The sequence below is a fragment of the Bufo gargarizans genome, chromosome 1 (assembly GCF_014858855.1).
Source record: "Bufo gargarizans isolate SCDJY-AF-19 chromosome 1, ASM1485885v1, whole genome shotgun sequence".
NCBI lineage: Eukaryota > Metazoa > Chordata > Amphibia > Anura > Bufonidae > Bufo > Bufo gargarizans.
Genome location: NC_058080.1, coordinates 68,192,034 through 68,336,212, shown reverse-complemented (window position 1 = coordinate 68,336,212; position 144,179 = coordinate 68,192,034). Strand labels below are relative to the sequence as shown.

The following is a 144,179-nucleotide window of genomic DNA, read 5'->3' as shown; positions in this document are numbered from 1 at the left end:
GGAACTTCCAGATTATTTTCTGTCCGCCGCCACAAAACAATGGTGCTTATAGAACAGACTACACAGTGTAGCGGTATACTGTATATTGTGGGGCACAGTGTAGAGGTATACTGTATATTGTGTGGCACAGTGTAGAGGTATACTGTACATTGTGGGGCACAGTGTAGAGGTATACTGTATATTGTGGGGCACAGTGTAGCAGTATACTGTACATTGTGGGGCACAGTGTAGAGGTATACTGTACATTGTGGGGCACAGTGTAGCGGTATACTGTATATTGTGGGGCACAGTGTAGCAGTATACTGTACATTGTGGGGCACAGTGTAGAGGTATACTGTACATTGTGGGGCACAGTGTAGCGGTATACTGTATATTGTTTGGCACAGTGTAGGCTATATGTGTATAACATAAACATATTTCACATGAAAACTTACAATTACTTGGCTTGGCCCTTGGGGATCTCGGACGCCACTTCACCACTTTGGCCGGGGGCTCGGCGGAGCTGATGTTGTGTTTTATCCTAATGAGAAAGATTTCATAATAAGGATTTGGAGAAGGGGCAGAGGGATAGCAGAGCAGGGAGAGGCTGGTGCTGCTACTAGGGGGTCATACCATGGGGGAGTAATAAAGCCCACCATAATGCCCCCCAGTAGTAATAATTCTCCTTATAATGTGACAGTGCAAAAAATACCCCCTTGTAATGCCCCAGTTGAGCTAATGTCCCCATAGTGCCCCCAGTAAATGCCTCTATAGTGCTCCTCTCCCCCCTTCCTCCTAGTGCCCCCCATAATGTACCAGTATAAAATGCCCCAGTAGATGCCCTCAGTGTCCCCCATAATTTGCAAGTATAAAATACCCCTTCTTAGTGCCCCCTGTAGATGACCCCATAGTACTCCTCTCCCCCCTTCTTCATAGTACCCACCATAATGTGTCCCAGTATAAAATTCTACTGTACAGAGCCCCCCATATAAAACACCCCTTCTTTGTGGCCTCAATAGATGCCCCTATAGTGCCCCCAATAATGTGCCAGTAATAACAGCCCCCATCATGTGCCAGTATTAACAGCCCCCCATCATGTGCCAGTAATGACAGCCCCCATTATGTGCCAGTAATGACAGCCCCCCATTATGTGCCAGTAATGACAGCCCCCCATTATGTGCCAGTAATGACAGCCCCCCATTATGTGCCAGTAATGACAGCCCCCATTATGTGCCAGTAATGACAGCCCCCCATTATGTGCCAGTAATGACAGCCCCCATTATGTGCCAGTAATGACAGCCCCCATTATGTGCCAGTAATGACAGCCCCTATTATGTGCCAGTAATGACAGCCCCTATTATGTGCCAGTAATGACAGCCCCCCATTATGTGCCAGTAATGACAGCCCCCCATTATGTGCCATTAATGACAGCCCCCCATTATGTGCCAGTAATGACAGCCCCCATTATGTGCCAGTAATTACAGCCCCCCCTTGTGCCAGTAATGACAGCCCCCATTATGTGCCAGTAATGACAGCCTCCCCATTATGTGTCAGTAGCCAGAGCCCCCCATTATGTGCCAGTAGCTGGAGACCCCCATTATGTGCCAGTAGCCAGAGACCCCCATTATGTGCCAGTAGCCACCAGTATTGTACACAAAAAAAAATAAACACTTATACTTACCTCCATGTCAAAGATGCGATGCAGGCCTCTTCCGGCCTGTGTCCCGCGCTGTATGTGCCTGCCTGTGCCTGCAGCCTATCAGAGGAAGGGAAAGGGACACGCCTCTCCCTCCCCTGCCTCAGCACAGTCATCTGTATCGCTGTCCTGAGGACGGTGATACAGATGACTATGGAGATGAACGCTTCCACAACGCCACCGCCCCCACTTCCACAACGCCACCGCCCCCCCCCCTTGCCCCTCCCTGCGGACGCCCATGCAATCAAACCATAATCTCATACTGAAAAAAAAATTAGAGCATACCTAGGACAATCGCCCAAAAAGTCTAAAAACTATGGCTCTCAGAATATGGAAACACTAAAACAGCAAAGGGTTAACAGCAAAAAAAATCTCAATATTTATTACCCTGATTCTGTAGGTTACAGAACCACCCCATATGTGGTTGTAAACTGCTGTATGGGCAGATTGCAGGGCTCAAAAGGAGCGCCATATGGTTTTTGGAGGGCAGATTTTGCTGGAATGGTTTTTGGGTGCCATGTCACATTTGCAGAGACCCCAACAGTGGAAACCTCGAAAAAAGTGACCCTATTTTAAAAACTACACCATTTAAGGAATTTATTGAGGGGTGTACTGAGCAGTTTGATTTCACAGATATTTCATAGAATTTAAAAACACTTGGCTCTAAAAATGAAAACAATTATTTATTCCAATAAATTGTTGCATCAGCTCCAAATGTTTCATTTTCACAAGGCGAAAAAAATCTCCCCACAATTTGTTAGTCATTTTCTCATATCCCATATGTGGTCATAAACTGCTGTATGGGTGCATCGCAGGGTTCAGAAGGGACAGAGTGCTATATGGCTTTTGGACGGCAGATTTTGATGGAATGTTTTTTTTTTTTCCTCTTTTTAAGCTGCACCTAGGTTTTAGTGTAGGAAAATCAGAGAAAAAAAACACTGTGACATGTATTATTATGGTTCCTTTTAGTGAGGTACCTTCTATAGGGGGCATCAAGCATGTGGAATTATCTTTAGGGGCATTGTGTGTTTTGTGCTATATTTTTGTATTCAGAGGCACGGTGTATGCCACAATTATATGGAGGTCACACAGACAATAAGATAATTACAAAGTCAGTGTTCGCTGTTAATAAATGAGCACATTGCCCCCGGGGGTCTTTTGGCACCAGTCTGGTATCTTCAATGGTATAGGGCTGAACTGTCATAAAAGGGGTTGGCTACACTCAGGTCAGTCCTAATCAAACACGTCAAATGCAAGCTCCCTATACTTGAATGACAGACTTGTCAGCCATTTCAGCCTGCCAAATCCCAGTATACTTTTACAACTGTTCAGGCTATACTGGGAGCTGTAGTCTCACACTGTGCAAACTTATTTGGCAGTTGCCAACCAGACAATGCAACTGGTATGTGTACTGTTCTTGGTTTTGTTGCTATATCTATGTTACGAGTTTGGTTTTGGTGCTGTATTTATAGTATAAATTTGGTTCTGCTGCTGTTCTGATGCTATCAGCTTGGTTCTGACGGTGTGTTTATGGTATAAGCCTGGTTCCGATGCTGTATTGATGTTATGAGCTTGGTTCTGAGGCTGGGTTTATGGAATAAGCTTGGTTCTGGTGCTACATTGATGTTATGATCCTGGTTCTGGTCTATTTATCAGCTTGGTTCTGGTGCTGTATCTATGTGTTTAGCTTGGCTCTGGTGTCATATTTATGTGCAGAGCTTGCTCATGGTGGTGTATTTATATACTGTGCTTAGTTCTGATGCTGTACATATATACTGTATATGGTTCTGGTGCTGTATTTATGTTACGAGTATGATTCTGGTGCTGTATTTATGTTATGAGCTTGGTTCTGATGCTGTATTTATGTTATGAGTTTGGTATGGCACCATATCTAAGCTACTACTGTATCCTAAATAGTAGATCATCCTTAACACTAAACACTGGGGTACCGCAAGGCTGTGTGTTGAGCCCTCTCCTTTACTCCATCTTCACAAATGACTGTAAACCTATTCACAATACCAATAACATTATAAAATTTGCAGATGACATGACCGTGATAGGCCTAATCTCCAACAGTGATGAAACAGCCTATAGGAAAGAGGTTGAGAACCTAGAGAGATGGAGTAAGAACAACAACCTCATACTCAATACCAAGAAAACAAAGGAGCTAATTCTGGATTTTAGGAAGAAGAAACAAAATGGACACCATCCCATTAGCATTAATGGTGGAAACGTGGAGATAGTTCAAAGTTTCAGATTCTTGGGAGTTCATATTAGTCAGAAGTCAGACCTGTCATGGATAAAAAAACACAACAGAAATGACCAAAAAAGGCCTTCAGAAAGCACAACTCCCAAAACAGCTGCTTGTCAATTTTTACAGGTGCACCATAGAATCTGTGATCACATACTGCAGTACAGGGTGGTACTCCGGCTGCTCTTCTAAGGACAAGAAGACCCTCAAGCGCATCATCAGAATGGCTAGAGAATTACTGGTACTCAGTTACCATCACTGGATGACATCTTCACTGCTCGCTTCAGCAACAGGGCAAAAATTATCTGCGGGGATCCAACTCAGCCCGGCCACAGCCTTTTCACTCCCCTACCCTCTGGTAGGCGTCTTAGAGCCCTACATGCCCGCACCACTAGGCTGAAGAACAGCTTTTACCCCAAAGGAATCAGTCTCCTAAATGCTCGGAGATTATTGCCCCTTCCTAGGATAGAGACTACCACAGACTGAAAGTGACTGCTGCATTCATGACCCATGATGATCTCTTGTCTGCAGTGGTGTCTGAATCAGTGTATATATACTCATAAGCACTTCCTACTTTGCTCTTGCTATATATATGCTGTGAACTGTGAATAGTAATGCCTTCTAGTGCAATGTTTTTTTTTTTTTTCTAGTGTAATGCTTTAGTTTAAATGTCAGTTCTTGTTCCTCTGTCCATGGCATTTAGGATTGCTCCAAACAACATTTCATTGTATTGTACATTGTATTACATTGTATTGTACAGTGACAATAAAGGCATCTTATCTTAGCCATGCCCTATTATGAAAGTCATGTCCCTCAAAAAGGCCACTCACATTTTTGCCAACACTGCTGCTCTAGTTTCACTCTTGACTTGCTTCCCCAGGGTGACATCTCTGAGTTTGTGACAGAGACCCCAAAGGCGATCATTGTTAAAGTTCCAGAGCAGTCTTTTAAAGGCTATCTACACCTACAGGGCAATTTGTTTATGATTGCATTTTACTAGTTTTGGGCTAAAAATCATTTTTTCAATTTGTCTTTATTACAAATATTGAGCCGTTCTGTCACAAAGGGTCAACTGTCCATCTGTGTGAAAGGTACTGTCACTTTGTGGCGGTCATCTAATAAACCTTATCTCTGAATTACTAAAAAGGTCATAAACACTTATTTAAGCCCCACTCTTATCAGTAAGATATGAATTGACTTATAATGAGTCTAAGGTCAGAGATCAGAGATAAGGAGCCATCAGCTGAGCTGGGTGATGGAACAGAGTGAAAATTCAATGAGACAGTAGTTCAAAATTTTTAATAAAGACCAATTTAAAAACTGAGTTTCAGGTCAAAATTAGTACAATGTGATAATTTCCAAAAAATGCTCCCCAGAGGTGTTCATAGCCTTTAAGTGTGTTTTTCACACATGCCCCAACTGGTAAATGAAATTATGTTATGGGCATTATACATACTGTTTATTAAAGAATCCCTTATAGCTTGAAATATTCACAGAGTAAATGTTCCCAAGTTTACATGGGTAAAAAGGGGGTGTCGTTTGGGAGCATGGCTTAACCCAGGGTGGTATTTAACATGCTTTGTTCATACTTTAAGTTTTTAAGCATTTTTTTTTTTTTTTTTAATAAAGTACTGCCAAAAATTAAGTATGGTCTCATGTGTGAACAGGTGTTAATGAAATAAGGACTTAGAAACACAAATTCCCTCCAAAACCAGGAAAAATACATGCCCCACACCTATTTTACTGCTGCCCCCTGAAGCATGCAGCCCTATGCAGGAGCCTAGTTTGTCCTGCCATCCTGTTTTATAAAAAAAAATAATTGAAAACAATTGTTTATGGAGACAGTGAATCTTTTCTGACTCACATAAACCTTTGTCATCTGTCAGAAATATATTAGATATAGCAATGGTCATTATCACTATTACTGCAACATGTAAAGGGCATCACTAGAGACGCAATCTGCATATTTTACACTAAGGATTCAATATGGACAGGATAAAGACAGTGTAAAATGTAAACTTTATGACTGTTTGTATATGTGTGGTGCAAGTGTTTAGTGTGATTTAGTTACTACCATGATCCTGGTGCGGGTAAACATATATGTTGTGGCATCAATAAATGTCCTAATTAGGCACAAAGGGGTTCTCATCCCCTTACTCCTTTTCTGGAAAAAAGATCCTCATATCTGACAATCAGAAAGCAAATATACTTTCTGAACGATGGGGGGGGGGGGGGGGGGGGGGGGGCAGGGGGTAGGGGCGTAGCTATAGGGGGTCCAGGAGCCTGAGGGGTCCCAAAGACCCTTGTGCCACATAAGACACTGACATTATAGACAGTGCATACTGGTCAATTTACATCTCTGGCTGGAGGGAAGGGGTTAAGTTATAGGAATTTGGCATGAGGGGGTGCCCTTTCAATGTTTGCCTCAGGCAGCAGGAAGGATATTTTCTCCCCTGCCCCTTGCCAACAAGTACTGAGGGAAGGGGGGGCCCAAGCTGAACTCTTGCAGCAGGGCCCATGAGCTTTTAGCTACGCCCCTGGGGGGGGGGGGGGGGGAATAACATATAGAGACGTTAACCCATCCTTAGGGTCATCTATAGTTTTACAGGGAAAGGATGTTCTATACCTCTCCTCTTCTCCCTGGATCCTTTCAGCATGTGCTCCACTGGCCTCCCTCTTTTCCTCCATGCTAGCTGACACCATAGCAAGCTCAAGCGGGGCTGCTTCAACCTGCTCTATCTCTGGCTATATTTCAGCTAGAAGTGTAAATCAGGTCTTTGTTTGGCATCACAGTGATAGCCAGACTGCATTCTCAACCTAGTTTTAAAGGGTCTATCTAAGACTGTATTGTGGCTAGCACTGTAATCTTAGACTTGTTTTAAAACTTAGATTGTCAGCTTTAAAACAAGACCTTATATTCAGCCTGTGATATAGCTGTTAGTATTAAGGATACATCTCATACTTCCTTGGCTACCGAGGGGAAAATTTAGCCATTAAATATTAAATACTGGAACCGCCCTCATGGTGGTAATACTGGCTAGGATGGTGATTCACCAAGTGGCAACTCTGTCTGGTAAGATCCATACAGTACCATACAGTGCTATGTACATATAGTGAACATATTACTGACATGTACCCACCTACACAGTTAAACCTTACCCACATAGTGACATATTAGGCCAACATAGCACGATATATTTTGCATGTAGTATAATGTAAGATCACCATTGTGTTATGCTTTGTAGACGTCGAGCCATGCAGAGTCTACATATTCTGTTCTTCCTACAGAAAGCAATACAGTGTCAAAGAGGGCGTACAGAGTGCCCTGTTGATATGGCCCATCCATTACATGGACCATCATTTACTTCACCTGGTGCTAAACCACCACCATAAAATCAGAATGGGACCTAAAGGCTAGAGCAGTTATTTGGTCTTCTGTAAATAAAGTTTATTCACTATATAAGGCACAGTTGTCATGAAGCGCATGTGGAATCTCTGTAAATATATAAGTGATCCGCAAGTCTTCACCACTGGAGGGGTACCATAAGGCAGGTTACTCATGAAATAGTCTATGTTCAGTGCCAGCTGACCTAGGCGGGTCAAGAGACATCAGTGTGGTGCACTAAAGGGAAAGGCTGAAGCGTAGCCAGTGGTCAAGCCGAGGTCATGGCAGACGGAGTTCATTCAATCTGGTTTCCAGACAATAAGTCAGGGGGCACATAATCAATGCAGTAAACAGACAGAGGTTGAGCAAGAGAAATCAGAACCAAATAATAATGCACCTTCACAGAAATAGTTAAGACCTATTACTACAGGGGAAGGCACCTAAAAATGCCAAGGGCAGACAGTCATTGGCAGTGGACAGATATGGCAGTGAGCTGGCCCTTTAAGAGGCACAGAGAATAAGTGTGTGTCCGTACTATGGAAGATGGACCTAGCAGACAGGAGACAGCATAGAACCACAGTAAACACACATACACAACAGTCACTGCAGGAGAGGTGAGTTTTCCGGTGGCAGGGAAGGCCGGGAGAAAGTGGTGACCAAGGATCCTCGGCATTACAGCTGTTATGCAGCTTTTTATATATTTGTATTTAAATTCCTCCCCATTTACAAGATCTGTGCTTTAAGTCAGTAAATGGAAACCTTTTTGGTTACATTCAATGTTGGAAAACCTGTAAAAACCCAATACTTCTCATACTCCAGAGAAATAGGGAAAGTACCACGTTTAAAAATACTGTACTTGTGGATAAGTTGAAACCATAAAACGTCCAAAAGTTACTACTGAAAACATATGTAGTGAATGTGAGTGTGATATTTCAGCCAAAGTGACAGAGATAAAGTGGGGATGTGGAAAAAACCCGCATGATTTGAATATAGGTTCTGATTCAATCGACATATTTCAGTTTGTCTGAGATTATGATGGGTTTACGTTTGGATTGCGATTCATACAAAATAGTTATAATGACAAAATCACATCCATCTACGTCAGGGTTTCTCAACTCTGGTCCTCGGGACCCACCTACCAGTCATGTTTTCAGGATCTCCTTAGTATTGAGCAGGTGATACCCAGTAATTAGTGTCCATGCATCAGGACTTACCACAGGTATTCATTCTGTGGGATATTCTGAAATCCTGACTGGTAGGTGGGCCCTGAGGACTGGAGTTGAGAAACCCTGATGTACGTGATGCCACGCAATACCGTCATACCTCCATTCTATTACGGGTAGGGCATATATTTCAATATATATATATATATATATATATATATATATATATATGTATATATATATATATATATATATATATATATATATAAAAAGAAAAATGGCAGCACAGACATAAATGTTGAAGATGTATGGGTGCAAAGCCCAATGGGAATAGGCAATTGCCCACACATAAAAACAGGGCAGCACTCCAAAAAACATTATTTAAAAGAAAAACCTTTTATTCACCTAGTGGTACAGTGACGTTTCAGCTCAACAATAGAGCCTTTCTCAAGGTAAATATATTTAGTTAGTTAGGGTAGCTTTATTTCTATATATATTCTTTCACAGGTTCCTCTGTGGCTGTTGAATTGGTGACGTCTGTCCTGCTGTAGTAGGACATATACTGTATGGTCACTGTTACAGTAAACTTTAGGCCTGGAGGTTGCCCTCACGGTATGGATTTTTTGGGATCTGTCTTTAAGGGCTCTTTCACGCTTGCGTTGTCCGGATCCGGCGTGTACTCCACTTGCCGGAATTACACGCCGGATCCGGAAAAACGCAAGTGAACTGAAAGCATTTGAAGACGGATCCGTCTTCAAAATGCTTTCAGTGTTACTATGGCAACCAGGACGCTATTGAAGTCCTGGTTGTCATAGTAGGAGCGGGGAGCGGGGGAGCGGTATACTTACAGTCCGTGCGGCTCCCGGGGCGCTCCAGAATGACGTCAGAGCTCCCCATGCGCATGGATGACGTGCCATGCGATCACGTGATCCATGCGCTTGGGGCACCCTGACGTCACTCTGGAGCGCTCCGGGAGCCGCACGGATGGTAAGTATACTGCTCCCCCGCTCCCCACTACACTTTACCATGGCTGCCAGGACTTTAGCGTCCCGGCAGCCATGGTAACCATTCAGAAAAAGCTAAATGTCGGATCCGGCAATGCGTCGAAATGACGTTTAGCTTAAGGCCGGATCCGGATCAATGCCTTTCAATGGGCATTCATTCCGGATCCGGCCTTGCGGCAAGTGTCCAGGATTTTTGGCCGGAGCAAAAAGCGCAGCATGCTGCGGTATTTTCTCCGGCCAAAAAACGTTCCGGTCCGGAACTGAAGACATCCTGATGCATCCTGAACGGATTTCACTCCATTCAGAATGCATTAGGATAAAACTGATCAGGATTCTTCCGGCATAGAGCCCCGACGACGGAACTCTATGCCGGAAGACAAGAACGCAAGTGTGAAAGAGCCCTAAGTCAATATGTCTGCTAAGTGCTTTTTATAAGAAGTAATAACGTGTATTTTTTATTCATTGCTAGTAGGCTATGACTCTTTTTTCTTGTGTAAGTGGCCACATCACCCTGTTGCTGGTTCACTAGTTGTACTTCCTTGGGTATATTTTGGTATGTACTAACCACTGCATACCGGGAATAATCCATAGACCTGTCTTTTTGGATATACATACTTTCACTTCATCACTTGGATTGCCCTTATGCTTGGCCATTGTTCATGCTTCCACAACCTCTTCAAACAGTTGATCTGCGGATGTGCTTGGAGTCGGGCCCCCACTGAGCAGAAATTAAGGACCAATCCTGAGGATAGTACATCAGTATTCTAGTCCAGAAAAAACACTTTAAGGGCTGACCGTTTGCATGCAGCCTAATAAATCCCACCCTTGACAGGTTACACCGGCTATATTCCCCAATGGCAGTGGCCTCTCTGGCCACGCTGCAAAAATTATTCAGGAATAGAGATAAGCGAATTTCTTGAATTTAGTTTCAGGTTCAATTCTAACGAGCCAGTCAGAAAATTCAATTCAGATACAAATAAATTGAGAAATTCAGATACAAATAAAACACGAATTGAAAGTGCTCAGATTGCCTGAAATGTTGTGCATGACTATTTTTTTCTCTTGTCTTTATTTTGTATTTTTTTTTTTATGTTCCTTTCTTTCCCACATCCAAACTCTTTGATGCAAAGACAGCATTAGTAATGTCAGAGCGACAGTGACATATACTGTATGTCTATGGGTAAATGCATGGTTGACAGAAAATTAGCAACAGGTTTTTTGGGGAAAAAAATGGCGCAATTGCAATTGCATACGCTGCCAATGATGCAGTAAAATACCCTTATAGCATACTTTTGAACTGTACAAGCTTTATAACAGTTTTTTTTTATTTTTTTAAAGGGTGGAACTGTGCAACGTCGGTGCTGAAATATATGCTGCCAGTTGCACAGTAAAATGTACTTATTGTACACTTTCTAACCTTAAAAGCTTTGCAACAAGATTTTGGACAAAAAGGCAAAATTGCGCAAGCTCTGCTGCAAAATATATCCTGCAAGTGATGTTGGAAAATTATTCCAGACTTATTAACTGTAGAAGTTTTACATCCATGAAAGCTCGTCAGCGATTATCTGGTGGATTCCCGACCTGTGTAAAGGCTGCTGGTAATCAATGAGTCCGTATGGGGACAAGCGATGGCATTAGCGATTGCCCCTCCCCATATTGTGGAGGAGCTTGCTGCATGATTGCAGTCTGCGTCACTGACGAGCAGGCACTTGCTGGGAAGGAACGAGTCCGTCCCTACAATCACCTGCTAAATTGTCCCGTGTAAAGGGACCTGGCTCAGCTCAGAATGGCCGAACCTCACAACTTACAGGAATTAGAGCATCTGCTGCTAATGCCCTGGTGCCCCTTAATGGAGGACACCTTTCTTAATTTTACTTTCCATTTAACCAACCATATTTGTAAGCTGAAGTGTTACATACAAGTTGCACATAATTCTCACCTCTAGCCACAATGTTCCACTCTAACGTTTCGTGCGAATGTGAACTTTCTTTTTTTTTAACCTACATAAATTGTTCAGTATGCCAATGAATATTGTAAACTTCCTCTTACTTCCTCCTTGGCTGGTTGTAGAAAATAATGAAGTACAGGGGTATGACTGCTTGAGCAGCGATTGCTTTGGGTCATGTCAACTTCATGCACAATATTACTCAGAGTCATATGTAGAATTTTGATCTATATTGCCCTCTGCTTACTATTATACAATGAAATACAGTCTATAGATTCCTGATTACACTCTGTTCTGTGCAAGGGCGGACAATAACAATCTAAAAGGAGGCAGCTACCCTCCAAACACACTACAAGAAAATTTAATCTCTAATCCCTAGTTCCATTGTTTGCATGTATGACAGTGTAGGACAGACATGCAATGTGACAATGCACTGCAATATAAAGTACAAAAATTGCATGGAAATAACAAGTGCTACACTATAAGTGCGAGATACTTGGCAAATTATTTTGTACAAAATTATTTCAGCCCGTCTGCCAAGCGTCAAGGCGTTCTCTGTTAGACGGGTTCCTACGCTAAATTCTACCTGTTAGGTGCCATAACGGCTACCGTACACTTCAGGGAGTGTAGGTTCCACGTACCTGCATTGTAACCTACCTGTTGGGTGCCATGATGGCTACCATCCACTTCAGGGAATGCAGGCTACACAGCAGGCCCACTCCACAACACCACAAAAGCCTAAAAGCCACCAAGGACCGCAGTGAGAGTCCTGGTGCTGTGGCTTCAGTGAATGAAGTGGAGCAGGCCTGACTATGCACTAACACTAATTAAAATCAGCCAATGGGGCAGACAGGGTGGTCAGAAATGTGAGACTGAGGAGGCAGCCACACCTCAATTACAAACTACAAGGGAAACCAAAAAAGGGGCTCAGTCACATAACAACCGCAGGAGCACATTGCTGGGGCAAGGAAATAACATGAAAGACAGACATGCAATGTGACAATGCACTGCAATATAAAGTACAAAAATTGCATGGAAATAACAAGTGCTACACTATAAGTGCGAGATACTTGGCAAATTATTTTGTACAAAATTATTTGAGCCCGTCTGCCAAGCGTCAAGGCGTTCTCTGTTAGACGGGTTCCTACGCTAAATTCTACTTCTAGGCGCCGGTGGTGTTGTGGAGTGGGCCTGCTGTGTAGCCTGCATTCCCTGAAGTGGATGGTAGCCATCATGGCACCCAACAGGTAGGTTACAATGCAGGTACGTGGAACCTACACTCCCTGAAGTGTACGGTAGCCGTTATGGCACCTAACAGGTAGAATTTAGCGTAGGAACCCGTCTAACAGAGAACGCCTTGACGCTTGACATTGCATGTCTGTCTTTCATGTTATTTCCTTGCCCCAGCAATGTGCTCCTGCGGTTGTTATGTGACTGAGCCCCATGTATGACAGTGTGCTGCCACATTTTGTTTGTTTTCTGCATGTTAGCTTTATCGATGTGCACCTGTGACTTTGGATGTGCTAGTCAAAATTGTTTGGAGGGTAGCTGCCTCCTTTTAGATTAAGCACTCTCTGCCCTTCTGCCCAGGGCTTCTAGGCAAAGTGTAAATATAGCTGGCTCCTCCACCACCCTGAATATTGTAGGTTTAAAGGGGTATTCCGGTTACCATAAGTGTAAAGGCCGATTCATTGGCCTGTATTTGTGGGAGGGGCTTGGCCACCTACTTCAACGGCCGGCGCCCTCCCACAAGCGTACGTAGTGCAGAGTCCTTGGAAGCGTGCGCTCGTACCTGGCAGTCCCTTTGGTGGATCAGGTAAGTGCACAGGCGGGCGTGCGGTGGTTGGCCCTTTGGTGCGTAGGGGCCGCCATACGCTGCGTCTGATTCACCCCTCCTGCCTGTTTCAACAAGCGGCACCTCGTCAGCCTCTGGGAGGGGGGGGGATGGAGCCACGCTTACGGCACCCCCCTCCTCCACCGCCCAGGCTCGCGCTCGGCACCGCTCTCCAGCGGGTGGCGGAGCCAGTGGTCACATGAGGGCCAAACTCCCCGCCCGCTTCCGCCCCCCTCTTCCCGGCCGGTACACAGCCTGCGCTGCCTCGCTCCCTCGCCTGGTGGGCAGCGCAGACAGCTGTAGGTCGACGACACAAACTTCCCCAAATTGCCAGGGGGCGCATTTTCTCCCCACGTGGTGGAGATGCCCAGCCGGCGGGGGGCGGCCCCTCGGAGTAGGGGGGCACCCCCGCACTGGGCACCCCATCAGGGAGTGGTGCGCCCCCCACGTGGCACGTCCCACACAGAAAGGGGGAGGCACGCCTGATTAGGCCTCCCCCTATGCCAGGGGGCAGCTCCGTTTCCCCACGCGGTGGGGATGCCCAGCCGGCGGGGGGCGGCCCCTCGTGAAGTAGGGGGGCACCCCCGCACTGGGCGCCCCATCAGGGACCGGTGAGGCCCCCCACGCGGCATTTTTCAGTCTCGGCAAGATAGGGCCCCCATCACCGGGGGCCCCCCTGAGCCGACCTCATGCCAGAGGGCTGCGCTGCTCCCCACGCGGCAGAAGTGCTCAGCCGGCGGACGGCGCCTCCTTGGGACAGAGAGGGCCCCGCACTGAGCACCCTGTCAGGGACACGCGTTAACTCTCCACGTGGCACACGTCTCATGTTTGCAGGGAGTGTCAGCCGTTGCCTAAAATCCATCCCCACGTGGTTCATGGTACCAGGGAACTCCGCATTCCCCACACGGTTACCATGGAGCACGGCGGCGCACGCAACGGCTCGCTCCTCGCCCACATTAAAGTCTGGCACGGGCCGCCGTGCCGCCTAGATAGGTAGGGGTTTTCATCGTCAACGTCAGGCACTGGTCAGCGTCAAAAAAAAAAAAAACACCCACTCCCACCAGCCACCATACCTCACCTCACGAACACGTCCTGGTAATCGAGCCTCACGCATTGACCGGTTCTTTTTTACATTGTTCTGTTGTTGTTTTCCAGGTTCCATACAGTGGTTAGTCAGAGAGAAGTTGGTGGGATCTCAATTGATTTTCCTTGGCTACCAAGGTAGTGGGGTACACGTCGGGGCATGGGAAGTGGCTGCCTTCAGACTGGGGTCTCATGGTTTGTTTTTAACGTACAGGTCGTTTCTTTTCATTATATACTTCAGTGGAAATCAGTGCATAGGGTTTCTCAGTTGGTAAGTACGTCAGGTCCTTGCATGGACTTCCGGGTGGCGGTTCCTGGCCATTCCTTCACGGCTCTGCTGGTTCAGTGTGCATACCTCACGGGAATGGTTCACTTTTTCGTTACGTGGTTAGACAGCTGCACGGGTGCCAGCGACCATCCAGGCCAGTCGGTCATGTCACGTTACTCTTTCCACAGCCGCAATGTCACGTGCATCGGACATTGTCGACGCGTCGGTGGACGAGGTCGTAGCACAGACGTCCGAGAGGGGCAGTACATCGTCCCTACGTGCTTGGACAATTCCTAGGCTGATGGCGGAGTTGACAAAGCGGGGCGTTCCTTTCCCGGCAACCGCCAGGAAAGCAGAGCTATATCGGTTGTGGAGAGACTCCCTGGCACCCAGCGCCAACGATCCCCCTGCAACTACGATGCAAACATCGCTGACTCAGATACACGTCATGCTAAACAGTGTGACGTCGGCCGTCACATCCATGCAGGCGAGGCTGGAATCCATCGAGGCTCGCAGCACAGTCGCACCAGTTTCCTCCCTCGAGGTTCCGGTCGCCTCCACCTCTGCCATAGCAGACATTCGTTCTGCCCAGTCCGTCCCTAACGTGACTCCCTCCCACTATGTCCCGCTCAACATCAGGAAGGACATCCTAGAGGGTAGGGATGTTAATCTTGCGTCTCTACTCATAGCCTCCAGGGACCTTTCTGACAACAAGATTATAGCTTGTGGAGAAGTGTCAGTGGTACTGAGGAGCCGCGACCACCGGCTCAACCGCAAATTGTCCATCCCAGAATTCGTCATGGCATTTAGTCTTTTTAGGGATGTCATTTGCACTGCCAGGCCGGACAGGAGGGAGGAACTAGACCTTTATCTCTTCAGGGTCACAGAGTTGGGTCACAGGTATGGAGGAACCGCGTTCTACGACTACCACTGTTCGTTTGCAGCTAAGGCGGCAGCGGCTCTCTCCCAGTTCCAACACGTCACTGACTGGTCCAACCTAGACACTGAGCTTTTCTGCAGACACTTTGCAGGTCTGAAGGCTCCCTCCTGTTCCGCCTGTCAGTCTATCTTCCACTCGGTCGAGTGGTGCGACAAGTCCGCCGTCAGCACGGCGTCCCACCCCTCCAGCTCGGCAGCTGGTCCTCTTGAGGTCTTCAGGCCCCCCAACTCAGTAGACAAGCTGGGCCGGCCCATCATTCAGTTAGGAAGGGCACAGATATGCAACAACTTTAACTACGCCTCTTGTAATTTTGGGCAGTGCCGGTTGTTGCATATCTGTACCAATTGTTTTAGGGCCCACCCCCGAGTAGCATGCTCATTAAAATCGGTAAAGAATTACATGAGTGTGGTCAATATCAGCCGTCTACAAGAATTCTTGCAAGGTCACCACAACCCTGGGTTTGTACAGTTCCTGGTGACAGGATTTCACGAGGGCTTCCACACGGGACTGATCACGACTCCAGAGTCCACGCACGAGTGCAAAAACCTTCAGTCAGCCGAAAGAAATCCCGCTTCGGTAGACACACTAATAGAAGCCGAGTTGAGCAAGGGGTTCCTAATCGGTCCCTTTGGTGTGCCCCCTTTTCAACGCTGGAGAGTCAGTCCCGTGGGGGTAGTCACGGGCAAGTTCAGCGGGAAGGAGAGACTCATTATCGACTTGTCGGCCCCACACGGCTCCCAGGTCCCCAGCCTCAACTCCCTCATTCCCTCGGAGGAAGTGGGCATGAGATATGCTTTGATAGACCAGGCTATCGCCATCATCATGAAAACGGGCCCAGGGTCCTGGTTATCAAAAGCTGACATATCGGATGCCTTCAAGTTGCTTCCCATCATGCCAGCCCTCTGGCAGTGGCACGGCATCAAGTGGAAAGGCCTGTACTATTTCTCCACTAAGCTCACCTTCGGTTCCAAGAGTAGCCCCTGGCTCTTCGATCAGTTGGCTCAGGCACTCCACTGGATCTTGGAACACATTGTCCTCTGTGAGTTTGTCATCCACTACTTGGATGACTTCCTGCTGATTGAGAGGCCAGGGGCACTCCCCCTAGGGCTGGGCAAGTTACTCAGGTGCTTTTCCCAGTTAGATGTCCCGGTGTCCCCCAAGAAAGTAGAAGGCCCGGCCACAGTCATCACCTTTCTGGGCATCGAGTTAGACTCCCAGCAAATGCTAGCTAGATTGCCGGCGGACAAGTTAACAAGGATCAGAGGAGTCATTCACAGGTTCACAGTCACGACCGTGGTCACTAAGGCTGACCTTCAGTCTCTACTAGGCATGTTGAACTTCGCCATGCGCATCATCCCGCAGGGCAGAGCGTTCATATCCCGCCTACTCGCGCTCTTGAGTTCCGCCCCAGAACAGGACAGCCCAGTGTGCTTGGACAGTCAAGCCCTAGCGGACCTCCACATGTGGGACCATTTCCTGAGCCAGTGGAACGGGGTCTCCTTATTTGTACCCAAGCTGTCGTGTCAGTCGCCTACAGTCTTTTCAGATGCAGCTGCGGGCTCAGGGTTTGCCGCCATTTACGGCACCCACTGGGTGGCAAACGCATGGCCTGCCGAGGTGGGACAAATCCCGGGCTTCCTCCAGACCTCGGTGCTGTTCGAGCTGTACCCCATCGTGGTGGCCGCCCACATTTGGGGCAAGTTTTGGGCGCGTCAGTCTGTTCTGTTCGTAACTGACAACACAGCCGTAGTGGACATTCTCAACAGTGGGCTGTCGAAATCTAGCCCAGTCATGTGTTTTCTCAGACGGTTAGTACAGCTCTCCCTACAACACCACTTTCATGTTTTTAGTGCGCATGTGCCAGGTGCGCAAAACGGGGCTGCTGACGCCTTGTCGAGGGCTAACTTCTCCCGTTTTTTCCAGATCATGCCAGAGGCAGATTCGACAGGCGCCACCATCCCTCCTCTCGAGTCCTTAAGGCTAGTGTAACCGACCACCTTGAGACGGCCCACGCTCTAATACGCCATTCCCTCTCGCCTAACACGACCAGGGTGTACAACACCGGGTGGAAGACGTTCTGCAGTTTTCGAGAAGAATGTCCTCAGGAGGACTCCAGTTTTCCAGAGTACATCCTGGCGTTCATCGGTTATTGCCACTCTGTACGCAAGCTCTCCCACGCTACAGTGAGGTCGTACCTGGCGGGAGTGCAACACTTCCTCTCTGTCAACCATCCCGAGCTAGCATCAGTGTTCGCCATATACACTGTCAAAGCCGCCCTCAAGGGTTTGAGCAAGTGCGGGCCTCAAAGCCTAGTACGCAGGCAGCCGGTCACCGGCCCTCTTTTCCGCAAACTGTCCGACGCCTTGGACGGTAATCCTTTCGGGGTTTTGGCCAGCTTGATACTTAAATCCGCCATCTACTTAGCCTTCTACGGCTTCCTGAGACCTGGGGAGTTTACCTGTTCACCAGGCAGCAACAGGTTCCTCACGGTCAGCCAACTGGTCCAGAACTCCGACGGGTTTACATTACTGCTCAAGACGTCTAAGACCTCCCAGTTGGGACCCCCTGTCCAGGTATCCTACTTTCCCACAGCACATCAATGGTGTCCCGTCACGGTGCTTCGTCGGTTACGGTCCGCCTTGTCCGGGGCCGGACCGGACAGTCCATTGTTACCCTTCGGGGTGGTACCGCTCACCACCCAGCAGTTCATATCCCATGTAAGATCATTAGTGGCCAGCGCGGGCGGCAGCCCTGCCACCATTTCGGGTCATTCGTTCCGCATAGGCGCGGCATCCGCGGCCTCCAAGAACCGAGTGCCTGCGCATGTCATTCAGAAACTGGGGCGTTGGCACTCGTCTTGTTTCAACCGTTACATACCACACCCCGAGACCGAAATGTCGGCAGCCTTTCAAACTTTAGCTTTGTAACGTCTTTGCAATAAAATACTTCTGCCTACCAGCATGTCTTTTGCCCTCTTTCAGGCGTCCCTCCACGACACGGTCACGGCACAACTCTGACCGCTTAGGGCTAGGGTAGCTCAGGTAGGACAGACACGCACTTGGTTGCCACGACCACAAGTGTAAAGGCCGATTCATTGGCCTGTATTTGTGGGAGGGGCTTGGCCACCTACTTCAACGGCCGGCGCCCTCCCACAAGCGTACGTAGTGCAGAGTCCTCCCTCCCACCCACCCTTTTCTCCTGTTACTCTCAAAGGGGATGCCCTCTTTCAGGCGTCCCTCCACGACACGGTCACGGCACAACTCTGACCGCTTAGGGCTAGGGTAGCTCAGGTAGGACAGACACGCACTTGGTTGCCACGACCACAAATATAACTTATGGTTTAGACTAATACATCATCAATAATGAGTCTGACCTAATATAATGTAATTTTCACATATTTACCGTTCAGTAGTTATAAAAGTAGTTTTCTTCCTCTGATACCCGCTGTGTTTCCTCATAAATTACCATGGCATCGACCTGTAGTTCTGAGCCTTTGTTAGGTCGCACATGCTCAGTGTGTTGCTACCAATTCTCTAGCTAAATGTCTTGTGAAAAAAAGGGCGTGTCAGTGTGCTGGTGATTAGTGAGTAGAGGGGGCGTGACTGACTGTATATCAGGCAGCCAATCAGTAAACATCAACACTCACAGCAGGAAAGCTAGGGATTATGGTGAGGGAAGATCAGGCGCCATGATGCGCTCAGTGTGTTGCAGGCTCACACCGGAGCTAGACAAATGGGTTTCACGGTAAATTGAAACTCTGGTTATATTTATAGGTATGGGTTCCGGTTGGGTAACAGCTTGAAGCCTTAATGCATTTTTTCAAAACTTAAGTTACTTTACCGGAATACCCCTTTAAGTTAGACCCAGTTCTTTAGTGCACCTGTGACTTTTAGTTTTCTTGTAGTATAGAGTTGGAGTCAGAGCCATAAGCAGCAACCAGAAGGATCCTAAGTCCTGTTTAGAAATACAGGCAAGAACTTGAGGCCTAAGAGAAATTTTAGCAACATATCGACTTTGGAAGTACATACAGCTACTTCGCTGAAGGTAAGGATCCATATCGGTCAGTGTGAGGACTACTGCCTGTGAAGGTAACACACGTATTTTGGCTTATGTACTACACAGCATTTTGACTAGGTGCCACTTCCATCCTCTATCTAAGTGCCTACCCATACTGGGCCAGTACATTGCATTTACTGCTTTGTATTAACCCTAATAGTGGACAATATAGAAAAACGGACCCTGGACATCAAACAATGAAGCCCCCTCCACTCTGTATTTTAGACATGTTTTCTTTACAATAGTTGCATATACACTCACCTAAAGAATTATTAGGAACACCTGTTCTATTTCTCATTAATGCGATTATCTAGTCAACCAATCACATGGCAGTTGCTTCAATGCATGTAGGGTTGTGGTCCTGGTCAAGACAATCTCCTGAACTCCATACTGAATGTCATAATGGGAAAGAAAGGTGGGCTACAACAGCAGAAGACCCCACCGGGTACCACTCATCTCCACTACAAATAGGAAAAAGAGGCTACAATTTGCACAAGCTCACCAAAATTGGACTGTTGAAGACTGGAAAAATGTTGCCTGATCTGATGAGTCTCGATTTCTGTTGAGACATTCAAATGGTAGAGTCCGAATTTGGCGTAAACAGAATGAGAACATGTATCCATCATGCCTTGTTACCACTGTGCAGGCTGGTGGTGGTGGTGTAATGGTGTGGGGGATGTTTTCTGGGCACACTTTAGGCCCCTTAGTGCCAATTGGCCATCGTTTAAATGCCACAGGCTACCTGAGCATTGTTTCTGACCATCTCCATCCCTTCATGACCATCATGTACCCATCCTCTGATGGCTACTTCCAGCAGGATAATGCACCATGTCACAAAGCTCGAATCATTTCAAATTGGTATCTTGAACATGACAATGAGTTCACTGTACTAAAATGGCCCCCACAGTCACCAGATCTCAACCCAATAGAGCATCTTTGGGATGTGGTTGAACGGGAGCTTCGTGCCCTGGATGTGCATCCCTCAAATCTCCATCAACTGCAAGATGCTATCCTATCAATATGGGCCAACATTTCTAAAGAATGCTATCAGCACCTTGTTGAATCAATGCCACGTAGAATTAAGGCAGTTCTGATGGCAAAAGGGGGTCCAACACCGTATTAGTATGGTGTTCCTAATAATTCTTTAGGTCAGTGTATAAAATAAAACCACAATAAAATGATCAAATAATACCAACCTCATCAAAATTATATTGCCATATTTTACCCTGTTTTAAGGCTGTGTTCACATGCAATGAGAACTCCTGCATCCTGATTTGTCAGAGGAACAGACTGGCGGAGTTCACCTTTTCCAGCAAAGCCTCTGCTGGATCAGTCTACCATTGCATATGTGAATGGACCCTTATACTGCTATATATTTTCCACACAATTCACAGCAGTGAGAGACAGCAGGCTTCAGCCTATGTGGAGTAGACAGAGCAGCACTACCGGATACGACCGTGCAGCAAGACATTGGTGGGCAACCGGCAGAGAGACAGCAGAGAAGATCAGGTGAGCACTCCAGCGGCTACACCCTCCAACAGGATTGAAGTGCTGGACTGCCAGTATAACACATGTGTCACGGGTGAAGTTGCAGATAGCTGGAACTTATAAATAAATGACCGACTGGCTTGATCCCAAACTAAGGAGCATATAGGTGAGCCCTTTAAAACCCTAAGAGCTCTCCCTGACTGCTATGCACATGCAAGGGTCTCAATGGTAGATGATTGCATGCCCACGTACCTAAGACTGTGTGACACCTGAAAACCCTATAATAGTGAGAGACACGACCACCGGCTCCCTGCACTTAATACAGACGGAGTCAGGTTCACCTAGAATCAAGCCAGCAAGGAAACACAATAAAGGAAAAGACTTATCTGAGCAAACAGCAGCAGCAGCCTCCAGCAGTGAACACTTCATCCAGGAAGTAGTATAAACCGCAAGGTGAGGCAGTATGGGAGGGAATATAAAGGAAGATGATTAGTCTAAATAAGTGACACCTGGCAGAAGGAAAGGAGATGACAAAGTGAAACCAAAACAAAGAACGTCATACAAGAGGTAGAGAAGAACGTCTGTCAGACCTTCTCACAGAACTGGCGGTGACAGTACCCCTCCCTCTACGGGTGGAGGTAGAATATACAGTTGTGATTGAAGGTTTGTGAACCCTTCAGAATGTTCTATATTTCTGTATAAATTGGACCTAAAACATCACATTATCACACAAGTAAATAAAGATAACCAAATTAAACAAATGAGTAAAAATATTACACTTGGTAACTTATTTATTGAGAAAAATTAACCAATATCACACATAAGTGAATTTCAAATGTATGGAAACCTTTGCTTTTGGCATGTGGTGTGAACCCTGTGTATAGCAATAACTGCAGCTAAACATTTTCCGTAATTGTTGATTGGTCCTAAACATCGTGTTTGAGGAATTTTATCCCATTCCTCTGTACAAAACAGCCAACTGTGTTATGTTGGTGAGTTTCTTCCCAAAAACTACTTGTTTCAGGTCCTTCTATAGCATTTTTGTTGGATAAAGGTCAGGACTTTGACTTGGTAATTTCAAAACTTTAGGTTTATTCTTCTTTATCCTTTCTTAGGTAGAACGACTTGTGTGCTTAGGGTCTTTGTCTTGCTGCAAGACTCACACTCTCTTGAGATCCAGTTCATGGACGGATGTCCTGACAATGTTATTTAGAATTTTCTGGTATAATTCAGAATTCATTTTTCCATCAACGATGGCAATTAGTGATGGACGAACATCGGCCAGGACGGTTCGCGAACGCAATCGCACGAACGTGATCAAATGTTCGCGAACCCCAAGTTCGCAGCGGGCCTCATTCACTTTAATGGCAGGCGAACCTGAAAAACCTTCAGCTTATATTTGCAGCCACCAAATACTTAGTAGAAGTGTACAAATAGTCCCACAACATGGACAGTGACATACTAGAGGGGGATCAATTACAAAAATTCTAACCAAAAATATGTATCTTAATCAGGGGACATTTTTATGCGTCTTAAAGGGAAATTCTCTGAAATGTGCCCTGTTGGAGCCTAGAAAATTTTAATTTTAGGCCACAGGAGTACGGGCCTTAAAAATTAGGCATTCATCTGACATAAAATAAATTGTGGTTATGTGGTTCGAGGTACATTATGCGGTCACTGAATAACAATTTTACTGTAGCCCACTTTTTTTTTTCACTTTTTTTGGGGGGGCAACTGGTATGTCACACCAGTAGAAATTATTTGTTCCAATGGCGTTCGTCACTATCTGTAGCTGAGGTAACGCAGCAAAACCGCAAACAAATACCGCACTACCCAAATGCACTATATAGAAAGTATATTATTGGTATATAACACCCCCGCTTCAATCAGTTTTTTTTGGGGGGGGGGGCAACTGGTATATGACACCAGTAGAAATTATTTGTTCCAATAGCGTTTGGCACTCTGTGTGGCTGCAGTATCGCAGCAGAACCGCACACAACTGCTGCACAATACAAATGAACTATAATATACTTTCCATGTTAAAGTATATTATACAGCAAGTATATCGCACCCCTCAGTAAGTCACACACGTTTGGTGTCCCTAACAGCCTGTCTCTGCTCCACACAGCAACCTCTCCCTACACTGGAAAAAGACTGAATGTAAAATGGCGGCCAGATCAGGTTTATTTATAAGGTAGGGGGTATGTCCATGTGCTGAAACGTCTCAATTGGCTGTCCTGTACCACCTGATGGATGTGTCATGGGTCAAAGTTATTTACAATGTAAAAGAATATGTCACTGACGGACATCGCCATATGTTCCCCCGTTCAGCGAATCGCGAACGAGCAATGTTCGCCGCGAAATGACCGCCGGGCGAACCGCAAGGCAATTTCTAATGGAAATACCTCCTGGCCGAGATGCAGAAAAACATGCCCAAAACCATAATACTACCACCACTATGTTTCATAGATGGGATGATGTTTTCCTTTTTCCAAACATAATGATTCTCATTTAAACCAAAACTTTCTATTGTAGTCTCATCAGTCCACAAAACATTGTTTCAGTAGTCATCTAGTTTGTCCAAGTGATCTTTGGCAAATTGCAGATGGGCAGCAATATTCTTTTTGGAGAACAGTGGCATTCTCCTTGCAAACTTGCCATGCACACCATTGTTGTTTGGTGTCCTCCTGATGGTGGACTCATGAACATTAAACTTTGCTAATGTGAGAAAGGCCTTTAGTTATTTAGAGGTTATCTTGGGTTCCTTTGTAATCTGGAGGACTATTACACACCTTAAACTTGTGATCTTTGTCAGTTGACCACTCCTGGAGAAGGTAATAATGACCTTAAATCTCCTCCATTTGTACACAATCTATCTGACCGTTGATTGGTGGAGTTTAAACTCTTTAGAGATGTGTTTGTAACCTTTTCCAGCCTGATGAGCTTCCACAACTCTTCTTCTGAGGTCTACAGAAATCTTATTTGTTCTTGCCATGATACACTCCCACAAACATGTTGTGAAGATCATACTTTGATAGATCCCTGTTTGTTACATAAAGCAGGTTGCCCACTCATACTTAATTTTCATCCCACTGAAAACACCGGACTCTAATTTCAGCTTCAAATTATCTGCTAATCTTAAAGGTTCACATACTTTTGTCATTAACAGATATATGATATTCGATAATTTTCCTTAATAAAGAAATAAATGACCAAGTCTAATAGTTTTGACTCATTTGTTTCATTTGGTTGTCTTTATCTACTTTTGGGACTTCTGTGAAAATATGATGTACTTTTAGGTCAAATTTATGCAGAAATATAGAAAACTTTTTAGGACCACTGTAGGCATGAACAGTAAGCAGACAGTCAAATGTTCAACACAGACAGGCTTTACTGTATAGAGGTGTATAAGCAGGGCAGTTTCAGCTCACTCCACAAGTAGATGGCACTGTTCACACAACACAGCGTTATGGTTACAGTTGTTGCCCATGGTGGCTTTCTACAGACTCACTTTCCAGACTAGCAGACTCCTGAATATACTAAATATATTCAAATTCAGGCCGGACTAGCAGCATTGGCTTTGTGCTAAGAGCCCCTGCTCTCAAGCATGTTAGCTCCATCTTCTGCACTTCTCTTTTGGGTGGCACTTCTAGCCCTTTCACTGGGCTTACTTGCCACTACCTTAGCCAACAAACTCCAGGACTATTGTCCCCCATACAGGCCACAACCAGTTCATCACATGTTACACATGTCACACAACAACCCATATATGTTGGGAGACAACCAATTTAAACATGAAAATGTTCTCTGAACCACATACAGTATATGTTACGTCTTGAAGTTATCGTGGTGGCAGGCATTTTTCTAGAGTTCCTGTTGGTTATCACATTGAAGAACAGTCCTTCTCTAACCAGCACGAAATATCTTCTGTCAAGCACTGGGTATATTTCATGAGAACAAGAACTGGATTTCAGATTTGCTATAAGTCAAATGTCCATCCTAAGGCTATAGTTTTAAAAAAAGATGTTCAATAGGCACATAAATATGTGATGTCCCAGGTCCTTCCTAAACAAGGTGCCGAAGTAGCAGTCACACCAGGGCCCTAGTGGAGGCATAGTCCTCTCTGCCAAATAAAAAGCCATCTGTATTATAATGGATCATGGAGGGGTGCCCGTTACAAATTTTACATTGGGGAGAGCTTCTAGTTATACATCTGGTGATGTTCTGAAATAGGTAACAGGTTGGGCGACACTCCAAATGGGTAGATACGTAGGTATCAGGAGACGGTTCCCAGGCCGAGTTGCAATGGAAAAATTAAAACTCCTGTACAGTTTTAATTTTTCCGATGTTTTGATATAGCCAGTAACTAAAAAAACATTTATCATGCCTTTATTCCAGCATTCTAACATTAAAAAAAAAATCACAAAATAGGGGTTTTGTGACCTTTTGAGTCACTAGCGATTTATTTTATTTTTTTACTTTTTGGATTTTACCACCACTGTTGACATAGTTAGCTATGTTAACGAGTTGAACTCTAGACTATTTAAAAAGCCACAAAAAAAGTTGCAAACTCACACCAGTATGGTAATCCCTCAACATGGCCTTAGGATACAATATGTTCAACATTCAATGGTCTTTTCTGGACCATCATATGTTTAAATAAAACTTAGCATACAATGCCTCAGATCCAACCAATCAACCAGCCATTTCACTAGTGAAACACCTGCATTGCTTGTCTAGTAGGTTCTCTGCTAGTGATGGGAAGTTCGGATCTTTCAGATGAATCGGTTCATTTGAATCAGCTCATTCAAATGAACCGATTCATGAATCGGATCTTCGGTTCACTTCATGAGCCGGCAGAAGCAAGTGAACTGAAGATCAATGCGCATGCTCAGCTCATCGAATCTTCGGTTCACTTGCTGAGTCGGCTCTCAAGTGAACCGAAGGTCAGGAGGGACTCGCTCCTGGCATACACAGCTCTGCTGCAGTGAAGCAGACTGTGATAATTGTCTGAGAGTTTTAGTTAAAAGAATCGTGTCACCGAGTCCCTACCAGACTTCCTGCTCTGCTACAGCATGTAGCAGAGCTGTGTGTGTACAGGGTGCATGTAGCAGTGTAGCATGATGCTACACTGCTGCATGCACCCTGTACACACACAGCTCTGCTACATGCTAGATTAATGCCCCCCCCCCCTTCCCCCTGGACGGACTTACAGGGAGCCGCAGAGCAGGGAGCCTGGCAGGGACTCGGTGACTCACGGTTCTTTTAACTCCAAAGAATCAAATGAGTCTCTGACTCATTCGATTCTTTTAACTAATAGACTCAGCCGATTCTCTGAGTCCCTGCCACTCCCCCTGTGCTGGGAGTCAGTGTTGGCTGCCTGTGATTGGTTGGAGGGCGGGGAGGGGCGGGGCTAGCGTCCACTGGAGGCTCCTATTACACTGCCTGCTGCTGATCTGACTGAGCCGTTTCATTCGGATCGGCTCAGTCAGAGGAACCGACTCTTCCGGATCAGTGAACTGAATCGGTTCAAAAGAACGATTCGTTCATGATCCGGACATCACTATTCTCTGCAGTACTATATCTTCTGTAATGCCCCCTGCAAGTGCTAGGATGAGGTGCTCCTTTGGATATCAGGTGAGCTGCAGCTTCATTTTATTTTTTCTGGTATATGTATGTACTATGCAAGACCCTGAAGAAGCTCCTGCCCTCATCATAGAATGGGATTTACAGCTTCCAGCATCTATTCCTGTTTTATGTATGAACTTGCTTTATCTGTCTCGGTTATCGGGTTATTTTTCTTAAAGCTAGTTTTACACTATCACTTTGAGATCCAGCAGGCTGAAAATCTTGGCATGTTTAACGGGTTGGAGCCGGATCTCAGCCGCTCCCCATTATAGTGAATGGGGCCGGCGGGTGTCAGGTAATGTCCAGCAATGCTGGATCCAGACATCTCTGGCAGGCTGTTCCAGCTGTTAAAGCAAAACGTCACCTTTTATTATTTTAGGGTGACATTCTTGGGCTTTGGAACCAATAACTGGTTTTCCATAGAGTTATGGACTCAAGTCACAATTGTTTCAACTTATAATGGTTGTCCCGGAACCAATTATTATTATAACTTGAGGTACCACTGTACACGGGTGGGGTAAAAAAACGGGAGTAGCATTTCTACCAAATTTAACACAATGCGACACTTGATAAATTTGGTTCGAAGTAAACCAACAAAGACTCAAGAAAAACTGACTTCAAATACTACCCTCATGATAAATTACCCCCATAAAGTCAAAATATGATTACAGCAGAGCTGACCACAAAGCTAGAAATTGAAAATTGAATTGATAGTGCACATAATAGTTCCTAAAAATATAACTAGAAGTCCCAGACAAAAAACAACTATTATAAGGGATTCAGAGTGTCAGAATTAGAGGAGGAGGGCAATGAACACTGATACTGATGTGATGACAACAAGAAGAGGAAGTCTTAGAGCAGGGACAAGCGTGATGTGTGCTCTACCATGAGTGTTTCGTGCATTCACACACTGCAATTCTGAATATGATCGTCTCATAATAATGTCAAGAATGGCATTTATATTTCTTGTGTTTCTTCACTTGTCTGGTAAGTTTCACTCTACAATGTGGAGAAAGATAGATAGATAGTGGTCTACCAATTATATTTGTCGGTTTGCTTAATATTACAAAGTGTAATTATATGCACATGACATGTATGTATGTTTGATATATTTTGCTGCTATTGGAAATTTTGATGGTTGAACTAAAAACCATTAGTCCCACGTGATTACTGGTTTCCAAGAATTGGTTGCTTAACTTATTATATAATACATGGCAGAGCATGAATGCATTAAAGAAAATTAGCAGTAGTAAAAGTACGTTCTGGTCAGAGCCCTAACATCACCACTACGTTTAAGTCCAGACTACAGCTGGAATTATACTTGAGGCTATATGACTTTTACTTGAACTGTTTTCGTACTGATTTTAACCCTATTTATGGGATTGGCACCACAAGTTTCTCTAGGAATCAAAGTGCATAGAAGCAACACTTCTTAGTGCTAACACTTTTATTATGCATTAAATTGATGTTTCGATATCTAAATAAGAATGACCAAAATATTAAAAAATGCAGCGTCTGATGCCAGAAGCTCTCAGTGAGAGAGTGAAAAACTGTGGCAGGAAATCTGCTTTGCAACTCAATATGTTGTAATGCACTTAGAGCCATTGTCTGGGTGTTTGGGTCTATAAGACATTGTGCTATTTATAGTGGAGTTTTCTCACAACTGTCTCAAGACAAAATGAAATAATTTAAAACAATAATATCAATGTATGTTATAAGCTACAGTTATATTTGGTTTGTTTTAAAATAGAACCAATTATCACGAGAATTAGAAGAAATTACTAAATGTATTAATGTTAAATACATGAGCCAGCAGCCTCTCATGCCATTACAAAGTGGCAGGACTATTTTAATTGTTGTGCTGAGACTGGGCACTTAAGATGATCCACTAGCCTGAAGGTGGGCACATTTTTTGACTCGTGGACCACAATGGGTTCATATATTGGACCCGGGGGGCCGGACCGAGAGTAGATGGATGTGGCGTTTGTGTGAATTAATATAAATAAAATTTAAATTTCGTAACATTAAAGGTTTAGTTTAATTCAAGGTAGAAAAGCCTAAAAAGAGTTATTGCACAAAATCTTTATTCAATGTATTACTTTCATAACTTAGTATGTATAACTCACCTTCAATTTTAGTGAGAACAGTGTTGTTGGTCTTTCTTTTTTGCTATTCGCAGAATAGATACTGTGCCAGTATATAGGGCCCCCATAGTGCCCCCCATAATGTGCCAGTATATAGGGCCCCCATAGTGCTTCTCCTCTTCTCCATAGTGGCCCCCATAGTGCTTCCCCCTCTTCTCCATAGTGCCCCCCATATTGTGCCAGTATATAGGGCCCCCCACCCCCCTTCTTGCCTGCACCGGCCTCTGATAGGCTATCTCCATAAATACAGTGGCATAGCGTGGGTTGCCAGCACCCGGGGCAAGCCAAGTATTGCACCACACCCCTTTTTTAGAGATGTCGCGAATATAAAATTTTCCGTTCGCGAACGGCGAACACAAATTTCTACAAATGTTCGCGAACGGGCGAACCGGGCGAAACCGCCATTGACTTCTATAGGCAGGCGAATTTTAAAACCCACAGGGACTCTTTCTGGCCACAATAGTGATGGAAAAGTTGTTTCAAGGGGACTAACACCTGGACTGTGGCATGCCGGAGGGGGATCCATGGCAAAACTCCCATGGAAAATTACATAGTTGACGCAGAGTTGGATTTTAATCCATAAAGGACATAAATCACCTAACAATCAATTTTTTTTTTTAACAACGTGGTTTAAAACATCCAGTGTGTGTATACGATCAGGTATGATGTTGTATCGATCAGGTAGTGTAAGGGTTACGCCCGCTTCACAGACATTGACAGACCAAACTCTCCTTTTAATGCACCGCAAACAACCGCAAACAGTCTATTCGCCCAACCGCAAACTCCCCATTTGTACAAGGTTGGATACCAAGCTAGCCATGTCCCGTTGATGTCATTTAAGGTTTCTTCCTCCACCCAGCCACGTACAACACCAAGGGTCCCGGAAAGGTGAATTGAATTGATTTTTCGAACGGGGAGATAGTTAAAAAAACGCTGGCTCCCTCCCCTTTGTTTGAATCCACGGTCACTGCGTCTGCGCCGTGCAATTTACTGTCCCACCCGATATGAGTGGTATTTCCTGTAGTTCTCTCTTCTCCTCAGTTTAATCCCTGTTACGTCCCCAATCTGGGGTCCATTTATTAAATGGATTTTTCGAACGGGGAGATGGTTAAAAATTTGCTGACTCCCTCCCCTTTGTTTGATTCCACGCCACGGTCACTGCGTCTGCGCCGTGCAATTTACTGTCACACCCGATATGAGTGGTATTTTCTGTAGTACTATTCTCATCAGTTTAATCCCTGTTACGTCCCATATCAGGGTGGGATTGCCTTTTGTGAAAAAAATTTAGGCCGGGTACCTTTGACTGCCTTCACAGTGACAGACCAAACTCTGCTACACCAAACTGAATTAATTTTAGGAACCGTGAGATGGAAAAAGCAGCTTGGTTTGTCCTCTTACTCCCAAGTTGGGGCACTGCGCGTGCACGGAGCAATGTGCTGTGACACCCTATATGAATGGTGTCTTAACTAGTACTATTCCTATCAGTTTAATCCCTGTTACATCCCCAATCCGGGGACGTGTGTCGAATTGATTAACCATTGTCGAATTAACGAACCATTACAACATCCTGGAATAATTTAGTTCTGAGCTTTGTACTTGCTTTGTATTGGAATTGATGGGGATTTTTTAAATTGTCTGCATTATTTCTAATAAACTATTAAGAGACTTTATTATGATTTTTTTTTATGTATTAAAAACCCACCCATACAACTTAAAAAAATAAAATAAAAAAATTAAAGTTTTTTCTATGAAAAAATTATCCGGCCGATCGCTTTTGGTCTGATCATAATTAGAGTTGAGCGAACACCTGGATGTTCGGGTTCGAGAAGTTCGGCCGAACATCCCGGAAATGTTCGGGTTCGGGATCCGAACCCGATCCGAACTTCGTCCCGAACCCGAACCCCATTGAAGTCAATGGGGACCCGAACTTTTCGGCACTAAAAAGGCTGTAAAACAGCCCAGGAAAGAGCTAGAGGGCTGCAAAAGGCAGCAACATGTAGGTAAATCCCCTGCAAACAAATGTGGATAGGGAAATGAATTAAAATAAAAATTAAATAAATAAAAATTAACCAAAATCAATTGGAGAGAGGTTCCATAGCAGAGAATCTGGCTTCCCGTCACCCACCACTGGAACAGTCCATTCTCAGATATTTAGGCCCCGGCACCCAGGCAGAGGAGAGAGGTCCCGTAACAGAGAATCTGTCTTCATGTCAGCAGAGAATTAGTCTGCATGTCATAGCAGAGAATGAGGCTTCACGTCAGCCACCACTGCAACAGTCCATTGGCATATATTTAGGCCCAGCACACACACAGGCAGAGGAGAGAGGTCCCGTAACAGAGAATCTGGCTTCATGTCAGCAGAGAATCAGTCTGCATGTCATAGCAGAGAATGAGGCTTCACGTCAGCCACCACTGCAACAGTCCATTGGCATATATTTAGGCCCAGCACACACACAGGCAGAGGAGAGAGGTCCCGTAACAGAGAATCTGGCTTCATGTCAGCAGAGAATCAGTCTGCATGTCATAGCAGAGAATGAGGCTTCACGTCAGCCACCACTGCAACAGTCCATTGGCATATATTTAGGCCCAGCACACACACAGGCAGAGGAGAGAGGTCCCGTAACAGAGAATCTGGCTTCATGTCAGCAGAGAATTAGTCTGCATGTCATAGCAGAGAATCAGGCTTCACGTCACCCACCACTGCAACAGTCCATTGTCATAAATTTAGGCCCAGCACCAGTGTTGAGCGGCATGTCCCATATTCGAATTCGCGAAATTTTGTGAATATTCGAAAGAATATTCGTAAAATATTCGCGATTATTCAAATTCGTTATTATTTCGCATATGCGATAATTCGAATTTTCGCATCGCATAATACATATGCTATGCAAAATTCACATGTGCGCTAATGAAATCGCCTTACGAAGATTCGCAACTCAATTCAATCACTAATGTATGAATGCAATGCCCTTTGCCTCTGTTCTGGGACAAGTGTAGATATTCGCATGTGCGCTAATAAAATCGCCTTACGAAGATTCGCACCTCAATCACTTTCTAGGGAATGTGAGACTTTTGGGAATCAATCGAGATACAGTGGGGGGTGATGACAGTAGTTGACAGAGTACAGATCAATGTAATCTGTAAGGTGGAAAGTAAAATAAAAAATACGAATATTCGTAAATCGAATTTTACGAAGTTCTACGTATTCGCGAATATGGTGCTATACTATATGAATGCACAGGCCTTTGCCTCTCTGTTCTGGGGACAAGTGTAGATATTTGCATTTGCGTTAATAAAATCGCCTTACGAAGATTCGCAGCTCAATTCAATCACTAATGTATGAATGCAAAGCCCTTTGCCTCTGTTCTGGGACAAGTGTAGATATTCGCATGTGCGCTAATAAAATCGCCTTACGAAGATTCGCAACTCAATTCACTAATGTATGAATGCAAAGCCCTTTGCCTCTGTTCTGGGACGTGCCGATATTCGCATGTGCGCTAATAAAATCGCCTTACGAAGATTCGCGCCTCAATCACTTTCTAGGCAATGTGAGTAAGATCTGAGCTGTTGGACCTTTGGGAAACAATCAATTATATGTGTACTGTAATTTTGTGGGGGGGGGGGGGAAAAAACAAAAAACGAATATTCGTTTTTACGAATATATAGCACTATATTCGAAATATTCGCGAAATCGCGAAGTTGCGATATTCGCGAAAAAAATTAGCTTTTCGAATATTCGCGCTCAACACTACCCAGCACCCAGGCAGAGGAGAGAGGTCCCGTAACAGACAATCTGGCTTCATGTCAGCAGAGAATCAGTCTGCATGTCATAGCAGAGAATGAGGCTTCACGTCAGCCACCACTGCAACAGTCCATTGGCATATATTTAGGCCCAGCACCCAGGCAGAGGAGAGAGGTCCCGTAACAGACAATCTGGCTTCATGTCAGCAGAGAATCAGTCTTCATATCATAGCAGAGAATCAGGCTTCACGTCACCCACCACTGTAAGAGTCCATTTTCATAAATTTAGGCCCAGCACACAGGCAGAGGAGAGAGGTCCCGTAACAGAGGATCTGGCTTCATGTCAGCAGAGAATCAGTCTGCATGTCATAGCAGAGAATCAGGCTTCACGTCACCCAACATTGGAACAGTCCATTGGCATATATTTAGGCCCCGGCACCCAGACAGAGGAGAGGTTCATTCAACTTTGGGTAGCCTCGCAATATAATGGTAAAATGAAAATAAAAATAGGATTGAATGAGGAAGTGCCCTGGAGTCCAATAATATATGGTTAAGGGGAGGTAGTTAATGTCTAATCTGGACAAGGGACGGACAGATCCTGTGGGATCCATGCCTGGTTCATTTTTATGAACGTCAGCTTGTCCACATTGGCTGTAGACAGGCGGCTGCGTTTGTCTGTAATGACGCCCCCTGCCGTGCTGAATACACGTTCAGACAAAACGCTGGCCGCCGGGCAGGCCAGCACCTCCAAGGCATAAAAGGCTAGCTCTGGCCACGTGGACAATTTAGAGACCCAGAAGTTGAATGGGGCCGAACCATCAGTCAGTACGTGGAGGGGTGTGCACATGTACTGTTCCACCATGTTAGTGAAATGTTGCCTCCTGCTAACACGTTGCGTATCAGGTGGTGGTGCAGTTAGCTGTGGCGTGTTGACAAAAGTTTTCCACATCTCTGCCATGCTAACCCTGCCCTCAGAGGAGCTGGCCGTGACACAGCTGCCTTGGCGACCTCTTGCTCCTCCTCTGCCTTGGCCTTGGGCTTCCACTTGTTCCCCTGTGACATTTGGGAATGCTCTCAGTAGCGCGTCTACCAACGTGCGCTTGTACTCGCGCATCTTCCTATCACGCTCCAGTGCAGGAAGTAAGGTGGGCACATTGTCTTTGTAGCGTGGATCCAGCAGGGTGGCAACCCAGTAGTCCGCACAGGTTAAAATGTGGGCAACTCTGCTGTCGTTGCGCAGGCACTGCAGCATGTAGTCGCTCATGTGTGCCAGGCTGCCCAGGGGTAAGGACAAGCTGTCCTCTGTGGGAGGCGTATCGTCATCGTCCTGCCTTTCCCCCCAGCCACGCACCAGTGATGGACCCGAGCTGCGTTGGCTGCCACCCCGCTGTGACCATGCTTCATCCTCATCCTCCTCCACCTCCTCCTCATCCTCGTCCTCCTCGTCCTCCAGTAGTGGGCCCTGGCTGGCCACATTTGTACCTGGCCTCTGCTGTTGCCAAAAACCTCCCTCTGAGTCACTTCGAAGAGACTGGCCTGAAAGTGCTAAAAATGACCCCTCTTCCTCCTCCTCCTGGGCCACCTCCTCTTCCATCATCGCCCTAAGTGTTTTCTCAAGGAGACATAGAAGTGGTATTGTAACGCTGATAACGGTGTCATCGCCACTGGCCATGTTGGTGGAGTACTCGAAACAGCGCAACAGGGCACACAGGTCTCGCATGGAGGCCCAGTCATTGGTGGTGAAGTGGTGCTGTTCTGTAGTGCGACTGACCCGTGCGTGCTGCAGCTGAAACTCCACTATGGCCTGCTGCTGCTCGCACAGTCTGTCCAGCATGTGCAAGGTGGAGTTCCACCTGGTGGGCACGTCGCATATGAGGCGGTGAGCGGGAAGGCCGAAGTTACGCTGTAGCGCAGACAGGCGAGCAGCAGCAGGATGTGAACGCCGGAAGCGCGAACAGACGGCCCGCACTTTATGCAGCAGCTCTGACATGTCGGGGTAGTTGTGAATGAACTTCTGCACCACCAAATTCAGCACATGCGCCAAGCAAGGGATGTGCGTCAAATTGGCTAGTCCCAGAGCTGCAACGAGATTTCGCCCATTATCACACACCACCAGGCCGGGCTTGAGGCTCACCGGCAGCAACCACTCGTCGGTCTGTTGTTCTATACCCCGCCACAACTCCTGTGCGGTGTGGGGCCTGTCCCCCAAACATATGAGTTTCAGAATGGCCTGCTGACGTTTACCCCGGGCTGTGCTGAAGTTGGTGGTGAAGGTGTGTGGCTGACTGGATGAGCAGGTGGAAGAAGAGGAGGAGGAAGCCGAGAAGGAGGAGGTGGCAACAGGAGGCAAAGAATGTTGCCCTGCGATCCTTGGCGGCGGAAGGACGTGCGCCAAACAGCTCTCCGCCTGGGGCCCAGCTGCCACTACATTTACCCAGTGTGCAGTTAGGGAGATATAGCGTCCCTGGCCGTGCTTACTGGTCCACGTATCTGTGGTTAGGTGGACCTTGCTACAGATGGCGTTGCGCAGTGCACACTTGATTTTATCGGATACTTGGTTGTGCAGGGAAGGCACGGCTCTCTTGGAGAAGTAGTGCCGGCTGGGAACAACATACTGTGGGACAGCAAGCGACATGAGCTGTTTGAAGCTGTCTGTGTCCACCAGCCTAAATGACAGCATTTCATAGGCCAGTAGTTTAGAAATGCTGGCATTCAGGGCCAGGGATCGAGGGTGGCTAGGTGGGAATTTACGCTTTCTATCAAATGTTTGTGAGATGGAGAGCTGAACGCTGGCGTGTGACATGGTTGAGACGCTTGGTGACGGAGGTGGTGGTGGTGGTGTTGGTGGTACATCCCCTGTTTGCTGGGCGGCAGGTGCCAACGTTCCTCCAGAGGCGGAGGAAGAGGCCGAGGCGGCAGCAGCAGAATAGGCCGAGGCGGCAGCAGCAGAAGAGGTAGCAGGGGGAGCCTGAGTGACTTCCTTGGTTTTAAGGTGTTTACTCCACTGCAGTTCATGCTTTGCATGCAGGTGCCTGGTCATGCAGGTTGTGCTCAGGTTCAGAACGTTAATGCCTCGCTTCAGGCTCTGATGGCACAGCGTGCAAACCACTCGGGTCTTGTCGTCAGCACATTGTTTGAAGAAGTGCCATGCCAGGGAACTCCTTGAAGCTGCCTTTGGGGTGCTCGGTCCCAGATGGCGGCGGTCAGTAGCAGGCGGAGTCTCTTGGCGGCGGGTGTTCTGCTTTTGCCCACTGCTCCCTCTTTTGCTACGCTGTTGGCTCGGTCTCACCACTGCCTCTTCCTCCGAACTGTGAAAGTCAGTGGCACGACCTTCATTCCATGTGGGGTCTAGGACCTCATCGTCCCCTGCATCGTCTTCCACCCAGTCTTGATCCCTGACCTCCTGTTCAGTCTGCACACTGCAGAAAGACGCAGCAGTTGGCACCTGTGTTTCGTCATCATCAGAGACATGCTGAGGTGGTATTCCCATGTCCTCATCATCAGGAAACATAAGTGGTTGTGCGTCAGTGCATTCTATGTCTTTCACCGCTGGGGAAGGGCTAGGTGGATGCCCTTGGGAAACCCTGCCAGCGGAGTCTTCAAACAGCATAAGAGACTGCTGCATAACTTGAGGCTGAGACAGTTTCCCTGGTATGCATGGGGGTGATGTGACAGACTGATGGGGTTGGTTTTCAGGCGCCATCTGTGCGCTTTCTGCAGAAGACTGGGTGGGAGATAATGTGAACGTGCTGGATCCACTGTCGGCCACCCAATTGACTAATGCCTGTACCTGCTCAGGCCTTACCATCCTTAGAACGGCATTGGGCCCCACCATATATCGCTGTAAATTCTGGCGGCTACTGGGACCTGAGGTAGTTGGTACACTAGGACGTGTGGATGTGGCAGAACGGCCACGTCCTCTCCCAGCACCAGAGGGTCCACTAACACCACCACGACCATGTCCACGTCCGCGTCCCTTACTAGATGTTTTTCTCATTGTTATGGTTCACCACAACAACAAATATATTATTTGGCACAATGTATTGTATTCAAATTCAGCGGGATATAAATTTGAGGCCTAGTATTTAGGCGCTGGGTGACCGGTATGGATTTAGTGACAGAATTAGACTTGGAAATGCACAGAAGCGTGTGTGTGTGAAGTTATTCTGAATGACCCAATGTGCACCTTGAATATTATATACCCTTTTAGGGATAGATTTCAAATAGCTCTGATATAGCAGAAACCACTAAATTATGAAATTGCTAAATTGGGAATTGTATTTCAACCCAGAACAAAAAATGTGCTTTGACGGACACTAAATAACTTTCCCAGCCACAACAGGACAGCGTTAACGAGAGATTTAGCAGGATATAAATTTGAGGCCTAGTATTTAGGCGCTGGGTGACAGGTATGGGTTTAGTGACAGAATTAGACTTGGAAATACACAGTAGCGGGTGTGTGTGAAGTTATTCTGAATGACCCAATGTGCACCTTGAATATTATATACCCTTTTAGGGATAGATTTCAAATAGCTCTGATATAGCAGAAACCACTAAATTATGAAATTGCTAAATTGGGAATTGTATTTCAACCCAGAACAAGAAATGTGCTTGAACGGACACTAAATAACTCGCCCAGCTACAGCACTAAGGACAGATTTAGCTGGATATAAATTTGAGGCCTAGTATTTAGGCGCTGGGTGACAGGTATGGGTTTAGTGACAGAATTAGACTTGGAAATGCACAGTAGCGGGTGTGTGAAGTTATTCTGAATGTCCCTATGTGCACCTTCAATATGATCTACCCTTTTAGGGATAGATTTCAAATAGCTCTGATATAGCAGAAACCACTAAATTATGAAATTGCTAAATTGGGAATTGTATTTCAACCCAGAACAAGAAATGTGCTTGAACGGACACTAAATAACTCGCCCAGCTACAGCACTAAGGACAGATTTAGCTGGATATAAATTTGAGGCCTAGTATTTAGGCGCTGGGTGACAGGTATGGGTTTAGTGACAGAATTAGACTTGGAAATACACAGTAGCGGGTGTGTGTGAAGTTATTCTGAATGACCCTATGTGCACCTTGAATCTGATATACCCTTTTAGGGATAGATTTCAAATAGCTCTGATATAGCAGAAACCACTAAATTATGAAATTGCTAAATTGGGAATTGTATTTCAACCCAGAACAAGAAATGTGCTTGAACGGACACTAAATAACTCGCCCAGCTACAGCACTAAGGACAGATTTAGCTGGATATAAATTTGAGGCCTAGTATTTAGGCGCTGGGTGACAGGTATGGGTTTAGTGACAGAATTAGACTTGGAAATGCACAGTAGCGGGTGTGTGAAGTTATTCTGAATGTCCCTATGTGCACCTTCAATATGATCTACCCTTTTAGGGATAGATTTCAAATAGCTCTGATATAGCAGAAACCACTAAATTATGAAATTGCTAAATTGGGAATTGTATTTCAACCCAGAACAAGAAATGTGCTTGAACGGACACTAAATAACTCGCCCAGCTACAGCACTAAGGACAGATTTAGCTGGATATAAATTTGAGGCCTAGTATTTAGGCGCTGGGTGACAGGTATGGGTTTAGTGACAGAATTAGACTTGGAAATGCACAGTAGCGGGTGTGTGAAGTTATTCTGAATGTCCCTATGTGCACCTTCAATATGATCTACCCTTTTAGGGATAGATTTCAAATAGCTCTGATATAGCAGAAACCACTAAATTATGAAATTGCTAAATTGGGAATTGTATTTCAACCCAGAACAAGAAATGTGCTTGAACGGACACTAAATAACTCGCCCAGCTACAGCACTAAGGACAGATTTAGCTGGATATAAATTTGAGGCCTAGTATTTAGGCGCTGGGTGACAGGTATGGGTTTAGTGACAGAATTAGACTTGGAAATACACAGTAGCGGGTGTGTGTGAAGTTATTCTGAATGACCCAATGTGCACCTTGAATATTATACACCCTTTTAGGGATAGATTTCAAATAGCTCTGATATAGCAGAAACCACTAAATTATGAAATTGCTAAATTGGGAATTGTATTTCAACCCAGAACAAGAAATGTGCTTGAACGGACACTAAATAACTCGCCCAGCTACAGCACTAACGACAGATTTAGCTGGATATGAATTTGAGGCCTAGTATTTAGGCGCTGGGTGACAGGTATGGGTTTAGTGACAGAATTAGACTTGGAAATGCACAGTAGCGGGTGTGTGAAGTTATTCTGAATGACCCTATGTGCACCTTGAATATTATATACCCTTTTAGGGATAGATTTCAAATAGCTCTGATACAGCAGAAACCACTAAATTTTTAAATTGCTAAATTGGGAATTGTATTTCAACCCAGAACAAAAAATGTGCTTTGACGGACACTAAATAACTTTCCCAGCCACAACAGGACAGCGGTAACGAGAGATTTAGCGGGATATAAATTTGAGGCCTAGTATTTAGGCGCTGGGTGACCGGTATGGATTTAGTGACAGAATTAGACTGGGATATGGCCAAAAAATAACCACACTATTGCTGGTTAAATGCACTTGGTGATGGGCGCAGCTTGCCCCTGATGTAGTATATGGCCAAAAAATGAACAGACTATTGCTGGTTAAATGCACTTGGTGTCACAGCTTGACCAACCACACTACTGAGGGTTAAATGCACTTGGTGACGGGCGCAGCTTGCCCCTGATGTAGTATATGGCCAAAAAATGAACAGACTATTGCTGGTTAAATGCACTTGGTGTCACAGCTTGACCAACCACACTACTGAGGGTTAAATGCACTTGGTGACGGGCGCAGCTTGCCCCTGATGTAGTATATGGCCAAAAAATGAACAGACTATTGCTGGTTAAATGCACTTGGTGACGGGCGCAGCTTGCCCCTGATTTAGTATATGGCCAAAAAATGAACAGACTATTGCTGGTTAAATGCACTTGGTGTGATAGCTTGACCAACCACACTACTGAGGGTTAAATGCACTTGGTGACGGGCGCAGCTTGCCCCTGATGTAGTATATGGCCAAAAAATAAACAGACTATTGCTGGTTAAATGCACTTGGTGTGACAGCTTCACCCTGATGTAGGCTTTAGCCAAAAAACAAACGCACCATTGAGGGTTAAATGCACTTGGTGACAGGCGCAGCTTGCCCCTGATGTAGTATATGGCCAAAAAATAAACAGACTATTGCTGGTTAAATGCACTTGGTGTGACAGCTTCACCCTGATGTAGGCTTTAGCCAAAAAACAACCACACCATTGAGGGTTAAATGCACTTGGTCGCAGCTTGTGCTGGCGCACCACAAGACACAAAATGGCCGCCGATCACCCCAGAAAAATGTGACTGACAAACGGTCTGGGCAGCCTAAAAACAGTGAGCAATTGAGGATCAGCAGCTCAATGATGCACAGCTGCAGATCGATCAGTTAATCAAGTCCTTTGGAGGAGTTAATCTGCCTAATCTCGCCCTACTGTCGCAGCCGCAACCTCTCCCTACGCTAATCAGAGCAGAGTGACGGGCGGCGCTATGTGACTCCAGCTTAAATAGAGGCTGGGTCACATGGTGCTCTGGCCAATCACAGCCATGCCAATAGTAGGCATGGCTGTGATGGCCTCTTGGGGCAAGTAGTATGACGCTTGTTGATTGGCTGCTTTGCAGCCTTTCAAAAAGCGCCAAGAAAGCGTCACAAAAGCGCGAAGAAAGCGACGAACACCGAACCCGAACCCGGACTTTTACGAAAATGTCCGGGTTCGGGTCCGTGTCACGGACACCCCAAAATTCGGTACGAACCCGAACTATACAGTTCGAGTTCGCTCATCCCTAATCATAATGAAGCAACGGCCTTATCATCTGGGGTGTGGCAACATTGCCAACACACTCATAGAGGTGATGATCCCTTCACCACAACAAGGTAACGATCACGAAAGGGGAATTGACACATGTATGTGCCTTTTTTTTTCTTTTGTTTTTGCAGCCACAGTGCAGCACCAGAGGCCAGAAAAATTAGGTGTGATTGTTGCAGCTGCTCTTGTAGCAGCGGCCGGAAAAATTGATGTTTTCCAGACAGAAAGGTGACTAAAACATTGCGGCTTGAACCCTAGTTGGTGGCGGAGAATTCACGAAAGTCATCCGGTATGCAGACATAAAATACAGCAACGTGGGGACCCTTTTGAGGCCAAGGCATGTCATCAGGCCTTTTGTTAGTTAAACGTATCCCCTACTGTCAGTCCGTTCGGGATCCATGCCTCATTCATCTTAATGAAGGTGAGGTAATCAACACTTTTTTGACCGAGGCGACTTCTTTTGTCAGTGACAATGCCTCCTGCTGCACTGAAGGTCCTTTCTGACAGGACACTTGAAGCGGGGCAGGCCAGAAGTTCTATCGCAAATTGGGATAGTTCAGGCCACAGGTCAAGCCTGCACAACCAGTAGTCAAGGGGTTCATCGCTCCTCATAGTGTCAATATCTGCAGTTAAGGCGAGGTAGTCTGCCACCTGTCGGTCGAGTCGTTCTCTAAGGCTGGATCCCGAAGTGCTGTGGCGATGTGTAGGACTGAAAAAGCTCTGCATGTCCTCCATCAACAACACATCTGTAAAGCGTCCTGTCCTTGCCGCCGTGGTCGTGGTAGGAGGAGGATTACTTTCCCCTCTTCCCCTGTTAGATTCCCGTTGTGCTGTGACATCCCCCTTATAAGCTGTGTAAAGCTTTTTTTTTGTTTGGTTTTGAACTGCTGGATCCTTTCTGACTTTCCGTAATTTGATAACATTTCCGCCACTTTCTGCTTATACCGGGGGTCTAGTAGCGTGGCCACCCAGTACAGGTCGCTCTCCTTCATCCTTTTTATACGAGGGTCCCTCAACAGACATGACAGCATGAAAGACCCCATTTGCACAAGGTTGGATGCCGAGCTACTCATTTCGCGTTCCTCCTCCTCACTGATGTCATTGACGGTCTGTTCTTCCCCCCAGCCACGTACAACACCACGGGTCCCAGATAGGTGACAACAACAAGCACCCTGGGATGCCTGCTGTGGTTGGTCTTCCTCCTCCTCAAAGCCACATTCCTCCTCTGACTCCTCCTCCTCATACTCCTCTTGCAGCATTGCCGCAGGTCCGGCAAGCGATGATGACAAGGCTGTTTCTGGTGGTGATGGTGACCACAACTCTTCCTCTTCACGCTTTTCTACTGTCACAACCAGACAGCTGAGAAGCTCTGACAGAAGCCTTTCAGAACCTCCTCCTTGAGTTTTCTTTGTTGTGGTGTTCAGTTCCTCATCTCGTTAGCCTCTCTCAGCTGTCATGTAGTTGGACTGATTCCGCCCCATAATGCATTACTGGGCGGCTTATACAACTTCCTGGAGTGTGTGTGCATGCTGATCCTTTTCCCAGTCTGCTACAAAGTTAAGTGCTGTACATTTATCTGTTATTTTCTGTTTGCTGGATCCCAGGTGACCCTGACTCCCTCCGTGTCTGGTGTAGGGAGCCGGTGGTCGTGTCCCCTCACTATTGTAGGGTGTTCAGGTGTTATATAGTCGAGGTACGTGGATATGCAACCATCCACTTCTGGGATTTTTGCATAGGCTGAGCAGCCAGGGAAAGTGCCAGGTCTTGTGCAGGGGTCTCCCTTTTGGTTCCTTAGCTTTGGATCCAGTGAGTCATATATGCATGTTGCATTGTCTTGTTTCCTGTACACCATCCGTGACATTTATATGCATGTTGCATTGTCTTGTTTCCTGTACACCGTCCGTGACATTATAAGCCGCCAAAACCGTCTCAAGCATGGATCCGGTTTCACTTTTGGCTGAACGCCTTCAGGGTCTTTCATTGGAGGTAGCTTATCTCCGTAGGACTTTTTCTCAGCTTCAAGTGACCGGTTCAGCTGGCGTTCATGGAGTTTGTTCTGAGCCTAAGATCTCGCTCCCGGATACGTTTTCCGGGGGTAGTGAGAATTTTGTGCGTTTTAGAGAGGCTTGCAAACTCAATTTTCGCCTTCTTCCCCATTCCTCTGGTGATGAGGAACGGAGGGTGGGGATCATTATATCGCTGCTCAGGGGTAACGCTCAGTCGTGGGTCTTTTCGCTGCCGGTGGGGGCACGGCCCCTTCGTTTAGTGGATGAATTCTTTTTAGCCCTGGGTCAGATATATGATGATCCGGATCATATTGCTCTGGCTGAGTCTAGACTACGTCTATTATGCCAGGGTAAACAATCCGCAGAGATATACTGCTCAGAATTTCGGAGATGGGCAGCTGATACTGGTTGGAATGATGCTGCACTCCGAAGTCAATTTTGCCATGGTCTTTCAGAGGGATTGAAAGATGCATTTGCCTTTCATGAAAGGCCTATTTCCTTGGACTCTGCTATGTCTCAGGCCGTTCGTATTGACAGGTGTCTTAGAGAGAGAGGAGAGATCTCTCCTTCCTGTCATACTCAGTCCCAGGACAGTGCAGCGGTCCCATTCTGTGCGCAGGGGTCTCAGTCGCTGTCAGCCCCTTCTGAGCAGGAACCCATGCAGCTGGGGTTGATTGCTTCTGACAATAGAAGATTCAGCCCACATGGGAGGGTTTGTTTTTGTTGTGGAGGTATAAATCATTTGGCAAATGTTTGTACCTCTAGGAGATTCAGGCAGTTCTCTGGGAGTAATAAAGAAACAAAGAGGAAAAAATCTTTTAAAAATGTTCCGTCTGTTACTATTGGCAGGGTTGAGGCGGAAATTGAAGGTTTTCCGTTTGCTTGTAGTTCCCGTTTTGTCCGGTGCTAGAGAGCAAGAGCATTTTTTGTGAGATTTTTGTGGATAGTGGAGCAGCTGTCAATCTCATTGATAATCAATTTGCAATAACTCATGGTTTCCAGGTGTGCACTTTGGGAAAGGATATTCCTGTTTTTGCTATTGATTCCGCTCCACTTTCTCAGAAATCATTAACCACCTCCCGACCGCTGTACGCAGATATGCGTCCGGGAGGTGGTTGCTTTACTCCTCCTGGACGCATATACGCGTCATCTCGCGAGACGCGAGATTTCCTGTGAACGCGCGCACACAGGCGCGCGCGCTCACAGGAACGGAAGGTAAGCGAGTGGATCTCCAGCCTGCCAGCGGCGATCGCTTGCTGGCAGGCTGGAGATCCGAATTTTTTAACCCCTAACAGGTATATTAGACGCTGTTTTCATAACAGCGTCTAATATACCTCCTACCTGGTCCTCTGGTGGTCCCTTTTGTTAGGATCGACCACCAGAGGACTCAGGTAGGTCAGTACAGTCGCACCAAACACCACACTACACTACACCCCCCCCGTCACTTATTAACCCCTTATAAACCCCTGATCACCCATGATCACCCCATATAAACTCCCTGATCACCCCCCTGTCATTGATCACCGCCCTGTCATTGATCACCCCCCTGTCAGGCTCCGTTCAGACGTCCGTATGATTTTTACGGATCCACGGATACATGAATCGGATCCGCAAAAAGCATACGGACGTCTGAATGGAGCCTTGCAGGGGGGTGATCAATGACAGGCGGGTGATCACCCATATACACTCCCTGATCACCCCCTGTCATTGATCACCGCCCTGTCACTGATCACCCCCCCTGTAAGGCTCCATTCAGACGTCCGCATGATTTTTACGGATCCATGGATACATGGATCGGATCCGCAAAACACATGCGGACGTCTGAATGGAGCCTTACAGGGGGTGATCAATGACAGGCGGGTGATCACCCATATACACTCCCTGATCACCCCCTGTCATTGATCACCGCCCTGTCATTGATCACCCCCCTGTCAGGCTCCGTTCAGACGTCCGTATGATTTTTACGGATCCACGGATACATGGATCGGATCTGCAAAAAGCATACGGACGTCTGAATGGAGCCTTGCAGGGGGGTGATCAATGACAGGCGGGTGATCACCCATATACACTCCCTGATCACCCCCTGTCATTGATCACCGCCCTGTCACTGATCACCCCCCCTGTAAGGCTCCATTCAGATGTCCGCATGATTTTTACGGATCCATGGATACATGGATCGGATCCGCAAAACACATGCGGACGTCTGAATGGAGCCTTACAGGGGGTGATCAATGACAGGCGGGTGATCACCCATATACACTCCCTGATCACCCCCTGTCATTGATCACCGCCCTGTCATTGATCACCCCCCCTGTCAGGCTCCGTTCAGACGTCCGTATGATTTTTACGGATCCATGGATACATGGATCAGATCCGCAAAACACATGCGAACGTCTAAATGGAGCCTTACAGGGGGTGATCAATGACAGGCGGGTGATCACCCATATACACTCCCTGATCACCCCCTGTCATTGATCACCGCCCTGTCACTGATCACCCCCCCTGTAAGGCTCCGTTCAGACGTCCGTATGATTTTTACGGATCCACGGATACATGGATCGGATCCGCAAAAAGCATACGGACGTCTGAATGGAGCCTTACAGGGGGGTGATCAATGACAGGCGGGTGATCACCCATATACACTCCCTGATCACCCCCCTGTCATTGATAACCCCCCTGTAAGGCTCCATTCAGACGTCCGCATGTGTTTTGCGGATCCGATCCATGTATCCATGGATCCGTAAAAATCATGCGGACGTCTGAATGGAGCCTTACAGGGGGGTGATCAATGACAGGCGGGTGATCACCCATATACACTCCCTGATCACCCCCTGTCATTTATCACCCCCCTGTCATTGATCACCCCCCTGTAAGGCTCCATTCAGACGTCCGCATGATTTTTACGGATCCATGGATACATGGATCGGATCCGCAAAACACATGCGGACGTCTGAATGGAGCCTTACAGGGGGTGATCAATGACAGGCGGGTGATCACCCATATACACTCCCTAATCACCCCCCTGTCATTGATCACCCCCCTGTCATTGATCACCCCCCTGTAAGGCTCCATTCAGACGTCCGCATGTGTTTTGTGGATCCGATCCATGTATCCATGGATCCGTAAAAAATCATGCGGATGTCTGAATGGAGCCTTACAGGGGGGGTGATCAGTGACAGGGGGGTGATCAGGGAGTCTATATGGGTGATCACCCCCTTGTCATTGATCACCCCCCTGTCATTGATCACCCCCCTGTCAAGGCTCCATTCAGACATTTTTTTTGGCACAAGTTAGCGGAAATTTTTTGTTTGTTTTTGTTTTTTCTTACAAAGTCTCATATTCTACTAACTTGTGTCAAAAAATAAAATCTCACATGGACGCACCATACCCCTCACGGAATCCAAATGCGTAAACATTTTTAGACATTTATATTCCAGACTTCTTCTCACGCTTTAGGGTCCCTAAAAAGCCAGGGCAGTATAAATACCCCACATGTGACCCCATTTCGGAAAGAAGACACCCCAAGGTATTCCGTGAGGGGCATATTGAGTCTATGAAAGATTGAAATTTTTGTCCTAAGTTAGCGGAAAGTGAGACTTTGTGAGAAAAAAACAAAAAAAAATCAATATCCGCTAACTTATGCAAAAAAATAAAAAATTCTAGGAACTCGCCATGCCCCTCATTGAATACCTTGGGGTGTCTTCTTTCCAAAGTGGGGTCACATGTGGGGTATTTATACTGCCCTGGCTTTTTAGGGGCCCGAAAGTGTGAGAAGAAGTCTGGGATCCAAATGTCTAAAAATGCCTTCCTAAAAGGAATTTGGGCCCCTTTGCGCATCTAGGCTGCAAAAAAGTGTCACACATGTGGTATCGCCGTACTCAGGAGAAGTTGGGGAATGTGTTTTGGGGTGTCATTTTACATATACCCATGCTGGGTGAGAAAAATATCTTGGTCAAATGCCAACTTTGTATAAAAAAATGGGAAAAGTTGTCTTTTGCCAAGATATTTCTCTCACCCAGCATGGGTATATGTAAAATGACCCCCCAAAACACATTGCCCAACTTCTCCTGAGTACGGCGATACCACATGTGTGACACTTTTTTGCAGCCAAGGTGGGCAAAGGGGCACATATTCCAAAGTGAGCCTTTCGGATTTCGCAGGCCATTTTTTACACATTTTGATTGCAAGGTACTTCTTACACATTTGGGCCCCTAAATTGCCAGGGCAGTATAACTACGCCACAAGTGACCCCATTTTGGAAAGAAGACACCCCAAGGTATTCCGTGAGGGGCACGGCGAGTTCCTAGAATTTTTTATTTTTTGTCACAAGTTAGCGGAAAATGATGATTTTTCTTTTTTTTTCTTTTTTCCTTACAAAGTCTCATATTCCACTAACTTGCGACAAAAAATAAAAAATTCTAGGAACTCGCCATGCCCCTCACGGAATACCTTGGGGTGTCTTCTTTCCAAAATGGGGTCACTTGTGGTGTAGTTATACTGCCCTGGCAATTTAGGGGCCCAAATGTGTGAGAAGAACTTTGCAATCAAAATGTGTAAAAAATGGCCTGCGAAATCCGAAAGGCGCACTTTGGAATATGTGCCCCTTTGCCCACCTTGGCAGCAAAAAAGTGTGACACATCTGGTATCGCCGTACTCAGGAGAAGTTGGGCAATGTGTTTTGGGGTGTCATTTTACATATACCCATGCTGGGTGAGAAAAATATCTTGGTCAAATGCCAACTTTGTATAAAAAAAATGGGAAAAGTTGTCTTTTGCCAAGATATTTCTCTCACCCAGCATGGGTATATGTAAAATGACACCCAAAAACACATTCCCCAACTTCTCCTGAGTACGGCGATACCAGATGTGTGACACTTTTTTGATGCCAAGGTGGGCAAAGGGGCACATATTCCAAAGTGCACCTTTCGGATTTCACCGGTCACTTTTTTACAGATTTTGATTGCAAAGTACTTCTCACACATATGGGCCCCTAAATTGCCAGGGCAGTATAACTACGCCACAAGTGACCCCATTTTGGAAAGAAGACACCCCAAGGTATTCCGTGAGGGGCATGGCGAGTTCCTAGAATTTTTTATTTTTTGTCGCAAGTTAGTGGAATATGAGACTTTGTAAGGAAAAAAGAAAAAAAAAAAATAATCATCATTTTCCGCTAACTTGTGACAAAAAATAAAAAATTCTAGGAACTCGCCATGCCCCTCACGGAATACCTTGGGGTGTCTTCTTTCCAAAATGGGGTCACTTGTGGCGTAGTTATACTGCCCTGGCAATTTAGGGGCCCAAATGTGTGAGAAGTACCTTGCAATCAAAATGTGTAAAAAATGGCCTGCAAAATCTGAAAGGTGCACTTTGGAATATGTGCCCCTTTGCCCACCTTGGCAGCAAAAAAGTGTGACACATCTGGTATCGCCGTACTCAGGAGAAGTTGGGGAATGTGTTTTGAGGTGTCATTTTACATATACCCATGCTGGATGAGAGAAATATCTTGGCAAAAGACAACTTTTCCCATTGTTTTATACAAAGTTGGCATTTGACCAAGATATTTTTCTCACCCAGCATGGGTATATGTAAAATGACACCCCAAAACACATTCCCCAACTTCTCCTGAGTACGGAGATACCAGATGTATGACACTTTTTTGCAGCCAAGGTGGGCAAAGGGGCACATATTCCAAAGTGCACCTTTTGGATTTCACCGGTCATTTTTTACACATTTTGATTGCAAAGTTCTTCTCACACATTTGGGCCCCTAAATTGCCAGGGCAGTATAACTACCCCACAAGTGACCCCATTTTGGAAAGAAGACACCCCAAGGTATTCTGTGAGGGGCATGGTGAGTTCCTAGAATTTTTTATTTTTTGTCGCAAGTTAGTGGAATATGAGACTTTGTAAGAAAAAATTAAAAAAAATTAAATTCATCATCATTTTCCGCTAACTTGTGACAAAAAATAAAAAGTTCTATGAACTCACTATGCCCATCAGCGAATACCTTAGGGTGTCTACTTTCCGAAATGGGGTCATTTGTGGGGGTTTTCTACTGTTTGGGCATTGTAGAACCTCAGGAATCATGACAGGTGCTCAGAAAGTCAGAGCTGTTTCAAAAAGCGGAAATTCACATTTTTGTACCATAGTTTGTAAATGCTATAACTTTTACCCAAACCATTTTTTTTTTCCCAAACATTTTTTTTTTATCAAAGACATGTAGAACAATAAATTTGGTGAAAAATTTATATATGGATGTAGTTTTTTTTGCAAAATTTTACAGCTGAAAGTGAAAAATGTCATTTTTTTGCAAAAAAATCGTTACATTTTGATTAATAACAAAAAAAGTAAAAATGCCAGCAGCAATGAAATACCACCAAATGAAAGCTCTATTAGTGAGAAGAAAAGGAGGTAAAATTCATTTGTATGGTAAGTTGCATGACCGAGCGATAAACGGTGAAAGTAGTGTAGTGCCGAAGTGTAAAAAGTGCTCTGGTCATGAAGGGGGTTTCACCTAGCGGGGCTGAAGTGGTTAAAGGGCATAGTTCACAATATCCGTTTAATTGTGAGTGATGCTCATGTTGAGGATGTGTCATGTTTCGTCCTTAGCGGTTTGCCTACTCCTCTAGTGTTGGGGCTACCCTGGCTCACTAAACATAACCCCACCATTGATTGGCAATCGAGGCAAATAAATGGTTGGATTGACTTTTGCAGAGAGAATTGCCTCACGACATCTGTTTCTGAGGTTGCTACTAAGACTGTACCATCTTTTCTCTCTGAATTTTTGGATGTCTTCTCTAAGAGTGGAGTTCAGGATTTGCCTCCGCACAGGGAGAACGATTGCCCTATTAATCTCATCCCAGACGCCAAGCTGCCTAAATCTCGTTTATACAATCTTTCCCAACCTGAAAGGATAGCTATGCGTGCTTATATCTCTGAGAGTCTGAGAAAAGGACACATACGACCCTTGAAGTCACCTGTTGCCGCTGGTTTTTTCTTTGTTAAGAAAAAAGATGGTTCTTTAAGACCTTGTCTGGATTTCAGGGAGCTGAACAGTATCACCATTCGTGACCCTTATCCGCTTCCTCTGATCCCGGACCTGTTTAACCAGGTTGTTGGGGCTAAAGTCTTTTCCAAATTAGATCTAAGAGGGGCATACAACCTGGTCAGGGTCAGAGAAGGAGACGAATGGAAGACGGCCTTCAATACCCCTGAGGGCCATTTTGAGAATTTGGTTATGCCTTTTGGTTTGATGAATGCCCCAGCCGTTTTTCAGCATTTCGTGAACAGCATTTTTTATCATTTGATGGGAAAATTTGTATTAGTGTATTTGGATGACATTTTGATTTTTTCTCCTGATTTCAAAACTCATAAGGAACATTTACGTCAGGTCTTGCTCATCCTGAAAGAGAATAAATTATATGCAAAACTGGAAAAATGTGTGTTTGCGGTTCCAGAAATTCAATTTCTGGGGTTTCTTCTCTCCGCTTCTGGTTTTCGCATGGACCCCGAGAAGGTCCGTGCTGTGCTTGAGTGGGAGCTTCCTGAGAATCAGAAGGCGCTGATGCGTTTTTTGGGCTTTGCCAATTATTACAGGAAGTTTATTTTGAATTATTCCTCTATTGTTAAACCACTCACTGATATGACCAGAAAGGGGGTAGATTTTTCTTCTTGGTCGGTAGAGGCGCGTAAGGCTTTTTCTAATATCAAGGAGAGTTTTGCTTCCGCTCCCATCTTGGTGCAACCTGATATTTCTTTACCCTTCATAGTTGAGGTTGATGCTTCTGAGGTGGGTGTGGGTGCGGTCTTGTCTCAGGGTTCCTCTCCTGCCAAATGGCGACCATGTGCCTTTTTCTTGAAAAAACTCTCCTCCGCAGAGAGAAATTACGATGTGGGAGATAGGGAATTGTTGGCCATCAAGTTGGCTTTTGAGGAATGGCGCCATTGGCTAGAGGGAGCCAGACACCCTATTACTGTGTTTACTGACCATAAAAATCTGGCCTACTTGGAGTCAGCCAAGCGTCTGAACCCGAGACAGGCCAGATGGTCTTTGTTCTTTTCAAGATTTCATTTTGTTGTCACGTTTCGCCCTGGGGTTAAGAATGTGAAGGCAGATGCCCTGTCACGTTGTTTTCCGGGAGGCGGGAATTTTGAAGACCCGGGTCCCATTTTGGCCGAAGGTGTGGTGGTCTCTGCTCTTTTTTCTGAATTGGAGGCAGAGGTGCAGGCAGCCCAGTCAGAGGCTCCTGATCTTTGTCCTCCTGGGAGGTTGTTTGTGCCTCTCGCTTTAAGACACAAGATTTTTAAGGAACACCACGATACTGTCCTTGCTGGGCACCCGGGGGCAAGAGCCACACTGGATCTCATCGCTCGGAGATTCTGGTGGCCTGCGCTTCGTAAGTCGGTTGAGGGTTTTGTGGCAGCCTGCGAGACTTGCGCTCGTGCCAAAGTCCCTCATTCACGGCCATCAGGTCCTCTCCTTCCCTTACCCATTCCTTCCCGTCCTTGGACACATCTGTCCATGGACTTCATAACGGACCTGCCTCGTTCCTCGGGGAAGACTGTGATTCTGGTGGTGGTGGACCATTTTAGCAAGATGGTGCATTTCATCCCTTTTCCTGGTTTGCCCAATGCTAAGACGCTGTCGCAGGCATTTATTGATCACATTGTCAAATTGCATGGTATTCCTTCAGACATAGTCTCTGATAGGGGCACGCAGTTTGTTTCCAGATTCTGGAAGGCTTTCTGTTCTCGCTTGGGGGTTCGGTTGTCATTCTCTTCTGCTTTCCACCCGCAGTCGAATGGCCAGACGGAGCGCGTCAATCAGAATCTGGAGACATATCTGCACTGTTTTGTGGCGGAGAATCAGGAGGATTGGTGTTCTTTTTTGTCCCTTGCTGAGTTTGCTTTAAATAACCGTCGTCAGGAGTCCTCTGATAAGTCACCATTTTTTGGTGCATATGGGTTTCATCCGCAGTTTGGGACTTTCTCGGGAGAGGGGTCTTCTGGTTTACCTGATGAGGACAGATTCTCCTCGTCTTTGTCATCTATTTGGCAAAAGATTCAGGATAATCTAAAGAGCATAAGTGAGAGATATAAGTGTGTGGCAGATAAGAGACGTGTGCTTGGTCCGGACCTGAATGTTGGTGATCTGGTGTGGTTGTCTACCAAGAATATCAAATTGAAGGTTCCCTCCTGGAAGTTGGGTCCTAGGTTTATTGGGCCTTACAAAATCCTGTCTGTCATCAATCCTGTTGCCTACCGTCTTGATCTTCCTCAGACTTGGAAGATCCATAATGTTTTTCATAAGTCCTTATTGAAACCTTATGTTCAACCCATTGTACCCTCGCCTTTGCCTCCTCCTCCGATTATGGTTGATGGGAATCTTGAATTTCAGGTCTCTAGGATTGTGGATTCTCGTCTTGTCCGCGGTTCTCTCCAGTACCTTGTTCATTGGGAGGGTTATGGTCCTGAGGAGAGGATGTGGGTCCCAGTGACGGACATTAAGGCCTCTCGTCTCATCAGGGCTTTCCATAGGTCCCATCCTGAGAAGGTGGGCTCTGAGTGTCCGGAGTCCACTCGTAGAGGGAGGGGTACTGTCACAACCAGACAGCTGAGAAGCTCTGACAGAAGCCTTTCAGAACCTCCTCCTTGAGTTTTCTTTGTTGTGGTGTTCAGTTCCTCATCTCGTTAGCCTCTCTCAGCTGTCATGTAGTTGGACTGATTGCATCCCTTTAAATTCCGCCCCATAATGCATTACTGGGCGGCTTATACAACTTCCTGGAGTGTGTGTGCATGCTGATCCTTTTCCCAGTCTGCTACAAAGTTAAGTTCTGTACATTTATCTGTTATTTTCTGTTTGCTGGATCCCAGGTGACCCTGACTCCCTCCGTGTCTGGTGTAGGGAGCCGGTGGTCGTGTCCCCTCACTATTGTAGGGTGTTCAGGTGGTTTATAGTCGAGGTACGTGGATATGCAACCATCCACCTTTGGGATTTTTGCATAGGCTGAGCAGCCAGGGAAAGTGCCAGGTCTTGTGCAGGGGTCTCCCTTTTGGTTCCTTAGCTTTGGATCCAGTGAGTCATATATGCATGTTGCATTGTCTTGTTTCCTGTACACCGTCCGTGACATTTATATGCATGTTGCATTGTCTTGTTTTCTGTACACCGTCCGTGACATCTACAGCCTGATCCAGCACTCTTCGCAGGGCACGCTCCAGGAAGAAAACAAATGGGATGAGGTCGCTGATGGTGCCTTCGGTGCGACTGACTAGGTTTGTCACCTCCTCAAAAGGACGCATGAGCCTACAGGCATTGCGCATGAGCATCCAGTAACGTGGCAAAAAAATTCCCAGCTCTGCAGAGGCTGTCCTAGCACCCCGGTCATACAAATACTCGTTGACGGCTTTTTCTTGTTGGAGCAGGCGGTCGAACATTAGGAGTGTTGAATTCCAACGTGTCGGGCTGTCGCAAATCAAGCGCCTCACTGGCATGTTGTTTCGACGCTAAATCTCTGAAAAGTGCGCCATGGCCGTGTAGGAATGCCTGAAATGGCCACACACCTTCCTGGCCTGCTTGAGGACGTCCTGTAAGCCTGGGTACTTAGACACAAAGCGTTGTACGATGAGATTCAACACATGTGCCATGCGCGGCACATGTGACAACTTGCCCAAATTCAATGCCGCCAACAAATTGCTTCCATTGTCACACACCACTTTGCCGATTTCCAGTTGGTGCGGGGTCAGCCACTGATCCACCTGTGCGTTCAGGGCGGACAGGATTGCTGGTCCGGTGTGGCTCTCTGCTTTCAGGCAAATCAACCCCAAGACAGCGTGACACTGTTGTATCTGGGATGTGGAATAGCCCCTGGGGAGCTGGGGGGATTCAGTTGATGTGCAGCCAGACGCCGCAGCAGAAGAGGACTCAGCCGAGGAGGTTATGGAAGAGGATGGAGTATGAGGAGTAGAGGAGGTGGCAGTAGGCCTGCCTGCAAGTCGTGGCGGTTGACCGCAAGTAAGCGTGTGACGAACTGTGACCGGAACCACACAGAGGGTAGTTCAACTGCCACCACCTTGCAATTTATGGGAGCAATGAACCCGCTATCTAGATAACAGAACCGAGTAGCTTTCTCTTCGGAGAGGCTAGGGTAAGTTTTTGCAGTGTTTGAAAACAGGCATATGGCTAGAGAAATGACTTGGAGGTCATTTATTATATATCTATATACAATACAAATTATCACGATGCACAGTAATTATTAACACAATAATCAAGGAAAGTATAGTCCAATAAACAAAAAGGGAGGAAAGAAAGAAAATACTTATCTTCCGCAGAAGAGATGTCCGTTGGTGAAATAGTCAGTTGCAGGGATAAAGTCCAAGAAGCCTTTGTCCAGTGTAATATGCCTACAGCCCACGGGTTCTCTGGCTGAGGCCCTCTTCAGGTGTTGTTAAAAGTGGAGAACTCCTTTAGCAGATTCTAGGTCTTTGTTATAAAGGGTCCCAGAATCAAGGCGGGGAATTGAGAGTCTGCCTGCTGGGCAGGCTGTATTCCTGAGGTGAATGTCAGTTCTGAAATATGGCATGTGCCATATCGCGGGATGTCTCCGCTGTACACAAGTAACAAGCACATATTCACATTCCCCACAAAATATGGAGTTCAGGGATACCAAATATTACTATTATAACTGGTTCTATGATGGGGTAACACCATAACTGTCACAACCAGACAGCTGAGAAGCTCTGACAGAGGCCTTTCAGAACCTCCTCCTTGAGTTTCTGTGTTGTGGTATTCAGCTCCTCCTCTCGTCAGCCTCTCTCAGCTGTCATGTGTTGGACTAATTGCTTCCCTTTAAATTCTTCCCCAGAAGGCTTTTCTGGGCGGCTTATACTTCTTCCTGGAGTGTGTGTGCACGCTGACTCTGTCCTCCTGTTTGCTTCAAAGCTAAATATTGTACCTTTATCTGTTATTATCTGTTTGCTGGATCCCAGGTGACCCTGACTCCCTCCGTATCTTGTGTAGGGAGCCGGTGGTCGTGTCCCCTCACTATTGTAGGGTGCTCAGGGCTTTATAGTCAAGGTTCGTGGATATGCAAACCTCCACCATTCGGATCTTTGCATAGGCTGAGCAGCCAGGGAAAGTGCCAGGTCTTCTGCAGGGGTCTCCCTTGGTTCCTTAGTTTTTGGATCCAGCGAGTCGTTTATACATGTTGCTTTGCCTTGTTTCCTGTACACCGTCCGTGACATTATAAGCCGCCATAACCGTCTCAAGCATGGATCCGGTTTCACTTTTGGCTAAACGCTTCCAGGGTCTTTCATTGGAGGTAGCTGATCTCCGTAAGACTTTTTCTCAGCTTCAAGTGACCGGTTCAGCTTGCGTTCATGGAGTTTGTTCTAAGCCTAAGATCTCGCTCCCGGATACGTTCTCCGGGGGTAGTGAGAATTTTGTGCGTTTTAGAGAGGCTTGCAAACTCCATTTTCGCCTTCTTCCCCACTCCTCTGGTGATGAGGAACGGAGGGTGGGGATCATTATATCGCTGCTCAGAGGTAACGCTCAGTCCTGGGCCTTTTCGCTGCCGGAGGGGGCACGGCCTCTCCGTTCAGTGGATGAATTCTTTTTAGCCCTGGGTCAGATATATAATTATCCGGATCGTATTGCTCTGGCTGAGTCTAAACTACGTCTATTATGCCAGGGTAAACAATCCGCAGAAATATACTGCTCAGAATTTCGGAGATGGGCAGTTGATACTGGTTGGAATGATGCTGCACTCCGAAGTCAATTTTGCCATGGTCTTTCAGAGGGATTGAAAGATGCATTTGCCTTTCATGAGAGGCCTATTTCTTTGGACTCTGCTATGTCTCAGGCCGTTCGTATTGACAGGCGTCTTAGAGAGAGAGGAGAGATGTCTCCTTCCTGTCATACGCAGTCCCAGGACAGTGCAGCGGTCCCGCTCTGTGCGCAGGGGTCTCAGTCGCCGTCAGCCCCTTCTGAGCAGGAGCCCATGCAGCTGGGGTTGATTGCTTCTGACAATAGAAGATTCAGCTCGCATGGGAGGGTTTGTTTTTGTTGTGGAGGTATAAATCATTTGGCAAATATTTGTCCCTCTAGGAGATTCAGGCAGTTTTCTGGGAGTAATAAAGAAACAAACAGGAAAAAATCTTTTAAAAATGTTCCGTCTGTTACTATTGGCAGGGTTGAGGCGGAAATTGAAGGTTTTCCATTTGCTTGTAGTTCCCGTTTTGTCCTGCCGGCTAGGGTGGCGCTAGAGAGCAAGAACATTTTTTGTGAGATTTTTGTGGATAGTGGAGCAGCGGTTAATCTCATTGATAATCAATTTGCGATAACTCATGGTTTCCAGGTGCGCACTTTGGGAAAGGATATTCCTGTTTTTGCTATCGATTCCGCTCCACTTTCTCAAAAATCATTAAAGGGCATAGTTCACAATATCCGTTTAATTGTGAGTGATGCTCATGTTGAGGATGTGTCATGTTTCGTCCTTAGCGGTTTACCCACCCCTCTGGTGTTGGGGCTGCCCTGGCTCACTAAGCATAACCCCACCATTGATTGGCAAGCAAGGCAAATAAATGGTTGGAGTGACTTTTGCAGAGAGAATTGCCTCATGACATCTGTTTCTGAGGTTGCTACTAAGACTGTACCATCTTTTCTCTCTGAATTTTCGGATGTCTTCTCTGAGAGTGGAGTTCAGGATTTGCCCCCGCACAGGGAGTACGATTGCCCTATTAATCTCATCCCAGACGCCAAGCTGCCTAAATCTCGTTTATACAATCTTTCCCAACCTGAGAGGATCGCTATGCGTGCTTATATCTCTGAGAGTCTGAGAAAAGGACACATACGACCCTCGAAGTCACCTGTTGCCGCTGGTTTTTTCTTTGTTAAGAAAAAAGATGGTTCTTTAAGACCTTGTCTGGATTTCAGGGAGCTGAACAATATCACAATTCGTGACCCTTATCCGCTTCCTCTGATCCCGGACCTATTTAACCAGGTTGTTGGGGCTAAAGTCTTTTCCAAATTAGATTTAAGAGGGGCATACAACCTGGTCAGGGTCAGAGAAGGGGACGAATGGAAGACGGCCTTCAATACCCCTGAGGGCCATTTTGAAAATTTGGTTATGCCTTTTGGTTTGATGAATGCCCCAGCCGTTTTTCAGCATTTCGTGAACAGCATTTTTTATCATTTGATGGGAAAATTTGTATTGGTGTATTTGGATGACATTTTGATTTTTTCTCCCGATTTCAAAACTCATAAGGAACATTTACGTCAGGTCTTGCTCATCCTGCGGGAGAATAAATTATATGCGAAACTGGAAAAATGTGTGTTTGCGGTTCCAGAAATTCAATTTCTGGGGTTTCTTCTCTCCGCTTCTGGTTTTCGCATGGACCCCGAGAAGGTCCGCGCTGTGCTTGAGTGGGAGCTTCCTGAGAATCAAAAGGCACTGATGCGTTTTTTGGGCTTTGCCAATTATTACAGGAAGTTCATTTTGAATTATTCTTCTATTGTTAAACCACTCACTGATATGACCAGAAAGGGGGTAGATTTTTCTTCTTGGTCAGTAGAGGCGCGTAAGGCTTTTTCTGATATCAAGGAGAGTTTTGCTTCCGCTCCCATCTTGGTGCAACCTGATATTTCTTTACCCTTCATAGTTGAGGTTGATGCTTCTGAGGTGGGTGTGGGGGCGGTCTTGTCTCAGGGTTCCTCTCCTGCCAAATGGCGACCGTGTGCCTTTTTCTCAAGAAAACTCTCCTCCGCAGAGAGAAATTACGATGTGGGAGATAGGGAATTGTTGGCCATCAAGTTGGCTTTTGAGGAATGGCGCCATTGGCTAGAGGGAGCCAGACACCCTATTACCGTATTTACTGACCATAAAAATCTGGCCTACTTGGAGTCAGCCAAGCGTCTGAACCCGAGACAGGCCAGATGGTCGTTGTTCTTTTCTAGGTTTAATTTTGTTGTCACGTTCCGCCCTGGAGTTAAGAATGTGAAGGCAGATGCCCTGTCACGTTGTTTTCCGGGAGGCGGGAATTTTGAAGACCCGGGTCCCATTTTGGCTGAAGGTGTGGTGGTCTCTGCTCTTTTTCCTGAATTGGAGGCAGAGGTGCAGGCAGCCCAGTCAGAGGCTTCTGATCTTTGTCCTCCTGGGAGGTTGTTTGTGCCTCTCGCTTTAAGACACAAGATTTTTAAAGAACACCACAATACGGTCCTTGCTGGGCACCCGGGGGTAAGAGCCACACTGGATCTCATCGCTCGGAGATTCTGGTGGCCTGCGCTTCGTAAGTCGGTTGAGGGTTTTGTGGCAGCCTGCGAGACTTGCGCTCGTGCCAAAGTCCCTCATTCACGGCCATCAGGTCCTCTCCTTCCCTTACCCATTCCTTCCCGTCCTTGGACACATCTGTCCATGGACTTCATAACGGACCTGCCTCGTTCTTCGGGGAAGACTGTGATTCTGGTGGTGGTGGACCGTTTTAGCAAAATGGTGCATTTCATCCCTTTTCCTGGTTTGCCCAATGCTAAGACGCTGGCGCAGGCATTTGTTGATCACATTGTCAAATTGCACGGTATTCCTTCAGCCATAGTCTCTGATAGGGGCACGCAGTTTGTTTCCAGATTCTGGAAGGCTTTCTGTTCTCGCTTGGGGGTTCGGTTGTCATTCTCTTCTGCTTTCCACCCGCAGTCGAATGGCCAGACGGAGCGCGTCAATCAGAATCTGGAGACATATCTGCGTTGTTTTGTGGCGGAGAATCAAGAGGATTGGTGTTCTTTTTTGTCCCTTGCTGAGTTTGCTTTAAATAACCGTCGTCAGGAGTCCTCTGATAAGTCACCATTTTTTGGTGCATATGGGTTTCATCCACAGTTTGAGACTTTCTCGGGAGAGGGGTCTTCTGGTTTACCCGATGAGGACAGATTCTCCTCGTCTTTGTCATCTATTTGGCAAAAGATTCAAGATAATCTAAAGAGCATGAGTGAGAGATATAAGCGTGTGGCTGATAAGAGACGTGTGCTTGGTCCGGACCTGAATGTTGGTGATCTGGTGTGGTTGTCTACCAAGAATATCAAATTGAAGGTTCCCTCCTGGAAGTTGGGTCCTAGGTTTATTGGGCCTTACAAAATCCTGTCTGTCATCAATCCTGTTGCATACCGTCTTGATCTTCCTCAGACTTGGAAGATCCATAATGTTTTTCATAAGTCCTTATTGAAACCTTATGTTCAACCCATTGTACCCTCGCCTTTGCCTCCTCCTCCGATTATGGTTGATGGGAATCTTGAATTTCAGGTCTCTAGGATTGTGGATTCTCGTCTTGTCCGCGTTTCTCTTCAGTACCTTGTTCAGTGGGAGGGGTATGGTCCTGAGGAGAGGATGTGGGTCCCAGTGACGGACATTAAGGCCTCTCGTCTCATCAGGGCTTTCCATAGGTCCCATCCTGAGAAGGTGGGTTCTGAGTGTCCGGAGTCCACTCGTAGAGGGAGGGGTACTGTCACAACCAGACAGCTGAGAAGCTCTGACAGAGGCCTTTCAGAACCTCCTCCTTGAGTTTCTGTGTTGTGGTATTCAGCTCCTCCTCTCGTCAGCCTCTCTCAGCTGTCATGTGTTGGACTAATTGCTTCCCTTTAAATTCTTCCCCAGAAGGCTTTTCTGGGCGGCTTATACTTCTTCCTGGAGTGTGTGTGCACGCTGACTCTGTCCTCCTGTTTGCTTCAAAGCTAAGTATTGTACCTTTATCTGTTATTATCTGTTTGCTGGATCCCAGGTGACCCTGACTCCCTCCGTATCTTGTGTAGGGAGCCGGTGGTCGTGTCCCCTCACTATTGTAGGGTGCTCAGGGCTTTATAGTCAAGGTTCGTGGATATGCAAACCTCCACCATTCGGATCTTTGCATAGGCTGAGCAGCCAGGAAAAGTGCCAGGTCTTCTGCAGGGGTCTCCCTTGGTTCCTTAGTTTTTGGATCCAGCAAGTCGTTTATACATGTTGCTTTGCCTTGTTTCCTGTACACCGTCCGTGACAATAACTTTACCTGGGCACATCTTAGAGTTATGTTTGTCCTATGTAAACGTCCAGTGAATTCTGAGTGACACGATGATGTAATTTTTACGTCCGTAAGATGCATGGTCTCTCTTAAAAAGGTAAAAATCATATCTCAGATTCATGTTGCAATCTGGGAAACCTTGGTGCCGGCCTGTCTGCAGCAAGCTATCTTACAAACCCCTTATGGCAGCAACACCAAATGGCTCCCCCCAGGTGCAGTCTTCACACCTAGCTGTGATATCTCTGCAGAAAGGGAAGTTCTTTTGTCAACCTGAGGAAGCCAGCTGTAATTGTGTTATCTGCTGGGCATCTATTGACTGACTTGAACAAAAGGGCTATTTTGTTCTCTGGGTACACAGAAGGAGACGCTCTGAGTAATCAAATTGTAGGTTCTGGGGCCTAGGGAAATAATTACTGTTTAATAGACCTACTGCTCAATAAGGGGGAGTAATATTGATAATATTGGGAGGACAGTTCAATATTCTCACGGATTTTCCGTGACACCTTCCACTGTGGTGTCCCAATAGCGACAAATTTTTTGATGGTATGGTAAAAGCAGGCAGGCTAGGAGTTCCGTCAAGCCAGCTGTCAGACGCCGGGCAAGGGGGTGACTCTGTGACATTGGCTTCTTATGCTCAAACATTTCCTTTACAGACACCTGACTGTGGGCAGATTAGATGGAACCGCTCAAGGTGAGAGCCGGAGTGGAGGGGGCAAGGAGGACAGCAGTGGTTGACGTGGCTGAAGATGCTGGACCAGGAGGAGGATGGTGGCTTTGAGCTTGTGTGCTGCTTCTACTCGTCATCATGTGTTGATCCCATAGGCGTTTGTGATGTGCGATCATGTGCCTTCGCAAAGCAGTTGTACCTAGGTTGGTGTTGGATTTCCCACGACTCAGTTTCTTTTGGCACAGGTTGCAAATGGCATCGCTGTTGTCAGAGGCAGACACACAAAAAAAATGCCACACTGCTGAGCTTTGCAATGACGGCATTCTGGTGGTGGCAACAGCATGCGTTGATTGGCGTGCTGTCTGGCTGACCCCGGGTGCCGATACATGCTGTCTGACTGTGCCACTAGCTCCTTGCGACGACCTCCCCCTGCTTCCAACTCGTCTCATCCTTCTCTCTGTCTCCCCTTCTGAACTTTCCCCCTCTTCTTCTTCTCTTCGAGCAGGCACCCACGTGGCATCCACGAACACATCGTCATCATCAACCACTTCACTTGTATCTGACACCTCAGCAAAGGAAGCAGCAGCGGGTGCAACATCATCATCATCATCACACTGTACGTCCATGTGTGTAATGCTGCCTGACTGAGACATATCCCTGTTATCTACAATAACTGGCAATAATGGTTGCGCATCACTAATTTCATCCAACTGATGTGTAAATAACTCCTCTGAGGGATCAAATGAAGCGGCTGTGGTGGCTGTGGTGGTAGTGGTGGTGGTGGCGGCGGGCGGGAGAGTGGTAACTTGAGAGCAGGTGACCAAAGCTGAGCTGGAGGAGGATGGTGCGTCAAGGTTCTTAGCGGAAGCTGTTGAAGATTGGGTGCCCTGTGTATGCCAGTCAACTATTTTCTCCAAATTTTTTGGGTTCAGGGTATGTGGCCTCTGAACACTGAGCATTATTCCAGGGACAGTGGAAATCACAGCACCACGACCACGATGGCCCCTGCGGGGTGGCCTGCCTCTGCCTGTCATATTTTTTTTTAATGTTAAGTGGTACTATGCGTGCAAGGTACTGTGCCAACCTATATAAGTGGTGGGCAGTGGGCACAGTACAGTCTGTGTGGGCCTGACACACACGGGCTTGCAAATGTGATTATATCACAGAAAAATTTCAAATATAATTTTTTTTATCTGCAAGGTATTTGAGTGAATGAGACCCTGTAACGGTTATGAGTGCAGGCCTAGCCACTAGCAGTATACAGTATGTGTGGGCCTGACACACACGGGCTTGCAAATGTGATTATATCACAGAAAAATTTTAAATAAAATGTTTTTATCTGCAAGGTATTTGAGTGAATGAGACCCTGTAACGGTATGAGTGCAGGCCTAGCCACTAGCCAGTGGCCACAATACAGTATGTATGGGCCTGACACATACGGGCTTGCAAATGTGATTATATTAAAGAAAAATTTAAAATATAATTTTTTTTATCTGCAAGGTATTTGAGTGAATTACACCCTGTAACGGTATGAGTGGAGGCCTAGCCACTAGCAGTATACAGTATGTGTGGGCCTGACACACACGGGCTTGCAAATGTGATTATCACAGAAAAATGTTAAATATATTTTTTTTATCTGCAAGGTATTTGAGTGAATGACACCCTGTAATGGTATGAGTGCAGGCCTAGCCACTAGCCAGTATACAGTATGTGTGGGCCTGACACACACGGGCTTGCAAATGTGATTAGATAACAGAAAAATATTAAATATAATTTTTTTTATCTGCAAGGTATTTTCTGTCACACCCTGTATGAATGGTGTGCACACAGTGCTGTCTGTGACTGAGCCTGCAGCCTCTCACACACGGGCAGCTAGGCAACTTCAATATATATATATATATAAAATAAAAAAAAGCAGACTGATGTACCAGCCCTGAAAAGGGCTTTTTGGGGTGCTGTCAGGACGCTGTCCTTACAGAAGATGAGTCTGTGGACACAGAACACTGCCCTAGCTAACGCTTTTTGCAGCAGCAACACTCTCCCTCCTCTCACTGTGAATGCAGCTTCCGAATGAATCTAAAATGGATGCTGTCCAGGAGGTGGGAGGGTCTGGGAGGGAGGGTCTGCTGCTGATTGGCTGGAATGTGTCTGCTGACTGTGAGGTACAGGGTCAAAGTTTACTCAATGATGATGTATAGGGGGCGGACAGAACATCGCATATGTTCGCCCGCAGCGGCGAACGCGAACAAGCTATGTTCGTCGGGAACTATTCGCCGGCGAATAGTTCGGGACATCACTACCCTTTTTACAGATAATGTTGTAGATATCACTTGCAGTCCTATGTAACACCACAGATAACACAGTGATATCTCTCTGAGTACAATATAGTAGATCGGTGTGAGCCCCCAGATTTCATAACACGCACAGTGTGGCCTGAAGTCTGGGGCCAGGCTTCGGCAGTGTGGGCCAAGTTCTATATCCACCCTCCTATCACTACAGAACATACAGGGTACTACAGCGCACATACCTTTTACATACAGTGATGTCTCCTTTGATGTAGATGTTCTCTTTCCTCATCTTCTCCTTTCAGACCTTCAGACCAGACCACCATTTTTCAGTCATTTCTCGTCTCTGCATTTTGACAAAAAAAATCTTAGTTTCCTTACTTTTCCATCATCCTCCCATCTTCTGGACAAATCATCCTACCACCCCCAATACTGTGCCACTGTGCTCCCCAATATTATACTGCAGAAACAGATAAAACCCCTGATAATACTAGTACCACACAGATAATGCTGCCTTCATAAATTATTGGCACATAGTGCCCTAAAATAACTGCGTCCAGCAAATAGTGCCCCTGACACTAATAGTGTAAACATAACGTCCCCCAAAAATACTTGTGGTAAGCTGATACTGTGCCAAGGTTCCCCCACAATAGTGCTCCCAAAAGTCCTATCAATAGGAATAATTCTCTGCTAGAGCACACATGGTAGAAATAGTGCTCCTACAGTGCCCCCAACATGTCCCCACTGTGCCCCAGAAGTAATAATGCTCCCATAGTGCCCATACTAGTAATCATGTTCCCCATAGACCCCAAGTAGTACTAAAGCTCACCATAATGCTCCCCCAGTAGTAATAATTCTCCTTATAAAGTGACAGTACAAAAATGCCCCCTTATATGTGTGCCTGTGCAAAAAATACCCATTTTTAATAGCCCACAGTTGAGCTAATGTCCCCATAGTGCCCCCATAATGTGCCAGTATAAAATACCCCTATATAGTGTCCCCAGTAAATGCCCCTATAGTGCTCTTCTCCCACCTTCCTCCTAGTGCCCCCCATAATGTACCAGTGTAAAATGCCCCATTTATAGTGCCCCAGTAGATGCCCTCAGTGTCCCCCATAATTGTCCCCCCTTCTTAGTGCCCCCAGTAGATGACCCCATAGTACTCCTCTCCTCTCTTCTCCATGGTACCCACCATAATGTGTTCCAGTATAAAATGCCCCTATACAGAGACCCACATAAAAAATACCCCTTCTTTGTGGCCTCAGTAGAACCCCCCATAGTGTTCCTCTTCCCTCTTCCCCCATAGTGCCCCCATATAAAATACCTCTTCTTTGTGGCCTCAGTAGATGACCCCATAGTGCCCCCTAATAATGTGCCAGTAAGAAGTGCCCCCATAGATGCCCCCACAGTGCCCCCCAATAATGTGCCGTAAGAAGTGCCCCCATTGATGCCACCCAATAATGTGCAAGTAAGAAGTGCCCCCATAAATGCCCCCAATAATGGGCCAGTAAGAAGTGCCCCTCATAGATGCCCCCAATCATGTGCCAGTAAGAAGTGCCCCACATAGATGCCCCAATTATGTGCCACAGTGCCAGTAAGAAATGCCCCCCAATCATGTGCCAGTAAAAAGTGCCCCCACAGCGCTCCTCTCCTGTATTGTGCCATATAAAAAAATTAACACATATAATTACCTCCAACAGGCTGGCAGCAATGCAATGCAGGCCTCTTCCGGCCTGTGTCCCGCGCTGTACGGCTCAGGCGGCGCGATAACATCATTGTGCCGCCTGATTCGGCCTCTGATAGGCTTCAGGCCTAGTGGCTGCAGCCTATCAGTGGAACGGGGAAGGGAGACGCCTCTCCCTCCCCTGCCCCGCCGCAGCATCCATCTGTATCGCTGTCCTGAGGACGGCGATACAGTTGACTATGGAGATGAGCGCTTCCACAATGGAAGCGCTCATCCCCTTGTGCCCTGCCGCTACGCCACTGCTTTCTGGTTTGGGGGCTGTCACGAGGGTGTCAAGAACCACGCCTGACTCCGTTATACCCGGGGTCAGGAAGTCGCAGCGGGTGGCTGCGTGCTCTATGTAGAAAGATAGGGCTGTTTCTTTATGGTAGCTTTCTGGGTTTGCTTCGCAACCCTTTTTGGCTCACTCAGGGATCCGTAGCTCCTTCTCCTCAGCTGTTCCTTGTCCAGCACTCCCAACCTCCTTATATTCCCCTCTCCCACTTCTCTGGTTGCCAGATATAGAGCTTCCTGCCTGGACTTCTATACTGACCCACTGGAGCTGTGTTGCTGCGTTCCCTGGTTGTTGTTCCAGAACGTTACCCTCCGGATCCCTGTTGGGCCTTTGTGGTCTGCTGTGATCGCCCACCTGGGATTACAGTGGGATGCGAAAGTTTGGGCAACCTTGTTAATCGTCATGATTTTCCTGTATAAATCGTTGGTTGTTACGATAAAAAATGTCAGTTAAATATATCATATAGGAGACACACACAGTGATATTTGAGAAGTGAAATTAAGTTTTTTGGATTTACAGAAAGTGTGCTATAATTGTTTAAACAAAATTCGGCAGGTGCATAAATTTGGGCACCACAAAAAAAGAAATTAAATCAATATTTAGTAGATCCTCCTTTTGCAGAAATTACAGCCTCTAAACGCTTCCTGTAGGTTCCAACGAGAGTCTGGATTCTGGTTGAAGGTATTTTGGACCATTCCTCTTTACAAAACATCTTTTAGTTCATTCAGGTTTGATGGCTTCCGAGCATGGACAGCTCTCTTTAACCACTTCAGCCCCCGCTAGGTGAAACCCCCTTCATGACCAGAGCACTTTTTACACTTCGGCACTACACTCCTTTCACCGTTTATCGCTCGGTCATGCAACTTACCACCCAAATGAATTTTACCTCCTTTTCTTCTCACTAATGGAGCTTTCATTTGGTGGTATTTTATTGCTGCTGACATTTTTACTTTTTTTGTTATTAATCAAAATGTAACGATTTTTTTGCAAAAAAATGACATTTTTCACTTTCAGCTGTAAAATTTTGCAAAAAAAACTACATCCATATATAAATTTTTCGCCAAATTTATTGTTCTACATGTCTTTGATAAAAAAAAATGTTTGGGCAAAAAAAAATGGTTTGGGTAAATGTTATAGCATTTACAAACTATGGTACAAAAATGTGAATTTCCGCTTTTTGAAACAGCTCTGACTTTCTGAGCACCTGTCATGATTCCTGAGGTTCTACAATGCCCAAACAGTAGAAAACCCCCACAAATGACCCCATTTCGGAAAGTAGACACCCTAAGGTATTCGCTGATGGGCATAGTGAGTTCATAGAACTTTTTATTTTTTGTCACAAGTTAGCGGAAAATGATGATGATTTTTATTTTTTATTTTTTCTTACAAAGTCTCATATTCCACTAACTTGCGACAAAAAATAAAAAATTCTAGGAACTCGCCATGCCCCTCACGGAATACCTTGGGGTGTCTTCTTTCCAAAATGGGGTCACTTGTGGCGTAGTTATACTGCCCTGGCAATTTAGGGGCCCAAATGTGTGAGAAGAACTTTGCAATCAAAATGTGTAAAAAATGACCGGTGAAATCCAAAAGGTGCACTTTGGAATATGTGCCCCTTTGCCCACCTTGGCAGCAAAAAAGTGTCACACATCTGGTATCGCCGTACTCAGGAGAAGTTGGGGAATGTGTTTTGGGGTGTCATTTTACATATACCCATGCTGGGTGAGAAAAATATCTTGGTCAAATGCCAACTTTGTATAAAAAAATGGGAAAAGTTGTCTTTTGCCAAGATATTTCTCTCATCCAGCATGGGTATATGTAAAATGACACCCCAAAACACATTCCCCAACTTCTCCTGAGTACGGCGATACCAGATGTGTCACACTTTTTTGCTGCCAAGGTGGGCAAAGGGGCACATATTCCAAAGTGCACCTTTTGGATTTCACCGGTCATTTTTTACACATTTTGATTGCAAAGTTCTTCTCACACATTTGGGCCCCTAAATTACCAGGGCAGTATAACTACGCCACAAGTGACCCCATTTTGGAAAGAAGACACCCCAAGGTATTCTGTGAGGGGCATGGCGAGTTCCTAGAATTTTTTTTTTTTTGTCGCAAGTTAGTGGAATATGAGACTTTGTAAGGAAAAAAGAAAAAAAAAGAAAAATCATCATTTTCCGCTAACTTGTGACAAAAAATTTAAAATTCTAGGAACTCGCCGTGCCCCTCACGGAATACCTTGGGGTGTCTTCTTTCCAAAATGGGGTCACTTGTGGCGTAGGTATACTGCCCTGGCAATTTAGGGGCCCAAATGTGTAAGAAGTACCTTGCAATCAAAATCTGTAAAAAATGGCTGGTGAAATCCGAAAGGTGCACTTTGGAATATGTGCCCCTTTGCCCACCTTGGCTGCAAAAAAGTGTCACACATCTGGTATCGCCGTACTCAGGAGGAGTTGGGGAATGTGTTTTGGGGTGCCATTTTACATATAACCATGCTGGGTGAGAGAAATATCTTGGCAAAAGACAACTTTTCCTATTTCTTTATACAAAGTTGGCATTTGACCAAGATATTTTTCTCACCCAGCATGGGTATATGTAAAATGACACCCCAAAACACATTCCCCAACTTCTCCTGAGTACGGCGATACCAGATGTGTGACACTTTTTTGCAGCCTAGATGCGCAAAGGGGCCCAAATTCCTTTTAGGAGGGCATTTTTAGACATTTGGATCCCAGACTTCTTCTCACACTTTCGGGCCCCTAAAAAGCCAGGGCAGTATAAATACCCCACATGTGACCCCACTTTGGAAAGAAGACACCCCAAGGTATTCAATGAGGGGCCTGGCGAGTTCCTAGAAATTTTTTATTTTTGTATAAGTTAGCGGAAATTGGTTTTTTTGGTTTTTTTCTCACAAAGTCTCACTTTCCGCTAACTTAGGACAAAAATTTCAATCTTTCATGGACTCAATATGCCCCTCAGCGAATACCTTGGGGTGTCTTCTTTCCGAAATGGGGTCACATGTGGGGTATTTATACTGCCCTGGCTTTTTAGGGGCCCTAAAGCGTGAGAAGAAGTCTGGAATATAAATGTCTAAAAATGTTTACGCATTTGGATTCCGTGAGGGGTATGGTGAGTTCATGGGAGATTTTATTTTTTGACACAAGTTAGTAGAATATGAGACTTAGTAAGAAAAAACAAAAACAAACAAAAAATTTCCGCTAACTTGTGTCAAAAAAAATGTCTGAATGGAGCCTTGACAGGGGGGTGGTGATCAATGACAGGGGGGTGGTGATCAATGACAGGGGGGTGATCAATGACAGGGGGGTGATCAATGACAGGGGGGTGATCAATGACAGGGGGGTAATCACCCATATAGACTCCCGGATCACCCCCCTGTCATTGATCACGCCCCTGGTAAGGCTCCATTCAGACGTCCGTATAATTTTTACGGATCCATGGATCGGATCCGCAAAACACATGCGGACGTCTGAATGGAGCCTTACAGGGGGGTTATCAATGACAGGGGGTGATCAGGGTGATCACCCCCCTGTCACTGATCACCCCCCCTGTAAGGCTCCATTCAGACATCCGCATGATTTTTTACGGATCCATGGATACATGGATCGGATCCACAAAACACATGCGGACGTCTGAATGGAGCCTTACAGGGGGGTTATCAATGACAGGGGGTGATCAGGGTGATCACCCCCCTGTCACTGATCACCCCCCCTGTAAGGCTCCATTCAGACATCCGCATGATTTTTTACGGATCCATGGATACATGGATCGGATCCACAAAACACATGCGGACGTCTGAATGGAGCCTTACAGGGGGGTTATCAATGACAGGGGGTGATCAGGGTTATCACCCCCCTGTCACTGATCACCCCCCCTGTAAGGCTCCATTCAGACATCCGCATGATTTTTTACGGATACATGGATACAAGGATCGGATCCACAAAACACATGCGGACGTCTGAATGGAGCCTTACAGGGGGGTGATCAGGGAGTGTATATGGGTGATCACCCGCCTGTCATTGATCACCCCCTGTAAGGCTCCATTTAGACGTCCGTATGCGTTTTGCGGATCCGATCCATGTATCCGTTGATCTGTAAAAATCATACGGACGTCTGAACGGAGCCTGACAGGGGGGTGATCAATGACAGGGCGGTGATCAATGACAGGGGGGTGATCAGGGAGTTTATATGGGGTGATCATGGGTGATCAGGGGTTTATAAGGGGTTTATAAGTGACAGGGGGGGGGGTGTAGTGTAGTGTAGTGTGGTGTTTGGTGCGACTGTACTGACCTACCTGAGTCCTCTGGTGGTCGATCCTAACAAAAGGGACCACCAGAGGACCAGGTAGGAGGTATATTAGACGCTGTTATGAAAACAGCGTCTAATATACCTGTTAGGGGTTAAAAAATTCGGATCTCCAGCCTGCCAGCGAACGATCGCCGCTGGCATGCTGGAGATCCACTCGCTTACCTTCCGTTCCTGTGAGCGCGCGCGCCTGCGTGCGCGCGTTCACAGGAAATCTCGCGTCTCGCGAGATGACGCATATATGCGTGACTGTGCGCAGGGCTGCCACCTCCGGAACGCACATGTGCGTTAGGCGGTCCGGAGGTGGTTAAGTCACACCACAGATTTTCAATTATATTCAGGTCTGGGGACTGAGATGGCCATTCCAGAACATTGTACTTGTTCCTCTGCATAAATGCCTTAGTGGATTTTGAGCAGTGTTTAGGGTCGTTGTCTTGTTAAAAGATCCAGCCCCGGCGCAGCTTCAGCTTTGTAACTGATTCCTGGACATTGGTCTCCAGAATCTGCTGATACTGAGTGGAATCCATGCGTCCCTCAACTTTGACATGATTCCCAGTCCCTGCACTGGCCACACAGCCCCACAGCATGATGGAACCACCAGCATATTTTACTGTAGGTAGCATGTTTTTCTTGGAATGCTGTGTTCTTTTTCCTCCATGCATAACGCCCCTTGTTATGGCCAAATAACTCAATTTTTGTTTCATCAGTCCACAGCACCTTATTCCAAAATGAAGCTGGCTTGTCTAAATGTGCTTTAGCCCACCTCAAGCGGCACTTTTTGTGCTGTGGGCGGAGAAAAGGCTTCCTCTGCATCACTCTCGCATACAGCATCTCCTTGTGTAAAGTGCGCCGAATGGTTGAACGATGCACAGTGACTCCATCTGCAGCAAGATGATGTTGTAGGTCTTTGGTGCTGGTCTGTGGGTTGACTCTGACTGCTCTCACCATTCGTTGCTTCTGTCTGAGATTTTTCTTGGTCTGCCACTTCGAGCCTTAACTTGAACTGGGCCTGTGGTCTTCCATTTCCTCAATATGTTCCTAACTGTGGAAACAGACAGCTGAAATCTCTGAGACAGCTTTCTGTATCCTTCCCCTAAACCATGATGGTGAACAATCTTTGTCTTCAGGTCATTTGAGAGTTGTTTTGAGACCCCCATGTTGCTACTCTTCAGAGAAAATTAAAAGAGGAGGGAAACCTACAATTGACCCCCTTAAATACTCTTTCTCATAATTGGATTCACCTGTGTATGTAGGTCAGGGGTCACTGAGCTTACCAAGCCAATTTGAGTTCCAATAATTAGTTCTAAAGGTTTTGGAATCAATAAAATGACAACAGTGCCCAAATTTATGCACCTGCCGAATTTTGTTTAAACAATTATAGCACACTTTCTGTAAATCCAATAAACTTCATTTCACTTCTCAAATATCACTGTGTGTGTCTCCTATATGATATATTTAACGGACATTTTTTTTATCGTAACGATTTATACAGGAAAATCATGACGATTAACAAGGTTGCCCAAACTTTCGCATACCACTGTATATGTTTGTCTGTATTGTCTGTCCTCTCCTTGGTGTTTTCCTCTTAGTGTCAGTGGTGCAGACTAGTGATCCCACCGCCCCGTTCACTACATAGGGCTCATCTTAGGGAAAGCCAGGGTTTAGGCACGTGATCGGCGTACGGGTGAGGAACCCGTCTAGGGACGTCAGGGCAGTCAGGTGCCAGCCGCAAGGTGAGTCAGGGGTCACGACCTTTCCCTCTCCCTTGGGCAGGGCTTTCCCTTTTCCCTCCCTGTGCGTGACGCCGGTCATTACATTATATCTGGCCCTTATTTTGTGTAGGTAAAAAAAAACTTTAAAACTTTTTTTTACCTACTTAGAATCCAGTATGGATCCAATTGCTGCTTTGTCAAAGCAATTTCATGGCCTGTCTTTGGAGGTGGCAGGATTGAAGGCGTCGGTCCTCCAGCAACAGCAGCAATTGCAACAGACCGCAAGCCCAGCGGTTGCTACAGGTAACCAGGTTGTTGCGGAACCCAAGGTTGCTCTTCCTGACAGATTTTCTGGGGGAAGGGACAAGTTTGTGACATTCCGTGAGGCCTGTAAATTATATTTTAAGCTGCGCCCTTACTCCTCTGGTAATGAAGAACAGCGGGTGGGGGTTGTTATTTCCCTGCTGCAGGGGGACCCGCAATCCTGGGCAGTCTCTTTACCCACTGATTCCCAGGCTCTCCGGTCAGTGGATGAATTTTTTGGGGCCTTGGGTCTCATATATGACGACCCTGACCGAGTCGCATTGGCTGAATCAAAATTATGGAGACTCCTACAGGGAGAGCGGCCAGTAGAGAAGTATTGCTCTGAGTTCCGTAGGTGGGCTACGGATACCCAGTGGAACGACCCGGCTCTCAGGAGTCAGTTCTGCTCTGGGTTATCCGAAAGGGTTAAGGATGCGCTTGCGCTGTATGAGACCCCCTTTTCCCTTGATGCGGTTATGTTCCTTTCTATCCGAATAGATAGACGTCTTAGGGACAGATTGAAAAACCCGGAGCAATTGGTAACCCCTCCCAAGCAGCAGTTAGTCTGTACGGACTTAGATGAGCCTATGCAGCTAGGAGGAACTACTCGTCAGGTCCATCCTCCTGAGGTTTGCCGTAGGCGTGGGGTTTGTTTTTTCTGTGGGGAGAGGGGTCATTTCATTAATGTCTGTCCTTCTTTCCTCAAAAACAAAAGACCGTCGGAAAACTACTAACCCCAGGCTGTGTGGAGGATGTCAGCCGGGGGGTATATGTTTCCTCCATACGAACATCACAATGTGTGTTGCCAGCGGTTGTTGTTTTTGGCGTTAAGACGGAGACTATTTCTTTTTTTCTAGACAGTGGAGCAGGAGTAAATTTGATAGATGCCCATTTTGCCCACACTATGGGTTTGTCTCTCTGTACGCTACAGAGACCTATTCCCATTTTCGCTATTGATTCTGCTCCTCTGTCTCAGAGAAACCTCACTCACATTGTCCATAACTTACACCTTCGGGTAGGGGACCACCATAACGAGATGCTTTCATGTTATGTTCTGGAGGGGCTTCCCACTCCGGTGGTGCTGGGCCTTCCCTGGTTGGTAGCGCACAATCCAGTGGTGGATTGGCAGGCCAGGGAGATATTGGAGTGGAGTGAGCATTGCAGAGAAAATTGCTTAAATAGCAATTGCTTAGTCACCTCCATAGCTACCCTACCTACATTTGTTTCGGACTTTGAGGACGTTTTTTCTGAAAAGGGTTGTCAGAAGTTACAACCTCACCGTCCTTATGATTGCCCGGTTAACCTTATTCCCGGCGCAAAATTACCCAAGACCAGGTTATATAATCTTTCGGGTCCGGAGAGACAAACCATGAAAGATTATATCTCTGAGAGCTTGGCTAAGGGACACATCAGACCCTCTTCTTCACCCATGGCTGCAGGGTTTTTCTTCGTTAAAAAGAAGAATGGGGGCCTGCGTCCTTGCCTAGATTTTTGCGAATTAAACCGGATAACCATCCGAGACCCATACCCTCTTCCTCTCATTCCTAACCTGTTTAATCAGATTGCGGGTGCTAGGTGGTTCTCCAAACTTGATCTTAGGGGGGCCTACAATCTGATTCGTATCAAGGAGGGGGATGAGTGGAAGACAGCTTTTAACACCCCTGAGGGGCATTATGAAAATCTAGTTATGCCTTTCGGTCTGACCAATGCTCCTGCCGTCTTTCAACATTTTGTTAATTACATTTTTAGTCATCTTATCGGCAGGTTTGTGGTAATATACCTAGATGATATTTTAATTTATTCGTCTGATCTGAAAACACATGAGGTGCATGTCAGACAAGTACTGCAGGTCCTACGGACGAATAAATTATATGCTAAAATTGAAAAGTGTGTCTTCGCCGTTCAGGAAATACAATTCCTAGGTTATTTATTATCTGCTTCAGGTTTCCGTATGGATCCTAGGAAGGTCCAGGCAATTTAAGATTGGGATCTTCCTGAGAACCTTAAAGCACTGCAACGGTTCTTGGGCTTCGCAAATTTCTATAGAAAATTCCTTAAAAATTATTCAGTTATTGTTAAACCCCTTACTGATATGACTAGGAAGGGGACTGATTTTTCTAAATGGTCTGATGCCGCTAAAATTGCTTTTTCCTCTCTAAAAGAGAGGTTTACCTCGGCACCTGTACTAGTCCAACCTGATGTCTCCCAGCCTTTTATTGTTGAAGTTGATGCGTCAGAGGTAGGAGTGGGAGCTGTGCTGTCTCAGGGTCCGTCTCCTGGCAAATGGCGTCCTTGTGCTTTCTTTTCTAAAAAACTATCTGCAGCAGAAAATAACTATGATATTGGCAATAGGGAACTATTAGCTATTGAACTAGCGTTTGAAGAATGGCATCACTTTTTAGAGGGGGCAATCCACCCCGTCACTGTGATTACGGACCACAAAAATCTTCTGTACCTCGAATCAGCTAAGCGTCTCACCCCTAGACAAGCTAGGTGGTCGCTATTTTTTTACCAGGTTTAACTTTGTTATTACCTATCGTCCTGGGATAAAGAATACCAAGGCTGATGCATTATTTCGCTGTTTCCCTGGAGGGGGTAATGTGAGTGATCCGGTACCCATTCTACAAAGAGGAGTGGTTGTCTCTGTGGTACACTCTGCTCTGGAGGGGAAGGTGTTAGAGGCCCAGGGGGACGCCCCGGTCTCTTGCACCTCAGAGAAATTGTTTGTACCGTTGAACCTGCGTTTCGAATTATTAAAGGAACATCATAAATCGGCACTTGCTGGGCACCCGGGTAGTAAAGCAACCTTGGAGCTATTGTCTCGTCGTTTTTGGTGGCCAAGGTTGCGTCAGGATGTAATGGATTTTGTGTCTTCTTGTTCTACTTGTGCGCACGCGAAAGTCTCTCATACACGTCCTGCAGGGTCTTTATTGCCACTTGTCATTCCCAATAGGCCATGGACACATCTGTCAATGGATTTTATCACTGACTTACCTTTGTCTGCGGGTAAAACAGTTATTTTGGTAGTAGTAGACAGGTTTAGCAAAATGGTACACTTCATTGCGTTACCCGCACTACCTAATGCTAAGACTCTTGCTCAGGTATTCATTAGTGAAATCGTGAAGCTTCACGGAGTCCCTTCCGATGTTTCGGATCGGGGTACCCAGTTTATTTTTAAATTTTGGAAAGCTTTTTGTTCCCGTTTGGGGGTACACTTGTCATTTTCCTCAGCTTTCCATCCTCAGTCGAATGGACAGACTGAGCGTACCAACCAAAACCTTGAGACATATCTAAGATGTTTTGTGTCTGAAAACCAAGAGTTGTGGTCATCATATTGTGGTCATCATATTTACCGTTAGCTGAGTTTGCCATAAATAATCATCGTCAGGAATTCACTGGCAAGTCACCATTTCTTGGTGCATATGGTTTTCATCCCCAATTCTGTACTTTCAAAGAAGGGGGGTTTTCTGGGGTTCCCGAAGAGGAACGGTTTTCGTCATCTCTTTCATCGGTATGGCAGAAGGTGCAAGCTAACTTGAAAAATATGGGAGGTAAATACAAATGCATGGCTGATAAGAGACGGTCGCCAGGTCCGGACCTAGGAGTGAATGACTATGTGTGGTTATCTACTAGGAATATTAAATTAAAGGTTCCCTCTTGGAAACTGGGTCCTAGGTTAATTGGCCCTTACAAAATTGTAGCCATCATTAACCCCGCTTTTCGCCTGGAGCTACCTCAGACTTTTAAAATCCATAACGTCTTTCATAAGTTGTTACTCAAGAAATATGTTCCACCTCTAGAACAGTCACAGCTGCCACCCCCTCCTGTTGTTGTGGATGGTAATCTAGAGTTTCAGATATTCAAAATTGTTTATTCTCGTCGCGTCCGCCGCTCTCTTCAATATCTGGTGCATTGGAGAGGTTACGGTCCCGACGAAAGAATGTGGGTTCCTGCGTCTGAGGTAAACGCCGACAGGCTAGTTTGGGCTTTTCATGCCTCTCATCCTGAGAGACCTGGTCCTGAGTGTCCAGAGGCCTTTCGTAGAGAGGGGGGTACTGTCACGAGGGTGTCAAGAACCACGCCTGACTCCGTTATACCAGGGGTCAGGAAGTCGCAGCGGGTGGCTGCACGCTCTATGTAGAAAGATAGGGCTGTTTCTTTATGGTAGCTTTCTGGGTTTGCTTTGCAACCCTTTTTGGCTCACTCAGGGATCCGTAGCTCCTTCTCCTCAGCTGTTCCTTGTCCAGCACTCCCAACCTCCTTATATTCCCCTCTCCCACTTCTCTGGTTGCCAGATATAGAGCTTCCTGCCTGGACTTCTATACTGACCCACTGGAGCTGTGTTGCTGCGTTCCCTGGTTGTTGTTCCAGAACGTTACCCTCCGGATCCCTGTTGGGCCTTTGTGGTCTGCTGTTGTCGCCCACCTGGGATTATATGTTTGTCTGTATTGTCTGTCCTCTCCTTGGTGTTTTCCTCTTAGTGTCAGTGGTGCGGACTAGTGATCCCACCGCCCCGTTCACTACATAGGGCTCATCTTCGGGGAAGCCAGGGTTTAGGCACGTGATCGGCGTACGGGTGAGGAACCCGTCTAGGGACGTCAGGGCAGTCAGGTGCCAGCCGCAAGGTGAGTCAGGGGTCACCAACTTTCCCTCTCCTTTGGGCAGGACCTTCCCTTTACCCTCCCTTTGCGTGACGCCGGTCATTACAGGGGCTCATCGAGGATTTCCCCGGCTCCCCGGTGGCCTAGTCCGAAGCCTGCTTTTGCCCATTTATTGAGGTCTCCCCGTATCTGACCTAACAGGGAGGTCTAATTCCTGCTGTAGATTTCTCTCAGGTCTCTTGGAATCCATGTTCCCAAATATTTGACCGCCCCCGCTGTCCATCGAAATGGGAAAGAGGTCGCTAGATTAGTTTCCAGCGAGCTAGTCAGCGAAATGTTTTTTAAAGTTAATTTTTAGATTGGTCATAGTCTGGTATGTATTAAATTTGGTGATCAGGTTCTGGAAAAAGGTCAGAGGCCGGGTGATTGTGAACATCAAATCGTCTGCGTATGCCGCAATTTTATATTCCTGCCCCCCTACTGATAGACCCGTGATGTTAGGGTTCAACCGAACGGTTCAGAGTAGAGGTTCGAGTGAAAGCACAAAAATCAAAGAGGAGAGGAGACAACCCCAGTCTGGTCCCATTTCTTAATATGTATATATGTTTGTATGTATATACACTGAGCAAAAATATAAACGCAACACTTTCGGTTTTGCTCCCATTTTGCATGAGCTGAACTCAAAGATCTGTAACATTTTCTACATACACAAAAGACCCATTACTCTCAAATATTGTTCACAAATCTGTCTAAATCTGTGATAGTGAGCACTTCTCCTTTGCCGAGATAATCCATCTCACCTCACAGGTGTGGCATATCAAGGTGCTGATTAGACAGCATGAATATTGCACAGGTGTGCCTTAGAGTAGGTGTGCCAACAGTGTGCCCACAATACAGTAGGTGTGCCAACAGTAGGTGTGCCAACAGTGTGCCCACAATAAAAGAACACTCTGAAATGTGCAGTGCCACAGATGTTGCAATGTTTGAGGGAGGGTGCAATTGGCATGCTGACTGCAGGAATGTCTACCAGAGCTGTTGCCCGTGCAGTGAATGTTCATTTCTCTACCATAAGCAGTCTCCAAAGGCGTTTCAGAGAATTTGGCAGTACATCCAACCGGCCTCGCAACCTCAGACCACGTGTAACCTCCACATCCAGCATGTTCACCTCCATGATCATCTGAGACCAGCCACCCAGACAGCTGCAGCAACAATCGGTTTGCATAACCAATGAATTTCTGCGCAAACTGTCAGAAATTGTCTCAGGGAAGCTCATTTGCATGCTCGTCGTCCTCATCGGGGTCTGGGCCTGACTGCAGTTCGTCATTGTAACCCACTTGAGTGGGGAAATGCTCACATTGAATGGCGTCTGGCACGTCGGAGAGGTGTTCTGTTCATGGATGAGTCCCGGTTTTCACTGTTCAGGGCAGATGGCAGACAGCGTGTGTGGCGTCGTGTGGGTGAGCGGTTTACTAATGTCAATATTGTGGATCGAGTGGCCCATGGTGGCGATGGGGTTATGGTATGGGCAGGCTTTTGTTATGGACAACGAACACAGGTGCATTTTATTGATGTCATTTTGAATGCAGAGAGATACCGTGACGAGATCCTGAGGCCCATTGTTGTGCCATTCATCCATGACCATCACCTCATATTGCAGCATGATAATGCACAGCCCCATATTGCAAGGATCTGTACACAATTCCTGAAAGCTGAAAACATCCCAGTTGTTGCATGGCCAGCATACTCACCGGACATGTCACCCATTGAGCATGTTTGGGATGCTCTGGATCGGCGTATTCGACAGCGTGTTCCAGTTCCTGCTAATATTCTGCAACTTTGCACAGCTATTAAAGAGGAGTGCACCAACATTCCACAGGCCACAATCAACAACCTGATCAACTCTATGTGACAGAGATGTGTTGCACTGTGTGATGCAAATGGTGGCCACATCAGATACTGACTGGTTTTCTGCCCCCCCCCCCACCCTTCTCCCCCCCAGTAAGGCAAAACTGTTCACATTTTATTGTGGGCAGTCTAAGGCACACCTGTGGGAATATCCGACCGCACACAAACGCTAACAGTGTGTAGTCCATTTAAAAACGTATCCGTGTTTCCCATAGCTTGCCTCAAAGGAGCCTTATCCAGACCAGGCCTGTTCACATCTTACCTGGACAACTATTTATTTGAGGTATGGCAGGCAATCGACTGATCGTCAGGCTGGTTTCAGCGTAAAAAGGGGTTATATTAATCTTTGAGCATGATTTTACAGTTTTTATAGAGAATTTTTGGACATAAAATGTTGAGTAATTTTGTGACTACATTGTATTACTTACCATGTAGTGATACTTAGTTACAGCCAGTATTATACTCCAGAGCGGCAGTTACAATTCTGCAGGCTATGGAGCTGAAATTTCAATTGGCTGCAGAGCTTGTTGTAGTATATATTAGAAAACTAAATGGGCTGTTCATCTAGCAGAACTCTGAATTTTCCGACCCTTTCACTTTAATATTTTGTTATGTTTTGGCTAAAATAATTTTTCCTTATCATTCTGTACTCAATGTCCCATAATGAGAAAGTGAAAAGAGAATTTAAGAAATCTTTTCTAATTTATTAAAAAGGAAAAACTAAAATATCTAACATTGACATAAGTATTCAGACTTTTTACTCAGGACTTAGTTGAAACAACTTTGGTCACGGTTACATCCTCCAGTCTTCTTGGGTATGATGCCACAAAGTTTGTACACCTGGATTTGGGGATTTTCTGCCATTGTCTGCAGACCTTCTCGAACTCTGTATGGTTGGATGGGGACCTCGGTGGACAGCCATTTTCAGGTCTTTCCAGAGATCTTCAATTGGGTTCAAGTCGGGGCTCTGGCTGGGCCATTCAAGAACATTCACAGAAATGTCCCAAAGCCACTCCTGTCTTGTCTTGGCTGTGTGCTTATAGTCATTGTCTTGTTGGAAGGTAAACCTTCGGCCCAGTCTGAGGTCCAGAGCACTCTGGATCATGTTTTCATTAAGAATATCTTTGTACTTTGCTCCATTCAGCTTTCCTTCAACCCTGAACAGTATACCTATTCCAGAGGCTGAAAAACACCTCCATGGCAGTGGCATAACTAGAAATGACTGTGTCCCACAGCAAATTTTTGAACAGTGCCCCTCCCAACAAGTTTTTCACAACCCCCTCCTACCATGCAACCCCCCTTCTTTGGCTAATCAAGATTGCTCTCTCAGATGAGGCCCGGCAGCCTCAGTCCGTTTCCTACACATATGTCATAGAGTGTATGTCATATCCCTGTATATTCTGTCACTGTATATAATGTCATTGTGTAATACTGTTGAGGAGGCCCTGACAAAATATTTTAGTCCTCCTCCTGGGTGGGCCCCTTCTGGGTCAGGGCACGAAAGCAGCTGCTTTCCTCATAGCTACATCTCTGTCCTACGTGATGATGCCACTATCATGCTTCACTGTAGGGATGGTATTTGGCAGTGCTTGGTTTCCTCCAAATATTAAACTTAGAATTGAGGACAAGAAGTTCAGTCATTGTTTAATGAAACCAGAGTATATTGTTTCTCACAGTTCGAGAGTCCTTTAGGTGCCTTCAGGCTTTCATGAGTAGAAGCTTCTTTCAGGCCACTCTGCTTTAAAGCCCACATTGCTGGCATGCTGGAGTGATGTTTAACCTTCTGGAAGTTTATCCCATCTGCACAAATAATCTTTGGAACTCAGCCAGAGCGACCATTAGTTTCTTGGTCACCTCTCCTACCAAGGTCCTTTTCTACCCGATTACTGTTTAGTGCGGCAGTCAGCTCCAGAAAGAGTTTTGTTTGTTCCAAACTTATTCCAGCTAAGAATTGTGGAGGCCATTGGGCTCTTGAGAGCTTTGAGTGCAGCATAAATTTTTTCATGCCCTTCTCCAGATCTTTGCCTCCACACAACCCTGTCTCTTTCCTCCTCGTGGCTTGGTTTTTGCTCTGATACGCACTGTCATCTGTGTGATCTTATATGGACAGCAGTGTGTCTTTCCAGATCATGTCCAATTAACCGAATTTACGACAGGTCCAATCAAGGTGTAGAAACATCTCAAAGATGATTAAGAGAAATGGGAGGCCCCCAGAGCTGAATTCCAAGTTTGATAGCACAAGTTCTGAATATTTATGTTTACACAAAATTTAAGTTTTTACTTTTTAGTAAATTTGAAAAAAATAAATACATTCTGTTTTCATTTTTTTACTATGGGGTACTGAGTGCCGATTGATGGGGGACATTTTAAACTTTTTTTCTATCTTAGCACAAGGCTGGAACAAAACAAAATGTGAAAAAGTGAATGGGACTGAAGATTTTCCGAATGCATGGCTGTCATGCAGGATCGGTACACAATAAGTAATCTAATGTTTTTACTAAGTTACTCAGGTTTTTGTTAATTGTACCTATGATGGTGTTTAAAGGTGATTTTACGCTATAAAGGCACAAAGCACAATGCCAGCTCTACAGTAATTATCCATGACAATACATAATCTCAGTTAACATTTGTGGTTGGAAATACAGAGATAGAAATGATACAGTGTTTAACAGCATTGTGTGGTTTGTATATTCTGGAGGTGGTTGATATGTCTGGTGCATAGACTTCTGATAGTGTAGTTTAACCATAGAACTGGTTAAAATGAAGTTTATTTGATGGTTTGATTTTGGTCTGAAGTAGTAGAATAAATGACTTGAAAATACATGACATTGGTTATCTTGTATTGCTCTTGAGTTGCAGCCTGTATTATACTGCAGAGCTGAATTCACAGTCAGGGTTCCATCTGATTACAGTGGCTGGTCTATTACCATCACGTCCCTGAATGCAGAGCATCAGAGCAACATCATCAGGCTCTGTTCACAACTGCTTTCAAAGCTTTTTTTGAAGCTTCTGTCAAAGATTCCATCATCTTTGCCAGAAAAAGTAGTGAAGCATGCTGCACCATTTTGTCCGGTAAAATGATGAGCATTGTGGTGGAACTCAACAGATCCCGTTATAAGTCGATACGATCTGTCGGGCACCATTGGGGTGCATGATGTCATGAACCTATCTCAGCTTGAATTCCCTCTAACACAAGCAAAAACTTATAAACAGCAAGTCATGCAGCAGCATTGCCAAATTGTTGGGTTAAACGTTTTTATTAAAGGGTTTGTCTCATGGAAAACCTTCTACATTTTTCAAACCATTGTCTGAATACTTTTCTAATTGAATGTCATAAAAAATTTGGTATAGTCGCTAAGTTATTCATTAAAAAAAAAGGAATCTGTATAGTGCCACCTTCTGTTTGATTTTATCCTCTTATCTCTGTCCACTTTGCTGAAGTGGTTGTACATGCTCAGTTCTATCCTTCAACTATAATCGTCCATAACTTCTGTTGGAAGCTGTGACAGTTAAAGGGAGAGAGCTGCAGGCAGAAAGGACACACCCCTGAGAAAGGATACACTCCCCTGAGCTGCCAACTTGCAATACATCTAGCAGAGCAATTAGAGCAATGAATAGGCAGATCTGTGGATCCATGGGAGGTACAGGCATTGTTCTAGCTTTTTAAGAAAATGACATGTACTATATTATGTACTATATGATGTCTGGTTGGCCACCCTAAGTATCAAAAATCCAAAGTGCCCCAGACAATAGCCAAAACTATGAAGTACTAATATCTAAAGCTAAATGTGCTGGCTATACATAATTTTTCTAACCTGTTCACCATGACACACTTCCCTGGAGGAGCTTCTCATACCGGATGTGTGGGAGGAGCAGCTGTAAAGTGAAAGTAAGAATCCCAGCATGCACTGCAGCAAGCATCTTCAGAGGAGCAGTCACATGACATCCCCGCCCACCTGTGTTCCCATGGAGACAAGAGCCCCTCCGACATTATCAATAACTCAGTCATCAGTAAATAGCTGCTGTACAGACATAGTAATAGAAGGAACGCCCCCGTCCCATCAGTAAGCTGTACAGATATAGCAATAGAAAGAATGCCCCAGTCCCAGCAGTAAGCTGTACAGACATAGCAATAGAAGGAACGCCCCAGTCCCAGCAGTAAGCTGTACAGACAAAGCAATAGAAGGAACGCCCCAGTCCCAGCAGTAAGCTGTACAGACATAGTAATAGAAGGAACGCCCCAGTCCCAGCAGTAAGCTGTACAGACATAGTAATAGAAGGAACGCCCCAGTCCCAGCAGTAAGCTGTACAGACAAAGCAATAAAAGGAACACCCCAGTCCCAGCAGTAAGCTGTACAGACATAGCAATAGAAGGAACGCCCCAGACCAAGCAGTAAGCTGTACAGACATAGCAATAGAAGGACCACCCCAGTTCTAGCAGTAAGCTGTACAGACATAGCAATAAAAGGAACGCCCCAGTCCCAGCAGTAAGCTGTACAGACATAGCACTAGAAGGAACGCCCTAGTCCCAGCAGTAAGCTGTACAGACATAGCACTAGAAGGAACGCCCTAGTCCCAGCAGTAAGCTGTACAGACATAGCACTAGAAGGAATGCCCCAGACCCAGCAGTAAGCTGTACAGACATAGCAATAGAAGGAATGCCCCAGTCCCAGCAGTAAGGTGTACAGGAATAGTAATAGAAGGAACGCCCCAGTCCCAGCAGTAAGCTGTACAGACATAGCAAAAGAAGGAACACCCCAGTCCCAGCAGTAAGCTGTACAGACATAGTAATAGAAAGAACGCCCCAGTCCCAGCAGTAAGCTGTACAGACTTAGTAATAAAAGGAACTCCCCAGTCCCAGCAGTAAGCTGCACAGACATAGCAATAGAAGGAACGCCCCCCCAGTCTCAGAAGTAAGCTGTATAGATATAGCAATAGAAGGAACACCCCCCAGTCCCAGCAGTAAGCTGTACAGGCATAGCAATAGAAGGAACGCCCCCCAGTCTCAGAAGTAAGCTGTATAGATATAGCAATAGAAGGAACGCCCCCCCAGTCCCAGCAGTAAGCTGTACAGGCATAGCAATAGAAGGAACGCCCCCCAGTCTCAGCAGTAAGCTGTATAGACATAGCAATAGAAGGAACGCCCCAGTCCTAGCAGTAAGGTGTACAGAGATAGTAATAGAAGAAACGCCCCAGTCCCAGCAGTAAGCTGTACAGACATAACAATAGAAGGAACGCCCCAGTCCTAGCAGTATAGAGAGATCACTACTAGTGTTGAGTGCGAATATTCGAATAGCGAATATTAATCGCGAATATCGCAACTTCGCTAATTTGCGAATATTTCGAATATAGTGCTATATATTCGCTATATCGAATATTCTTAATTTTTTAACATCTGAAAACATGACTCCTCACTGCTTCTTTCTTGTGGGTCAATGAGTCATTGGCACACAAGCAACTTAAGCAGGAAGGAATCATGTTTTCATATGAAATTACGAATATTCTAAAAAACGAATATATATCAATATAGTGAATATATTCGTTATTTAGAATATTCGCCTTTTTTTCCCAATCTGTACAGTTGTTCGCATACTCCTCCCTGACAAGCGTCCCCGTCACCATGGGAACGCCTGTGGGTTAGAAAATACCATCGGATCTGAGTTTTCCCTGAGATCGTGAAAACTCACATCCGATGGTATATTCTAACCAACAGGCGTTCCCATGGTGACGGGGATGCTTGTCGGGTAGGAGTATGCCAAAGTGGAATAACAGTACAGATTGAAAAAAAAAAAGACTAATATTCTAAATAACTTATTCGCCATATTGCTATAACTTCATTTTTTAGAATATTTGTCATATTCTAAAAAAACAAAGTTATAGCAATATAGCGAATATTCGTAAAATACACATATAGACTGTAATTTAGCTAACAGTGTTATAATCTTTTTTTTTCTAGTCTAATTTTTTTGTCTCTTCTGAACTTCAGATTTGGAAAAAATTTACATTATTAAAAAGAAATACTATAGCACTATATTAGCTAAATTACAGTCTGTATTTTTACAAATATTCGCTGTATTGCTATAACTTTGTTTTTTTAGAATATTCGTCATATTCTAAAACAAGAAAATATAGCAATATAGCGAATAATCGTAAAATACACATATTAGCCATAGCCAACCAATAGGAAAGTTGCCTTATACAGTTAAAAAAATACATCACAATACACGAATAATTAAATCGCATATTATTTGCGATAAATAGAATAATCAGGAATATTCGATTTCGACAAATATAAGACGAATATTCATTTAGAATATTTGCGAAATATCACGAAATCGAATATGGCACCTCCCGCTCATCACTAGTCACTACCCGTCGCACACATATGTTAATAAATTAGTTGTGCCACTGGATGTAAGCCATGAACAGAAAGAATAGAGAGGGAGATTATGTGTTTGCGACTTTTTAACTGCACCTTTAAAAAAAAAAAATGTCTATCATCACATAACTTACTCCCAGCTGACAGCCTAGAAATCATCTACGAATATATGACTACCCTTCACCTGGAGAGAAAGGGGGAACGAGTGTAGTCAGACATCTCTATATACAGTGTACAGGGGGGTCACACATCTGTATATACAGTGTGCACGGGGTCACGGATCTCTATATACAGTAGTGGGGGTCACACATCAGTATATACAGTGTACAGGGGGTCCAGATCTCTATATACAGTGATGGGGGTCACGTATCAGTATATACAGTGTACAGGGGGTCCCAGATCTCTATATACAGTGATGGGGGGGGGCACATATCAGTATATATAGTGCACAGGGGGTCCAGATCTCTATATACAGTGATGGGGGTCACATATCAGTATATACAGTGTACAGGTGGTCCCAGATCTCTATATGCAGTGATGGGGGTCACACATCAGTATATATAGTGTACAGGGGGTCCTAGATCTCTAAATACAGTGATTGGGGTTACACATCAGTATATACAGTGTACAGGGGGTCCCAGATCTCTATATGCAGTCATGGGGGTCACACATCAGTATATACAGTGTACAGGGGGTCCCAGATCTCTATATACAGTGATTGGGGTTACACATCAGTATATACAGTGTACAGGGGGTCCCAGATCTCTATATACAGTGATTGAGGTTACACATCAGTATATACAGTGTACAGGGGCTCCCAGATCTCTATAGACAGTGATTGGGGTTACACATCAGTATATACAGTGTACAGGGGCTCCCAGATCTCTATATACAGTGATGGGGGTCACACATCAGTATATATAGTGTACAGGGGGTCCCAGATCTCTATATACAGTGATGGGGGTCACACATCAGTATATACAGTGTACAGGGGGTCCCAGATCTCTATATACAGTGATGGGGGGGGGGGACATATCAGTATATATAGTGCACAGGGGGTCCCAGATCTCTATATACAGTGTGCACGGGATCACGGATCTCTATATACAGTAGTGGGGGTCACATATCAGTATATACAGTGTACAGGTGGTCCCAGATCTCTATATGCAGTGATGGGGGTCACACATCAGTATATATTGTGTACAGGAGCTCCCAGATCTCTATATACAGTCTCCCTTCCTCCTGCAAAAGTTCCTTTATCTCAGCTTTTAAGAATCCTCCTGCTAAGCCCCTCCAGCCCTGCACAGCCCGAAGGCACCCCTGATACAAGCAGCGTGCTTCTAGGATCCAGACAGCAGCACACTCCTTCAGGCATGGATGGGGGAGCTCCTCCATGGCACCTGCAGGGATGGAAGAGGGGGCATGGCTTCCAATAGCAAGGAAACCAGGCAGATCTGCTTAAGAAGATATATTAGTAAGTGTAATATTTCCTGCCTTTCTATACAGTTTTAATAAGTGCTAACAGAGTGACCAACCCCTTTAATCATGCTATAACCCGTTCAATTAGAATGAGTTGTCCACGTGACTGCATCAATTGGATAACGGGCCATTGGTGTGACATGAAATTGTGCAGAGGTAGCAGTTGTACCCTGGACCATCACACAGAAGCTACTGTTGTAACATGGCATTACCACTCCTACTCCCTGCTTCTATCTGTGTATGCTTATATAATTTCATCTCGTGTATTTACTTCAGGTCCACTACACTGTGCATTCCTATTTCTAATGTAACTGTTATGTTCAAATGTAATATTCCTGGTTCACCAGCAGGTGGCAGAAAATACGGCAGAGCTACAGTTAGGTAGAATGGAGTTTTCCATTCCATTCTAACACCCCCCTATGTGGAGGAGTGGGCAAGTCCCACTTTCTGCAGGAAGGGAGGGGACCAGTTTCTAGAGCAGTCTAGCTTACCCTCTGCTAGGGGAAGGAAGCAAGTGCTGGGCATGTCTTTGCTGGACGTGCCTAGGCCAAGCCAAGCCAGCTAGAGCACCGTCATCTCTGCTGGATGTGGAGGCCACAGCTTAAAGCCTCAGGAGCCAGGAGGAAAGTGCCCTGGCCTTATTAAGAGACAGACTACAAAGAGAGAAGTTGCAGCATACAGCAAAAGCAAAGTTATACAGTCAGCCTGTCAGTACAGCAGAGCCAGAGAGCAACAGTTGTAGCAAAGACGAGTTTGCCTGCCAGAGTTTCATGCTAAAGCCTGCTGGGACCAAGACAAAGCCTGTAAACCGTTTTGGACAACGTTTATATAAAGTAAAGCTGCTTTTCAACTGCTTCTCAAGGTCAGGGCTCAAGTTATTCTTTTATCCCTCAACTATTCCCCCTATTTGTTTGCTTCGGAGCCAACACCTGGGGTCCATCCATATCCAGGTAGGAGGACCATGACACTCAACTCACATAAAGGGACATTTTAGGCCACCCTATACCACTCGGCCATTCCTACACTTGGGTACCACCACCAATTACAAAAAGGGACCCTGGCCGTTGCCGCTGCGTTGCACTGTGAAAATAAAAACTCAACAAAGACCAGCATCAAAAAGACAGGCAAAATATTTTAAATAGGTTTTCTAGGAGTACAATATTGATGGTCTATCCTCAGGAGAGGTCATCAGTATCTGAGAGGGTTCCGGGCCTATTCACTTGAAAGGGACTCAAAGCTGCACCCAGGCTATGTGATAGATGAACATGACATCACATGGATGCAACTGCTTTGGGGAAAATGCCTGAATCTAGGATAAATCCTTTAAATCTGTACACAGAGTTTATTTCGTCTAACTATTGCTTGAGGGTCTATGTATGAACACATTTGCTTCTCTGGGGTTGCCCATTTATTTTGTGGGTAATATGTAAAACTAAATTTCCTCTTTGAAAACTTTGCCCACCTACAGATTTATCTTGTAATCAGTTAGCCCCTGAGTTGGCACCACCTTGAAAAGGGGTAGTCCAATTGGGAAAATCACGTTGACCATTTGCAATATTTGACATTGACCACAAGTGTACATTCAGCAGCTAAAGCCGTGCACCTAACCTCCAAAAGAACAACGTTCAGAGGTTCATCCTTCTGGTCACCATAGACACTGTATGAGAATTTTTTGAACAACCTTCAACTGAATATTGTTGTGCTATCATTCATTCTTCATTACTTGCATATTACACAGGTATGGCCCTAGGGGAGATATGTATCACACAAGATCCAGTACTAAATGTGTCTTATTTGGATATTGCAAGAATAAGCTGCCACTGGAACAGTGATAAGGGTCAACAGTTCAGAATCGTATGGAGGAAGCATATTTCAAGTCCTGGAGAAGAGAATGGGACCGAGTTATGTTCTGTTTTGAGGACTGAGAACAGCAGCAATTCAGAAGTAAGAAGTAAGATAACTTGTAATGCGACCAATAATTCTTCACTCCTGACCATACATGGGGTCACCAAGGATGATGGTGGGAAGTATGTCTGTGAGGTTACTAGAGAAATACCAACACTGAAGAAAGGAAGAGGGGACGGGACACAATTATATGTCCAGGATGATATTAGAGGTAAGTAGATGTAATCGGACTGCAACTTACATATTTCAACTATGACTGTTACATTGTGTTAATTTACCCTATTGCAATTGTATACGTTGGTTTTGCAGCCTTTGATCTATGTAACCATGGCTGCCATCAGAAATATGAGGGGCACATACAGGCCTTTTTATAGCTAAAGATTATGTTATCCTGCTCCCACCCACCACTGTGCGTCCAATTCCACAAAGAGTTGGGATTTAAATGGAAGTACATTTTTTCACCACCATAAAATGTCATGTAAAAATATAGCACTATGCTGCTTACATACAGTCAGGTCAATAAATATTGGGACATCGACACAATTCTGACATTTTTGACTCTATACACCACCACAATGGATTGGATATTAAACGAACAAGATGTGCTATAACTGCAGACTGTCTGCTTTAATTTGAGGGTATTTACATCCAAATCAGGTGAACGGTGTAGGAATTACAACAGTTTGCATATGTGCCTCCCACTTGTTAAGGGACCAAGGGACCAAAAGTAATGGGACATAATTATAATCATAAATCAAACTTTCATTTTTTAATACTTAGTTGCAAATCCTTTGCAGTCAATTACAGCCTGAAGTCTGGAACGCATAGACATCACCAGATGCTGGGTTTCATCCCTGGTGATGCTCTGCCAGGCCTCTACTGTAACTGTCTTCAGTTCCTGCTTGTTCTTGGGGCATTTTCCCTTCAGTTTTGTCTTCAGCAAGTGAAATGCATGCTCAATCGGATTCAGGTCAGGTGATTGACTTGGCCATTGCATAACATTCCACTTCTTTCCCTTAAAAAACTCTTTGGTTGCTTTTGTAGTATGCTTTGGATCATTGTCTATATGCACTGTGAAGCGCCGTCCAATGAGTTCTGAAGCATTTGGCTGAATATGAGCAGATAATATTGCCTAAAACACTTCAGAATTCATCCTGCTGCTTTTGTCAGCAGTCACATCATCAATAAATACAAGAGAACCAGTTCCATTGGCAGCCATACATGCCCACGCCATTACACTACCATAACCATGCTTCACTGATAAGGTGGTATGCTTAGGATCATGAGCAGTTCATTTCCTTCTCCATACTCTTCTCTTCCCATCACTCTGGTACAAGTTGACCTTGGTCTCATCTGTCCATAGGATGTTGTTCCAGAACTGTCAAGGCTTTTTTAGATGTCATTTGGCAAATTCTAATCTGGCCTTCCTGTTTTGAGGCTCATCAATAGTTTTCATCTTGTGGTGAACCCTCTGTATTCACTCTGGTGAAGTCTTCTCTTGATTGTTGACTTTGACACACATACACTTACCTCCTGGAGAGTGTTCTTGATCTGGCAAACTGTTGTGAAGGGTGTTTTTTTCACCAGGGAAAGAATTCTTCGGTCATCCACCGCAGTTGTTTTCCGTGGTCTTCCGGGTCTTTTGGTGTTGCTGAGCTCACCGGTGCATTACTTCTTTTTAAGACTGTTCCAAACAGTTGTTTTTGCCTCGTCTAATGTTTTTGCTATCTCTCTGATGGGTTTGTTTTGTTTTTTCAGCCTAATGATGGCTTGTTTCACTGATAGTGACAGCTCTTTGGATCTCATCTTGAGAGTTGACAGCAACAGATTCCAAATGCAAATAGCACACTTGAAATGAACTCTGGACCTTTTATCTGCTCATTGTAATTGGGATAATGAGGGAATAACACACACCTGGCCATGGAGCAGCTGAGAAGCCAATTGTCCCATTACTGTTGGTGCCTTAACAAGTGGGAGGCACATATGCAAACTGTTGTAATTCCTACACCGTTCACATGATTTGGATGTAAATACCCTCAAATTAAAGCTGACAGTCTGCAGTTACAGCACATCTTGTTCGTTTCATTTCCAATCCATTGTGGTGGTGTATAGAGCCAAAAATGTTAGAATTGTGTCGAAGTCCCAATATTTATGGACCTGACTGTACATTAGTACTGTTGTGAGTGCAACAATATTATATGTTGTGTCAATATTAACTTCGTTCTAGAATTATATTTATATGTTTTCTTTGGTCTTGAGGTAGTCTGCAGACCTATTCATGATTCTGGGAAGCGCACCAGTTCTGGGCGTGCAGCAAAAGTGGGAACAAGGAGACAAAAACATAGAGAAGGGGAGTACAAGGGATCATCCTTCTTCTGTACCAATCAATGTAAATGTCAAATGTTATGTTTATGAAAGTTGGCATGTATCCGCCACCTTATCTGTAAGGGTGGCAGGCTCGGACTGGCCCACAGGGGTACAGGGGAATTCCGCGGTGGGCCCCTGAGCAAGGTGGGCCCCTAGTCTTCCACCCCCTGCACAAGGCACATGACACATTAGGCTTACTGCACTACATACATATATACAATGTACAGCACCTCAACCAACCTGTTCATATAAAAAATGTTATTATATTTGAATGTATCCGTACGGTGTGCCCCCCAAAATAAATTTTACTGGTGGGCTCTAGATACCCCAGTCCGACGCTGAACATGGTTATAACGGAAAATAACAGAATCCATAAGACGGAAGTCAAAACAGAAGCCTTTAAGAGGCATTCCGTTTTGATCCTTCATAATACAAGTCTATGGGCAGCAGAACGCATCCAGTCCTGGTTTCCATTATGCAGGAGTCCAGTCCTGCATAACGGAAACCAGGACAGATCCATTATGTTGCTCATAGACTTGTATTATGATGGCATTCCGTTTTGCTTTCCGTCATAATAGAAGTCTATAAGAATCATAACTAGACTTCTTAAAGGCTTCCGTTTTGACTTTCTTCTTATGGATTCCGTTATTTTCCATTATAACATGTTATAGCGGGGGAAAAAACCGGAATCCATAGCGCTGATGTGAATCTTATACACTGCTTCATTAACCCTTTCTAACTTGGGCCAGTTTTCACCTTCCTGCCCAGGCCATTTTTTGCAAATCCGACATGCGTCACTTTATGTGGTAATAACTTTGGAACACTTACTTATCCAAGCCATTCTGAGATAGTTTTCTCGTGACACATTGTACTTCATGACAGTGCTATATTTGAGTCAAAATATTTTTCCTTTATTTATAAAAAATTTACCAAAAATTTGGAAAAATTCTCAATTTTTTAAATTAGAATTTCTCTACTTTTAAAACAGATAGTAATGCCTCATAAAATAGTTATCCGTCATCATTCCCCATATGTATGCTTTATGTTGGCACTATTTTGTAAATGTTATTTTATTTTTTTAGAACAATAGAAGGTTTAGGGTACTTTCACACTTGCGTTTTTCTTTTCCGGCATAGAGTCTCGTCACAGGGGCTCTATACCGGAAAAGAACTGATCAGTTTTATCCCCATGCATTCTGAATGGAGAGTAATCCGTTCAGTTTGCATCAGGATGTCTTCAGTTCAGTCGTTTTGACTGATTAGGCAAAAGAGAAAACCGCAGCATGCTACGGTTTTATCTCCGGCGGAAAAAACGGAAGAATGCCGTATCAGGCATTTTTTCCCGTAGGAATGTATTAGTGCATTCAGAATACCGGAATGCCGGATTCATCCTTCCGTTCTGCGCATGCGCAGACTGAAAAAAAGGTGAAAAAAATAAATGCCGGATCTGTTTTGCCGGATGACACGCGGAAAGACGTATCCGGCGTTTCAATGCATTTTTTCGACTGATCAGGCATTTAAGACTGATCAGGATCCTGATCAGTCTAAGGCCTCATGCACACGACCGTTGTGTGCATCCGTTGCCGTTGTGCCGTTTTCAGTTTTTTTTCGCGGACCCATTGACTTTCAATGGGTCCGTGAAAAAAAAAAATCTGAAAATGCACCGTTTGGCAGCCGCATCCGTGATCCGTTTTTCCTGGCCGTGAAAAAAATATGACCTGTCCTATTTTTTTCACGGCCAACGGTTCACGGACCCATTCAAGTCAATGGGTCTGTGAAAAATCACGGATGCACACAAGATTGTCATCCGTGTCCGTGATCCGTGTCCGTGATCCGTGTCCGTTTTTTCCTATCATTTCAATGGCAAACTTGACTTAGATACTTTTTTCATTTTTCATGTCCGTGGATCCGCCAAAAAACAAGGAAGACCCACGGAAGAAAAAACGGTCACGGATCACGGACCTACGGACCCAGTTTTTGCGGACCTTAAAAAAAAACGGTCGTGTGCATGAGGCCTTACTAATACCATCAGTTAGCATACATTTTGCCTGATCCGGCAGGCAGTTCCAGCGACGGAACTGCTTGCCGGATCTCTCTGCCGCAAGTGTGAAAGTACCCCTAGAAGTTTAGAAGCCATTTTTAAAATTTCCAAAACCATTTTTTTAAGCACCAATTCAGTCAGTGATTTTAAGGGGTTACATAATGGAAACCACCAATTATTGACCCCATTTTAAAAACTACACCTCTCGAATTATTAAAAACTGATGTTAAAAACTTTGTTAACCCTTTAGGTGTTCCACAAGAATTAAAGGGAAATGGAGGCGAAATTTCATTTTTTATGCATATTTTTAATGTCAATCAATTTTTTTTCTTGCAACACAGCAAGGGTCAACAGCAAACTAACTAAACTAATATATTAAGGGGGGTACTGAGCACTTTGACCCCCTAAGCGTTTTACGGAATTTGAAAACACTTGGCTGTGAAAATGAAAAGTTTAATTTCTTTCAATAAAATGTTGCTTTAGCCCCAAATTTTTCATTTTCACAACGGGTAATAGGAGAAAAAGCACCCAAAATTTGTTACCCATTTTCTCCTGAATACAGCAACATCCCATATGTGGTGGTAAACTGCTGTAGGGGCACATGGCAGGACTCAGAATGGAAGTAGCGCCATATGGCTTTTGCAGCGCAGATTTTGATGGATTGTTTTACGGGCGTCATTGTTTTTTATTTTTTGAGCGATTGTCTTATGTGGGGGCTCATTTTTTGCGAAATGAGGTGACCTTTTAATTGTTACCATAATAGGGAACATAAGACTTTGATTGCTTGGTAGTACACTTTTTGTGAGGCAAGGTGAAAAAAAGGCTGTTTTGGCGTAGTTTAATTTATTTTTTATTTTTTACAGTATTCACTTGAGTGGACATACTGTATAATGTGATATTTTTTTAAAGCAGATTGTCACAGACGTGGCAATACCCAATATGTCTATTATTTTTTATTTTTGTTTAGTTTTACACAGTAAATGCCTTTTTGAACAGAATTAAATCTCATTTTTGTGTTGCCATTTTCTGAGGGCCATATATTTATATTTTTCTGGCGATTGTCTTAGGTAGGGTCTCATTTTTTGTGGAATGAGATGGCAGTTTGATTGGTACTACTTTGGGGTACATAAGACTTTATGATAGTTTGGTTTTACACTTTTTGTGAGGCAAGGTGAAAAAAAATGGCTGTTTTGGCATAGTTTTATTTTTATTTTTTTGCAGCATTCACCTGAGGGGGCATCTCATGTGATATTTTTATAGAGCAGGTTGTTATGGACGTCACAATACCTAATATGTCTATCATTTTATTTTTGTTAAGTTTTACACAGTAAATTCATTTTTGAACAGAATTAAATCTTGTTTTTGTGTTGCCATTTTCTGAGGGCCATATATTTTTATTTTTTGGGCGATTGACTTAGGTAGGATCTCAATTTTTTGTGGGATGAGATGGCGGTTTGATTGGTACCATTTTGGAGTACATAAGACTTTTTGATCCCTTGGTATTACACTTTTTGTGAGGCAAGGTGACCAAAAATTGCTTTTTTGGCATTTAACTTTTTTTTTTTTTTTTACAGCATTCACCCGTATCACCTAAGGGGGCATCTCATGTGATATTTTTATTGAGCAGGTTGTTACAGACGTGTCAATATCTGATATGTCTATCATGTCTGATATTCGTTCCATTTTGGGCTAAATATGCCTTTTTGATCACTTGGTATTACACGTTTTGTGATGGAAGGTAACCAAAAATGGCTGTTTTGGCACAGTTTTTTTTTACTGCATTCTTCTGGGTGGATCATGTAATATTTTTATAGAGCCGGTCGATATGGACACGGCAATACCTAATATGTATACCTATTTTTTTATTTATTACTTAATTATGGGAAAAGAGCGCATTTTTTTACTTGAAATTTTTTTTTTATTATGCAAAACCTTATTTAAACTTTATTTTTCCACAACCTTAGGGGGTCTGATCCCTTGTACAATGCATTACAATACTTCTGTATTGTAATGCATTGGCTGTAAGTGTATTACACACTGTAATACACTTACAGCCTTCCTGCCTGTGGGGGCTGGATCTCACAGGCTTACATTAAAGGCAGCCCCGATGCCTTCCCTGCCATCAGGTCCCATCACAGCAGCGTGGGGACCCGGTGGGGAAGGGGAGGGAGCTCCCTTTCTCCACCCACCCCGCGGTCATCGCTGACCGCGGCATAGTGAGGGTTAATGCGCCAGCATCAGTGTTTTCATCTATGCTGGTGCAGACAGCAGGGGTCTGGCTAACGGGAACAGCCGGCCCCCTGCAGTTGATCGGGCGGGCACAGCTGGTCGGGAAATCACTTCCCGCAGCGCGGTACTATTATGGCGCTATTCGGGAAGGGGTTAAATTGGAATGATCTTGTTGGACACATAATGTTTGTGTCTCAAGTTATTCATCTCCGAGCTCGGTAACTTTCTACAAACCGGATTCCAAAAAAGTTGCATTGATCCATTTCTTCTAGGCATTCTGAATAAAATATTAGAAGTTGGCACCTCCACATCATTGCATTCAGTTTTTATTCATGATTTGTATAGTGTCCCAACTTTTTTGGAATCCGGTTTGTACTAATTTAGATTTCACATGATAATCAGTGGAACCTGATTGAGGTTCGATAACACTGCTATACTACATATTTACAGTACTGCCATATGACACAACCATACATATAACAAATGGGCATGGATTGCACATCCACATGTCTTGCATTGATCCATTTCTTCTAGGCATCCTATATAATAAAATACCTCTGTGCCTGCGATGTGTCCATGCGTGTGTGCCAAAGTTAAATGTGCATGCATGATGCGCCGAGTTAAATGCGCATGCGCGATGCACTGAGTTAAATGCACGGCGCGCCGGCCAATAGAATCGCAGCGCACCACACAGCCGCCCGGACCTCCCACAAGTGCCGCCATTACAGTCCTGTCAGATACAGACATAGATACAGCAGCTGCTGCTGCCAGCAGTATTAGCCACCAGTTGCTGCCAGTGATCTCAGCACCACCAGTCAGTGCCAGCCGTCTCAGTCACCAGTCACAGTGCCCGCAGTCTCAGTCACCAGTCAGTGTCAGTCGTCTTAGCCACCAGTCACAGTGCCAGCAGTCAGCGCCACCAGTCAGTGTCAGCCGTTTCAGCAATTAGCCACATTCAGTCTCAGGCACAGCCGCAGTCTCAGCACCACCAGTCAGTGTCAGCTGACTCAGCCACCAGTCACAGTGCCAGCTGACTCAGCCACCAGTCACATTGCCCGCAGTCTCAGTTATCAGTCAGTGCCAGTCGTCTCAGCCACCAGTCAGTGCCAGTCGTCTCAGCCACCAGTCAGTGCCAGTCGTCTCAGCCACCAGTCAGTGCCAGTCGTCTCAGCCACCAGTCAGTGCCAGTCGTCTCAGCCACCAGTCAGTGCCAGCCGTCTCAGCCACCAGTCAGTGCCAGCCGTCTCAGCCACCAGTCAGTGCCAGCCGTCTCAGCCACCAGTCAGTGCCAGCCGTCTCAGCCACCAGTCAGTGCCAGCCGTCTCAGCCACCAGTCAGTGCCAGCCGTCTCAGCCACCAGTCAGTGCCAGCCGTCTCAGCCACCAGTCAGTGCCCACCGTCTCAGCCACCAGTCAGTGCCCACCGTCTCAGCCACCAGTCAGTGCCCACCGTCTCAGCCACCAGTCACAGTGCCCACAGTCTCAGCCACCAGTCACAGTGCCAGTCGTCTTAGCCACCAGTCAGTGCCAGCAGTCTCAGCACCACCAGTCAGTGCCAGCCATCTCAGCAATTAGCCGCAGTCAACAGTCTCACCCAAAGCTGCAGTCTCAGCACCACCAGTCAGTGCCAGCCATCTCAGCAATTAGCCGCAGTCAACAGTCTCACCCAAAGCTGCAGTCTCAGCACCACCAGTCAGTGCCAGCTGTCTCAGCCACCAGTCACAGTGCCTGCAGTCTCAGCCACCAGTCAGTGCCAGTTGTATTAGCCATCAGTCAGTGCCACCAGTCATATTGACAAAAGTCTCAGCAATTAGCCCCAGTCAACAGTCTCAGCCACAGCCATAGTATCAGCACCACCGGTCAGTGCTGGCAGCCAGTGCCAGCCATCTCAGCCACCAGTCACAGTGCCCACAGTACCATCCACCAGTCACAGTGCCAGCAGTCTCAGCAATCAGTCAGTGCCACCAGCCAGAGCCACCAGTCACAGTGCTAGCAGTCTCAGCAATCAGTCTCAGCACCACCAGTGCCAGCCGTCTCAGCCACCAATGACAGTGCCAGCAGTCTCAGCCACCAGTCGCTGCCAGCACTACCAGCACTACCAGTCAGTGCCAGCCGTCTCAGCCATCAGTCAGTGCCAGCCATCTCAGCCTTCAGTCTGTGCCACTAGCCACAGTGCCTGCAGTCTCAGCCACCAGTCAGTGCCAGCCATCTCAGTCATCAGTCAGTGCCACCAGTCACAGTGCCAACAGTCTCAGCCACCAGTCAGTGCCAGTCATCTCAGCCATTAGTCAGTGCCACCAGTCTCAGCCACCAGTCAGTGCCAGTCATCTCAGCCATTAGTCAGTGTCAGCAGTCTCAGCCACCAGTCAGGGCCAGCCGTCCCAGCCACCAGTCACAGTGCCAGCAGTCTCAGCCACCAGTCAGTGCCAGCAGTCTCGGCCACCAGTCAGTGCCTGCCATCTCAGCCATCAGTCAGTGCCCCCGGCCACAGCCACCAGTCACAGTGCCAGCAGTCTCAGCCACAGCCAAAAATCTCGGCCACCAGCCAGAGCTTAATGTCTAGTAATTTTATAAACATGAACATGAGGCCCTTTGAATACTTTTTGATCAAATTGCATAGGTCCACTGACCATGTTAAGGTGGCCTCTTTTGGTGGGTCTTCACACTAATTTAGGGTAGCACCACACTGCGCCAACAGCGTCCACAACACAGCACCTGCAGGCGACTAAACTCAGGAGTATGGATGAGCGGACCCGTGGGTGTTCAGGTTTGCCGGGTTCGGGACCCGAACTCAAACCCGAAACCCCAAGTCAATGGGGACCTGAACTTTGGTGTTATAGTAAGGGCTAGAGGGCTGCAAAAGTAAGCAAAATGGGGGTAAGAGCAGGAAAATTGCCCTGCAAACAAATGTGGATAGGGAAAGGACTTAAAATAATATAGAATAGAAAAAAAATTAAAAATAATAATCTTGAACTAGGAGGAGGAGGTGGTCCATATGGAGTAGGAGGTTGAGGAGGAGGTGGACTTGGCAGTGTAGGTGAAAGCGGCGGTGGAGGAGGAGGAGTTAGCCAACACTGTTTTTGTTTATTTATTTTTTATTTATTTTTTCCTTTATTTATTTATTTATAAATTTGGGAAGACCCCAAAACATTGGGAAATACAAAAGAGAATGCAAAGAGAAAGTGCGCTGGAGTATAACAATGGCTGGTATACTTGTCACAAGGTACGGACAAGTCCTGTGGGATCCATGCCTGGTTCATCTTAATGAACGTGAGCTTGTCCCCGTTGGCTGTGGACAGGCGGATGCACTTGTCTGTGATTACCCCCCCTGCTGTGCTAAACACACGTTCGGACAATACGCTTTCTGCAGGCGTAAAGGGGCAAGCTCAGGCCATGTTCCCAAATTGGAGATCCAGAAGTTGAATGGGGCAGACTCATCAGTCAGTACATGTAGGCGTGTGCACACATACTGCTCCACCTTGTTGCTGAAATGCTGCCTCCTTCTAAGATGTTCCGTATCAGCTAGTGGAGCTGGTTGTTGTGGCGTGCTGACAAAGCTTTTCCACATTTCAGCCATGCTAACCCTACCTTCTGAGGTGCTGGCGATGCCCCAGCTGCATTGGAGACTTCTTCCTCCTCCTCCTCCTCTGCCTTCGCCTTGTGCTTCCACTGAGCCCCCGCTGTCAGGTGTGAATGCCATCATCTACCATCGTGCGCTTGTACTCGCCCATCTTCCGATCACGCTCCAGTGACAAAATTAAGGACAGCGGGGATCTAGCAGGGTGGCCACCCAGTAATCACCACTGGTTAGAATGTGGGCAAGTCTGCGGTCGTTGTGCAGGCACTGCAGCATGTAGTTGCTCATGTGTGCCAGGCTGCCTAGAGGCAACGACAAGCTGTCCTCTGTAGGAGATGTATCGTCTGTGTCCTCTGGAGCCATGCTCCATTGATGCCCATAAGCTGCTTTGGGTGCCACCCGGCTGTAAACATGCTTCCCCCTCCTCATCATCCTCCTCATCCTGCATAACTGTGCCCTGGCTGGACAGTTGTTTACCTGGCCTCTGTTGGTGCAGGGACCCACCCTCCGAGCCACTTGTGAATGACTGGCCTGATAACCATAGAAATTATCTCTTCCTCCTCCTCTTCCTCCTGTGCCACATCCTCTTCCATCATCGCCCAAAGTGTTTTTTTCAAGGAGACATAGAAGTGGGATAGTAACGCTGAGGACAGCGTCATCGGCACTGGCCATGTTGGTGGAGTACTCAAAATAGCGGAACACGGCACACACGTCCCGCTGCCCGCATGGAGGCCCCATTCGTTGGTGGTGAAGTGGTGCTGTTCTGTAGTGCGACTGACCCGTGCGTGCTGCAGCTGAAACTCCACTATCACCTGCTGCTGCTCTCACAGTGTCTCCAGCATGTGCAAGGTGGAGTTCCACCTTGTGGGTACGTTACATATGAGGCGGTGAGCAGAAAGGCCGAAGTTACGCTGCAGCGCAGATAGGTGAGCAGCAGCAGGGTGAGAACGCTAAAAGCGCGCACAGACCGCCCGCACTTTCTGCAGCAGCTCTGACATATTGGGGTAATTTTTCAGGAACCTCTGCACCACCAAATTCAGCACATGCGCCAGGCAAGGGATGTGCCTCAAACTGGCTAGCCCAAGATCTGCTATGAGCTTTAGCCCATTATTGCACAACACCAGGCCTGGCTTGAGTCTCAGCGGCAACAACCACTCATTGGGCTGTTGTCCCATGCCCATCCACAGCTCCTACGCAGTGTGGGGTTTTTCCCCCAAACAGATGAGTTTCAAAACAGCCTGCTGTCGTCTCCCCCTGGCTGTGCTGAAGTTGCTGGTGAAGGTGTTACGCTGACCGGATGAGGAGGCGGTAGAGGAGGAAGCGGAGAAGGTGGAGGAGACAACAGGAGGCAACAAGAAATGTCCTGCAAACCTCGGTGGCGGTAGGACATGCGCCAAACTGCTATTCGCCTCAGGCCCAGCCGCCACTGCATTTACCTAGTGTACAATTAGGGAGATATAACGTCTCTGCCCTGCCTACTGGTCCACGTATTGGTAGTTATGTGGACTTTGCCACAGATGGCGTTGCGCAGTGTACACCTGATTTTGTCCGCCACTTGGTTGTGCAGGGCAGGGATGGCTCTCCTGGAAAAGTGGTGGCGGCTGGGAACCACGTACTGTGGTACAGCCACCGCCATAAGGTTTTTAAAAGTCTATGTCTCCACCAGATGGAATGACAGCATTTCAAAGGCCAGGAATTTTGAAGTGCTGGCATTCAGGGCCAGGGATTGCAGGTGGGTAGGGGTACTTCCTCTTTCTCTCCAGTGTTTGGGGGATAGATAGCTGAACGCTTCCATGGGACAGTGTGGACATGCTGGGTGACAGTAGTGGGGGTGGTGGTGTTGCTGCTACATCCTCTGTTTGCGGGGTGGCAGGTGCCACTGTCACTCCAGAGGGGGAGAAAGATGCTGAGACTGCAGTAGAAGAGGAAGCAAGAGGAGCCTAAGATCTTTTGTGGTTTTTCAGGTGTGCAGCTCGTGCTTTGCATTTAGATGCCTGGTCATGCAGGTGGTGCTCAGGTTTAGAACATTTATGCCTCGCTTCAGGCTCTATTGGCACAGTGTACAAACCACTCGCATCTTGTTGTCAGCCCATTAGCTGAAGAACTGCCACGCCAGGAAATTCCTGGTGTGCTCAGTCCCTGGGTGCGGTGGGCAGTAGCAGGCATACTGGCTAGGGGACAGTCACTCTTCTTTTGCACCCTGCTCCTTCTTTTGCTGTGTGGCTGGCTCTGTGTGGCCACCACCTCTTCCTCTGAACTGCACATTTCACTCGCATGACCTTGATTCCATGTGGGGTCTACGACCTCATCATTCTCTACATCATCTTCCACCCACTCTTCACCCCTGCCCTCCTTGCCGGTCTGCACACGACAGAAACCCGCAGTAGTTGGCATCTGTGTTTTGTCATCATCATCATCAAAGACGTGCTGCTGTGGTCCTCCAATGTCCATATCCTGAAACACAAGTGGTTGGGCATCAGTGCTCTCAATCTCTTCCACTTATGGGGCAGGGCTAGGTGGATGGCCCACGGAAACCCCGCCAGCAGAGTAATCAAAAAGCATAAAAGACTGCTGCATGACTTGGGGCTCAGACTACTTGGCTGATTTGAAAGGGGGTGAGGTGAAAGACAGATTCCCATGGGCTGCAGGTGCCAACTCTGCGATTTCAGCAGGGGACCGGGTGGGAGACAATGTGAAGGAACTGTAAGCACTGTCAGCCATCCAATCTTCTACCACCTCTACTTGTTCAGGCCTCACTATTCGTACACCGGTATTCAGGCCTACAAAATGTCGCCTACATGCACCTGAGGAAGGTGTTTCATTTGGGCATGTAGCTGGCACAGATCGACCACGTCCTCTCCCTGCAACAGGAGCTCCACCAGCAGCACCACGACCAGGGCCACGTCCCTTATTTATTGCTCTCCTCATTCTTTGAGGTCACCCATCGAACTAACAGACAGATTAACTATATTAATTTCCCTGTCACGTATGCAGTTCAGGTGTACCTTACACCAAAAATGGGAATATGTCACACACCGAACTAACAGATTGATTAACTATATAAATTTCCCTTTCAAGTATGCAGTGCAGGTGTGCTCACTCCAAAAAAATGGGTATATGTCACCCACTGAGCTAACAACTGAACTAACAGACAGATTAACTATTTTAATTTCCCTGTCACATATGCAGTGCAGGTGTGCTCACACCAAAAATAGGTATATGTCACCGGCCAAACTAACAGTCAGATTAACTATATTAATTTCCCTGTCACATATGCAGTGCACGTGTGTCTCACACCGAAAATAGGTATATGTCACCGGCCGAACTAACAGTCAGATATATTAATTTCCCTGTCACGTATAAAGTGCACGTGTACTGTATCTCACATCAAAATTGGGATTATGTCACCCACCGAACTAACAGACGGATTAACTATATTAATTTCCCTGTCACATATGCAGTGCTCGTGTACCTCACACCAAAAATGGGTATATGTCATTGGCCGAACTCACAACAAATCGCTATAGGTCACCCACAGAATTAACAGCCAGATTTATTATTATATTTCTGTGTCAGGGGTGCAAAGCTGGTGTATTGCACCCACAAAAAATCATTATAGGTCACCCACAAAACAAATAGCCAGATTTTTAACTCTCTCCCTTGCTTCAGCTGCCTGCTTCCTGTCCCTGCACTATTCAGAGCTGATGGGCGGTGCTACACGTGATCCAGCTTGTATAGAGGCTGGGCCACATGATGCACCAGCCAATCACAGCCATGCCATTACTAGACATGGCTGTGATGGCTTCTAAGTGCCCACAGCTCAAAATCTTGTTGATCGGCTGCCCTGCAGCCTTTCAAAAGCTTTATTAAATGCCCGAACACTGAACTCGAACCCAAACTTTCCCGGCAAAGTTCGGGTTCAGGTCCAGGTACCCGAACTCGCAAAGTTCAGTACGGACCCGAACTTTACAGTTCGGGTTCACTCAACACTACTCAGAAGCTCTCATACATACATAGCTCACATACAGTGTATACACACATTGCATAAACATTAAATATATATATATATTTACAGTCAAGAGAAAAACTAAGTTGTACATATCAGGACAAGAAAACATCACACATGTATAACAGCTTGGCCAGATGTTTGATGATCTGCATCCCCCAGTCGGACATTGCAGAGCCTCCCCTCCCCCTCTACTTTCCAGAGAAAACAAAGTTAAATTTATTCCAGGATAAGAATACTGATTGATTATACTTAGACTACGCCATCAATATTAGACTAATGCCAACTTTCAGCGGTCCTATCAGTGAGCTGTTTGAAGGGCCTCCTCTAACCACTGTAACCACAGTATAATCGGATGTAAGGAGAGGAGGAGAATTTTGCTGTCTTTTTTGCTGGCAAGTTTTCCCCTGATCTGTAGGCTGAATAGTTATACATGTGGCGTGGCCCAGGAGCAGTGGAGGATGATAGTGGTAGTGGCTCTGGCTGCAATAATTATTCACAGCCAGTGTCAAACTGGGGTGCCTAGAGCCCACCACAAAAATGTATTTTAGGGTCCACCGTACGGACAAATTTAAATATTACCTGCTCACACAGCATCAGACAGCAGCAAGATACTGTGGCACCAAAGAGGTATAGTATAATATGGGTTCAGCATGAATTTGGGACCTGCATTCTTTGAATTTAATGTAGACGATTGTGGCCCAAAAAGAGGTATAATACAGTTTGGCCTCAGCATGCATGAGCAACCTGCATTCCCTGAATTTAATGGAGGCCATCATGGCACCACTGGAGGTAATATTTAGTGTAGATTCATGTCCTAAAGAGATCATGTTGTCGTTGGCGGACAGGCACAAATGATTTTGTACAAAATGCATTTGCCAAGAATCTTACATTTATAACGTAGCATTACTATTAGTACATTTTCCATAGTGAGGATGGCACGATTGTATTTTCTTTATTATTTGTGTTTGCATTGTGTTTGTTTTTGCTTTTGCATTTTCAGCAATGGTGACGTGCACCTGCGCACTGGGATGTGCTGACTAACTCCCATTTCTTTCTTTGCAGCCGGCTATTTTCGGCGCTCCCTTAGGAATGAATGTAGGGCAGTGTGCCATCCTTCACTTTGCGTTCTCCCTTCTATAGATAAGTGCAAGTCCCAGAGGTGAGACCCCTATCTATCAGACATTGGGAGCATATGCTATCGATATACTCCCAATGTCTGAGATGATGCAACCGCTTTAACCTTTCCAAGATGATCACAGGTGTATAAAACTCAAAAAAATGTGGTGTCCCAGAATACAAACCATCCACAAACATAGCAAGAAAGTGTGGTAGGTGCCAGAGACTACAAACCACCCACATTCAAAAACTCTCACAATCAGCTAGGCAATTTGTAGCTGGGAGATACAGATCGTCAAATGGTCGGCCAAACTGTTATGTATGTGAAAGGTGCCATTAACTGTTAATCCTTTCACAAGCAGCAAAAGTCTATAGCCATAAACAACGAATACCTTGCTAGCACTTATGGAATTGTGTTCTAGATAGTCTTTGGATATCTGTTCCTACTTCCCTCAGGGATTCTCTATTGGCACATTCACTGTTCTCTCTCCAAAATTATGTTTAACCAGGCTCTGAGGCTACTGCTTGTCACAAGCAGACCCAGATTGGGATGGCTGCTGCCTCTTTATCAGGTCAAGCTAAAACTGAAGTGACTCATGCAATTTTATCTAGAAAGCGCCTCCCTCAGAGGGGAAAGCTAATTCCCACTGCTGCATCAGGGCATAATTAACAAAATGTGCCACCTACAGGCAGCTTTTGGGAATACATACTAAGCATAATACAAAGCATGAACAGATTACATAACATCAAATCAAGAACAATTTGCAAGTACTCTGTTCTCGGGTAGGGCACATTTAAGGGTAATGCATCTTACTGTAAATTGTGATCAATAGTCCTTTGGAAGGGCAGGACCCCTTGGCATACTTTGTAAGTGGTAGATGCCACTAATAGAGTGAAGTTCCTGGAGCACGTGCCCCATGTCTCCTCCATATTAATTTGGCCTGTATGTTGTTATAAATCATAATAATGGGGATAGAGATAAACTGTTAGTATTAGCTACATAGTACAGCATAACACTATGCTATTCCTACCTTAAAGGGGATTCCCATATGGACATTTATGATATATCCACAGGATTTCCATAAATCTCAGTAAGGAGTGGGTCATTCCTTTTTCAAGAACAGAATGCCAACTGAGAGTTGGCCACACATGCGTGGTTCTTCCCATTTGCTGATATGGGACTTTTGAAAATAGCCAAGTAAGAATGAAAAGGGTCCCATTCTTGACATAGGAGTGGGGTCTAGAGATGGGACCCACACCTATTGGACATTTATCGCATTTCCTGTGCCTGTGCCATATATGTGCAGATGGGAATACCCTTTTAATTTCATTACAAAAAATGATTGTCCTGATACAATATATCTCTCATATAGCAACAACATCCTATAGCATATAAAGGCTATGTACAGTCGTGGCCAAAAGTTTTGAGAATTACATAAATATTGGAAATTGGAGAAGTTGCTGCTTAAGTTTTTATAATAGCAATTTGCATATACTCCAGAATGTTATGAAGAGTGATCAGATGAATCGCATAGTCCTTCTTTGCCATGAAAATTAACTTAATCCCAACGAAAACTTTCCACTGCATTTCATTGCTGTCATTAAAGGACCTGCTGAGATCATTTCTGTAATCGTCTTGTTAACTCAGGTGAGAATGTTGATGAGCAGAAGGCTGGAGATCATTATGTCAGGCTGATTGGGTTAAAATGGCAGACTTGACCTGTTAAAAGGAGGGTGATCCTTGAAATCATTGTTATTCCATTGTTAACCATGGTGACCTGCAAAGAAACGCGTGCAGCCATCGTTGTGTTGCATAAAAATGGCTTCACAGGCAAGGATATTGTGGCTACTAAGATTGCACCTCAATCAACAATTTATAGGATCATCAAGAACTTCAAGGAAAGAGGTTCAATTCTTGTTAAGCAGGCTTCAGAGCGTCCAAGAAAGTTCAGCAAGCGCTAGGATCATCTCCTAAAGAGGATTCATCTGCGGGATCGGAGTGCCACCAGTGCAGAGCTTGCTCAGGAATGGCAGCAGGCAGGTGTGAGCGCATCTGCACGCACAGTGAGGCGAAGACTTTTGGAAGATGGCCTGGTGTCAAGAAGGGCAGCAAAGAAGCCACTTCTCTCCAAAAAAACATCAGGGACAGATTGATCTTCTGCAGAAAATATGGTGAATGGACTGCTGAGGACTGGGGCAAAGTCATATTCTCCGATGAAGCCTCTTTCCGATTGTTTGGGGCATCAGGAAAAAGGCTTGTCCGGAGAAGAAAAGGTGAGCGCTACCATCAGTCCTGTGTCATGCCAACAGTAAAGCATCCTGAGACTATTCATGTGTGGGGTTGCTTCTCATCCAAGGGAGTGGCCTCACTCACAATTTTGCCCCAAAACACAGCCATGAATAAAGAATGGTACCAAAACACCCTCCAACAGCAACTTCTTCCAACAATCCAACAACAGTTTGGTGAAGAACAATGCATTTTCCAGCACGATGGAGCACCGTGCCATAAGTCAAAAGTGATAACTAAGTGGCTCGGGGACCAAAACGTTGACATTTTGGGTCCATAGCCTGGAAACTCCCCAGATCTTAAACCCATTGAGAACTTGTGGTCAATCCTCAAGAGCCGGGTGGACAAACAAAAACCCACTAATTCTGACAAACTCCAAGAAGTGATTATGAAAGAATGGGTTGCTATCAGTCAGGAATTGGCCCAGAAGTTGATTGAGAGCGTGCCCAGTCGAATTGCAGAGGTCCTGAAAAAGAAGGGCCAACACTGCAAATACTGACTCTGCATAAATGTCATGTAATTGTCGATAAAAGCCTTTGAAACGTATGAAGTGCGTGCAATTATATTTCACTACATCACAGAAACAACTGAAACAAAGATCTAAAAGCAGTTTAGCAGCAAACTTTGTGAAAACTAATATTTGTGTCATTCTCAGAACTTTGGGCCACGACTGTACACTGTGAGGATTTGCTCTGGTAGACAGGCTTGCGGACTCAGTTCAGAGGCAATTACAACGTCTTTAACTTAAACAGTGCAGTGTTTTATTCACACATAAGTAAAGTGACAACAAAAAGGCAGTTTCAAGGAAAAACAGTCACCTTGAGTCTGGTGTTTGTTCACACCAGGCTGCAGCACATAAGTCCTTGGGTGAAGCAGAAGTCAACATGCTTTTTCCCAAACAATAAAGCAGGCCTTAGTCCCGACCCAAACTATCAGGCTCCAACACCCAGACTGACAAAGCTCCAGTATCAGATGGAGGATAGTCCACCCAGCTGAGACTGCTGGCTGGGTTTTTATCCCAAACCAAAACCCAGCCTGGAATGTGGGGAACAGCCACCCACCCTACACTTTGGCTGCTCCCAGTAAGAGCCGGCCCGGATCGGCTTTACAGCCACACTAAATAATCAATAGTGTCAGTCAGCACTATCTGCCGCTGACACTTAAAATTACCGGCTCTTGCCTCACCGAGGCCAGGAACCTCGGTGACACATATCTTCTGTCAATGACGGCCCCTTGCGCTTTCCTACATACCTCCCCCCTTTGTTCAACCCTGAGGGGGTGAACACCCGCCAGACAGTGTACCCGGGACAGGGCATCTGCATTACCCTGTAATATGCCTGCCCTGTGTCCCACGGAAAACTTAAAGTTCTGTAGAGACAAAAAACACCTGGTGTCCCGAGCATTCCTCTCTTTGGCTTGGCTCATCTACTTGAGAGGGGAGTGGTCGGTTACCAGACGGAACTTTCTTCCCAACAGGTAATAGCGGAGAGACTCGAGTGACCTCCACAGTGCCTGCTCTTTAACAGTGACCTCCACAGTGCCTGCCCCATTAACAGTGAACTCCACAGTGCCTGCCCCATTAACAGTGAACTCCACAGTGCCTGCCCCTTTAACAGTGACCTCCACAGTGCCTGCCCCTTTAACAGTGACCTCCACAGTGCCCGGCCCTTAACAGTGACCTCCACAGTGCCCACCCCTTTAACAGTGACCTCCACGGTGCCCGCCCCTTTAACAGTGACCTCCACAGTGCCTGCCCCTTTAACAGTGACCTCCACAGTGCCCGCCTCTTTAACAGTGACTTCCACAGTGAAGGCCCCTTTAACAGTGACCTCTACAGTGCCCGTCCCTTTAACAGTGACCTCCACAGTGCCCACCCCTTTAACAGTGACCTCCACGGTGCCCGCCCCTTTAACAGTGACCTCCACAGTGCCTGCCCCTTTAACAGTGACCTCTACAGTGCCCGTCCCTTTAACAGTGACCTCCACAGTGCCTGCCCCTTTAAAAGTGACTTCCACAGTGCCTGCCCCATTAACAGTGAACTCCACATTGAACGCCCCTTTAACAGTGACCTCTACAGTGCCTGCCCCTTTAACAGTGACCTCCACAGTGCCTGCCCCCTTAACAGTGACCTCCAGAGTTCCCGCCCCTTAACAGTAACCTCTATAGTGCTTTCCCCTTTAACAGTGACCTCCACAGTGCCCCCCCTTTTAACAGTGACCTCCACAGCAGCTGCCCCTTCATTAGTGGCCCTTGCCCCCTTAACAGTGAAATCCACAGTGCTCGCCCCTTTAAGAGTGACCTCCACAGCGGCCTGCCCTTTTAATAGTGACCCCTGCCCCATTAACAGTAACCTCCACAGCAGCTGTCCCTATAATTGTGGCCCCTCCCAACTTAACAGTGTCCTTCACAGCGCCCTGCCCCTTTAATAGTGGCCCCTGCCTCCTTAAAGGCCAGGGCTACATGACGACATGTGTCGAGCAACATTTTGTTGTGCCAATGTCGCGCAACAATTTTTATAATGATAGGCTATGGTGTTGCACTGCGACATGTGACATGCTGCGACTGCAACATGACAGTCGCAAAAAATCCATCCAAGATGGATGCATGTAGCAGTGTAGTTGTGCCCTATGTGTTGTGCATCCTAAAGCTGACCTACAGCAGTGAAGAAAAATGGCTGGGTTGTTATGGAAACCTGGAGTAAAACTGTGTGTATGTGGAGACTAAGGGCCTGCAAGTTTCTATTGGCTGATAAGGGACATGTGACCGTGTGTATGGCAGTTGGGATATGAAGAGAAAGACTTGCAGGCTTGTATTGGCTAATGCAGGTCATTTTTTGGGAATATCTCAGGAACGGTATGTCCTAGAGAGCTGTGACCCCCACAAGATTTATTTCCAGGTAGCAAGGGATGTGTATACCAAGTTTCGTCGAAATCGATGGTTGCTTTTTTAATGATCGCAGAACATACATACAGTGCCTTGCAAAAGTATTCACCCCCCTTGACTTTTTTTTGTATTTTTGTGCCTCACAACCTGCAATTAACATGAATTGTTTGAGGATTTGCATCATTTAATTTACAGAACATGCCCACAACTTTGAAGATGTTTTTTTTATTTATTCTGAAGCAAACAACAAATAGGACAAAATAACAGAAAAAGTCAATGCATTGTAGAGCCACCTTTTGCGGCAATCACAGCTCCAAGTCGCTTTGGATAAGTCTCTATGAGCTTGCCACATCTCGTCACTGTGCTTTTGCCCATTCCTTCTTGCAAAACTGCTTCATCAGGCACCTTGGCTAAATGCGCCGGAGGGTCCTGTGACCTCCCCATGTTGGTGATCGCAGCAAACCACAGGTCAATTCAGACCTGCGGTTTCGGAAGTTTCTGATCAGAAACTTAAAATAACCTTTATTTTAATGTTTAACCCCCCCCCCCCACTGCCCTCATTGTTATCTGCCGGCGGGCGCAGCGGGGGGGGGGGGGGGTGAGGGGAGTGCGGCAGGGAGGGCGGGGCGGGCGGGCATGCGATCATCCGCCCGCCCCCTTTCTCAGGATAGCCGAGCGGTTTGCAGAGTGTCAGACACTCTGCTTGAAACGCCTGACATCTGTTCTGGCACAGATGTCAGGCGTTTAACCCCTTCCATGCCGCGGTCCGTAGGGACCGTTGTATGGAAGAGGTTAAGAGGGAGGGAGCTCCCTCACTCTCCTATCGGGGGCTGCTGTGCCTTTTCAGCCCCCGATGGGAGATGGAGGGGACCCCCCTCTGTCCCCATCACCCACTGCACTGCTGTGGCAGCGAGTGATGGTTACCATGGCAACCGGACGCCTTCACAGGCGTCCGGCTGTCCATGGTACTGATCAGAGGCTGTCCATGGTGCTGATCAGAGGCTGTCCATGGTGCTGATTAGACTTTTGCTAAAGGCAGAAGTCTAATCAGACTTTGTAAAGTGAAAATACAGTACAGTACACTATATAGTGTACTGTACTGTATTATACAGACATGAGACCCACTGGATCTTCAAGAAACAAGTGGGCCTGGGTCAAAAAAATGTACAAAAAAAGTGAAAAAAAAGTAAAAATAAAATATAACACATTTATCACTGATAAAAAATGAAAAAAAAAAAATTTCCTACACATGTTTGATATCACAGCGTCCATAACGACCTGATCTATAAAACGATCATGTTACTTTACCCGCATGGTGAAAGCCATAAAAAAATTTAATAAAAAACTATGATGAAATTGAAATTTTGCCCACCAAAAAGGTAATAAAAGTGATCAAAAAAGTCGTATGTACGCCAAAATAGTACCAATCAAACCATCACCTGATCCCGCAAAAAATGAGACCCTACCTAAGATAATCGCCCAAAAACTGAAAAACTATGGCTCTCAGAATATGGAGACACTAAAACATGATTTCTTTTCTTTTTTTTGTTTCAAAAATTAAATAATTGTGTAAAACTTACATAAATAAAAGAAAGTATACATATTAGGTATCGCTGCATCCGTAATAACCTGCTCTATAAAAATATCACATGACCTAACCCCTCAGGTGTAAAAAAAAAGAAAAACTGTAAAAATAGCAATTTTTTGTCACCTTACATCACAAAAAGTGTAATAGCAAGCGATCAAAAAGTCATACACACCCCAAAATAGTGCCAATCAAACCGTCATCTCATCCCGCAAAAATCACACCCTACTCAAGATATTTGCCCAAAAACTGAAAAAACTATGGCTCTCAGACTATGGAGACACTAAAACATGATTTTTTTTGTTTAAAAAATGAAATCATTGTGTAAAACTTACATATATATAAAAAAAAATGTATACATATTAGGTATTGCCGCGTTCGTGACAACCTGGTCTATAAAAATATTACATGATCTAACCTGTCAGATGAATGTTGTAAATAACAAAAAATAAAAACGGTGCCAAAACAGCTATTTCTTGTTACCTTGCCTCACAAAAAGTGTAATATAGAGCAACCAAAAATCATATATACCCTAAACTAGTACCAACAATACTGCCACCCTATCCCGTAGTTTCTAAAATGGGGTAACTTTTTTGGAGTTTCTACTCTAGTGGTGCATCAGGGGGGGCTTCAAATGTGACATGGTGTCAAAAAACTGGTCCAGCAACATCTGCCTTCCAAAGCCGTATGGCAGGCATGGCCAACTTGAGGCTCTCCAGCTGTTGTAAAACTACAACTCCCACCATGCCCTGCTGTAGGCTAATAGCTGTAGGCAGTCTGGGCATGCTGGGAGTTGTAGTTTTGCAACAGCTGGAGAGCCTCAGGTTGGCCATCCCTGCCGTATGGCATTACTTTCCTTCTGTGCCCTGCCGTGTGCCCGTACAGCGGTTTACGACCCCATATGGGGTGTTTCTGTAAACGAAAGAATCATAGCAATAAATATTGAGTTTTGTTTGGCTGTTAACCCTTGCCTTGTAACTGGAAAAAAATTATTACAATGGAAAATCTGCCCAAAAAGTTACATTTTGAAATTGTATCTCTATTTTCCATTAATTCTTTTGGAACATCTAAAGGGTTAACAAAGTTTGCAAAATCTGTTTTGAATACCTTGAGGGGTGTAGTTTCTTAGATGGGGTCACTTTTATGGAGTTTCTACTCTAGGGGTGCATCAGGGGGGCTTCAAATGGGACATGGTGTCAAAAAAAACAGTCCAGCAAAACCTGACTTCCAAAAACCGTATGGCATTCCTTTCGTTCTGCGCCCTGCCGTGTGCTCGTACAGCGGTTTACGACCACATATGGGGTGTTTTTGTAAACTACAGAATCACGGCCATAAATATTGAGTTTGGTTTGGCTTTTAACCCTTGCTTTGTAACTGGAAAAAAATTATTAAAATGGAAAATCTGCCAAAAAAGTGAAATTTTGAAATTGTATCTCTTTTTTCCATTAATTCTTGTGGAACACCTAAAGGGTTAACGACGTTTGTAAAATCAGTTTTGAATACCTTGAGGGGTGTATTTTCTAGAATGGGGTTATTCTTTGGTGGTTTCTATTATGTAAGCCTCGCAAAGTAACTTCAGACCTGAACTGGTCCCTAAAAAGTGGGTTTTTGAAAATTTCGGAAAAATTTCAAGATTTGCTTCAAAACTTCTAAGCCTTGTAACATCCCCCGAAAATAAAATATCATTGCCAAATTGATCCAAACACAAGGTAGACATATGGGGAATGTAAAGTAATAACTATTTTTGTAGGTATTACTATGTATTATAGAAGTTGAAACTTGGAAATTTGCAATTTTTTACAAATTTTTTGTAAATTTGGTATTTTTTATAACTAAAAATGAATTTTTTTGACTTAATTTTACCAGTGTCATGAAGTACGATATGTGACGAAAAACCTGTCTCAGAATGGCCTGGATAAGTCAAAGTGTTTTAAAGTTATCACCACTTAAAGTGACACTGGTCAGATTTGCAAAAAATGCCCTGGACCTTAAGGTGAAATAAGGCTGTGTCCTAAAGGAGTTAAGTCTGACCACAGGTTTTCTATTGGATTGAGATCTGGGCTTTGACTAGGCCATTCCAACACATTTACATGTTTCCCCTTAAACCACTCAAGTGTTGCTTTAGCAGTGTGTTTGGGGTTATTGTCCTGCTGGAAGGTGAACCTCTGTCCTAGCCTCAAATCACGCACAGAGTGGTACAGGTTTTGCTGAAGAATATCCCTGTATTTAGCACCATCTATATTTCCCTCAACTCTGACCAGTTTCCCAGTCCTGGCTGCTGAAAAACAACCCCACAGCATGATGCTGCCACCACCATGTTTCACTGTGGGGATGGTGTTCTTTGGGTGATGTGATGTGTTGGGTTTGCACCAGACATAACGTTTTCTTTGATGGCTGAAAAGTTCAATTTTATTCTCATCAGACCAGAGCACCTTCCTCCATACATTTTGGGAGTCTCCCACATACCTTTCTGCAAACTCACAATGTGCCTTTTTGTTTTTAGCTGAAAGTAATGGCTTTCTTCTGCCCACTCTGCCATAAAGCCCCACTCTATCGAGCATACGGCTTATTGTCCTCCTATGTCCTCCTCCAGATACTCCAGTCTCTGCTGTGGAACTCTGCCGCTCCTCCAGGGTTACCTTAGGTCTCTCTGCTGCCTCTCTGATTAATGCCCTACTTGCCTGGTCCATGAGTTTTGGTGGGCGGCCGTCTCTTGGCAGGTTTGCAGTTGTGCCATGTTCTTTCCATTTGGTTATGATAGATTTGATGGTGCTCCTGGGCATTATCAAAGATTTGGATATTTTTTTATAACCTAACCCTGACTTATACTTCTCAACAACATTGTCCTTTACTTGTTTGGAGAGTTCCTTGGTCTTCATGGCAGTGTTTTGTTAGTGATTTCTCTTGCTTAGATGTTGCAGCCTTTGGGGCCTCTCAAAAAAGGTGTGTATATGTAATGACAGATCATGTGACACTTAGATTGCAGACAGGTGGACACCATTTCACTAATTATGTGACTTCTGAAGGTAATTGGTTGCATCAGAGCTTTTTATAGTCTTCCTAACAAAGGGGGTGAATGCATACGCACATGCCAATTTTCTGTTTTCTATTTCTAAACAATAGTTTTATTTATATATTTTTCATATTTCACTTCACCAACTTAGACTATTGTGTCCTGATCCATCACATAAAATTCTGATTAAAAAAACATAGAACTTAAAGGGAGTCTGTCACCACATTTTAGCATGTTAGACCGTTAAAATAGGGTTATGTGATCCAGCCAGAACATAAAAACGGTACCTTTGTGGTAGAAAACGGACTTTTCAATTTGCAGAAAACGAAGTTATAAGATTATCTGCTGAGCCCTCTCAAGTGCCCAGGGCGGTCTCTCAATCCTCGGAGCCCCAGGCAGGCACCTCCTAAACGGCTGATAACTCCGCCCTCCGTGCGCCTCTGCCCGCCCGTTTACTCCCCTCCCCTGTCCCTTTCCACTGTGGCAGTGCGGTCCAAATCGTAGCGGGCGCATGCGCAATGCGATGCCCGCTCCTGGCAGGGCAGGCAGAGGCGGGCAGAGGCGCACGGAGGGCGGAGTTATCAGCCGTTTAGGAGGTGCCTGCCTGGGGCTCCGAGGATTGAGAGACCGCCCTGGGCACTTGAGAGGGCTCAGAAGATAATCTTATAACTTCGTTTTCTGCAAATTGAAAAGTCCGTTTTCTACCACAAAGGTACCGTTTTTATGTTCTGGCTGGATCACATAACCCTATTTTAACGGTCTAACATGCTAAAATGTGGTGACAGACTCCCTTTAAGGCTGTAATGTAATAAAATATGTAAAAAGTCAAGAGGGGTCAATACTTTTGCAAGGCACTGTACATACATATATATATATACGTCCTTTATATTTATAGATTTGCCTACTACTCTGTAGAATGTATAATCCACACTGCTCATTATATGCAATCATTCTTTTTTCCCCATCCTCAGGTCAGCCAAAACACATGAATTTAGTTGGCGCTATTGCGATATTACCTTTTGTGGCCCTCACAGCATACTTCCTGTGCAAAAGAAAGAAAAGAACACGTATGTATTTATAAAAGTGTAGTACATTGCGAATTTAGACTTACTGAATGGTTAACTGGATCTTTGTTGTTTTCTGAAGACCTGGCCTGTGGACATACAGGTGTATAGTTCATTTCATGACAGTGTGCAATTAATGCTACATTCACACGACCCTATGAATGAGTCCGCATCGCAAAACTGGTGTGGACCCATTTATTTCAATGGTGCCTCAAAATCTGCGAACAGCACACCGTGTGCAGACAAGAATAGGCATTTTCTATGATAGTGGCGGCATGTGCGATCCGCAAATTGCTGAACGCACAAGGGCCGGTATCCGTGTTTTGCGGGTCCGCAAATGGAAGAAAGACGAGACAGAGGGGATATGATAGAAACTTTTAAATACATAAAAGGAATCAACAAGGTAAAAGAGGAAAGAATATTTAAAAGAAGAAGTAGTAGAGTAGTGGATGCATGGAATAGCCTTCCTGCAGAAGTGGTAGCTGCAAATACAGTGGAGGAGTTTAAGCATGCATGGGATAGGCATAAGGCCATCCTTCATATAAGATAGGGCCAGGGGCTATCTATAGTATTCAGTATATTGGGCAGACTAGATGGGCCAAATGGTTCTTATCTACCGACACATTCTATGTTTCTATGTTTCTAATGTAGCCTAATCAGCTGAATAAGCTGTGGATTTTAAAATTTTAGATGATTATTTTTTTCTATTGTGTGTCAATGGGGCGTACAATACCCTATTCTCTTGCAATAGATAACAAATGTCCAAATCAAGGTCCTGACAGAATCCTGAAGATGTGAACAGGACCTAGTAGTACTGTCGCTATAAGGCTACATGTTCACATATCCGTTGTGAACTCCTGTAGCCTGTTCCAGCTTTTGAGCCGACTTTGTGTCTATGATGACATCGGTGACCAGATGGTCAGTGGCTTATCCGTGAAGATGTCCATACAGAATCCATGTTTAACCTGTGTGTCAGTTTTTTGCCATCCGTGTGTCATTTATGTCCCATGTTTACTGCTAGGCTGAAAATGATATTCCTATATCCCAGAGTATCTCCTATCAATGGTACGTGAATCACTGACCGAACACAAGCGCCATCGGTGTTGTGTCAGTGGTTTTCACTGACCAAATGGGGGTGTTTGGTCCACATTATAGACCAAAGTACTGCATGTCTCCATGATTTTTTTCACTCAAGGTCAGTGGAAAATCAGTAATGTGTAAATAAACACAAAATCAATGGGCACGTGTGCTGTCTGTAGAGAACATGGACAGCACATTTCCATGATTCGCTGATGTGTGAAGGATGCCTAATAAGTGATTATCACAGTACCAAGACACATTTTTATCCAATGCAAGTAAACAATGAGAGTACTTATTCAAAGACTATTGTTGAGTGAAGCGAACTTCAATTCGCAACAAATCCAAATTTCCTTGCGCTTCGTGGTAACAAATGAGATTTTGCTAAAATGGCGGCTGCACATTTTACAAAGCGAAACTAGGTGTAGAGAAAGCAAGCCTGGGATCACGAGATCACCCATTATGCTGTGCAGCCAGCCAATCTGCAGACAGGGGTGCACCTAGCCTTTCTGCTGCCTGAGGCGAAAATTGAAAAAGCGCCCCCCCCTTCCCCACCCACCCATACCAAATTCTCAACCTAACCCCTTCCCTCCTTACATTATATATATCACTACAGAACATATAGGGTAATACAGCGCCCCATACCTCTTACATCCAGCGACGTCTCCTTTCATGTAGATGTTCTCTTTCCTCATCTTCTCCTTTCAGACCTTCAGACCAGACCACCAGTTTTCAGCCATTTCTCGTCTCTGCAGTTTGACAAAAAAAATCTTAGTTTACTACTTTTTAATCATCCTCCCATCTTCTGGACAAATCATCCTACCACCCCCAATACTGTGCCGCTGTGCTCCCCAAAACCCCCTGATACTACCATGCAGACAGTGCCCTTCAATAATTATTGGCATGCAGTGTCCTAAAATAACCACGCCCAGCAAATAGTGCCCCTGACACTAATAGTGTAAACATAACGTGCCCCCAATAATGTGCCAGTAAGAATTGCCCCCATAGATGCTACCAATAATGTGCCAGTAAGAAGTGCCCTCCATAGATGCCCCCCAATCATGTGCCAGTAGCAAGTGCCCTCCATAGATGCCTCCCAATCATGTGCCAGTAAGAAGTGCCTCCCCATAGATGCCCCCAATCATGTGCCAGTAACAAGTGCCCCCCCAATCATGTGCTAGTAACAAGTGCCCCCACAGCGCTCCTCTCCTGTATTGTACCATATAAAAAAAATAAACTCACATACTTACCTCCATCAGGCTGGCAGCAATGCGATGCAGGCCTCTTCTGGCCAGCGCGCTGTACGGCTCAGGTGGCGCAATGACATAATTGCTCTGCCTGCACTGGCCTTTGATAGGCTGCAGGCACTAGGCCCGCAGCCTATCAGAGGAGCAGGGAAGGGAGACGCTTCTCCCCTGCCCCGCAGCATCCATCTGTATCGCTGTCCTAATGACGGCAATACAGATGACTTGTCACGGACGGTGTACAGGAAACAAGGCAAAGCAACATGTATAAATGACTTGCTGGATCCAAAAGCTAAGGAACCAAGGGAGACCCCTGCAGGAGACCTGGCACTTTCCCTGGCTGCTCAGCCTATGCAAAGATCCTAATGGTGGAGGTTTGCATATCCACGAACCTTGACTATAAAGCCCTGAGCACCGTACAATAGTGAGGGGACACGACTACCGGCTCCCTACACAAGATACGGAGGGAGTCAGGGTTACCTGGAATCCATCAAACAGAAAATAAACGATAAAGGTACAACACTTAGCTTTGTAGCAGACAGGAGAACAAGGTCAGCATGCAAACACACTCCAGGAAGAAGCATAAGCTGCCCAGAAAAGCCTTCTGGGGAGGAATTTAAAGGGAAGCAATTAGTCCAACACATGACAGCTGAGAGAGGCTAACGAGAGGAGGAACTGAATACCACAACACAGAAACTCAAGAAGGAGGTTCTGAAAGGCCTCTGTCAGAGCTTCTCAGCTGTCTGGTTGTGACAGTACCACTCCCTCTACGAGTGGACTCCGGACACTCAGAACCCACCTTCTCAGGATGGGACCTATGGAAAGCCCTGATGAGACGAGAGGCCTTAATGTCCGTCACTGGTACCCACATCCTCTCCTCAGGACCATACCCCTCCCAATGAACAAGGTACTGAAGAGAACCGCGGACAAGACGAGAATCCACAATCCTAGAGACCTGAAATTTAAGATTCCCATCAACCATAATCGGAGGAGGAGGCAAAGGCGAGGGTACAATGGGTTGAACATAAGGTTTCAATAAGGACTTATGAAAAACATTATGGATCTTCCAAGTCTGAGGAAGATCAAGACGGTATGCAACAGGATTGATGACAGACAGGATTTTGTAAGGCCCAATAAACCTAGGACCCATCTTCCAGGAGGGAACCTTCAATTTGATATTCTTGGTAGACAACCACACCAGATCACCAACATTCAGGTCCGGACCAAGCACACGTCTCTTATCTGCCACACGCTTATATCTCTCACTCATGCTCTTTAGATTATCCTGAATCTTTTGCCAAATAGATGACAAAGACGAGGAGAATCTGTCCTCATCAGGTAAACCAGAAGACCCCTCTCCCGAGAAAGTCCCAAACTGTGGATGAAACCCATATGCACCAAAAAATTGTGACTTATCAGAGGACTCCTGACGACGGTTATTTAAAGCAAACTCAGCAAGGGACAAAAAAGAACACCAATCCTCTTGATTCTCCGCCACAAAACAGCGCAGATATGTCTCCAGATTCTGATTGACGCACTCTGTCTGGCCATTCGACTGCGGGTGGAAAGCAGAAGAGAATGACAACCGAACCCCCAAGCGAGAACAGAAAGCCTTCCAGAATCTGGAAACAAACTGCGTGCCCCTATCAGAGACTATGTCTGAAGGAATACCGTGCAATTTGACAATGTGATCAACAAATGCCTGCGCCAGCGTCTTAGCATTGGGCAAACCAGGAAAAGGGATGAAATGCACCATTTTGCTAAAACGGTCCACCACCACCAAAATCACAGTCTTCCCCGAGGAACGAGGCAGGTCCGTTATGAAGTCCATGGACAGATGTGTCCAAGGACGGGAAGGAATGGGTAAGGGAAGGAGAGGACCTGATGGCCGTGAATGAGGGACTTTGGCACGAGCGCAAGTCTCGCAGGCTGCCACAAAACCCTCAACCGACTTACGAAGCGCAGGCCACCAGAATCTCCGAGCGATGAGATCCAGTGTGGCTCTTACCCCCGGGTGACCAGCAAGGACCGTATCGTGGTGTTCCTTAAAAATCTTGTGTCTTAAAGCGAGAGGCACAAACAACCTCCCAGGAGGACAAAGATCAGGAGCCTCTGACTGGGCTGCCTGCACCTCTGCCTCCAATTCAGGAAAAAGAGCAGAGACCACCACACCTTCAGCCAAAATGGGACCCGGGTCTTCAAAATTCCCGCCTCCCGGAAAACAACGTGACAGGGCATCTGCCTTCACATTCTTAACTCCAGGTCGGAACGTGACAACAAAATTAAACCTAGAAAAGAACAAAGACCATCTGGCCTGTCTCGGGTTCAGATGCTTGGCTGACTCCAAGTAGGCCAGATTTTTATGGTCAGTAAATACGGTAATAGGGTGTCTGGCTCCCTCTAGCCAATGGCGCCATTCCTCAAAAGCCAACTTGATGGCCAACAATTCCCTATCTCCCACATCGTAATTTCTCTCTGCGGAGGAGAGTTTTCTTGAGAAAAAGGCACACGGTCGCCAATTGGCAGGAGAGGAACCCTGAGACAAGACCGCCCCCACACCCACCTCAGAAGCATCAACCTCAACTATGAAGGGTAAAGAAACATCAGGTTGCACCAAGATGGGAGCGGAAGCAAAACTCTCCTTGATATCAGAAAAAGCCTTATGCGCCTCTACTGACCAAGAAGAAAAATCTACCCCCTTTCTGGTCATATCAGTGAGTGGTTTAACAATAGAAGAATAATTCAAAATGAACTTCCTGTAATAATTGGCAAAGCCCAAAAAACGCATCAGCGCCTTCTGATTCTCAGGAAGCTCCCACTCAAGCACAGCGCGGACCTTCTCGGGGTCCATGTGAAAACCAGAAGCGGAGAGAAGAAACCCCAGAAATTGAATTTCTGGAACCGCAAACACACATTTTTCCAGTTTCGCATATAATTTATTCTCCCGCAGGATGAGCAAGACCTGACGTAAATGTTCCTTATGAGTTTTGAAATCGGGAGAAAAAAATCAAAATGTCATCCAAATACACCAATACAAATTTTCCCATCAAATGATAAAAAATGCTGTTCACGAAATGCTGAAAAACGGCTGGGGCATTCATCAAACCAAAAGGCATAACCAAATTTTCAAAATGGCCCTCAGGGGTATTGAAGGCCGTCTTCCATTCGTCCCCTTCTCTGACCCTGACCAGGTTGTATGCCCCTCTTAAATCTAATTTGGAAAAGACTTTAGCCCCAACAACCTGGTTAAATAGGTCCGGGATCAGAGGAAGCGGATAAGGGTCACGAATTGTGATATTGTTCAGCTCCCTGAAATCCAGACAAGGTCTTAAAGAACCATCTTTTTTCTTAACAAAGAAAAAACCAGCGGCAACAGGTGACTTCGAGGGTCGTATGTGTCCCTTTCTCAGACTCTCAGAGATATAAGCACGCATAGCGATCCTCTCAGGTTGGGAAAGATTGTATAAACGAGGTTTAGGCAGCTTGGCGTCTGGGATGAGATTAATAGGGCAATCGTACTCCCTGTGCGGGGGCAAATCCTGAACTCCACTCTCAGAGAAGACATCCGAAAATTCAGAGAGAAAAGATGGTACAGTCTTAGTAGCAACCTCAGAAACAGATGTCATGAGGCAATTCTCTCTGCAAAAGTCACTCCAACCATTTATTTGCCTCGCTTGCCAATCAATGGTGGGGTTATGCTTAGTGAGCCAGGGCAGCCCCAACACCAGAGGGGTAGGCAAACCGCTAAGGACGAAACATGACACATCCTCAACATGAGCATCACTCACAATTAAACGGATATTGTGAACTATGCCCTTTAATGATTTTTGAGAAAGTGGAGCGGAATCGATAGCAAAAACAGGAATATCCTTTCCCAAAGTGCGCACCTGGAAACCATGAGTTATCGCAAATTGATTATCAATGAGATTGACCGCTGCTCCACTATCCACAAAAATCAAAAAAAATGTTCTTGCTCTCTAGCGCCACCCTAGCCGGCAGGACAAAACGGGAACTACAAGCAAATGGAAAACCTTCAATTTCCGCCTCAACCCTGCCAATAGTAACAGACGGAACATTTTTAAAAGATTTTTTCCTGTTTGTTTCTTTATTACTCCCAGAAAACTGCCTGAATCTCCTAGAGGGACAAATATTTGCCAAATGATTTATACCTCCACAACAAAAACAAACCCTCCCATGCGAGCTGAATCTTCTATTGTCAGAAGCAATCAACCCCAGCTGCATGGGCTCCTGCTCAGAAGGGGCTGACGGCGACTGAGACCCCTGCGCACAGAACGGGACCGCTGCACTGTCCTGGGACTGAGTATGACAGGAAGGGGACATCTCTCCTCTCTCTCTAAGACGCCTGTCAATATGAACGGCCTGAGACATAGCAGAGTCCAAAGAAATAGGCCTCTCATGAAAGGCAAATGCATCTTTCAATCCCTCTGAAAGACCATGGCAAAATTGACTTCGGAGTGCAGCATCATTCCAACCAGTATCAACTGCCCATCTCCGAAATTCTGAGCAGTATATTTCTGCGGATTGTTTACCCTGGCATAATAGACGTAGTTTAGACTCAGCCAGAGCAATACGATCCGGATCATCATATATCTGACCCAGGGCTAAAAAGAATTCATCCACTGAACGGAGAGGCCGTGCCCCCTCCGGCAGCGAAAAGGCCCAGGACTGAGCGTTACCTCTGAGCAGCGATATAATGATCCCCACCCTCCGTTTCTCATCACCAGAGGAGTAGGGAAGAAGGCGAAAATTGAGTTTGCAAGCCTCTCTAAAACGCACAAAATTCTCACTACCCCCGGAGAACGTATCCGGGAGCGAGATCTTAGGCTCAGAACAAACTCCATGAACGCAAGCTGAACCGGTCACTTGAAGCTGAGAAAAAGTCTTACGGAGATCAGCTACCTCCAATGAAAGACCCTGGAAGCGTTCAGCCAAAAGTGAAACCGGATCCATGCTTGAGACGGTTACGGCGGCTTATAATGTCACGGACGGTGTACAGGAAACAAGGCAAAGCAACATGTATAAATGACTCGCTGGATCCAAAAGCTAAGGAACCAAGGGAGACCCCTGCAGGAGACCTGGCACTTTCCCTGGCTGCTCAGCCTATGCAAAGATCCTAATGGGGGAGGTTTGCATATCCACGAACCTTGACTATAAAGCCCTGAGCACCCTACAATAGTGAGGGGACACGACCACCGGCTCCCTACACAAGATACGGAGGGAGTCAGGGTCACCTGGAATTCAGCAAACAGAAAATAAACGATAAAGGTACAACACTTAGCTTTGTAGCAGACAGGAGAACAAGGTCAGCATGCACACACACTCCAGGAAGAAGTATAAGCCGCCCAGAAAAGCCTTCTGGGGAGGAATTTAAAGGGAAGCAATTAGTCCAACACATGACAGCTGAGAGAGGCTAACGAGAGGAGGAACTGAATACCACAACACAGAAACTCAAGGAGGAGGTTCTGAAAGGCCTCTGTCAGAGCTTCTCAGCTGTCTGGTTGTGACATGACTATGGAGATGAGCGCTTCCACAATGAAAGTTCTCATCTACCTGTGCACTGCCGCCACCCCTCCACTTGTCACCAGGAGCGCGCCGCCTGAGGCGATCACCTTACCTCGCCTAATTGGTGGTGCGGCCCTGTCTGCAGATAGTCAACCCTTGTGATGTCATGGCCTATAAAATCCTCATACTGTGTGGTCTCCACCATTGTCCTGTGACAATGCGCTAGGGACAGTGTTGCTTTACACCCTAGAAAAGTCAGCAAGATGCAGAGAGAGGAGGTGCTGGATGTTCCTGATGACATATTCTCATCGATATTAGCAAATATGAAAAAGGAGGAAAAGCAGATGGCAGAAGAAGGGCTCCCAACTGTAGGGCAGGAGAGCGCTGAGGTTGGAGAAGTGGGTATGCCAGCATATTGTGCCCCACCTAACTAGTCAAACCCCATACCAGCTACAGCCCCTGTTTAAAGGTGCCGAACCGGACATTAACAATGAAGACTGATTATACAGTGCAGTACAGTCTTCATTATTAAATGAAAGGCAGCTGAGGGCTGATTGGCTGTGCAGTTCTTCATCACAGCTGGCCGCAACCTGCCACAGTATGGCCGCTCCATGTGTCCGCACCCTAAGACAGAGTCGCCTGGGTATACTTGATTTATAACGATTTAAAGAGGACCTTTCACTAGTTTAAAAACTAACTATATCAGTGGGCAGAGCGGCGCCCAGGGGTCCCCCTGCACTTACTAGTATGTCTGGGTGCCGCTCCGTTCGCCCGGTATAGGCTCCGGTGTCTGCAGCTGCCTCTGTTGTACTGGACGGATTTTTTGTATTAGGCATGTCCCTTGCTGCAGCGCTGGCCAATCGCAGAGCACAGGTCATAGCCTGGCTATGCCCACTGATATAGTTAGTTTTTAGTTTTTAAACTAGTGAAAGGTCCTCTTTAATTCATAAAGAATTGAATTTGTTGGGGAACTTTGGCGAAGCTGCCGAATGAAATTTTTTAAAACTTCACTCATCTCTATCAATGACAACAAATGGAGAACATGAAAAATACAGAAAATCATACTCGTAGTTAGTGATGAGTGGCAGGGGCTATATTCGAATTCGCAATATTTCACAAATATTTTGGCGAATATTCATCATATATTCGCGAATTCGAGATTATTTTCTTGATTGCGAAAAATCTGCAATATAATATTTGCGTAATGCGCGCGAAATACAGGCGTAGGTCACTTTTGCTACATTTTCCAAGCTGCTAGAAATTTACTGAGACTGGAGAAAATGGTTGGCACAGCAGAACAATAAAAATGGCTTTATATGCAGTTAGAGTGCTCCAATATATTCCCGATTGCGCTATTTGGCACTAAAGATGCGAATATTTTGGCGCAATATGTGAAACTTCACATTTTAGCAGGTCTGCATGTATGTATGGACAGCAGAACCTATCACACCACCTAACACCCTGCACTGCAACAGCTCCACTATATCAGGACATAACCAACACTATCTGTATTATATACAGTGGGATGCAAAAGTTTGGGCAACCTTGTTAGGCTACTTTCACACTAGCGTTCGATCGGATCCGTTCTGAACGGATCCGATCATAATAATGCAGACGGAGGCTCCGTTCAGAACGGATCCGTCTGCATTATATTGGCATATAAAAGCTAAGTGTGAAAATAGCCTGAGCGGATCCGTCCAGACTTTCAATGTAAAGTCAATGGGGGACGGATCCGCTTGAAGATTGAGCCATATTGTGGCATCTTCAAGCGGATCCGTCCCCATTGACTTACATTGTAAGTCTGGACGGATCCGCACGCCTCCGCACGGCCAGGCGGACACCCGAACGCTGCAAGCAGCGTTCAGCTGTCCGCCTGTCCGTGCGGAGGCGAGCGGAGCGGAGGCTGAACGCCGCCAGACTGATGCAGTCTGAGCGGATCCGCTCCATTCAGACTGCATCAGGGCTGGACGGCTGCGTTCGGGTCCGCTCGTGAGCCCCTTCAAACGGAGCTCACGAGCAGACCGACGAACGCTAGTGTGAAAGTAGCCTTAATCGTCATGATTTTTCTGTATAAATCGTTGGTTGTTACGATAAAAAATGTCCGTTAAATATATCATACAGGAGACACACACAGTGATATTTGAGAAGTGAAATGAAGTTTATTGGATTTACAGAAAGTGTGCTATAATTGTTTAAACACAATTAGGCAGGTGCATAAATTTGGGCACTGTTGTCATTTTATTGATTCCAAAACCTTTAGAACTAATTATTGGAACTCAAATTGGCTTGGTAAGCTCAGTGACCCCTGACCTACATACACAGGTGAATCCAATTATGAGAAAGAGTATTTAAGGGGGTCAATTGTAAGTTTCCCCTTCTCTTTTAATTTTCTCTGAAGAGTAGCAACATGGGGGTCTCAAAACAACTCTCAAATGACCTGAAGACAAAGATTGTTCACCATCATGGTTTAGGGGAAGGATACAGAAAGCTGTCTCAGAGATTTCCGCTGTCTGTTTCCACAGTTAGGAACATATTGAGGAAATGGAAGACCACAGGCTCAGTTCAAGTTAAGGCTCGAAGTGGCAGACCAAGAAAAATCTCGGATAGACAGAAGCCACGAATGGTGAGAACAGCCAGAGTCAGCCCACAGACCAGCACCAAAGACCTACAACATCATTTTGCTGCAGATGGAGTCACTGTGCATCGTTCAACCATTAGCCACACTTTGCACAAGGAGATGCTGTATGTGAGAGTGATGCAGAGGAAGCCTTTTCTCTGCCCACAGCACAAAAAGTGCCGCTTGAGGTGGGCTAAAGCACATTTGGACTAGCCAGCTTCATTTTGGAATAAGGTGCTGTGGACTGATGAAACTAAAATTGAGTTATTTGTCCATAACAAGGGGCGTTATGCATGGAGGAAAAAGAACACAGCATTCCAAGAAAAACACCTGCTACCTACAGTAAAATATGGTGGTGGTTCCATCATGCTGTGGGGCTGTGTGGCCAGTGCAGGGACTGGGAATCTTCTCAAAGTTGAGGGACGCATGGATTCCACTCAGTATCAGCAGATTCCAGAGACAAATGTCCAGGAATTAGTGACAAAGCTGAAGCTGTGTCGGGGCTGGATCTTTCAACAAGACAACGACCCTAAACACTGCTCAAAATCCACTAAGGCATTTATGCAGAGGAACAAGTACAACGTTCTGAAATGTCCATCTCAGTCCCCAGACTTGAATATAATTAAAAAATCTGTGGTGTGACTTAAAGAGAGCTGTCCATGCTCGGAAGCCATCAAACCTGAATGAACTAAAGATGTTTTGTAAAGAGGAATGGTCCAAAATACCTTCAATCATAATCCAGACTCTCATTGGAACCTACAGGAAGCATACCTACAGGAAGCATTTAGAGGCTGTAATTTCTGCAAAAGGAGGATCTACAAAATATTAATTTTCATATCTTTTTTGTGGTGCCCAAATTTATGCACCTGCCTAATTTTGTTTAAACAATTAAACTCATTTTCTGTAACTCCAATAAACTTCATTTCACTTCTCTAATATCACTGTGTGTGTCTCCTATATGATATATTTAACTGACATTTTTTATTGTAACAACCAACGATTTATACAGGAAAATCATGACGATTAACAAGGTTGCCCAAACTTTCGCATCCCACTGTATATATAAGCTATCTATCTATCTACTGTAATGTGGAAAGCACAGAGCACAGCAATGACACTGTTCTCTCTCTCAGAACTTTAAAGAACTGTAGAAAATGGCTGCTGGGGAGGTTCTTAAAAAGACATTGCAACCTTCTCATTGGCCCACAAGCAAGAAGGGAGGTTACTGACGGAAAAAAAAATCTAGAATATTCGAAATTACAAATATTCTAAATATTCGCAAATTCTCAAAGCGATTTGAATATTCGCGCCCAACACTACTCATAGTCTACCTGAACTTCAATATTCAAGAAATATGCATTACTTGCTGAGATTGGAATACCCATTTACATTTTATGCATGCTGGGATACTAGAGAGGGGGTTCATACAAGCCAAGACCTCTACCATCCATTAAAATCAAAGGAAATGCACTGCTTTTGTTACCACAGAAAGCAAAATCTTGTAAATAGGATTTTGTTTTAATCTGTTGATTTAATGGAAATATACAAAATTCCATATCATTATTATATCCTATTTATATCTCCAGCTAAGAAAATACCACAGAACAGGAGTCAAGAACATGTGGAGCTTAACCAAATGCAACCAAATGCAGCCAAAGCTGAGGAAGATAGCAGCAGTTCTACAAATTCGGTCCAATGGGTAATTAGAGCTCTCAATGTTTTAACATTTTTGATTTAACCCCTCGACAACCAGTATTTGATTTTCAGAGATCTTCCATTGTTTATGGTGGGAGTCCACGCTGCTGTTTATGTGGTCACAGAGTATTCCCATATTGTTTTACAGACCACATGAAGAGAGGACATGTCCTATCTTGGTGTGGTTTCTGTGCAGGTGTCCACTTGTGGATTAGTCCCATTGAATGGCACTGAAGCTGCCGGTGGATTCACCACATTTAAAATGCAAAACCATGGCAGTTTCCGCAGCTGATTTCTTTATTGGAAAAATCAGCAGTGAATGTACCCTAAGAAGTCATATGCTTCTGGAGTAGATGATGAACTAATCACTTCTAACGTATCGATTTGTCCCATTAGTAAAAGTTCTTCACCTGTGAGGGGCTGTCCACACAGGGGAGGAAGCGCCCACCTGCCTGTTGATTGACAGGGCCAGACATCTCACCCAGCCCTGAAAATATTGCGTCTGCATTGCTGCTCCAAGTACCGGTGCAAGCGTAGAGGCTTTGCTTCAGTCTCAGGAGCAGTGACTGTTCATGCACAGCTATGCAGAAGTGTAGCGGCACATGGACAGTCCTTTCTTCACTAGAGAAAGCAGAGCCTCTTGCCCTAGTGCCGCTAGGCACAGCAGTGGCGCAGGCGCGAGATTGTCAAGGCTGGGCGAGATGTCTGTCACTGTCAATCAAAAGACAGGCGGTCCCTCTTCACCTCTGGGTACAGAGCCTCACAAGTGAAGAACTCATGCTAATAACACAAAGCGATTCCTTAGAATCTATTCGTTCATCCCTAATCTTGAACTTTATACAGTGCATGGTATTCACAGGAGCCCCAGGAACTTGAAGAAATAAATAAGCAGTTATGATGTCGCTCTAGGAAGCTCGGACACCAAAGTAGGAGCACCTGTCCAAACGAGGACACTCACTCGAAAAGGAGGGAAAATTGGGTAAAATGTGGGCAGGGCACTCAAAGAAATCCGGGACCATGTACTTATACTGAAAATTATATTTATTTATGCTGTATAGTCAGCAATCGATAAAAAGGTGGCAGCATAAAATGTTAACAACATGAAAATAGTTGACTCTATATGTTAACAATAGGTAGCAGCACAATAAAGTAATAGCAGCACAATATGTAGCAACGCAATGAGTTAATTAATGTAACAGTCAAAACAGCAACAATTAGTGTTAGTTCAATTGAAGACAGTGCAAAAAATATTGGCTCTATTCTGGAACCATCATGGCATACCAAATTTCGGCCTGTAAACATGTAAAATAGTCGACCCAATGTACATAGAAGGGATAAATGTCCACTAAGAAAAATCGATACTGTAAAAATTGATCCTATGAAAAGTCCTGTAAAGAATCGATCAAATAGCTCTAGATAATTTTCAAGACCAAACTGTCCTGAAACATGGATCAAAGCTCATATGATTATGTGCCCACACCTGAATACAGCGGCGTCCCGCTAAAGCAGGTTAGGTAGCGGCGTCCCGCTACTGAACAACTTGCAAGTGATTTTTTACCTCTAGATCGACTTGAAACTCCTGCCAGACCTCAAGATGTTTCCACTCCCTAATCGTGCCTCCGTTGTTGTAGCACTATATTATTGGGAGAATCTTGCTGATGAAGACCACGCTGACGGACTTTTATTCGACACGTGGGCCAATGGTTGCCGGACCTCTGTTCGTTTACTCACGAAAATACTGTGTTGATAACTTTCGTTGATATAAAGTAACGAACCTCTGGTCAATGGCAGTCGATAGTAGGTAGTATGTCTCTTAGCACAACAAAAGCGGGGGATGTGGCACCAGACGCATTTCGGGGTACTAGTGTTCACCCCTTCCTCAGTGGTCCACTGAGAAAGGGTTGAACACTAGTACCCAGAAACGCGTCTGGTGCCACATCCCCCGCTTTTGTTGTGCTAAGAGACATACTACCTGCTGTCCGCATCAGTATGTCTGTTCCGTAGCCGCGCAAAAAAAACAGAACATGTCCTATTCTTGTCCGTTTTAGGCATTGTTACAATGGATCCACAAAAAAAAAAACGGATGGCATACAGATGTCATCCTTTTTTTATTTGCGGACCGCAAAACATATATGGTCGTGTGCATGTAGCCTAAATGAAATTCCCATCTGAACGTTTTATGGCACAGCCACATCTTGCTGTCGTGAATAGAGAGGTGAAAACAGAATGTTAGAAATCTTTATTAATTTGAAAAGAAAGGCTAACATTTCTCATGGATATAAGTATTCAGACCCTTTTCTATGAGACTTGAAATTTAGCTCTGGGGGCCTCACATTTCTCTTGATCATCATTGAGATATTTCCACACCTTGATTGGAGTCAACATGTGGTAAATTCAGTTAATTGAAGTAATTGGGGGAAAAGGGCCTTGGTAAGAGAGGTGACCAAGAACCTAATGGTCACTCTGGCTGAGCTCTAAAGATCCTGGGTGCAGATGGGAAACTTCCAGAAGGTCAGCCATCACTGGTTGAGGGAAAGATGAATGGATCAAAGTACACAGATATTCTTAATGAAAACCTGATCCAGAGGGCTCTGGACCTGAGATTGCACCGAAGGTTTACCTTCAGACAAGCCAAGACAACACAGGAGTGTCTTAGGGACATCTCCGTGAATGTATTTGAGTGTCCCAGTCAGAGACTTGACTTGAACCCAATCAAACATCTCTGGAGACATTTGAAAATAGCTCTCTGCTGACAATCCCCATCCAACCTGGCTTGAGGGGATCTGCAGAGAAGAATGGCAGAAAATCCCCAAATCCAGGTGTGAAAAGCTTGTGGCATCATATCTAAAAAGTCTGACCGCTGTAAAAGTGGATTCAACTAAGTCCCAATAAAGGATACTTTTATTTTTCATTTTCAATAAATTAGCAAAGATTTTTAAAATTCTAGGGTATTCAGTGCTGAATGGTGGGGGAAAATTGTAACTTTTTTGTATTTTAGGACAAAACTGCAATGTAACAAAATGTAAAAAAAAAAGTGAAAGGATTTCCAAATACACTGTACATATGTGTGAATGAGATTAGTAGATCTTTAACAGACTACTTTTATATGCAGTTACCTTAAGTTTACTTCTATTCTGAATGTACATAGGTGCTTGAAAGTGTGTGAACCCTTCATCATTTTCTATATTTCTGCATAAATTTGACCTAAAACTACATCAGATTTTCATATATCAAGGGGAGAAAAACAGAACTGGATCGCACATCCACAATGCTATGCTTTGATCTAGTTAAACTCACTTCTCAGCACAATATTAAAGTGTACAGCGCCCTATACTGCATGCTGTACAAGAGGCATTAGTGTACATTTTGATCAAAAGGCATAAGCCCACTCACCACATCAAGGTTGCCTCTTAGAGTGGGACCTACTCTGACAAATAGGTGCAGCACAGTGCGGTGACACACGGCACTGCCCTAGTAGGCGGCAGGATCCAGGAGTCAATCAGCACCCTGCTATCCGACAATGCCACCCACGGCACCGAGTCCCACCAACCCACCAGCACAGCGCCACAAAAACAAAAGGCCACCACGCAGTACTGCACCACTCTAAGAGGCAAACTTGACGTGGTGAGTAGGCTTATGCCTTTTGATCAAAATGTACACTAATGCCTCTTGTACAGCATGCAGTATGGGGGGCTGTACACTTTATTATAGCGCTGAGAAGTGAAATTAATTAGATCAAAGCATAGCATTGTGGATGTGCGATCCAGTTCTCTTTCTCTCCCCTTGATATATACTGTACATCAGATTTTCATACAAGTCCTAAAAATAAATAAAGATAACCAATTCAAACAAATAATTCTGAAATTTATTGAGGAAAATGATCCAATATCACGTCTGTGAGTGGCAAAAGTAAATGAACCTTTGCTTTCAGTATCTGCTGTGACCCCCTCATGTAGCAATAACTGCAACTAAAGATTTCCGTTAATTGTTGATTAGTCCTGCACATCTGCTTAGAGAAAGTATAGCCCATTCCTCCGTACAAAACAGCTTCAACTCTTTATGTTGCTGGGTTTCCTCCCATGAACTGCTTGCTTCAGGTCCTTCCACAACATTTCTATTAGATTAAGGTCAGGACTTTGACTTGGCCATTCCAAGACTTTAAGTTTGTTCTTCTTTAACCATTTTTTGGTAGAACGACTTGTGTACTTAGGGTTATTGTCATGCTGCATGACTCACGTTCTCATGAGATTCAGTTCATGGACAGATGTCCTGACATTATCCTTTAGAATTTTCTGGTATAATTCAGAATTCATGTTTCCCTCAATGATGTCAAGGCGTTCTGACTCAAATCTAGCAAAACAGGCCCAAATCATGGTACTACCACCACCATGTTTCACAGATGGGACAAGGTTTTTATGCTGGAATGAAGCGTTTTCCTCCAAACATAAGGTTTCTTATTTAAACCAAAAGTTTTATTTTTGATCTCATTTGTTCACAAATCATTGTTCCTATAGCCTTCTGACTTCCCCATGTGATCTTTAGCAAGCTGCAGACTCTCTTTTTGGAGAGCAGCAGCTTTATCCTTGCACTCCTGCCATGGATACCATTGTTGTTCAGTCTCCTGCTGATGGTGGACTCATGAACAATTATTTATTTATTTATATTTATATTTTATTATATATTTATATGCATCTACTTTTAGAACTTTTGTGAAAATCTGATGTACATTTAGGGCAGATTTATGCAGAAATATAGAAACTTCTGAAGAGTTTGAGCACCACTGTTTTACCCTCTGATAGGTATGTGAAAGAATTGGCCTCTAGCTACAGGATTCAAATAATAGGGCATCACTGCCGCCTGATCTGTTGCATGCATAAGTGTCAAACTGGGGCTCCTTGGGTCCACCAGAGGATTGAAATCTGAGGGTTTACATCTATACTGATCATGTCCACTTTAAATTATTTACAGTGATTCTAAAATACATGTTCATATGAACCTCATGATATATCTACCGTACTGTATTATGCTACATCGTCGTTGATCCTGCTAAGCTTGATGCCTGTGTTTCCTTTTCATTTTAGGCAGTGTCAACTCTTTATGAGTCTTTTGATTATTTTGCAATGAAGAATCCAGATGATAAAGCTGCCACCCCTTCCACAAGCCACTTGGCCGAGCCTGAAACAACAGAGGAATCTGATCTTACTGCTATGTGACTCTTCACCATATTTGCACACTTGTTGCTAGCAGCATTGTAATATAAAGAAGTAGGTCAAGCAGTGGCTTTGGGTCCAGATCTGTCCCAACTAGAGTTACAATTAAGATGACCAACCAAAACACAACACTGCACCTTCAGTGGGACCAAGGGTGGACTGGAAATTAAAAGTGGCCTTGGAAAAAAAAAAAGGTAATAGTGGCCCCTTGTTGCAGGTGGGTCCAAATTGACAGAAGTCGGGGCAACATAATTAGGCAGGGACAACAGAAGTACACAGGGCCAGCATATCATAGTGCAGAGCAATATACCACCTCAGCTGAACCAAATACCACAGTGCAGCACAAAATACTGCCATCTGAGCCACAGTATTTAACTGTATCGGTGTCCTGAGGAAGTCAATATAGTTGAATTCAGGAGGGCGGGCACCTGTGGCTGCTGGTCAGGTGCATAAGACAGAATCAGCTCATTATCAACCCGGCAGGCGGCCGTGAGGAGTGCTTGGTTGGCCCTCCTAGGTATTGGCCCACTGGGAAATTTCCCTGTAGGGTTTATGGCCAATCCGCTCCTGCCTGGGACTTTTACATTTCTGTGGAGTAGTTCTCATGCAAGAACAGTATATGACCCCATTAGCACCAGCTAAGTCCCTGACATGAAATGTAATAGACAGGAAAAAGTCATCATTAGCAGTGGGCCTCCTTACCTACTGGGACACTGGCAAATGGCAGATATGGTATGCCGGCCCCAGGATGGATAATCGGTCAAAGACCTTCTATGGGACCACATGGTGACAACAGACTAGACTTGTTTATTAAAAAATTGAACTCGCACCATTCTACTTATGCCAGCTCTTGAGAACATGCATTAAAACTCAAATGACTTAAATGTATTATTTGTCCCAGTTCCTGCAGAACTGATACTGTGAGAATAACATGGTCCCAAGAGACCCCTTCTCCCGATCAACAAGAATAAGAAATCAAAAATACAAACATATCTTCTTAGACTTACAGTGTCATTATTTTGTTGGGCATATGTGACATGAGTGGGGGCTCTCAACCCTCACTCATATATATAAATGTAGTTTTCAAGTACAGTGTATAGGCTATACACGTCACCTCTGAGGCCAGTGGTCATGTAACTTCTAGTGAAGGGAAGTTCTAGCACAAGTGGCTACGGAGGCCAATGATTGGCCGCAGCTGTCATGGGACCAAGTTACTTCCAGAATGGCAGGGACCCAAAGAGGTGGAAAACGTGGCTGCATCATGGGAATGCCAGGACTGTGACAAGGTGAGCGCTTTTTTTATTTTTTATTGGGGACATGTTCCAAGGATTGCGTTGGTTGGCTCTTAGGACATGCTGCCTGCTGCAATTAGTAGTTTGCTAAAAAAAATATATACATACAGTAAGCTTCTAAGCTCCCCCTATTGACAAAGGCAAGGAATTTATTGTTTATCTTCTCATATATGTAGAAGATTTGGAACTTTATATCAGGAAAGAAACAAGACATTGACTGCTATAAAGCTAGATTAAGAAATAAATCAGAACGTTGGACATATAGTACATGACAATCTCTTTCTAACAAAGCTAGAACCAGCCCTGCACCTCACATGGATCCAGAGATCTTCTCATTCATTGCTCTGCTAGATTTAAATGCAACGACCTACAAGTAGCGAAGCCAAGAGATACAGATGTAAAAAATATATATGCTTTATTGAATAACATGATTTCATACATAAAAGACGTTGTATTACAAAGAAGTAGCAGCAGGAAAAGACCACCATCCCAGTGGTACACTACACTAAAGATAAATACATGGTGAATATCAATAATAAAGCTCTATAACATGTGGCAAAGTCTCCTATTTTATGTGCAATCAATATCTCTCTGTGGGACAAAAAGTCAACACAGGAGATGGTGACAGCAATCAGACTTGCAGATGTAACCAAAACATATGAGGCCCAAGTGGAGCCGTAGCATCTTGCAGACTATTGACCATAAAAAACAAATGATAGTCATGTATGGAGGAGACTCACCAAGAAAGGTAGTGTATCCAAACCGGGGTGGTGTTACCCCAACGTGCGTTTCGTCGTGCCTTCGTCAGGGGGTAGCGCCATCACCGTGGATCATAGATTATAAAGGTCTCTCCTCCAATCAGGTTGCATTCACAGTATCTTTAATCACCAAGGTATTTTAGTCACCTGGATGTTCAGCAGCAAGGACCTGAAGGACGTAATCCGGCATGTGATACTCCCCCTAGCCGGCGTCACCTCGTACCGCCCATGACACGTGACATCTCACGTCATGTGGCTGGCCGACGTCAAGACGCCAGGTAGGAGGTGCGATGCACCGACTCGTGCGTCATCTGCACACATCACAGGGGAAGAAAATCGGAGCGAACAAGCGCTCTATGGCACTCCCATACAGGATATCTCTCATATACACCTGCTTGGCATATTATGCCACTTCTCATTTCTACCTAATTACACTGTATACATTAATTATAAGACATAAAACCGCCCAATATTATGGAGTATAAGGGTGTTCATTCTATACATGGGTTAGTGTAAAATTCCATACAAGGTGAGTATATTGTACAGGATCTCATAATGCCTAATATAAGTAATAACAAATGTATAAAATAGTGCAACCCGTTATTATAATATATACATGTTCATTCTGTACATCAATTGATATTAAAATACATACAGTTCAACATATTATACAAAATCACACAGTACATAATTATAAAAGAACTTCATAATACATGATTGCACATGATGTGAATAAATATAAAGTGCAAGAGAATATATTTCATGGTAAAATATAATAAAACAATTATTAGTGCAAAAAACATATATTGAATTAGAAAAATATTAAATAAAAAATATATATATGCATATATAATAATGAAGTAAACTCAGAATAGTACTCTCCATTGTAAATAGTGAAACCAGTGTGAGTGTATTGGTGTGACGTGAACTTTAAATATATCTGTGATGTGAAGATCCCACAAGTAAAAAATCTATGATACATATAAATAATGGTGAATAACTAAATGTGCAAGGTGTATGACATATTTCGCCCAAAGGTATTATGGGTGGTGAAAGAGTGATGTATTTGGAACTGTGAAAAAAACTAATGTAATGCTCATTTATACTAACAAAAATAATAAATCAAGAGCTGAGCAACAACTAATGAAAAAGTGAATGGAGAGTGGGGAAGAGGAGGAGGGGGGAGGGGGTTCGGGAAAGGGGATGGAAAACCCTCACCTAATATGATATCCTGAAAAAGCCATACACAAGTGCATGTGGTGGCAAACCCTCACCCAGTATGATTTTCTAAAAGAAGCCATTGGCCCCCAATCTCCCTATACCCCTGTCTTGTATATCCAAAATACATGTAAAATCATCTGTAGAGATTTAACACGGGTGTGCACACTTGAGAGAATTCCCACTGACAAAAACAGTGCCAAGATGACAGAATGATCTATCCAGAATGCTAGTGCTCTTTCTAACAAAGCTAGAACCAGCTCTGTACCTCACATGAATCCAGAGATCTCCCCATTCATTGCTCTGCTAGATTTAAATGCAAGCTGACAGCTGGAGGGAAGTGTCTTGTGCTGCAGATCAGGGGGCGTGTCTCAGATCTCCCTATCAGAGCTCAGGGGGCATGTCCATACTCTCCCTATCACAGCTCAGGAGGCGTGTCTCAGATCTTCCTATAACAGCTCAGGGGGCGTGTCTCAGCTCTCCCTATCACAGCTCAGGAGGCAGTTGAAGGATGAAACTAAGCAAGTGTGTCCTTCTCAGTGAGCAGGACAAAGAAATAAGAAATTAACAAACAGCAGGTGGTGCTATACAGATACATTTTGTTGATTAACTCAGTAGCTATACAAAATGTTTAATTACATGCAATTACAAAAGGATTCAGATCCAGGTGCTGGTTTAAAAACCGTAGAATATTTTTCGTGAGACAACCCCTTTAAACCTGAACATTGTGCTGTATGGTGAATATTTACTATTTACGGACATTTAACAACCATTACTAATCCTTATATATTTTGTAGATTTAGATAGCATAGTCCATTAATCAAGCTAATTATATTTCTAATACTATTGATATCATATTACTTTAGTATGTATGATAGGTATTTATACCTAATAAACTGAATACACCCCTTACAGCATAGTCACTAGAAATGGAAAAATATGGAGCATATGAAAAAAATATAACATGTAAATAAGCATATCAACCTCTACATCAAGTGGACAAGGGAAGAAAAAAGGGTGGGGCAGTGTTTGAAGGTAGATGTTCAAAGCCATCAAGGATGTACACTGTGTTCATGTATAATATATATATTAACGTCATAAAATAATAAAATAAGTCACAAACACTATCGACAACCAATTGCTGCCACTCTGATGCTTCCCAGTCCTCTGGCCTTTACATGCACAGGAAATGAGCACTCAACCTATCACTGGCTGGGGTCACTGCTGTGGCCAGTCATTGGCTGAGCGATCATTTCCTGTGTGTCAAGAGGAGCCAGGAAGTAAAGACTGATCGGGGACCAGGGAGCATTGCAATGGGATTGGTGAGGTGATGACTTGTTTTATTACTTTACTTTTTTTATTACTTTAAAAAAATGTAATCAAGCAGACAACCCCTTTAATGAACATGTTTGTGTAGGCCCGCACCTCTGAGCTGGAAAGATCTAGAATGACATTATTTAGAAACATACGTCAACATAAATTCCATCATGAAATTATTCAAGTTGATTGTATCTTCATCCTTCAGTCTTTAATTTTTTATTAGTAGTCTTCTAATATGACATGATTTCCATCATGCAGGCCTTCATCATACTGAAGTCTATGGTTTGAAGATGTGACATTTGTTAATAAGTAGAAATTGACAGTTCTTCTTTGTAAGAAAAAGGAAATGGAAACTTCAAAAGCTCATGTTTTAGACACTAGGAAACTATGTGGCTTGTGCCTGTGGTTCAGACACCAACAGTCCTCTCTTTAATGCATCACACTTTAATGCTACATAGGACCGCAGAGTTAGCCGTACCCATCTCATATCTCTAATTTTCCATCAATGTTCAGAATGGAGGTTTTAAAGTTCTTAGTGATACAGATTCTACACCATTATGACCTTTTTATTGAAGCAGTATGCCTCATGCTTTGCATTGATCCAACGTAACATAACTGTAGACAATCATAAACCCACCCCTAAAAAATTCCTTTTGCAGAGGTAAACTGCAAAACACTCATAATGTCAGTACCACAACCAAAAGTAAAAATATTCCATCAGTTCACCAGTACGTTTCCTTTTCAGCTAAACCTGCTATCTTCTCTGGGATAGGTTAACAAACCAACGAAAGACATTCTCCAACCCAACTCGTGAGTTCCCTTCTTATCAAGACAAGACTAATGGCTCAGTTACATGGCCCAATATTTCGGTTATTGGGAACGAGTGATCGTATGAATGTCGGTTCCCGATAATCTGACCATTTAACAATGCTGAAGATCACCCAATGAAAGAGCAAAACACTCATTCATAGGGTGAATGATCACCTCAATCATCATTTCTGGGCAGCAAATTGTGCTGTCTAAATATCATTCTGCTGCCCAGATAAATTAATCTCTATGAGGACAAGCAAATGCAGTAGTCATCTCTTGTCCTCATACAGTGGAGGAGATTTTTGCATGTAAATGCTGTGCTTCTCCTCGACTGAAGAGCAGGCAATTGTCAGGAAGGAACCCTTTCTTCTTGATAATTGTCTGCTCATCGGCGCAGTGTAAATGTGCCTACAAAATACGCTTGTTCACTAAGCACATCCCCATCACAAGACTAAAGACTACTGTCATGTCTCATGTCATGGCTTGATATGCATTATCTTATTGCTGGTATTGCACTGTGTTATTTAAATGCGGTCCTTGTAGCCAAGCTGTGATGTAATCAGATCCTCACTTCTCCCTATGATGGCGGCAATTTGACACATATGCTTTGTACAGTCCACATGTTCTGTTGAACATTGGCGAAAAAATAATTTTTTCACCCACTGTTTTGTGCATAATCAGAAGGATTCAGCTTGGAATAATTCTCATCTGGATTGTTCGTACATGCCTGAAAAGTAGAGTTGACCTTCCTGACAACATTTTAGAAGTGAGTAGCACTGTTCAATACAGACAACTGCAACGTGCTGAAGGGGCACGTGGCCAAATAAGAGTAGTGATACTCATGGTTTGGAGGCTCCCTGAGCAGCACCGTAAGTTAGGAAGGGCACTGTCACGGACGTTTCCGAGACAGGTGGCAGCGAGCTGATCGGGCGGGTGCAGGAGCTGCGCCTGCTCGATCAGAGGCAGGGGTCTGGCTGTCACTGATAGAGCATTAGCCCTTGCACGGCGCGGTCAGCGCTGACCGCGGCACGTGCGGTATCCTCACGGGTGCCGGTGTCCATGGGGTCCCCATGCTGCTGTGACGACAGGGAAGGCAGCCCGATACCTTCCTTAGGCATCGTGGCTGCCTTCCGGGAGAGCCTGTGAGATCCAGCCCCCTGGATCTCACAGGCAAGCAGGCTGTAAGCGTATTACAGTGGTAATAAACTTACAGCCAATGCATTACAATACAGAAGCATTGTAATGCATTGTAAAGGGGATCAGACCCCCAAAAGTTGAAGTCCCAGAGTGGGGGAAAAATGTAAAGTTTCAAGTAAAAAAAAAAAAAAAAAAAAAAAAAGCGTTCCCAAAATAAAGTAAAAAAAAAATTATAGGAAAAAAAAAGGAAAGGTGAACACCGTCAAAAAATATAAAATACATTTTTTTTTTAGTCATCTTACATCACTAAAAGTGCAACACCAAGCGATCAAAAAGGTGTATGCCCCCCAAAATAGTACCAGACTAACCGTCACCTCATCCCACCAAAAAATGAGCCTCTAACTAAGACAATTGCTGAAAAAATAAAAAAAACTCTGGCTCTCAGACTATGGAGACACTAAAACTTTTCAAAAATGCTTTTATTGTATTAAATGTAAAAAAAGGAAAAAGTAGACATATTAGGTATTTTCGCGTCCGTAACAACCTGATCTATAAAAATACCACATGACCTAACCCATTGGCATTAAAAAAAAAGAACTGTGTCAAAAAAGCCATTTTTGTCACCTTACATCACAAAAAGTGTAATACCAAGCGATCAAAAAGTCATATGCACCCCAAAATAGTGCCATCAAACTGTCATCTCATCCCGCAAAAATGATACCCTACCTAAGACAATTGCTTAAAAACTGAAGAAACTATGACTCTCAGACTATGGAGACACTAAAACATGGGTCTTGAATGGGTCCGCAATCTGGAGCTGCAGTGCGGAACGGAGGCACGGAACCCCACGGAACCACTGCGGAGTGCTTCCATGGTGTTTCTGTCCGTGCCTCCACACCGCAAAAAATAGAACTTGTTGAACGTTGCCCGTGCATTGGGGACCGCAAATTGAGGTACCCAATGCACGGAATGGCCGCACAACGGCCGTGTGCATGAGGCCTTAGTCCTGAAGAGCAGCGTCGGGACAGAGAGGGTGGGGGAGGATGTTTTCAACCACTCTCGATCCTGCCAGCTAACTCTCCCTCCAGTTCACCCAGCTATGCTGCATAACAAGTAAGTGTATGTACACTTCTGCCTCCTTGTTCACTTATTTAAGTAAAGAAGGGGACAGAAGTGCGCAGTCAAGTGTTGTCCCTCCTCGCAAGCTGAAGACTCTTGTTTTTTCACTTAAAAGGTTTACCTGGGAATTTGATATGGATGGTCTATCCCCAGCATACCGTAGGTCATCATAAATATATGAGCAGTGGGGATCTGACTCCCGACACCCCCGCTGATCAGCTGTTTGAAGAGGGCACTACGCTCACCTCTTTCACACGAGCGTGACGGATTAGGTCCGGATGCGTTCAGGGTGCGTTCAGTGAAACTCGCACAATTTTGCAAGCAAGTTCAGTCAGTTTTGTCTGCGATTGCGTTCGGTTGTTCAGTTTTTTCCGTGCGGATGCAATGCGTTTTGATGCGTTTTTCACGCGTGTGATACAAAACTGAAGGTTTACAAACATCTCTTAGCAACCATCAGTAAAAGACGCACTGCATCCGAACTTGCTTCCGGATGCAATGTGTTTTCCACTGAAGCCCCATTCACTTCTAAGGGGTCAGGGCTGCGTGAAAAACGCAGAATATAGAACATGTTGCGTTTTTCACACAATGCAGAACTGATGCGCGGAAACTCGCTTGTCATCTCCTTTCACTTGAATGGGACTGAACTGCAACTATGTGACTGATATACATTGACATCACTGGCCTCCCAACGGTTGATCGGCAGGGGTCCTAGAAGATGTACGCCAGCCGATCTGATATTGATGACCTATCCTAAAGATAGACCATCAATATTAAATCCCCAGATAACACTTTGTTCTTCTAAACTCCTGTGTAGAACTAGTATCTACACTTTATAGTCACTGTATGGTGGTAATATTGGTCTTTGTGTAGTGATTTTTATTCAGTAAGACTACGGTAATATTATTCAGTTACTAAGTAGTGGTAATGCAAACTGTGGCAAAATAAAAAAAAGGGAAAGGCACTTATAGGGTGATATGTATGATAAATTAGGATAAAAACTAGATGATTATGCTCACCTTTAGGTGTTGTGCAATCATAGGCACAATACTAGTGAAAGGTATGTGGGTGCAATTTGTCGGTGCTGCCAGTGTCGTACACAAGGGGTAGCCAACCCCTCCAGAGGAAAGTGAATAGTATAAGCAAGGGGTGCAGACGGTTGACACTCTGCAATTTTCTGACACCCTTGGGCGTCATATTTTTTATTTTGTTTAATCAATCAGTACAATTTCCCAGCCTACAGGGTGTATTAGATGGACAGATTTTCTGCCTGATGATTGCTAACGACCATTGGTATGAAAGCTTGCTAGCGAGTATCTTGCAGTGTAATACTGCCGCCGATTGCACAATAAAAGAGCAAACGTTCATTCATCGGGCAATCCAGATCTTTCAGTATGCTGAAAGATCAAGATTTGCTGGCGGCAGACAATGCTGTGTTATTACGATCTGCTACCGGCAAACCATTGTACAGCATAGCGATCGATCCTCCCCATGTTGCTGTGGAGATTGCTGCATGTAAGCTTCCCTCCCGACAATCGTCTGAGTGATCGGGGTGTCTAATACTTCTAAGGGATGCACTTTCTATCTCTAGATATTTTTCGTTTCTCCAGTTTCCTCAGTGGAATACAGTCTCTGAACAGTGAATACATTCTGCCCTTTTGATATAATAGGAAGCCTGAAGCTTATTACTCTCATCACATGCAGAGATGTCCATAGCCTCATTGCAGGTGTAATACCTTACTCTGACAAATGTTCTGCAATTGTAGTAAGCCGGATTGGGGTCTGCACTCTGATGCTATAATATGCAATGACTGGGTCAGGTGTAAATGATAGTCTATAGTTTTTGTTCATGACTCCAATTGCAGCTTGCGCAGGTACTATAGCAGGGCCCTTTAAGGTGTTGCAACTCACGTACCAGGTTAGGAATGCCAGAGTGGTGTAATGTCTCTGTGTAGTAATAGGTATAGTGTCAACAGTGTATCCTACCTTGGTACGGCTGGACTCCTGGATCCTGGCTCACTTGCAGGAGTGTGTTGCTAGTAGGAGTAATTGAGGGATTTGCAGAAATAATTGAGATCCAGACTTGGAATAAAGTTCAAACTTGTCTTTACTATATGCAGCTTTCATCCAAGTGAGATACAGCAAAAGTCTTGGGCCCGAGCAGATAATGGCAATGTGTGGCAGGGATCTGTCTTCTGCTTCTATCATGTGCTTGGAGCTCTCTGCAGGATAAGTCGTCTGCTTGTGGCTCTGTAATGTGGCAGGAATCACCATTTTCTGCTGTATTGGGGACTGACTAGCTGAGGAGGAATTTGGCTTCTCCTGGTCTCTGGACGGTACTCACAGTTGTGCTCACAGGGTATGCTTCTTCCTGGAATACTGGAGGTGGCTGTTTGCTTTCCACCAGCTGAGACTAAAGGGCTCAGGCTGGGAATGATGATCTTTTGTCTCAGCCGAGACAAGAGACTGGCTTGGATCCCTAGAACTGGGAGCTTCTACAAGCACAGCCTTCCCCTAGTCGGGGTGGCTGGCAAGCTAACTCTAACTTCCTTCTCCACCCATGAGGCAGGATGTGGGAACATTCCACACCTCCTCAAAGAGGGGGGAGCTAAACTGGAATGTACTATTCCAGTCTAGAAATGCTAAACTGAACTAAGTCCCTTCCAAACACATTGCTGCCACCTGCTAGTGAACATGAAAATTACAGCAAATACATTTAACAAGGGTTTCAATGCACATTAGTGAGGATAAAATTACACAGGATGACAATGCAGAAATCACACAAAAAAAGGGAGTGCAACCACAACGATTTTCTAAGAGTAAAAATTTATATTTATTCATATCTCAATAAAAACATATATTGTAATACATAAATATGTATAAGCAGGGACAAATCACAGTCGTATATCACCCTGCCAACAGACCCATAGCACTGATGTAGCTAAGATATACCTCCTTACACAATACTACATGGAAAAATCCTAACAAATTAGATCCGATGGAAGGGATATATACTATAACTAACAAGTCAAATACACGCATGCCTCCTGTATGAATGTGTGCCTCACTATTACAGCTCAAATCCCAAAGATCATAAAGCCGAAAGGTGCACAACAAAAATGTGAAACATACCGAAATTGCAGGGGCGATCATGGTTAAGACACTCCTCAATACGCGTTTCGAGTATAGTTTGCTTCCTCAGGAGGAGTTGGCCAACAAAATCACAAAAATATCTTGGCAAATATGGGGGAGCTGCTCAAACCCCAAACACTGTAGCATGTTTTTCATTGGGGGAGCAGTCCCACCGCATGTGGATCGCAGCAAACGACTATCCCCAGCAAAAAAATGCATACAATGTAGGATGTCGGCGCGGTCCACATGCACCACTAAGGCATCCTATGCACAACGAAACATTGTGCGGATGAAAATATAATCATATAAATCACAGACAAAAATGCACCAACTGACTATACTAGCTAGTCATACAAGCAGATATTAAAAGCTGAGACTTTTGCCAATATATTCCTGTCAGGAAGATATCGGAGCCCATCATGCTCCAATGAAAAACACGCTACAGTGTTTGGGGTTTGAGCAGCTCCCCCATATTTGCCACAATATTTTTGTGATTATGTTCTATATGTAGTGTATGTGCCTTTACTTGGCACTTAAGCACTTTTGCACCTGGTAACCTCCATCACACGGTCTGATATGGGTGTGGCTTAAAGTCTTGCTTTGTTCACATTGCATTAGTTGTCCTGCTAGGCGGTTGTGTGGAAGCTTGGCTGTGAGCTGGATTTCATCACCTTCGGGCCTTGTTCACACCATAGGTAGCTTAGTGGTAGGACCCCTTGCCATGCTGAGTGACCGTGATGTAGTGCATGATGGGCTCCGATATCTTCCTGACAGGAATATATTGGCAAAAGTCTCAGCTTTTAATATCTACTTGTATGACTAGCCAGTATAGTCAGTTGGTGCATTTTTGTCTGTGATTTATATTATTATATTTTCATGCGCACAATGTTTCGTTGTGCATAGGATGCCTTAGTGGTGCATGTGGACTGCGCCGACATCCTCCATTGTATGCATTTTTTAGCTGGGGATAGTCGTTTGCTGCAGTCCATATGCGGTGGGACTCAATGAAAAACACGCTATAGTGTTTGGGGTTTGAGCAGCTCCCCCATATTTGCCACGATATTTTTGTGATTTCACTCACAATTTTGCCCAAAAACACAGCCATGAATAAAGAATGGTACCAAAACACCCTCCAACAGCAACTTCTTCCAACAATCCAACAACAGTTTGGTGAAGAACAATGCATTTTCCAGCACGATGGAGCACCGTGCCATAAGGCAAAAGTGATAACTAAGTGGCTCGGGGACCAAAACGTTGACATTTTGGGTCCATGGCCTGGAAACTCCCCAGATCTTAATCCCATTGAGAACTTGTGGTCAATCCTCAAGAGGCGGGTGGACAAACAAAAATCCACTAATTCTGACAAACTCCTAGAAGTGATTATGAAAGAATGGGTTGCTATCAGTCAGGAATTGGCCCAGAAGTTGATTGAGAGCAGAGGTCCTGAAAAAGAAGGGCCAACACTGCAAATACTGACTCTTCGCATAAATGTCATGTAATTGTCGATAAAAGCCTTTGAAACGTATGAAGTGCGTGTAATTATATTTCACTACATCACAGAAAAAACTGAAACAAAGATCTAAAAGCAGTTTAGCAGCAAACTTTGTGAAAACTAATATTTGTGTCATTCTCAAAACTTTTGGACACGACTGTATATTGATTGGTAACATGCATGATTTAGTCATTTATTTTATAAGGTGAGACATCAGAGAACTGTTTAAACAATTCTGTAATATGTAATAAGGTGGTGACTGGTTACACTAGCAACATGGCTAATATTAGTGTCTGCATATAGTCCAATTTTATGACTGTATGAGCCAACAGAAATACAAAAAATAATCTTGTGCAGACCTAACCATGAATGCCACAGATTCCGTCACCATATTAAAAAATAAAGGTGATGGACAGCCTTGTCTAGTGCCATTTGTAAAAAAAGAAAGACCTCAACAAGACCTCTGAAACTTATACTCTCACCAATGGATTGCATAATGTTTTAATGTGTCAGAACCAATTTGACTAAGCTTTGGTATAAGAAGAACCAGCATACCCTGTCCAATCCTACATTAGATATCCACTAGATCAAATGGAAGTCTATTTCCGAAAGTCACAATCGTGATATGGGTTTCCTGAAGTGACTAGTCTTCAACATTAGCATTACCCATATCGACCTAACCTAAACTTCCTCCTTGACTTATGAAAACAGTGCCAAACAGAACACACAAAAATGGCACCTCTCACTACAAACAGAAAGTATGCCATCCAGTCCTCCAAGGATGCCATGCATTAATCACTGAAACATTTTGCCATGCCTTACTAACAGAAACTTATTCTATGCATTAGTCAAAAATGGTACCATTTAGTGCCAACAGAAATTATGCCATGTATTGCTCACAGTGATGCCATAAAGTACCCACATGACTTTCTTCTGGACTGTAGCTTGGGTGGTCTGTGGTTTAGTGACAGCAGGCACTAATAAATCATCAAATCTCGGTGGCCTAGATCAGCACAGGTAATCCAGTATAGAGGGTCATGCAACGTCTCTCTTGAACCCACTAAAGGGAACCGGGAAAAGAGTTGGCCAATAACCAGTTTTGTGATCTGGTTGTGCTTTTACCAAACAAATCAGGAGAACCACATCTGCTTTCCTAGAATGTCTTAGAAACTCCTAAATAAACTCTGTTGTACTTGCAAGATTGCTTGGGACCATGAATTGTGGACTATAGTTTTGGAGTATTTGTCAGAGGAGTTGTCCATCCTAGGAGCCAACAAGCCCAATGG

At 45.0% G+C, this 144,179-nt stretch overlaps 1 protein-coding gene across 1 annotated transcript; it reads left to right on the top strand.

Moving 5' to 3' along the window:
- Positions 1-27,587: 27,587 nt before the first annotated feature.
- On the top strand, positions 27,588-132,281 carry LOC122928684. Its single transcript, XM_044281823.1, has 5 exons — positions 27,588-27,707; positions 86,917-87,294; positions 113,160-113,255; positions 125,300-125,412; positions 130,490-132,281. Exons 1-5 carry the CDS (start codon positions 27,662-27,664, stop codon positions 130,619-130,621), a joined length of 765 nt encoding a protein of 254 aa, XP_044137758.1. The 5' UTR covers positions 27,588-27,661; the 3' UTR covers positions 130,622-132,281.
- The last annotated feature ends 11,898 nt before the right edge of the window (positions 132,282-144,179 follow it).

Bases quoted from the DNA above. Each gene is read 5' to 3' on its own strand.
- LOC122928684 (XM_044281823.1), top strand. From the start codon at position 27,662: ATGTCAAGAATGGCATTTATATTTCTTGTGTTTCTTCACTTGTCTG. The intron at 87,295-113,159 runs GTAAGTAGATGT...CCCCATCCTCAG, and splicing joins TGTCCAGGATGATATTAGAG to GTCAGCCAAAACACATGAAT. The intron at 113,256-125,299 runs GTATGTATTTAT...TTATATCTCCAG, and splicing joins CAAAAGAAAGAAAAGAACAC to CTAAGAAAATACCACAGAAC.